Below are 144,179 nucleotides of genomic sequence, written 5' to 3' on the forward strand. Positions count from 1 at the left end.
CACTCATGAACATCGATGCGAAAATTCTCAATAAAATACTGGCAAACCGAATCCAAGAACACATTAGAAAAATCATCCATTATGATCAAGTCGGCTTCATTCCAGAGATGCAGGGCTGGTTCAACATACGCAAATCTATCAATGTAATCCATCATATAAATAAACTGAAAGAAAAAACCATATGATCATCTCACTAGATGCTAAAAAGCATTTGACAAAATTCAACACCCATTTATGATAAAGGTGTTGGAGAGACTGGGGATACAAGGATCATACCTAAATATAATAAAAGCAATATACAGCAAGCTGACAGCTAACATCAAACTGAATGGAGAGAATCTCAAAGCCTTTCCACTAAAATCAGGAACGCGACAAGGCTGTCCACTCTCTCCATACCTCTTCAATATAGTGCTTGAAGTTCTAGCAATAGCAATAAGACAACATAAGGAGATCAAGGGGATTCGTATTGGAAAGGATGAAGTTAAACTTTCGTTATTTGCTGACGATATGATAGTTTACATAAGTGACCCCAAGAACTCTACCAAAGAACTCCTACAGCTGATAAACACCTTTAGTAACGTGGCAGGATACAAGATCAACTCCAAAAAATCAGTGGCCCTCCTATACACAAAGGATAAAGAAGCAGAGAGGGAAATCAGAGAAGCATCACCTTTCATGATAGCCACAAATAGCATAAAATATCTTGGGGTTACTCTAACCAAGGAAGTGAAAGACCTATTTGACAAAAACTTTAAGTCTTTGAAGAAAGAAATTGAGGAGGATACCAGAAAATGGAAAGACCTCCCCTGCTCTTGGACTGGGAGAATCAACATAGTAAAAATGGCAATTCTACCAAAAGCAATCTATAGATTCAATGCAATCCCCATCAAAATCCCATCAAACTTCTTCACAGACCTTGAGAGAACAATAATCAAGTTTATATGGCAAAACAAAAAACCCAGGATAGCCAAAACAATCTTATACAATAAAAGAACTTCTGGAGGCATTACCATCCCTGACTTCAAACTCTATTATAGAGCTACAGTATTGAAAACAGCTTGATATTGGCATAAGAACAGAGAAGTCGACCTATGGAATCGAATAGAAGACCCAGATATTAACCCACAAACTTATGAACACCTAATTTTCGACAAGGGAGCTAAAGGTATACAATGGAAGAAGGAAAGCATCTTTAACAAATGGTGCTGGCATAACTGGATGTCAACCTGTAAAAAAATGAAAGTAGATCCATATCTATCACCATGCACAAAAATCAATTCCAAATGGATTAAAGACATCAACATTAATCCGTCCACTTTGAACCTGATAGAAGAGAAAGTGGGAAGTAGTCTACAAGATATAGGCACAGGAGGCCTCTTCCTAAGTAGGACCCCAGCAGCACAGACAATAAGAGAAACAATGAATAAATGGGACCTGCTGAAATTGAGAAGCTTCTGTAAAGCAAAGGACACTGCCAGTAAGACAAAAAGGCTGCCTTCTGCCTGGGAGAAGATCTTCACCAACCCCTCATCAGACGAAGGTCTGATCTCCAGAATATACAAACAACTCAAGAAACTAGGCACTAAAACTCTAATTAACCCAATTAAAAAATGGGGGTACTGAACTTAACAGAGAATTCACAACAGATGAACTACGAATGGCCTGAAGACACTTAAGGTCATGCTCAACCTCCTTAGCAATCAGGGAAATGCAAATCAAAACCACTTTGAGATACCATCTTACACCTGTCAGAATAGCTAAAGTCAAAAACACCAACGATAGCCTATGCTGGAGAGGATGTGGGGTGAGGGGAACACTCATCCATTGTTGGTGGGAATGCAAACTCGTGCAGCCACTGTGGAAATCAGTGTGGCGGTTTCTCAGGAAACTGGGAGTCAACCTCCCTCAGGACCCAGCAATTCCACTCTTGGGAATATACCCTAAAGATTCCCTAACATACTACAAAAGCATTTGTTCTACTATGTTCATAGCAGCACTATTTGTAATAGCCAGAACCTGGAAACAGCCTAGGTGCCCCTCAATAGAAGAATGGTTAAAAAAGGTGTGGAACATATACACATTAGAGTTTTACTCAGCGGTAAAAAACAATGACATCTTGAATTTTGCATGCAAATGGATGGAAATAGAAAACGCTTTACTGAGTGAGGTAAATCAGACCCAAAAAGAGGAACACGGTATGTATTCACTCATAAGTGGATTCTAACCGTAATTAAAGGTCTTTGAGCCTATTATTCGTGATCCTAGAGAAGCTAAATAAGAAGATGAACCTGATGAAGATTATTTAGCTATCCACCAGGAGGTAGGAAATAGACAAGAGTCCCAGGTAACCTCGGGTGCATGGGGAGTGGAAGGGTTGATGGAAGGGGAGAGGGTTAGTGAGAAGGGAGTAGGGGAGGAATGGGGAAAGCTCGCTGTCCTGGGATGGGGGGGGGGAGGAAGGATGAATATGGGATCAGGGAAGAATATATTTCAACTAAGGGAGTCATTTTAGGGTTTACAGGAGACTTGATTATATATGGGATCCCAGGTCCAAGGAGAGATCCCCCAGATTGTTCTCTGGACAGAGGAGAGGGTGCCTGAATCGGCTGTGGCCCATAACCATACTGATGTATATTTTGCTTATCACCATAGATCCTTCATCTGGCGAAGGAAGGCGATACAGTCGGAGACCCACATTGGAGCACCGGACTGAGACCCCCGAGGTCCAAATGAGGAGCAGAAGGAGGAAGAACATGAAAAACGAAATCAGTACTGCGAGGGATGCTATCACCCACTGATACAAGGAAACGGATCTAATGAGAGTTTACCAAGGCCAGTTGGACTGGAACTGAACGAGGAGGTGATCTAACCAGATTCTCGGAATTTGCCCGGATTCTCTGAATGTGGCTGGCCCGAAGTCTTTCTGAAAAGCCATTGACTATGTTACTGGGACCTGTTTCCTCTGCATATTCTGGATTTTGGGGATCCAGTCTGTTTGGATACTCACCTTCCTGGACCTGGAGGGAGGGGGGAGGAACTTGAACTTCCCACAGGGCAGGAAACCCTGACTGCCCTAAGGGACAAAGAGGGAGGAAGGGAGGGAGTGGGGGGAGTGGGAGGGTGTTGGGAAGAGAGGCGGAAATGGAAACTTTTATAATTTAATAAAATTTACTTAAAAAAAAGATATATTCACCTTCTCTTTTTAGTCACATGACATCAGTGAACATACTGGTAGCATCAGTCCATATAAATAGACAGCTATATTATCTTTGCTGACATGTAACATATACCTGATAAGTGTAAGTGGAAATCTATCCCTTACAAATGACATAAACCTCTGTTTTTTTTACTTTAACCCTTAGAATTGGGGATCTCCAAGTAGACGAAATGTTGTCAGGACAGTAGTTTATTAAGATACTTGTCATTTCTTGCAATTATATTGAATTATTGTTGAATAGTGATTCCTAAATATATCCAAAAACATATTTTTCTATTCAGTGGTGGAGAGGATTTCCACTTCCATCTTTTAAGAAGAGATCAGTTATGGCACTAAAGTAAATATTTACAGCTCATACTTGCTCCCAGGGCAATAATTATTTTTAGCTTATTAATATTGTTTAAGAGGGGGCATCAGAAGAGATTCCAATATTGGATCTTCTGATCTCAAATTGATCTCTAGACCACTTCAAAGAGTCTTTGAGACATGGTTATATGATCTTCAAAGACAATTGTGTGGAAAACCAATTGATAAATGAGAGGTTGTATTCTCTCTAATATATATTGAATAATATATATTGACTTAATGTCATGCCAGTCACAAAGTCAGGTAAATCATTGCAATTAAGATGTGCCATTCAGTAGTTTGGGATTACTCTGCATAGTTCCAGATTGATCAATACTTGATGCAGTTAGTCGTTGTCGACTTCTTCTTCTTCTTCTTCTTCTTCTTCTTCTTCTTCTTCTTCTTCTTCTTCTTCTTCTTCTTCTTCTTCTTCTTCTTCTTCTTCTTCTTCTTCTTCTTCTACTCCTTCTCCTTCTCCTTCTCCTTCTCCTTCTCCTTCTCCTTCTCCTTCTCCTTCTCCTTCTCCTTCTCCTTCTCCTTCTCCTTCTTCTTCTTCTTCTTCTTCTTCTTCTTCTTCTTCTGTGTTAAGAAGTAATAGAACTAAGTCACAGGATGCATGTTTTGAGAGATTAGAGTCTCTATTGCAGTATAAATTTGCTCTATGATCTATGCCAGTGGTTCAAGATGTGAGCTCTCAATTTCCTTTTACTACCACCAATTTTTTCACCTTGTTGCCATGGCGTCCTGTGATTGTGGACATTAACACATAAACCACAAGTTAAAATATACACTTTTTCTGTAACTTGTCTTGCCTTTGTGTTTTATCAAAGAAACAAAAAGTGACTAATGCAAGATATGACCATCTGTCAAGGTATTTGTACACTGTTATCCTCTCATTACTTAGGGTAAAGCAATCATTTTTAAGTTACTGTTGTAATTAGTATCATACAAGATTACACTTAATCATTATCAATTAGAAAATTTTCAATTTTAAAGTCTATAAAACTAATATTCATCAATAATTTAATTTTAAAAAACACAAAAATTTTATTTTCTCTGAACCAATGTTGTTCTTCAGACAATTCCATTAATTATATTTAAAATTCCACATGAAAGATTTTATCATTTTATATTAACTCATATCCTTATGTGAGACAGCATTTTTTTAAAATCCACATTTTTTGAACTATTCTCAAGAGGTTTGATATTTTCTTTTAAAGGTTAAATAAGCTAAAATAATAATTTCAAAGTGTAAATTAGTTAAATCCATAAATTGCCAAAGTTTTCTATCCCTATATAGGTAGTTGTGTATTTTGAAATATATATGTGCTTATATATTAATGTACACATAAATATATATGAAAGATATTTGAATGTAAAACTGAGAATTCTGTGCTAACAGCAAAACATTAACCAGTGAACAGAATATATGTGTAAAGCTTTAATTATATTATAATTCTGTTTTATAGTCTTTGATTTACAGATACACCTAGTACTATCATGGAACAGACTTTAATTTCCATTCCTTCATACTTACTTGATATTTGAGCACCAGTTACACACACTTATATGTAATTAACTCTAATATATAAATTGTAAAAAGAACCTAATTTTGAAAGTAATGAAGAGTTTACAGATTCTAACAAGATACCAAATGAGAAATAAATAGATATAAAAAAATGCTTCAATAAAGATTGGAAAATGTTCCCAGCAATTTGGACAACTCTGTACTCTGGAAAATGATTAAATGCATTAATATATTTTTCTTTGTTTCCTGTTAGAAACTAATTTGCAAAAATGAGAAAAGACCGTACTGATATCTAAAAGATATATAAGTGTGTATTGGCTTTAAAGGTATCATTTATATTTATCAGTAAAATGGAGTACATAAATCCATACACTAAAAAAAATACTGAATACTAAACTCATGGATATTTCCCATATCAAAAACTACAAGAAAGCCTTTGCAGCATAAGACTTATAACCCAAAGCTACATGAGTTTATTCATTGCTGTTCATGACAGGATGCATGGTGATACAGTAAAACCTGTAAGGAAGATTACAGTGCATTTCGAGAGAAACAGTCTTTCCGGAAGGAATTGTATCCACTTTTATACTGAAGAAAATAGAAGTAACTGATTTAAGGTTAGTTATAGGGTCCCATGGCAGATCTAAGTCAGTAGAATAGATTCGTATTAGAATGATTTCAAAGAACAGAAAGCAAAAGGAAACATGCCCACATATGCATCAACACACACACACACACACACACACACACACACACACAATGAAAACACCCTACTGTGGATGTACCCCCATGTATTTCTCATAATTTGTACAAGCTCTGCATGTTAAAGATTTTAAACTTTGCTTTTTGCCTCCGCATAACATTCCAATGAAATCATCCAATTTAATTTCCTCTCAGGGTACTCTGACAAAGATGGGGTCTACTATAAAAGTCGTAAAGCAGAAATATTTGTTATGTGGCCTGTTCTCTCTTTCTGTTAAAACTTCTCTAATGGGCTCACTAAAACTAATGTGCGGGTCTACTTCCCTTGGGAACAACTGTATCTAATCTTTCTTCAACTCCAGTAATTTTTTGTTAGTTTCATACATTTCTTTGCTTGAAGTCTCTGTTTGTCATAGATTTATTCACTTTGTGATCTTGTGCTACCTGTTTTTACCTCCTCCTCTCTATATGTTTCCCTTTACCCTTCTATTTATAGCATTTTGATATTTTCACCCATTACTGTTAGTCATAGTATTATGTGTTCTCTTAAATTTCTTTCTACACTTTGCTTTCAGATTTTAATGCTAAACATTTATTGCAAAATGAAAATATGTTGGTTATATTTCCACATATACAGACAGACGTATAGATAGATAGACAGACAGATTGGTTTTCGAGAACTGTACATTGTTTATAAATGACTATCATACTTCAACCCTATTCCTCCCTTCAACTATCCATGGTTATCGTCCAATATGTACCCTCTAAACTTCATGTCCTTTTGTTTTTTTAAATTTCCTACAAAATTCAAGTAATCCTTCCTATATTTACACTAGGGTAGAGAAATACCCTGCAGCATGTGTCACATAGCAGTGATCACTCTCACCATGGAAAAGATGACCGTATCTCCCACAGCAGTCATCAAATGCCAATAGTCCCTTATTTAGGGATGAGTCCTCCTCAGGCACTCCTTACCTAGGCTGGAATTTTGTTGGGCTCGATCTTGCGAAGGACTTATACAGGTCACCACATCTGTTGAGTCTGTGAATGCAGCAGCCACATCAGGTAGAAGAGGCAGCATTTTTGAGAACCACTTTCCATCCTTCATTTGTAACATTTTTCCCCCTCCTTTGGAGTGTTCCTTAAGGCTTGAAGTGATATTTTGATAAAGATATCCTATAATTCACACTCACTTTTGATCAGTTAACAAGTCTTTTCTTGGATCACAGCCAACTGACCAAAGTTGAGAGTAGCCTCTAACTGTGGGTGTGAAGATAAATATTTAAAAGGAGTTTGACAGCATTACAACTTCACAAAACTGAAATATAGCATGCCCTTTAAATATATCCAAGTGCTATTATACTGTTTTACTCCTACCCTTTCGAAAATGTCCCACTTCTAATTTGATGTTTTATGAATATATATGTGTGTGTGCTTATGTCTGATTACATGTATGTGTTGTGTCATTTTATTCTTTCTCATTCTATTAATTGTTCATTATATCTCCTCTATTTTCCTTGTTGAAAATATCTTCCAGTGTTCCACATATGTGACCTTTTCACTAAGTTATCTTTATCCATATAATTATTTTATCATTTTACTATACATGTCCTTCAAGAAGAGAATAATAAGATATAAATGTTTAATTCACTCAAGTTTATTTCTGTGATTGCCTGTATCAGTTATTTTTTGAGATTTATCCACTTTATGGGAAAGTGTTTTAGTTATGTTAATAACTTAAACAAAACCTCATAACAAACACAATAATGTAGGTTTGGTCCTATATTAGCAACATAGCCTAGTTAGGACAAAATACCATCTGAATGGCAATATTTGATTAAAAATATAGCATTCATAGTAAATAAATGAGAAATAATTTTGTTGATCACTTTAAAAGGTGTATTATCCTTTACAAATAGGACTTCTAGAATTAGAGTTAGACAAGAATTTCTAGAATTATGAAAATTATATTCTATTAGACACTTAAAATTTTTAAAACTTACATTTTATAGTGTAAATGTGACATAATTTTACAGATATGTTTATTCTATATATAACAAAATAGCTAAATTTTATCATAAGAAAAGCAAAGTGACATTGTTTTTATGACTGAGTAGACTTCATTGTGTAAATGAACCACATTTTTTATGTATTATTTGGTTGCGGGGAATTTAAGTGCTTCCAGGGTCTGGATATTCTGAATAATGATGCTGTGAACATAGCTGAGCAAATGCCCTTGTGATAGAAGTGTGTATCCTTTGGGTATTTACCCAAGAGTAGTATTGTTGTGTCTTGAGGCAAATTGAAATTTTCAGGTAAATAGATGGAACTAGGGGGAAAAAACCATCCTGAGTGAGGTAACCAAGACCCAGAAAGGTAAACATGGTTAGAGCTCACTAATAACATATAATAGACATAAAGCAATGGACAATCAGCCTACAGTCTATAATCCCAGATAAGTTAGGATACAAAGAGAACCCTAAGAGAGGCATACATGGATCCCCTTGGGAAGGGGGAAAAGGTAAGTTTTCCTGAGGAAATTTAGAGTTTTGGGGCATGTGTAGGTGGAAGGTGAAAGGGGAATGGGAAGGGTAGAAGGGGAGAGTGTAGGAGAGCATAAAGGATCAGGAAGGTTGGGTTGTGTTGGGGGAAGTTCAAAGAGGAAGAGCAAGGAAAGAGATATCTTGATAGAAGTAGCCATGATGGGCTTAGAGAGAATCTTGCACTAGGGAAATTTCCAGGAATACAAAAGGTTGTTGACGACCTTAGTTTTCATCAAGGACAATTAATCTAGTAACTAATAGAAGCTGATGCAGAGATTAATAGCTAAGAACTAGGCCAAGCTTCTGGAGTCTACTCATACAGAGGGAAGAGTAATAATGTGAACAAATGACTCAAGACCATAATGGGGATGTCTACAACCACAAGCCAGTGAGAGATCACTGACTCTGGACTGACAGGTGGGGTTCCTACATAGGACTTAACTAGGGCCTCTGATTGCAACAGTTTTGTGGCTTGAGCAGTTTGTGGGGCCACTGGCAACAGAACCAGTATTTATCCCTAGCACAGGACCTGGCTGTGGGAGACCATTCCCTATTGAAGGATACGTTGCTCAGCCTAGATACAGAAAGGAGGTATTTGGTCCTGCCTCAAGTGATGTGATACACTTTGTTAAATCTCCATAGAAGGTCTCCCCTTCTCTGAAGAGTGGATGAGGGATGTCGTGGGGGGCAGTTGGGGGAGTGTGAAGATGGAAGGGAGATGAAACAGGGATTTGTACATAAAATAAAAAGGCTTGTTTTTTAAAAAATAATATAACTATTAACAATAAGAACAAAGAATACAAGAAAGCAAACTACACTGGGAGTTTCTTTGATGCTCATCATCCTCTTTAGAATCAAATTATTGCTGTCAGGAGCAGATGTGTCTCACTGTTATGAAAATCCTTAGGTTATTCAATGCATTAAATGCCATAATCTGTAAGTCTTTGAAGTGTTTGAAGATAATCTCACTATCTAAATATATCTGTTTAACCTTGAAAATAAGTCTAATACAAGTTTGATTATTATACATGACTAACTATTAAACTGTACTTTTAATTATGCAATACATTTTTAAATGAACTTTCAAAACATAATATTCTAAATAAGAGCAGAAATATACATACAGTATAGAAAAATTAACTTTATGTTATTATCAATAAACCAAATCAATAACAATGTGAAATATTTTGAGATTAGTAGTTTTTTTTTGAAAGTAATTTTATTAAATTATAAAGAGTTTCCATTTACGCCCCTCCTCCCAACGCCCTCCCATTCCCCCCTCCCTCTTCTCCTCCCTCTTTGTCCCCAAGGGCAGTCAGGGTCTCCTGCCCTGTGGGAAGTCCAAGTTCCTCCCCCCTCCCTCCAGGTCCAGGAAGGTGAGCATCCAAACAGACTGGATCCCCAAAATCCAGAATATGCAGAGGAAACAGGTCCCAGTAACATAGTCAATGGCTTTTCAGAAAGACTTCGGGCCAGCCACAGTCAGAGAATCCGGCCAAATTCCGAGAATCTGGTTAGATCACCTCCTCGTTCAGTCCCAGTCCAACTGGCCTTGGTAAACTCTCATTAGATCCGTTTCCTTGTATCAGTGGGTGATAGCATCCCTCGCAGTACTGATTTCGTTTTTCATGTTCTTCCTCCTTCTGCTCCTCATTTGGACCTCGGGGGGGCTCAGTCCGGTGCTCCAATGTGGGTCTCCGACTGTATCAACGTCCTTCACCAGATGAAGGATCTATGGTGATAAGCAAAATATACATCAGTATGGTTATGGGCCACGGCCGATTCAGGCACCCTCTCCTCTGTCCAGAGAACAATCTGGGGGATCTCTCCTTGGACCTGGGATCCCATATATAATCAAGTTTCCTGTAAACTCTAATATGACTCCCTTAGTTGAAATATATTCTTCCCTGATCCCACATTCATCCTTCCTCCCTTCCCCCCATCCCGGTCAACAGAGCTTTCTCCATTCCTCCCCTACTCCCTTCTCTCTAACCCTCTCCCCTTCCATCAACCCTCCCACCCCCCCCCCCATGCACCCAAGGTTACTTGGGACTCTTGACTATTTCCTACCTCCTGGCGGATAGCTAAAAAATCTTCATCAGGTTCGTCTTCTTATTTAGCTTCTCTAGGATCACGAATAATAGGCTCAAAGACCTTTAACTATGGTTAGAATCCACTTATGAGTGAATACATACCATATTCCTCTTTTTGGGTCTGGCTTACCTCACTCAGTAAAGCGTTTTCTATGTCCATCCATTTGCATGCAAAATTCAAGATGTCATTATTTTTTACCGCTGAGTAAAACTCTAATGTGTATATGTTCCACACCTTCTTTAACCATTCTTCTATTGAGGGGCACCTAGGCTGTTTCCAGGTTCTGGCTATTACAAATAGTGCTGCTATGAACATAGTTGAACAAATGCTTTTGTAGTATGTTTGGGCATCTCTAGGGTATATTCCCAAGAGAGGAATTGCTGGGTCCTGAGGGAGGTTGACTCCCAGTTTCCTGAGAAACCGCCACACTGATTTCCACAGTGGCTGCACAACAATGGATGAGTGTTCCCCTCATTCCACATCCTCTCCAGCATAGGCTATCATTGGTGTTTTTAACTTTAGCTATTCTATCAGGTGTAAGATGGTATCTCAAGGAACTTCTGGAGGCATTACTATCCCTGACTTCAAACTCTATTACAGAGCTACAGTATTGAAAACAGCTTGGTATTGGCATAAGAACAGAGAAGTCGACCTATGGAATCGAATAGAAGACCCAGATACTAACCCTCAAACCTATGAACACCTAATTTTTGACAAGGGAGCTAAAGGTATACAATGGAAGAAGGAAAGCGTCTTTAACAAATGGTGCTGGCATAACTGGATGTCAACCTGTAGAAGAATGAAAATAGATCCATATCTATCACCATGCACAAAACTCAAGTCCAAATGGATTAAAGACATCAACATCAATCTGTCCACTTTGAACCTGATAGAAGAGAAAGTGGGAAGTAGTCTACAAGATATAGGCACAGGAGGCCTCTTCCTAAGTAGGACCCCAGCAGCACAGACAATAAGAGAAACAATGAATAAATGGGACCTGCTGAAACTGAGAAGCTTCTGTAAAGCAAAGGACACTGTCAGTAAGACAAAAAGGCTGCCTTCTGACTGGGAGAAGATCTTCACCAACCCCTCATCAGACAAAGGTCTGATCTCCAGAATATACAAAGAACTCAAGAAACTAGACACTAAAACTCTAATTAACCCAATTAAAAAATGGGGTACTGATCTGAACAGAGAATTCACAACAGATGAACTTCGAATGGCCAGAAGACACTTAGGGTCATGCTCAACCTCCTTAGCGATCAGGGAAATGCAAATCAAAACCACTTTGAGATTAGTAGTTTTTTGATTAAAATAAATTTAATAATCTTCCTTTTTAATAGAATTCCTATTTCATATTCCCCCTTTTTTCCTTTAGAAAGAGATCTTTGAATTTGAGTATTTTGATTAGCTATTTTTTACTATGACCAATAACAAATTGCAATCAATCTCATTAAACAATGATATGCATTCATAATTCATTAAATAAGTAAAACCCAGTCATAAGTCATTTCCTAGGAAGGTGGTCATTTTTCTCTAGATTACTTCCTGTTGTCTATGGGTGCCAGTATCTTTGGGAGAATCTTGAGAAAATTAGGATAAACATTAAAGTCCTTGTTGTAGCAGTTTGTGAGGCTGGACCATCTCAGCCAGCTGCCTTGAAGATTTTGTGGATTCAGAACTTGGTAGAAATTGTCACAGATGTCTTCTGAGATGTTGAATCATCTGTACCTTCCATTTTTATTGATGTCTGGTTCTCTTAGTCTGAAAACACATAAACTTTTAAAGGTGACTAACATATCTGTAATACAGGTATAGACTCTGTGTTGTACTTGAGCTTGCCAAAGATGATTTTTTGCTTTATGTTTGAGCATAACAAATTTATATTACCTTTGTACATTGTCCACATTACAAATGTTTTGTAGTTCTTCTAGCTTTGTTTCTTTATGTCTGTAGCTAGGATTTTCAACTTGTCTTCCCTGATCAAACTTGATCCATATAACCTAGTATGAATCCACAGTCTCTCATTTCCTGTAGAAATAAAAGTATAACCACTTCCTCAAAGTAGAACATATTTTTACTTACATTTCAAAGTCAAGACAATTTTAAAATATGTGTGTCGCTTTAGTCCAGAAGTTTCCATAATTTAATACATCTTAGCAGTTCTTGTTCCACCATCAACAATAAGAAAATTCAAAGACAACACAATAACACACAGGATCCAAACTCCCTATGTATTTTCCATCTTTGTGTGGCTTTCTTTTTCTATATATTACTTTATTCTTCCTTAAAATTTTTACTATTATTTTTAAACTTTTCTCTATGACTGTCTATACAAATTCTCTTTTCTCTTCCAAGTGTATGGACTTTTTTTTTTAACACACTGTACCCATTTACAAGGTTTTGTTTCCATCTGTGTCTGTCCTTACTTGGTATCTGCAGTATTTTCTGTCTGCATGAGAGAAGCTTAAACCTGCCTTGGGTCTTAGTTCATGGTGTGAGGGTGGAGCTTGCTCCGGTAGGGCTTGTGCTGGTGGCTCACACCCTCAAGCAACAGCTGGGAGACTCATCTTTGCACCATGACCAGCATAGCAAAGATAAAGCTCTGAAGACATCTTTGACTCCAATTTTCGGTGTTTAGAACTTCTTTAATACTTTCTCAGGTCTTAGGTAGATGTAGGTGACACTTTTCCTGTACATTATAGCTCATGGTTTTGTGTTCTTTGCAGGATTCCTATGTGGGTGAACATATGTATTTCTGCATCTACATGTACTTCTTGTGCTTTGTATTTGCAGCTTTTGTTTCTTTCCTATTTCTAATTTTTTGTTATATTTTATTTTATTTTCTTTCTTAGATACCTGCTTGTTTTCTAAAGAGATACAGGAAAACGGGTGCATTCATATGAGTAAAATGGTGCAGGGTAACTGGCAAGGGAAACCATAATTAGCATATATTTTACAAAAAGTATTATTTGCAATAAATGGATACTAACCCAAACCAAAGCAAACCTTACCAAAATGAAATAACAACATCAAAAAATAAACAAGTGCCAAATAAGGGTTCCATCTTATTCACGGGTCTTAGATTCAATCAGAAAATGATTGGTTTGTCCCCTTAGGTCTGTGCCACTATTACACCAGTATATTTTTCATGCAGGTCACTGTTGTAGGTAGCAGAGCTTGTCGCTGTGTTATACTGGTGATTGCCTTTCATCTCTGGTAGCATGCAGAGTACCCTCCAGTAAATACTTGACAAATAGAGGGAAATACTATTAATATGTTAAAGTAAAACCACAGTAATCCTGCAATATAAGTTTAAGTTTATAGATATTTATCTGAGAGGAAAAAATTTTCCCACTGTGCATTTATATATTGTATATATTAGTAGAAATACTAAGAATGTGGAATCTTCACACATCCTTTATCGCTCAATGGTATTTGATAATTATATAAGAATAACAGGAACTTATTTAAGTTGAATAGCTTAATTGATTTTAAACAACCTGATAAGTTGGAAAAAATTGGCATGATGACATTTAGTTTTACAGTCATCAAAATATTTTATACTTTAGAACAAGAACAAAATTAGTTTCGTATATTGATCAGCTTATGGTTGAAAGATGTTTTTAATACAGCCTTAAATTATTGTATATTGTAATTTCTAATACAGAGACTATTTTACTCAAAATCATGTAAATAATTTCCTCACTTTTACATTTTTCACTGAATATAATTTAACTCAGTATATGATATAATAAAGCTATGGTTTATTAACAGGAAAAATTGTCATGAGCCACTGAGTTAGTAATTTGATTCATGAAAAGCAAAATTATTAACTGTACAATAACCTCATGCTCAGTAAGCCAGACTGTATTTCTATGCTACCAGATACACCAATTCTTCTTATATTTCCCAAATTACATATTTAAATCACATACTGACATTGTTGGCACATTTTGAAAGAGTATTTTTATCAAAAAGTATAAAATTCAAAAATTTCATGTTGCTAGATCATTTGAAATCATTTTCAACTGCTAACAGCAGCACATTAAGAAAGTTCCATGTTTTAGTCTACAGAATATCTTCCTTCCACTGCTTCTGTGACTATAGAATCAAGTCAATGTGAAATAGTGAGAGTTATTAGATTACATATATTTTCTAATGATACATATTAGCTTTACAAGTCAATGGATGACATTGTGATAGTAACCTCTAATTTTTGTTGAATATAGATTCCTCTCTAATATTGTGCATTCTGACTACATTTTTTGCTCTCTTCACTCCTCCCATTTCCTGCAAGCTGCCCCATCTCCCCTCTTACCAAATCTACCCCGGTGATATTTCTAATTTTTCAGTTTTATTATTGTATTGCACTGTTATTATACATTTATTAATGTTTGTAGCAAATTTAGGCCTGGTAACATCAGAGTCCGGGAATTGAATATGGGTCCTATTAAAGACGATCCATTACTGTCATAGTTTTGATTGATTACAAAATAGTCTTTGATCACGTTCATTCTTCCATTACCTTCTATTTTTACATGGTTCATTCATGCTTCCCTTATATCAGGTCCCTAACAACCATTCCATCCTCATTTCCTGTCTATGCAATAAAGTGTTTTGTTGTTGCTATTGTGGCTTATGTTTTTGTTTGGTTTTCAGATAGTAAAAAAAATAGAATTTTATCCCATCATCCAATCTGTGTTTTTTATAACTTATTAGTTTGCAATTTGCATCATTATCTAAGTTTTTTTAGATTTTATGGTTATTTTTCTTACATAAACACGTTTTTAAGTTGTAATAATAGATTCTTTTCTTGGTTAATTTAAGTGTTTTCTTTACACATAGTTGATTTCTAGTTTATTGAGATGCTCCTGTTTAAATCATTTCTTACTTTTATGGGTCATAGAGATGGCTTAGTGGGTAAATATGCTTTCTGCCAAGCCTTGAGATGTCAATTAGATCCCTAGCAACTACTTGATAAAAGAAAAAAAAAATACAACAGTGACCCAATTGCCCTCACCGCCACATTTGTTACATGGCAAAAACATCCAAGTACAGACAAACACATGAACACACACCCACAGACACACAGACACACAGACACACACACACACACACACACACACACGCACACACACACACTAATTAGGATTCAATAAAATATAAACCATTTTAAAAAATTCTGCTGCTTTTCTGTTCTCCAAGAAAATGCAGTTGAAAATATTTTCATTTCCAAGATATAAAGTATATAGAAATCAGAAGTTGCCAAAAAGGTACAGAAAATCCTTTGTTTTAAAAATGAAATTTCAATACCTTATTTCTAATTTTAATGCTATATCACAGGAAAAACACATTTTTGCTGATATGAATAATGTAATTTTATAGCAAAACATAAGATTTATACAAACATTTATATTATACTAGCACTGAAAAAATAATTTAAAGTTACATAGCCAGAAATAATACATGCATTTGTATAGTGGTAAATACTAGACTGCAAAACTCTGTATAAGCAAGTGCTGTAATCTTTTTGAATAATGATGGTAACTAGAAAGAAAGATATAATGTATAATAAATTTGAATGAACTCATATACAGCACACAGACAAGGTAAATATGAATAAAATTTCATGTTATGGAAACAGCAAAATATAATAAACTTTAATAACATTTTTATATAGTTAGCTTCAGCACATGCAGACAAACAAATATTTCAGTAAAAAGATTTCAAACGAACAAAAGTAATAATAAAAATAACATATTTTAAGGAATTTCAATTCATACACATGCACTGACTGATGATAAATATTACTAAATGTTAATGTTGTGTAAGCAGGAGTCAGCAAATAAATTGATATCTACAGTAACTCTTCTTAAGGAAGATCACTTTTGGACTGTCAACATGTTAATCTCAAAACTGATAACATATCAGTCTTCATTTTCAAAACATAAATATAAATTGGGAATGGTACATGAATAAGGTTTTAAATTACAGTTATATATCAACTTCTGTAGTCTTGGAGTTTAACACAGGATGTTATTAGAACCCATTCTTGGCTGAAGCCCTTAGAATCCCCTACAGACTAATTTCTCGACAGCTATACCCATTTATTCACCCTTTTCATTCTGTATTCAGGACTGAGGTTAGGGAGAATTAACTGATACCCAGAATAGATGTTTGCATTTTCAATTGCAATTTGAATATAGCTTATATTTTATCCCTTTCTTCCTGAATCAGACAAGACTGATTTTTTTAAATTCATAGTTAAGTATTTGAACTATTTCCTCTTTTTAAATTTAAAAGTTTTGGTGTGTGTGTGTGTGTGTGTGTGTGTGTGTGTGTGTGTGTGTGTGTGTGCAGCTGTCCTAATGGATAGCAAAATTACTGGAAAATATTTTTTGAGACATTATTTCCTCTACACAGCCCTACTTGTCCTGTAACTCATAGAGCTATTCCTGCCTCTGCCTCTTAAGAACTGAGATTAAATGTGTGTGCCACCATGCTCAGCCCAGAGAATTCCTACTTTTGGTTTTCTGCCAGTGTTACTTGCATTCCTATTGAAGGAAAGATCTAGAACTTGATATATGAAAGCATTGTGGCATTCATCCTGTGGTGGGGAAAAAGAGAACAGCCTTTAATTCATAATACTTGATACACTACAAATATTTCAGGGATATTTAGTCTTAGTCTTTGAATATATATATATATATATATATATTATAATCCTATTGATAAGGATAGTTAATTACTACAATCTAATTCCTTAGCACTCTGAAATGTAAAACAGGTTGCTACTGTATTTTGCCAATATTCTGCATATTATGTCTCTATGAATTATTTATGTGAAAGCTACAATTTTGTGACTCTATTAATATCCATTGGCACATATTTTGCTTTTATATAGTTTACTTATTTTTAATATTAAAAACCAATATTCTCCTATATATAATTATTAATCATTAATTTATTCATAAGCTCTAGATCCAATGGAAAGAAAGAAATACACTCAGAACTTATCAGATGATGTTTGAAGTTTGGAAACTTTTCTCTGATCTAGAAATTAGTTTCAGGGAGAAAAATGAAGCAGGAATCATTTCAATAAGCTGAGAATTAAGTTCTTCTAGTAACCTTTGAATATAATAGTCACTGAACCAGCAGATAAATAAAAGAAAGAATGATTGTAATGCTTAGATGGCTGAATTGTGTGAATATTGTCATTGAACTGCAAATTCATGGTGAAGACAAGAAGCAGCTTATCTTGGATGTAGTATATTTCTTAGGAGATCTGATATAGTCAATGTAGGATGACAAAATACAGTTCCACAAAACTTGTAATTTTAAGCAGCAGACAGTTTTTTTCTTATATTTCCAGAGGAGAATAAGAAAACCATGACTAAAATGGTGACATATTTTCTTCCTAATAAGTATCTTTTTTTTTACTTTTATGGGTCTCTTATGGGGAGATAGACCAAGGGAGGAAGACACACACAGAGAAGCTGTAGGGAGAGGGAGAAACAGAAACAGGGGGAGAGAGAAGTGAGAGAAAGAGGAAAGGAGGGATGAAAGGAAAGGCAGGAGAGAGGAAGGTGTGGAGAAAAAAACTGTGTTTCTATTCTTGCACAGACATAGACTCTATTATGGAAACTAAATTTCATATCCTCACATAAACCAATGATCTCACAAAAAGGCCACTTGCAAATCTTTACACATTGGAAATGTTAGCTCCTCTTTTTAGTATTCATTCTATAACTAGGTAGCTCGATTCTACCATGTCCTCTGATTGACACCAATTCAAAAATAAATTACTAGCACTTCAGTTTAGGTATAATACAGATGCTATAGACTTTCTGATGTAGTCATTTGGGTCACCTTTTCTCAGGGTAGCATTTTCATCTTGCTTCCTTTTTGTCTGGGTGGTGACTGCAGACTTAGCCTTTCCTCTTCCCTGAATTCTCCTACTCTGGTCACCCCACCTAAACTTTCTGCATGTTTATTGGCCAATCAGTTTTATTAAATTAGTCAGAGCAAGGAATCTTTACAGGGTGCAAGAGCATTATACTACAGCAACTGCTACCCAGAAAATCCCTAGTTTTTGTTTGCTTCATATAGTCTGCATACTCTCTTAAATTTTCTTCTTTAATTTGAATTTTAAAAAGATTTATATTCTACAAATTGTTTGTGAAATATTATTAGATTTTAATGATCAGAGGAATTTTTATCATTATATCCTTTTGTTAGTTTTCATAAATACTTACTGCTTTAATGGAAACCCGTTTACTTATTTTTTCAATAATTTATGATTTTAAATATCATTAAAAGAAATTTTTGCCTGTACTAAATGCTACAAACTTTCTTGAAAATATTTGTTTTAGTTATATATTTTAATTTGTAGTCAAGTTTGAGGCTTACTTTTTAAAAAGACAAAAGATTAGGCTGATGATTCTAAATATTTCTCCAGAAGGTGATGTTTAAATTCTCTACCAGGGTGAGGAGCACTCACAAATCTCACTCCAAAAGGAAAATAGAATAGATGGTGGGTTGAGTAGTGTGGATGGAGAGTGGACATGGGAACAGGAGGATCTAACTGAGGGAGAATGGAGGTAGAGAGAACTGGAAAAAGCAACTGGAATCAGGGGCATATCCGGAATGAGTTAGACACATAATTAAAAGGAAACTCCCAGGAATCTATGAGGGTGAGCCTAGCTAACACTCCCAGCAGTGGTGAAAATGGAGTCTGATGCAGCCATCTCCTCTAACCAGGCAAGACTTCCAGTTGAGGGATTGGAACCCCAGCCCAGCAACCTAAACATTGACTTAAAATTTGCCCTGAACACAAGATATGGTGGACTAAAGGAGTCACAGAAATTTTGAAAATGGCCAACCAAAGACTAATCCAGCCTGAGATCCATACCATGAGAGGTAGGCATCACAGACATTGCCTGGAGGGCCAGAGAAAAGTGGCTGAACATCCCAGAGACCTAGGATAAAACCAATCATGGCTGGCAAATAAACAAATCAATGAAATGATGCGCAGAGATATTTTTCTATACTCAAAGATTGCTACCTAGTCCAAATATCAGAAGAGAGCAACAAATGCAAACAATTTCAGAGACCTTCAGCCAAACATTAGTAAGACCTCAAAGAATCTTGTAAAAGACTGGGAAGACAGATTGTGAGGGAAGGACATCTTAAGAAAATCACAGAATCAACTAACCTGGCCCTAGAGACTGAACCACCAACCAGACAACTTACATGGGGCTGTCCGAGGCATTCTGCCTCTGCTTTACATGTGACAATTGTTTAGCTGGATCTTCTTGGGAGATTAGGGGCTGCCTCTAACTATGTTACCTCTTTGTGAGGCCATTTCCTCCTATTGTGTATCCTTGACCAACCAAAATAGAACAGGAGGTGCCTAGTCTTACTGTAACTTGGAAAACCATGACTGGCTGATTTTCAAGGGGCATCTGAACATTTTTAAATATAAAGGAAGAGGAGTGGATATGAGGGGAGAGCGGTGTTTAGGAAAGAGAATGAGAATAGAGGAGGGAGAGAGGGGAAATTGTAATCAGACTGGAGAAATAATTAATTAATAAAATAATTTTTTAAAATTCTGACATTAAGAGATTATTTTTATGTCTTTCTAGATTATCTGCTATACCCTGTTGATTTCTCATCCATATAACTTTGCCAATACCAGAATATCTGACTACTGTAGTTCTATCTTGAAACAGATCTCAATAGTCTATAATTGCTTGCATTGCGTCACCGGAGAGACGGAGAATTCAATTAAAAGAAACAGAGGGAAAAGGGAAGGGAGGAAAGAAGCACGGATAGGAAGGAAAAAAAGAAGGAAGAAGAAAAAAGACAAATAAATAAATAAATAACCAACTTAGGCTAACCATTCTGTATCTCAAAGTCCTATCATTGCCTTTTGTCATTTGTTAATTACAAGCTTCTTCAATTCCAAATATGAGAATTAAAATTAAACATTAATCCCGAAATTTTATACTATGCAGTTTTTGTGTCTTGAAGTCTATTACATTTGAAAGTTACTATTTTTTTCTTAGTACTGATATGTGATTTTTTTAATGTAATGTATCGTGTTCTCAACCGTATTTAGTAACAGGAAGAGGGGAAAATGTAACTACCTCTCTAGAAACATAAAACTTACATTTATATTTTCAAATCACATGACTAGGAGATACATGTTTGTTCAATTTCCTAATTACATGAATACACAAACACCATTTTGCCTTTCCTTTGGTAAAACACAGTTGAGTCCTTTTTCTACTACAGGAAATATATATATATACGTATATATGTATATACGTATATATATATGTACTAAATCCATTAACAATAATTTTCACAGCAAAAAAAATATTTCTAAGATTGAAGTTCAAGCATCATGTATACTCGGTGTACATATAAATTCATAATATGCTATTACTGCAGAGGTTTCTCGAGTAGGATGGGCAAGAGACAGTCACAAGATGAACTTTTCTTCCTAAAGAGAGATAATAGAGTTTAATGTTTTGTCTCTTGTTCTCTGTTTAAATTAGATGTGATAGTATCCTAAATTCAAAATTACTTTCATAGTCTCTTATGTACATATTATCTATCAATGCACACTTAGCATCCAAGTATACTTCTTACTTATCCACCTTGGAAAAACAATTCTTTTATTGACACATTTGTTTGACTTTCCTAATTCTATAATAAATACATGTGGAGAGCTGGCAGGTTGTAAAAGATTGAACCCATTGATGTATACGTGATGACTCATCAATTATACTCTGAATTATAGAAATCACTTTTGGAGGGTTTCTGTAAAGAACAGTAGTCATATGGGCTGCTTTTACAAATTCTTTTCTTTCTCGGTGTTCCAGGATGTTACTTCTAGTTCATCTGGAACACTATTAAAACTAAAGGTAGAAAAATATGAAAAAGCTACTTTAAGTTCTTCCTATTGAATGTGTGGGTTCATTCTGCTGCCAAATGAGGTGTAAGTATGTAAAAATCTAGTCTTCTTTTGCTTAAAAGTTCTTTGTATTTATATATAACCATTTATTTGTGAAGTCTTTTATTATAAGTAAAATAGTAGTGTATGTGGAATGAGCATCATTAAAGGAAATAAAGCTAAAAGAACTGTAAAACTCTTCTGTCTTTTCTACCTCTCCATCGCCTCTTCATTCACTTTAGTAGAACTGGGAGCTGTTATATGTCATGCTGTATACCATTTGGCCCAAACAACATTACTTGCAAAATTTCATTGTTCAATGAGTTGTTTATCTGATTCAAAGACTCTTACTTCTGGCACACCATGAATCCTAGATTCTCATTGTGCTCCCCTCAGGTATTCTGCTGGTGTTCCAAGTCACAGAGATACTGTGGCTATGATTCTGCAGGACCAGTAACTTTACAAACTCCAGCAGGTAGTAGATCGGGTAAATATTGATGTGGGCAGACTCAAATCTCTGCAAGTGTACCACACAGAAGAATGAAGTGTTTTCTTTATTTTTGGTGGTTTTATTTTGTTGGTGATATTTTAATTTAATTAGAATTTTTATGCTTTTTAGAAATTTTCCTTTGTGAGGGACACTACAGGTGAATAAGGTGGATTTGGAAAGACTGGGATGTGAGTTGGTTTGGGGTGCACGATGTGAAATTCCCAAAGAATCAATAAATAAATGGTATTAAAATAAAAAAAATGACAAATAGAAAAGTAATCTGTAAAATCCAAAGAAATATTGAGAAAAATGTGACAAAGGAACTTAGAGAATGGGTCTCTCTTCTCTCTCTGACAGAGGAAATCTTCAACATGTTCTTTACCCTGACATCCCCATCTTTCTGATGTCCATGTATTTTTTCATCACTGCCTGAGGTAGAACCCCAGTGATTGAAAGAAAGTTTTTATATGGGGAATTCATTTGCTCAAGAAATTTTCCTGGGGGAGAAATAAATAATTGAATTTATAGATGATGAATTACTAAAGGTGTATTAGGAGATTGGACTTGGTGTTGCAAGTCCATAATTCAAAGTTCAAGATTCAATTCAAAAAGTGTAATACTAGGAAACTGCTATTGCAGGGGATTGTTGAGTACCTATTAGAAGAGAGTGAAGATGCAAATACAACTGCATTATATAGTTATTGTAGTAATCACTTGAAAAAATAAAAGATTTGCAAAAGTGTAAATACACACACACCAATGATAAAATTCTTGTTGTTTTTATTATATGCTACTTGCAAAAATTAAGAAAACAAACATTTCCCTTTTGAATCACCAGTGGATCTTATGTGATTGGGAATTGATCTGGGACAAGGAGATCTACCTCTTTAAAGGCAATATGCTTATGCCTTTTCTGATGTTATCAATTTAAGATTTACTTTCCATGCTTCAAAAAGTACTTCATTGGTTAATGAAAGTAATGCATACATATCGTTCTTCTAAAGGCATACAACTGGATACACAGTGTAAACTGCTGCTACTCAGTGACTTTTGTTTGCTTATTGGTTTAGACAATAAATAATCCTTTCAATTAATAGGGTTCATAAAAGATTAACAATAAAGGTATTGCTGAGAGAATTAATTGTGTTAAAGATTCAGAAGCATGCCTCATACTCTCTGCACATCGGTTGTAGTTCATCAGCGTTTTTAGATGCTAGGTAAGCTCCTAACAAAGTTTCCATGACTTATTTAATTGTTCTCAAATTCTGAGGGAATGATCTTGAAACAGTCATCTTTTCCCCTTTCAGCCTACCTCTTTCTAAATTTTTTCCTACTCTCCAAGGAAGACATTTTTTCTTCAGTTGATTTTTTATTTTCCATTTTATATTGGAACAACTTACTATGCATTTTCACTGAACAGTATCATTTTTTCTGTGTGAGGATAGAAACATAATTTTTATGTTTTTCTTTGTTTTCAAGTTATTCCTGTCTCTCATGGCTTTTATATTAGCAGATATATACTGTGAGCAAAGGGTATGGGTTTTGTTTTCTCTTAAACTTATGTGAAGATCTGCCATCCCAATTCAAAGTTTGCATATTACATACAACAACCAGAATGGGTCATTTGGATTACAAGCCTTTGCAGTTCCTGTGAATTTTGTTTAAGGGGGAAAACATAGTGAAGAAAATAGAAGTGTCTCGTCTTCAGGGAAGAAACTTTTTGTTTAAAGAAAGTGATGTGTCATTATATTCCCTGGGGAAATATGAGAGTTCTAATGGCAGGTGTTGACACAATGAAGGATTTTATCAACATGATAATTCATTGCCATGTCTGAATAGACAAAAAACTATAACTAAGTTTCTTTACCAAGCATTGAGCTGTTTTGAAAAAAGGCACAAATGAAAGAAACAAAATAAAATAAATTCAAAATGTTAAATTTCAATATGATTGCTTCTAATTTTTCATATTATAGTGTAATTATATGATTTCCCTACTTCCACTTTTCAAATGCTTTCATTTTAAACCGTCCATATAACACTCGCAATAGTCTACTTAAAGGAAATGAAAGCATGTCTAAATTAGAGACTACCGAATCCACAAGAAAATAAAAACAAATATAGCAATGACAGCATGCAACAGAAATAAAATGCAGATTCTAATTTACTATGAAAAGGAAATAAATTTATGTAATTAAGGTGAAAAATTCTGACAAGGATGACCAACTCAAAGTTTTGGGTTTCATTAAAACAAATACTCTATATGATCATGAACGCTAAATATTCTATATATGTACATTACATTCAACATTGAATGTTCTTAAATTTATATAGGTTTTCTGTTTAAGAAAGGAGTCAATCAAACGAACCTAAGAAACGAGTGGGTGTGGCTATACTAACATCTAATAAGATTGACTTCAAACTAAAATCACTCAGAAGAGATGGAGATGGACACTTTATACTCATAACAGGAACAATTCATCAGAATGAAGTCTCAATCCTGAATATCTATGCCCCTAATATAAAAGCACCTGCATACGTAAAAGAAACATTACTAAAAGTCAAAGAACACATCAAACCCCACACACTAATAGTATGAGATTTCAACACTCCTCTCTCACCAACGGACAGGTCAACCAGACAGAAACTTAACAGAGAAATAAGAGAACTAACAGAGGTAATGAATCCAATGGACTTAACAGACATGTGTAGAACATTCCACACAAACAGGTAAGAATATATCTTCTTCTCAGCATCTCATGGAACGTTCTCAAAAATTGATCACATACTTGGTAACAAAGCAAATATCAAAAGATACAAAAAAATTTTAATAACCACCTTATTAGATCACCATGTAATAAAGTTAGAATTTAACAACAATTCTATGCCCAGAAAGCCTAGAAACTCATGGAAACTGAAGAGTCAACTTCTGAACCACCCCTGGGTAAAGGAAGAAATAAAGAAACAAATTAAAGTCTTTCTTGAATTCAATGAAAATAAAGACACATCATACCCAAATCTATGGGACACTATGAAAGCAGTGCTAAGAGGAAAGTTCATAGCACTAAGTGCCCACATACAGAAAATGGAGAAAACACACATTAGAGACTTAACAGCACACCTGAAAGTGCTAGAAAAAAAAAAGAAGCAGATTCACCCAGGAGGAGTAGAAGACTGGAAATAATCAAACTGAGGGCTGAAATCAACAAAATTGAAACACAGAAAACAATCCAAAGAATCAATGAAACAAAAAGCTGGTTCCTGAAGAAAACCAAAAAGATTGACAAACCCCTAACCAAACTAATCAAACGGCAGAGTGAGAACACACAAATTAACAAGATCAGAAATGAAAAGGAGGACATAACCACAAACACAGAGGAAATTCAGAGAATCATTAGATCTTACTACAAAAGCCTGTATGCCACAAAATTGGAAAATGTGGAAGAAATTTACACTTTTTTAAAATAAGTATAATATACCAAAATTAAATCAAGAACACGTGAACAGTTTAAATAGACCTGTAAGTCGTAAAGGAATTAGAAGCTGTCATCAGAAACCTCCCTACCAAAAGAAGCCCTGGACCAGATGGTTTCAATGTATAATTCTACCAGAACTTTTAAGAAGCGCTAATATCTATACTCCTTAATGTGTTTCACAGAAAAAGTAGGAAAGATTTTTAATGCCAGAGAGGGTGAATAACACCAGGAATACTTGGCCGACTTACTCAATTAAGTAGGGTGAAAATTGGTTCTCTGAGACTGGAGTGGCAAGTATGGGGCCTATATGTGTCTGCACTTGGTCCTCTGTGCATGTGATATGACTGTTATCCTTCTTGGTACTTTTGTGGGACTCCTAAAAGTGGGAGCTGGTGGGTCTCTGATTCTTTTGCTTGATCTTAGGACTTTTTTCCTCCCACTGGTTTTCTTTGTCCCATCTCAATATGAAAACTTTTGCTTTGTCCTATTGTACCTTGTTTTGTTCCATTTGACTGCTCTCCTTGGAGTCCTGCTCTTTTCTGAAGAGGGAATAGAGGGTGAGTGGTTCCTGTGGAAAGGGGAAGTGGGAGGCAGCTGGGAGGAATAGAGGAAAGGGGAACTATGATCAGCATATATTATATGTTTCATATATTATATGAAGAATCTGTTTTCAAAAAATTAGACAAATCACAACCAAAAAAGATTCTGCTAATGTAGAAACAGAATGCTTTCCTCTCTGATAGAATGAAATGTTGTTGAGAAGGGCCTACTTTATAAAGTAAACTTCTGAGAGTGTGGAATTTTACACAAAATTAACTATCCTCACAGACTCAGGGCAGGATTCACTTTAGTTATACCCTAAGCTTCATTCAGTTCAATAAATTCACCAAACAGGTTCAACTCTAACAGGCATATAATATCATTACCTGCAAACTGAAAACAAATGCTATTTGTCAACAAAATTTCTCTGCTAATTTTTCTTAGCTTTATTGAAAGCTCATTAATAAGTGGTTTTATCATCCATGGTAGCTGAGATATTGTGTAGTTTAATATAGTGAACATTGTTTCTCCTAATCAAAGGTACACTTTCAGGGTGGAAACATCCTTTGATACACTTATTTCTTACTTTGGTGTGAAACATGAGAATTACATATAAATCTCGTAAAATAATTAAACAATTTCCAATATTTTTCAGAAGTTTCTTAAATATTGGAAGAATCACATGAACTACTCATTCTTCCTTTCTTCTAATTTTCTTTTCCTTTTCATTATATTTTTTTGTTTGAGATTGTTGTTGCAAAAAATCGCAGCTCTCATTTACAGAAAATACGAGAAAGTTTATTCTAGAGATATTTTGAGTGACCATGACCTGGAAACAAAGATTCTAGTAACTACAAGTTCCATGTTCCAATATAGAAGCAGTTTCATGTACTTTTTATAGTTTTACTATAACTACAAGGAAAAAGTTATAAATCAGGAAAGCTCTAAATACATTGGTAGAGATCCAACAAGATGAAGAAAACTCTTCTTTAGACCCAAGTTGCTATCTTAAGACATTTTGACATTCCTAACTTTTGGGTTAATGGAATCTAACAGTCTTCAAAATTAATGGATTTCAAATAGATTCAATTTATCAGTTGCAAAAGGTTTATACCAACAAAGAGGTGGGCAATGAAGGGTTATTGAAGAAAGACAGACTCAGCTCAAGATAAGGAAATCAGATTCTGGACCAGGACAAGTTCAGTGACTCCCCAGCCCTAAAATTCTAATCAGCCAATTATAGAAAACATAGCATCTTCTCAGGAGTTTTCATTCACAAGGTGGAAGACAAGGCATCAGATGTGCTAAGCATTTATTCTGCCAACCTCAGTTGCTTCATTACTTTTGAAGAACAGCTGTCAATGTACTTTGGAATCCCAATATGGAGAAAAAGCACATCATTTCTACTTTTGTACATTCTCTCCACAGTGTTTCATCAAATAAATTAATTTTCCTAAACTTGAATTGTTGATACATAAGACAATTATATTTGATATATACAATTTTAGAAGGTAGCAATAGCCTGCCTGAGGACAGGTGGTCCCTGTGTCAGATCAGGGGCATTCCTGGCCAGCAAGGGGCACTGAGCCCCTGGCAGACATACATCGGAGGGGTGAGTTTGCTCCTGGCCCACGGCAGAAGCCCGGCTAGGAGGAGTTCAGACTTTCCCCGTACCCATTGACCCCCTGGTCACCCTGCAGTGGTGGCTCCACCCTGCTAAGATCTCCCGCCTCCCATCCCAGCATTCATCCAGGTACACGTTCGTTTTTCCTCCCTTCCCGCTGGGGCCATAAAATTTCCCCAGCTCAGCTCCCTTGCATGCTGGGCCTGGGTGGGAAGCACAACCCGGCAGGAGGCAGTTCCTGTGTTTCAATAGCCTGCCTGAGGAAAGGTAGGCCTTCTGTCAGTGAAGTCCCTGCCCAACAAGGGAACCTGACCCGATATCAGAAGATCCAATAGAGAGCATTTGAAGGAAGAGATGGTCAGACGCCAAGGCAAAAACTCCTCCAACAATCTGAAAAACAAAATGAAAACACCAGACACCAACGACCCTACAATAGAAGGACTTGAACACCTTAATCCAGAAGAAGTGGAAAAAAGTGTCATTATGAAAGTAATAGAGTCCCTTAAATAGGATATGAATAACTCCCTTAAAGAATTGGCTGAGAAGTATAACAAAATTTTGAAGAAATGAGTAAATCCATAAATGATTCCCTGGGAAACCAAGAAAAGCCAATCAAACAGGCAATGGAAACAGTTCAAGAACTGAAAACTGAAATGGAGGCAATGAAGAAAACACAAACTGAGGGCCGGCTGGATATGGAAAATCTAGGTAAATGAACAGAGACTACAGAATCAAGCATAACCAATAGAATACAAGAGATAGAAGAACGAATCTCAGAGTCTGAAGACACCATAGAGAAAATAAATGCTATGATCAAAGAAAATGGCAAATCCAACAAATTCTCATCAAAAACATTCAAGAAATTTGTGGCACAATAAGAAAACCAAATCTAAGAATAATAGGGATTGAAGAAGGAAAAGAATTGCAGATCAAAGGCCCAGAAAATGTATTCATCAAAATTATAAAAGACAACTTTCCCAACCTAAAGAATGATATTCCTATGAAGGTTCACAAAGCATACAGAACACCAAATAGACTTGATCAAAAAAAAACCCGTATAATAATCAAAACATAAAATATTCTATTAAAGAAAGAATATTAAGAGCTGCAAAGGAAAAAGGTCAAGTAATTTATAAATGTAAACCTGTCAGACTTACAACGGACTTCTCTATGGAAACCATGAAAGCCAGAATGTCCTGGATAGATGTACTGCAGAAACTAAGAGACCATGGATGCAAACCCAGACTACTATACCCAGTCAAGCTATCCTTCGCTATCAATGGAGAAAACAAAATATTCCAGGATAAAAACAAATTTAAACAATTCGTAGCCACAAATCCAGCATTACAAAAATGAATAGAAGGAAAATCGCAACCCAAGGAAGCCAACACTGCCTACAATAACTCAGACATCTAGCGACCCTTCACAACCACAACTCAAAGAAGGGAAACACACAAACTCTACTACACACAAAAAATAAAAAAAAAATAATAACCAGAGTCAATAACCACTGGTCATTAATATCACTTAATATCAATAGACTCAACTCATCTATAAAAAGGCACAGACTAAGAGATTGGAAACAAAAAACAGGATCCAACATTCTGCTGTTTAGAAGAAACACACCTCAATCACAAAGACAGACATCAACTCAGAGTAAAGGGTTGGGAAAAGGTTTTCAAAGCAAACAGACCTAAGAAACAAGCAGGTGTGGCCATTCTAATTTCCAACAAAATTGAAGTCAAACTAAAATAAATCAGAAGAGATGGAGACAGACATTTTTTACTCATAACAGGAACAATTCATCAGGAGGAAGTCTCAGTCCTGAATATCTATGCCCCTAATATAAAAGCACCTACTTATGTAAAAGAAAAACTTTTAGAACTCAAGACAGTCATCAAACTACACACACTAATAGTAGGAGACTTCAACACACCTCTCTCACCAATGGACAGTTCAATCAGACAGAAACCTAACAGAGAAATAAGAGAATTAATAGAGGTAATGAATCAAATGGACTTAACAGATATTTATAGAACATTCCACCCAAATGGGAAAAAATATAACTTCTTCTCGGCAGCTCATGGATGTTTCTCGAAAATTGACCACGTACTCCGTAACAAAGCAAACTTCCACAGATACAAAAAAAATATTAGTAACCACCTGTGTCTTGTCAGACCACCATGGATTAAAGTTAGAATTCAACAACAATGCTACCCCCAGGAAGCCAACAAACTGATGGAAGTTGAACAGTCAACTACTAAATTACCCCTGAATCAAGGATGACATAAAGAAAGAAATTAAAGACTTCCTTGAATTTAATGAAAATAAAGACACAACATACTCAAACCTATGGGACACTATGAAAGCAATGCTAAGAGGAAAGTTCATAGCACTAAGTGCCCAATTAAAGAAAACGGAGAAAGCACACATTGGAGACTTAACAGCTCACTTGAAAGCTCTAGAAAAAAAAAGAAGCTGATTCACCCAGGAGGAGTAGAAGACTGGAAATAATCAAACTGAGGGCTGAAATCAGCAAAATAGAAACAGAGAAAACAATGCAAAGAATCAATGAAACAAAATGCTGGTTCTTGGAGAAAATCAACAAGATTGACAAACCCCTCTCCAAACTAATCAAACAGCAGAGAGAGAACACGCAAATTAACAAGATCAGAAATGAAAAGGGGGACATAACCACAGACACAGAGGAAATTTAGAGAATCATTAGATCTTACTACAAAAGCCTGTATGCCACAAAACTGGAAAATGTAAAACAAATGAACATTTTTTTTAGATAAGTACCATATACTAAAGTTGAACCAAGACCAGTTGAACAATCTAAATAGATCTGTCAGTCGTGAAGAATTAGAAGCTGTTATCAAAAATCTCCCTACTAAAAAAAGCCCAGGACCAGACGGTTTCAATGCAGAATTCTATCAGAACTTCCAGGATGAGCTAATACCTACACTCCTTAATGTATTTCACAATATAGAAACAGAAGACTCATTGCCAAATTCTTTTTATGAAGCTACAGTTACACTGATACCAAAACCACACAAAGACACAACCAAGAAAGAGAATTACAGGCCAATCTCACTCATGAATATCGATGCGAAAATTCTCAATAAAATATTGGCAAACCGAATCCAAGGACATTTTAGAAAAATTATCCATTATGATCAAGTAGGCTTCATCTCAGAGATGCAGGGCTGGTTCAACATATGCAAATCTATCAATGTAATCCATCATATAAATAAACTGAAAGAAAAAACCATATGATCATTTCATTGGATGTTGAAAAAGCATTTGACAAAATTCAACACCCTTTTATGATAAATGTGTTGGAGAGATTGGGGATACGAGGATCATACCTAAATATAATAAAAGCAGTATATAGTAAGCCGACAGCTAACATCAAATTGAATGGAGAGAAACTCAAAGCCATTCAACTACAATCAGGGACACGACAAGGCTGTCCACTCTCTCCATACCTCTTCAATATAGTGCTTGAAGTTCTAGCAATAGCAATAAGACAACATAAGGGGATCAAGGGGATTTAAATTGGAAAGGAAGAAGATAAACTTTTGTTATTTGCAGATGATATGATAGTGTACATAAGCGACCCCAAAAACTCTACCAAAGAACTCCTACAGTTGATAAACACCTTTAGTAATGTGGCAGGATACAAGATCAACTCCAAAAAATCGGTTGCCCTCCTATACACAAAAGATAAAGAAGCAGAGAGAGAAATCAGAGAAACATCACCTTTCATCATAGCCACAAATAGCATAAAATATCTTGGGATAACTCTAACCAAGGAAGTGAAACACCTATTTGACAAGAACTTTATAATTTGAAGAAAGAAATTGAGGAGGATACCAGAAAATGGAAAGATCTCCATTGCTCTTGGATTGGGACGATCAACATAGTAAAAATGGCAATTCTACCAAAAGCAATCTATATATTCAATGAAATCCCCATCAAAATCCCATCAAACTTCTTCACAGACATTGAGAGAACAATAATCAAGTTTATATGGCAAAACAAAAAACCCAGGATAGCCAAAAGAATCTTATACAATAAAGGAACTTCTGGAGGCATTACCATCCCTGACTTCAAACTCTTACAGAGCGACAGAAGGTAACATGCAAATATATTTATTTAATACATTTATAACATATAATACAAATATTTACATATTATTTATGAATATATACATATATGTATTCTTTATATAGACCTACACCTGTTAGTTTAGTGGCACAAAATGAGTATCCTAAAATAGCAATAATATCACATTATTATTATATGTTTCTTCAGCTTTATTGTGTGCATTAGTGTCATTTATTATTTAATACCTATTTTAATAGGTCATTTGCATATTCTACTATCTTTTTAAATATTTAAGGTCAGAATTCATCATTTTTTTTCTTGGTGAAACTGCATCAGATACATGGCATACTAATAAAAGTAATGGGCTTTTCTCAGCATTTCCTAAAATCAGGTAGTTCTTTCAATATTTATGAGATCGCAAAACATAGAGTATAAAAGGACATTGAAATATTTCAAATTGTTTTTGTTCTAAATACATTTAGTTGTTTAAACATCATATTTTGTATTTCTGTATGTTAGGTTGCAAAGCTTCCTATTTTAATTTTAATATATACTATATTTAAAACTACCTTGGTCTTAATTTCCTTGCCAGATTATGTACATATCCTTTTTAACTTTCATTGTAATTAGTGTGTTCCCTATTAGCTTATACCTACATCTATTATACTAAGATTACTATTTGTAATTTTAAAAAGACTAATGTGATTGAATATATAACTTTTTATTAGAAAAAGACAATCGTAAGTGTACAATAGTAGAATTCAGGTCTTTTGCCCAGATGTAATTTCACAGAAGATACCTTGTGTGTGTGGATGAGTGGGTGGATGGGTGTGGCTGTGCATGCTCTTTGTGCGTGTATGTGTTTGTGTGATTGGGGTTGGTTTAGTTGGATTATTGAGTTTTTTTTAGGTTCTGTTTGTTAGTTTTTGGATTTGAAGTTAGATGATATACTGGTTTGTATAGTTGGTAAAAAGAGACAATTTTCTTAAAGAGACAAATTTTAAGTGTTTTAGACATGTTTACACTTTCTGTCCTACAAGTAAATTATCTTAGAGCAACTAACTAACATAGATAATTTTAAGTAACAAAGATTGCTGAATCATTAATTACAAAAAACTACTTAATGTAAGTTCGTCTATATTTTTGTTAAGCAAAGACTGTGCAGTTGTTGACTTAATTATATTTGTTTTTATTATTCTAAAATTTTGTATTAAAAGAGATATTATATTATTAATATATGATGGGTAATAATAAAGATTTCTGACATACAGATCTATGAATAGATTAAGAAATATTTGTTTAGCCGGGCGATGGTGGTGTATGCCTGTAATCCCAGCACTCAGGAGGAGAAGACAGGCAGATCTCTGTGAGTTTGAGGCCAGCCTGGTCTACAAGTTCTAGTTCCAGGACAGGCACCAAAGCTACAGAGAAACCCTGCTTTGAAAAACAAAATAAAAAATTGTCTAGAAAAGAATTTTGCTATCTTTAGAACATAGTTATGATTAGTTGGTTTATCCCCAAAGGGAGTGGCACTATGAGAAGGTGTAACCTTGTTGGAGGAAGTGTGTTACTGTGGGAGCAGATTTTGAGATCTCCAAGTTTTCCTCAGAGTGACAGTCAACTTCCTGTTGCCTCTGAACCAAGATGCAGGACTCTTAGCTTCAGGATCACATCTGCCTGCAGGCCTTCATGTTTCTCCTCATGATCTTAATAGACTGAGCCTCTAAAAGTATAAGCAAATCGACCTCAATTAAATGTTTTCTTCATAAGAATAGAAAAGTTACTGACTGGACCCAGGGTTTTTGAACTCATAGCAGTAGCAACTTTTTCTCATTATTGATACAGTGTTTCATAAGGTAAGTATGATGTTCCTCATTCTGCATTAGTTGGACATTACTAAAGATATATGATTTACTATCCTTAGAGTCAATTCAGTATTTTCTGATGTAGCTTTAAAAGTCAGATGGGGAAGAGTTTCACTGTTTTTAGAGAAAGCTGAAAACTTGGCATCCTTGATTCAAATTTACAGCAATAATGCAATCTAATCACTTTTATTGAATCAGAGAAACAAATTTTTACATGGCAACTTGTATATTGTTTATAGATATCAAATCTAATCATAACCAGTATTTTACTGAATACCATGCAACTAAAATAACTTTTTATTTAAAATTTGATGATCAATTTTGGTATTTATTATGACTGAACTTTATTGTATCTAATAACTTTGTTTACAAGGTATGCTTAATGGAAGATTGTCTGGTTCAATATTAGACAAAAAATCTATTACTTAATAAATAATTAGTCAGTAATCTAAAGAATTTATTTATAATTAAAAATTGACTTTAAAATCCATACAAATTATTTTAGTTTACTACACTGAAGTGAACATTGACTGAAGTAAAAAATGTGAGCAATTTAATTTATTTAATTGTAGCATTGAATAGGTTTATGAGTAAATCAGCTTTTATGTATCAAGGCATGTGAATTTGCAAAAATTGTTTCAGATAACAATAGAAGCAATTTATCTTCATCAGGTGAGATAAACCCAGAAGATGAATAAAAATTGTTTCTAAATTATTTATCTTTATGAAATGAATAACAAAATATAAATGCATTTGTAAAATTGTAACTAAAATCAAATACTTTTCTTATTTTCTTCAGCTGTCATAAATGAAGGCACCTAGAGAAAATTTTGTGGGTTGCTCACACAATTTTATGCAACTTGCAGTTTTCTGCTGTGGTTTGATTTTTTTTGTGTGGCCTTTCTATTCCAGTAATCACGCCCTACCTCTGATTCATGTATCTGTGGCTACTTTTTCACAGTAATGCTGGTAAAAACCCAAAACTAGGAAGGTCAAAATCTCTTAGGAAACTAGCAGTTTTTAACTAAATATTTTCATATGAAATTTTAATTAGACTGCAATTAAATCATTTTTCTTTAAGCATCTCCTCTGCTCTTTCCCTCCCAAGTCCTTTACTTCAAACTGATCACATGTTGTTCACCTCATCCTCAAAGTGATAGACTTTTCCCTTTGTTATTAATCATATATATGTATATATATTTCATATATACAACATACATAATATTCATATATATGCCAAAGGGCCTTCTTAATATTCATGAGCATAACTATATACTTATACTCTGACTATATTGGATCAGAGACATTGCTTTTGCAGTGAGTAATGGAGACTCATGTTCAGAGACTTACAACTTCAGTGTGATAAAACTAAGTGTCTGAGATGGGACATCTATATTAATCTAAACCTTGTTGTTCCCCAACCCTGCAAGTGTCAGGGAATATAGCAGATAAGTGACAGAGGGAATGTAAGAATATAGGAGAGGGGCAAAAATATATTGTCTAGAAATGACCCAATATTAAATATATGATCTCCCAACAGCTGTGGTTATTATTTGTCTTGGTTAGAGTTTCCATTGCTGTGAAGAGACAACATGACTGTGACAAATTTTATAATGGAAAACATTTAAAAGGAATGTCTCACTCATGGTTCAGAGGTCTGGTCTATTATCATCAGAAAGCAAGGTAGTATACAGGTAGACATGGTGCTAGAAGAGGAACTGGGAGCTCACTCAAAACAACAGGAAGTGGAAATTAGAATGGTCACACCCACTTGTTTCTTAGGTCCCTTTGCTTGAAAAACGTTTTCCCAACCCTTTACTCTGAGTAGATGTCTGTCTTTATGGTTGAGGTGTGCTTCTTGTAAACAGTAGAATGTTGGATCCTGTTTTCGCATCCAATCTCTTAGTCTGTGCCTTTTTATAGATGAGTTGAGTCCATTAATATTAAGTGATATTAATGACCAGTGGTTGTGGACTCCGGTTATTATTTTTTTTATTTTTATTTTTTTTGTGAAGTAGAGTTTGTGTGCTTCCCTTCTTTGAGTTGTGGTTGTGAAGGGTCGCTAGATGTCTGAGTTATTGTAGTCAGTTTTGGCAATGTTAGATTCCATGGGTTGCGATTTTCCTTCTATTAATTTCTGTAAGGCTGGATTTGTGGCTATGTATTGTTTATATTTGTTTTTATCCAGGAATATTTTGTTTTCTCCATTGATAGTGAACGATAGCTTGGGTGGTATAGTAGTCTGGGCTTGCATCCATGGTCTCTTAGTTTCTGCAGTACCTCTATCCAGGACATTCTGGCTTTCATGGTTTCCATAGAGAAGTACGGCGTAAGATAAAATCAATCAGAAGAGATGGAGACGGACATTTTATACTCATAACGGGAACAATTCATCAGGAGGAAGTCTCAATCAAAAATATCTATGCCCCTAATATAAAAGCACGCACATATGTAAAAGAAACACTTCTAGAACTCAAAGCAGTCATCAAACCACACAGGAGACTTCAACACACCTCTCTCACCAATGGACAGGTCAATCAGACAGAAACCTAACAGAGAAATAAGAGAATTAATAGAGGTAATGAATCAAATGGACTTAAGAGACATCTATAGAACATTCCACCCAAATAGGAAAGAATATACCTTCTCGGCAGCTCATGGAACCATCTCGAAAATTGACCACATACTTGGTAACAAAGCAAACTTCCACAAATACCAAAAAATATTAGTGACCACCTGTGTCTTGTCGGATGACCATAGAATAAAGTTAGAATTCAACAACAATTCTAACCAAGAAAGCTTACAAACTCAGGAAAGCTGAACAGTCAATTACTGAATCACCCCTGCGTTAAGGAAGAAATAAAGAAAGAAATTAAAGACTTCCTTGAATTTAATGAAAATGAAGACACAACATACTCAAACCAATGGGACACAATGAAAGCAGTGCTAAGAGGAAAGTTCATAGCACTAAGTGCCCAATTAAAGAAAACTGAGAAAGCGCACATTGGAGACTTAACAACACACCTGAAAGCTCTTGAAAAAAAGAAGCTGATTCATCCAGGAGGAGTAGAAGACTGGAAATAATCAAACTGAGGGCTGAAATCAACAAAATAGAAACACGGAAAACAATAAGGAATCAATGAAACAAAAAGCTGATTCTGGGAGAAAATCAACAATAGTGACAAACCCCTAGTCCAACTAATCAAACGGCAGAGACAGAACACGCAAATTAATAAGATTAGAAATGAAAAGGGGGACATAACCACAGACACAGAGGAAATTTAGAGAATCATTAGATCTTACTACAAAAGCTTACATGCCACAAAGTTGGAAAATGTACAAGAAATGGACTTGTATTTAGATAAGTACCATATACCAAAGTTAAATCAAGACCAGGTGAACAATCTAAATAGATCTGTTAGTAGAGAAGAATTAGAAGTTGTTATAAAAAACCCTCCCTACCAAAAAAGCCCTGGACCAGATGGTTTCAATGCAGAATTCTACCAGAACTTCCAAGAAGAGCTAAAACCTATACTCCTTAATGTATTTCACAATATAGAAACAGAAGAGTCATTACCAAATTCTTTCTATGAAGCTACAGTTACCCTGATACCAAAAGCACACAAAGACACAACCGAGAAAGAGAATTACAGGCCAATCTCACTCATGAACATTGACGCAAAAAAAAAAAAAGTACTGGCAAACCGAATCCAAGGACACATTAGAAAAATTATCCAATATGATCAAGCAGGCTTCATCCCAGAGATGCAGGGCTGGTTCAACATATGCAAATCTATCAATGTAATCCATTATATAAATAAACTGAAGGAAAAAAAACATATGATCATTTCATTAGATGCTGAAAAAAAACATTTGACAAAATTCAACACCCATTTATGACAAAGGTGTTGGAGAGATTGGGGATACAAGGATCATACCTAAATATAATAAAAGCTATTTACAGCAAGCCGACAGCTAACATAAAATTAACATAACAAAAATGCCATTGCAATAAAATCAAGAACACGACAAGGCGGTCCACTCTCTCCATACCTCTTCAATATAGTGCTTGAAGTTCTAGCAATAGCAATAAGACAACATAAGGGGATCAAGGGGATTCAAATTGGAAAGGAAGAAGTTAAACTCTCATTATTTGCTTATGATATGATAGTGTACACAAGCGACCCCCAAAAACTCTACCAAAGAACTCCAACAGGTGATAAACACCTTCAGTAATGTGGCAGGATACTAGATCAGCTCCAAAAAATCAGTTGCCCTCCAATACACAAAGGATAAAAAAGCAGAGAGAGAAATCAGAGAAACTTCATCCTTCACGATAGACACGAATAGCATAAAATATCTTGGGATAACTCTAACCAAAGAAGTGAAAGACCTATTTGACAAAAACTTTAAGTCCTTGAAGAAAGAAATTGAGGAGAATACCAGAAAATGGAAAGACCTCCCCTGCTCTTGGATTGGGAGAATCAACATAGTAAAAATGACAATTCTACCAAAAGCAATCTATAGATTCTACACAATCCCCATCAAAATCCCATCAAACTTCTTCACAGACCTTGAGAGAACAATAATCAAGTTTATATGGAAGAACAAAAAACCCATGATAGCCAAAACAATCTTATACAATAAAGGAACTTCTGGAGGCATTACCATCCCTGACTTCAAACTCTATTACAGAGCTACAGCATTGAGAACAGCTTGGTATTGGCATAAGAACAGAGAAGTCGACCTATGGAATCGAATAGAAGACCGGATATTAACCCACAAACCTATGAACACCTTATTTTCAACAAGGGAGATAAACGTATACAATGGAAGAATGAAAACATCTTTAACAAATGGTGCTGGCATAACTGAATGTCAATCTGTAGAAGAATGAAAGTAGATCCATATCTATCACCATGCACAAAACTCAAGTCCAAATGGATTAAAGATATCAACATTAATCTGTCCACTTTGAACCTGATAGAAGAGAAAGTGGGAAGTAGTCTACAAGATATAGGCACAGGAGACCACTTCCTAGGTAGAACCCCAGTAGCACAGACAATAAGAGAATCAATGAATAAATGGGACCTACTGAAACTGAGAAGCTTCTGCAAAGCAAAAGACACTGTCAGTAAGACAAGAAGGCTACCTTCCAACTGGGAGAAGATCTTCACCAACCCTTCATCAGACAAAGGTCTGATCTCCAAAATATACAAAGAACTCAAGAAACTAGACACTAAAACTCTAATTAACCCAATTCAAAAACGGGGTAATGATCTGAACAGGGAATTCTCAACAGAAGATCTTTGAATGGCCAAAGGACACTTAAGGTCATGCTCAACCTCCTTAGCGATCAGGGAAATGCAAATCAAAACCACTTTGAGATACCATCTTACACCTGTCAGAACAGCTTAACTCAAAAACATCAATGATAGCCTATGCTGGAGAGGATGTGGAGTGAGGGGAACACTCATCCATTGTTGGTGGGAATGCAAACTTGTGCAGTCACTGTGGAAATCAGTGTGGTGGTTTCTCAGCAAACTGGCAGTAAACCTCCCTCAGGACCCAGCAATTCCACTCTTGGGAATATACCCAAGAGATGCCCTAACATACTACAAAAGCATTTGTTCAACTATGTTCATAGCAGCACTATTTGTAATAGCCAGAACCTGGAAACAACCTAGGTGCCCCTCAATAGAAGAATTGTTAAAGAAAGTGTGGAACATATACACATTAGAGTTTTACTCTGCGGTAAAAAAAAAAAGGGCATCTTGAATTTTGCATGCAAATGGATGGAAATAGAAAACGCTTTATTGAGTGAGTTAACCCAGACCCAAAAAGAGGAATATGGTATGTACTCACTCATAAGTGGATTCTAGCCATAATTAAAGGTCTTTGACCCTATAATTCGTGATCCTAGAGAGGCTAAATAAGGTTAACCTGAAGAAAGTCATATAGTTATCCTCCTGGATATTCTAAGTAGACAAGATTGCCAGGCAAACTTGGGTGCACGGGGTATGGGGGAGTAAATGTAAGGGGAGATGGTTAGAGAGAAGGCAGAAGGGGAGGATTGGGGATAGCTTGGGGGAATGGGATGGAGGGGGAGAGAGGAAGGATGGATATGCGAGCAGGGAAGTATATATCTCAACTAAGGGCTTTGCAAGAAACTTGATTCTAGAGGGGTTCCCAGGTCCAAGGACAGGTCCCCAGATTGTTCCCTGGGCAGCAGAGGAGAGGGTGTCTGAACTGGCCTTGGCCCATAACCATACTGATTAATATTTTGTATGTCAACATGGAACCTTCATCTGGCGATGGATGGAGATAGAGACAGAGACTCATATTGGAACACTGGACTTAACTCCCTAGGTCCAAATGAAAAGCAGAAGGAGAGAGAACGTGAGCAAGGAAGTCAGGATCATAGGGAACTTTCATCCAACGATGGATGGAGATAGAGACAGAGACCCACACTGGAGCACTGGACTGAGCCCCCAAGGTCCAAATGAGGAGCAGAAGGAGGGAGAACATGAACAAGGAAGTCAGGACCGCGAGGGGTGCGTTCACCCACTGATTATAGGGGACTGATCTAATGAGAGCTCACCAAGGCCAACTGGACTGGAACTGAACAAGCATGTGATCAAACCGGATTCTCTGAATGTGGTTGACATGGGGGCTGTCTGAGAAGCCATTGATAATGGCACTGGGACATATTTTGTCTGCATGTACTGGCTTTTTGGGATCCTAGTCTGTTTGGATGCTCACCTTCCTAGACCTGGAGGGAGAGGGGAGAAACTTGAACTTCCCATAGGGCAAGCAACCCTGACTGCTCTTAGGTCTGGAGAGGGAGGAAGAAAGGGAGTGGGGGGAGTGGGAGGATATTGGGAGGATGGGAGGAAGTGGAAATTTTCATAAATAAATAAAAAAAAAAACAGGAAGTGATCTGAGATGTTAGGTGTGGTTTGAGCATATATAAACTTCAAAGTTCATGACCACTGTCTGGAGGGCGGTTTTTTTTTTTTGTTTTGTTTTGTTTTGTTTTTTTAAACATCTATGCTTTAACAAGAACTGCACCAAATGAAGCTAGTTAAAAATTTCAGCATTGAGAAGAGAGGGACACATAAACCAACATCTCATCCTAACAAAGGAATGAGCAGTTGATGGCTCTAAGGAAAGAAGAGTCACTTTTCCCATGAGTAGTATGGAGGCTTGTGGGTTGTCAATGGCTACAAGGATGATTCTTTTCATGACCACATAGGCAACATAAATTGAACTCAGTGGTTATCTATTAAAAAGTGACATGAAGATGAGAGGCATGATGATAATGAGTCCTAGTGAAGATGAAAGGAGAATAGGGTTTACATGATCAAAGTAGGTTGTAAACATGCACGAACTTTTGAAATAACAAATTTTAAAATTTTAATTAAAAGAAAAGAAGAAATGGAGATAAGTTGGTGGGATGTAGACCTCTAGGGTTTTGCTAGGCTGCAGCTTGTAGCTTGAAGAAAGTTCTAAGAGAAACTTTAAAGATGAACGTTTTAGCAAAACCTTAAATTCATGCTCTACTATGTGCTAATGAAATTATACTCACAGTAACATACTTATACTGTTTTGAGTATGCTGTGAGGCATTTCCTTCCAAATTAAAACTTTAGATCTTGGAGTGTTGAGGAGGCACACTTGGTACAGACATAAAAAAGGAGGTTACGGGCCAAGGCCGGTTCAGGCACCCCCTCCTCTGTCCAGAGAACAATCTGGGGATCTCTCCTTGGACCTGGGATCCCATATATAATCAAGTTTCCTGTAAACTCTAATATGACTCCCTTAGTTGAAATATATTCTTCCCTGATCCCACATTCATCCTTCCTCCCTTCCCCCCATCCCGGTCAACAGAGCTTTCCCCGTTTCTCCCCTACTCCCTTCTCTCTAACCCTCTCCCCGTCCATCAACCCTCCCACCCCCCCCCCATGCACCCAAGGTTACCTGGGACTCTTGACTATTTCCTACCTCCTGGCGGATAGGTAAATAATCTTCATCAGGTTCGTCTTCTTATTTAGCTTCTCTAGGATCACGAATAATAGGCTCAAAGACCTTTAATTATGGTTAGAATCCACTTATGAGTGAATACATACCGTGTTCCTCTTTTTGGGTCTGGCTTACCTCACTCAGTAAAGCGTTTTCTATGTCCATCCATTTGCATGCAAAATTCAAGATGTCATTATTTTTTACCGCTGAGTAAAACTCTAATGTGTATATGTTCCACACCTTTTTTAACCATTCTTCTATTGAGGGGCACCTAGGCTGTTTCCAGGTTCTGGCTATTACAAATAGTGCTGCTATGAACATAGTTGAACAAACGCTTTTGTAGTATGTTTGGGCATCTCCAGGGTATATTCCCAAGAGAGGAATTGCAGGGTCCTGAGGGAGGTTGACTCCCAGTTTCCTGAGAAACCGCCACACTGATTTCCAAATAGATCCCTCATCTGGCGTTGGATGACGATACAGATGGAGGCCCGCGTTGGAGCACCGAACTGAGCCCCCCAAGATCCAAACGAGGAGCAAAAGGAGGAAGAAAATGACGAAGGACTGCGAGGGATACTATCACCCACTGATACAAGGGGTCGGATCTAATGAGAGTTTACCAAGGTCAGATGGACCGTGACTGAACGAGCATGTGATCCAACCAGATTCTCTGAATGTGGCCGGATTTTCTGAATGTGGCTGGCCTGCAGTCTTTCCGAGAAGCCATTGACAATGACACTGGGACTGGTTTCCTCTGCATATACTGGATTTTTGGGATCCAGTCTGTTTGGATGCTCACCTTCCTGGACCTGGAGTGAGGGGGGAGGAACTTGGACTTCCCACAGGGCAGGAGACCCTGACTTCCCTTGGGGACAAAGAGGGAGGAGGAGAGGGAGGGGGGGAGTGGGAGGGCGTTGGGAGGAGGGGCGTAAATGGAAACATTTTATAATTTAATAAAATTACTAAAAAAAAAAAAAAAAAAAAAAGGAGGTTAAACAACAAAATGTTCCAAGTGAAATAAACATTCCATCCTTCATGGAAGCTGTTATACTAAGGTAGTAAACAAATCAAAAGCTTCAAGAAACTAACCAAATTGACAGAATACAATAGAAGTCTCCCTCTCCAAGCCCATAGATGCAATGAGGACTTTTTTACAGTTTCATACAAGATGAAGTGACCAGAAGAGCATTTGAGGAGCAGAGACAGTTGAAAGAACAGATCAGATGACATAAATAGAGGAAGCAGAATAAGTTGAACTAAGTGGAAGAAATTTAACTTCTGAAAGAAACAATCACCAATCTGTTGAAATGCTTAAAAGTTTTTTAGTGAGTTCAAAATTTGCAGCTTTTGTGAATTTTCACTCATAATGTGGTAGGCTTTTGGTGTTGCAGGTTTATTTGAACATATTTCTTCTTCTGTAAAATAATATCCAAAATAAATTATTGGTTCTTTCTTAAGTTTGACTTTGGTTACCCTTAATTTTATCTGTCCTCATTCTCTATCTCAGTTAAGAGACCCTATAACTGTAATAAAGGCTTTGAACAAAAGCAATTTGGTGAGGAAATACATTTAATTTAGCTGACAGTTGTAGACTTCATGAAAGGAATTTAGGGCAGGAACTCAATGCAGAAACTGGAGCAGAGACCAGGAAGTAGCCCTATTTTCCAACTTATTGCTTATCCTTCTTTCCTATAAAACCCAGAACTACTTGCACAGGGGTGACACTGCACACATTTATTTGACTCTTTCATATCAATCCTTAATTAATAAAATAACCCACAGGTATGGTTACAGACCAAGTTGATGGAGTCCTTTTGTAAGTTGAGAGTGCATCTTCCCAAATGACTGTATTTTTGTCAAATTGACAAAAGAATTAACCAATGCAGATCTCTCCCTGGGCTGAGCAGACATGTATTATTTCCCCGGGAAAAGCATCACACAACAGCTGATAATCTATAAATTTATTATTTCTTACCAAGAGTTTGTTTTTATTTCTTAAAATATTCTTTATTGTTCACATTTGCAAGGCACTATAGATGTGCTCAATATTTTTGGTACTCTTAGCACCTTCAGGTCTTAGCTTCATCAATATTTCCATTCCTCTGGTGGAACAGGAGAATAGACAGATCCTTCTAAAAGCATTCTGAAGAAATTCAGCACCACTTTTTAGCTATATTGCCTGGTGCTACTTAACTTTGTAACTCATCCCCTTTAACAGAACACCCAGAAAGTTTCTTTCACACGATCCCACTTGAAAGTATTTCTTCTTATGAAATTGTCTGCTTTCTCCCTGCTTCTGTAAGGATAATTCACAGCATTCTGAAGGACCCGCATGTGGCTTGTGCTTGTGCTACAGACAGGTTATGTTTCAATGTTTACAAGAATTTGCTGCTCTCTGCTTTTTGACTGCAAATACAACATGACCTCTTGTTTTTAAACTCCTTCAACCATGACTTCCCCACCATGATGGACTGAAAGTGTGAACCAGAACAATCCTTTCACACTTAAACTGCTTTTGTCCTGATATTTTTTCACAACAATGGGAAAAGAAACCCATACAACTGGGGTAGGGGTATGTGGAGGAAATGGGAGAAGGGGAGGGCGTGGGAACTTGGACTGGTATGTATAATGAAAAACGATAGCATTTTTCTTTTTAAAACATTAAATAAATAAAAAACAAAAACTACAGATTAATAGATTAGGTAGAGTTAAAAGGAAAAAATCAACTAACCCTGATTTGTCTACTCTAATTAAAAATTAGAGGCCTAAAAATAGTTCTTTTTTTTTAATGGTTCAGGAAATCAAAGCAGATTACTAGATAATCTAGGTGAGAAAGTGTTGCATTGTAGCATAAAATAGGCAAGGAAATTATGCTTCTACAGTATGTCACAGTGTATTTATAGAAACTATGACAATATTTGACATATTGATATTTTACATTTAAGCACAAGTTTGTTCAGGAGCTGAGAGAGCAGATGCTCTGTGCTATCTCTATTTCTTTTGTGTTTCCTACTTCCTGGAGGGTGATTTTTTTGAAAATTAACTTTGAAGGTATCATATTTTCCTTCCTTAATTTTTTTTGCATCCTTTTATAAAATAAAATAAAAAATAATCTTTCCATATGTATCATGTCAATTCTCAGAAAAAAAAAAACTGTTGCCATTTCTACACAACTGATTGTTCTCTTAGTCGCAGCAAGGATTAAAGTAGGGCGTAAATGAGACCTTGATAACATGTAAGCATTTTGACATGATGTAACAAAATGATCTTAGAGTAAAACATACTATGTATAGAAAGTGGAGCTTGTGACCCATGCAATGTGGATTAAGATATTCGATATACAGAAGAAGTATAATATATTAAATGCACAAAGTTAGCAGGTGAATTTTGAATTTTAAGTGATTATTATGACAGAGCTGCAAAAGTCTAAGATTAGAATAGCAGCTGAGGAGACAAAACACTGATAATATTTACTTATTGTTCAGTAATTTCCAAGACATAAAAATGGATAATGAAAGTTCTAATCACCATATATAAGAATTCCAAATTTTACCTAAAAAGCCAGGTGTTTGTGGTGCATGTCTTGGCAGGTGAATTTCTCTGAGTTCAAGGCTATCTTGGTCTATAAAGCTTGCTGCAGGACATCCAGAGCTTTGACACCGAGAAACTGGAGCTTGAAAATAGCAAACAAACAAACATAGCCTCCTGATATGAAAACAACTCTGAGTCATTAGCTGATTTTTTGTTTTCTCATAAAGCTGTTTTACTTGAAAGATTTGGGAATAAATACTACATACAAGACACATTTTATAAATAATGAAGAGTGATGGCTGAGATCCCTCAAGTCGGCAGATGCGTAGTTTCTAACTCAACAAGCACAACAACTCAGTAAGAAAGGACTCTGTGTGGAATGAAATCAGAAATTCATTAATTTCATAATAGTTAGCTATTTCTCACGAAACATAAAATGAATTCTCAATAACTACAGTTTTGGAAGATACTGGTAAACTAATGAGGCACAAACAAATAAAATATAAATGTAAATCTAAGGACCAAGAGCTTTATATAGCAGAGAATGGATGAGATGACTGAGGCAACTCTATCTCTTTGAGAATGTGTTTCTATAGCTCTATAATTTGTTTTTCGTTTCAACTCCTCGGGAGTTTCTTCCTTTTTAGCCATAATTCACCCATGAACATGGGTAGAAAAGAAAAAAGTTCTCAAACCCTGGACATATAAAATATTTGATGGATGGCAAAAACTGTTATACAATTTATCACTGAAATAGGTTAGTAATTTCAGGACAAAATTGCTGAGAATTATATTAAAATTCAAATTGTAAATTTATGATGAGTGTAGAGACACACAATTATATTTAATGATATAATTATATCATTTCCCCCCCTTCTTTTTTTCTCATTCCAATGCCTGACTTGTAGTCTCCCTGCTCTCTCTCAAATCTTTGTCTCCTTTTTATTTCCTCCTCATCCTTATTATGAAATATCTTATTATTTATTGTAAATATAACCTGGTAGGTCTACATAATGTTACCTACCATTCTTGAATTCATTTAATGTTACATGTTATATGGCTGACCACTATGAACTATCATTTAGCTTTTTGTCTGATCATGGAACAGTATGAAATTTTATCTATTCATATCAACATATCTACTGGTGGTATTATTATTCATATCTTGTTTAGACAACCATATTGTTGATAATTTATTGGTTTATCTTTTCTGTCATGTCCAAAGACACTGTTTAGTAGGTGTCCATGTCCTTGTGTTCCTATAGTCTTTCTGTGTCTTTTGTAATTTTCCTTTGCTTTGCTTGATGATTTTGTATTAAAGATGTATCAGTTGGTGCTACCTGTATCTATTCTGTTCACTTTAGACAGTTGAGAGTATCTGTAAGAATTTCCATATCCTATAAAATAGAGCATTTTTTAATGAGAAGTAATCAGTGGGTATAAGAATAAGAATTTAGAACAGATCTAATAATTATATTGATTTGTAAAATGCCAGTAATTGATTTTCTTCTAGCTCCTCTGAACAGTCTTTAGAAAACTTTTCAGAAATCAAAATAAAGTTATTGCAAAGATCATGTTCAATTTACTTTCACCCAGTCTTCTGAGTTACTTGCTTAGGGAAGAAAATGGTTCCATTTCCAAGTGCTTTCAATTGGAGTGTTGAGATTTCCTGTTTTGACAATACAATTTAAGTAGAATTCAACTTCATCGAGATTTAGGTGAAAAAGGTGGCCCATTTCTGACATCTTGGACAGTCTTCTTGGAAGTTAAACTAAAATTAAACAACTACTAGTTTCTATAAAATTAATTGTAATTAATTTTCGAAACATTTGAATTTATCAAATACTATTAAATTTAATTCTGTAACTTCATGTTACACATTGACTATATAATTCATATACACACATAAATTTGCAAAGTTCTCTTATGCTCATTTGGAAACGAGAGGCTTACTTGTACATATGTGGATAAATTCGATGTATCTTGTAATGAAACATTAAAAAGCCGTGACTGATGCCATCACTAACTCATCACTGTATCTTTGAGCATCTGTTCAAGCATAACTGCAGGACCATTTCTGCAAAAGCATGGGATCACAGGAGTGGTTTACTTTGGCGTTTGAAGGGAATTGTTTTGAGATATATTCCCAGAAATGGAAAGCTAAGTTGGGTTATTTTAAACAAAACTCTGTTCCTTACTAAATTTGAATAAACATAGTGTGTCTAGAAGTTGTAACTGCAATCAAAATTGTTCTACATAAAAATAACAACCAATTGTTCTGTCATTTTAAAGAAGGAACTTACATTCCTGAACAACCATAATATCTTTTTCTTTTTTTTTTCAGGAAAGGTACGTTATCTGTCTTCCTCTTCATCACACAGTGTAAAAAAAATGCATGCTCAAAACCAATGATCCAGTTAGATGGATTATACATATATGTATAACTTCTATTTATATTATATATGTATATACATGCATATATGATTACTTCAGGGACAGTACTCAATATAACTCTTTTTGCCAATTTTTCGTGATAGTGGTTGGTCTTTTCTGTAGTACACAGTCTTAAATCTGAACAATAACATGATCAGTAATCCACTTAAAAGTGTGGAATATCGTTACCATTATAATCAGTCATGAGCAGTCTTACATATCTCTATTTTGTCTCTTAAGTGAAAACTTCATTGTATCTCAAACAATAAAGTTATATCTCAGCTGTGGTAATGGGAGAGCATTTTGTATCACTCAAAACTACAGACACGGCTCTCATACATACATATAAAGGTTAAAAAATAACTTTAGAAAATTGCTAGTATTAAACATTAAATAAATGTTTTATTTTGTTATATGTTTATTCTACTAACAGTTTTAGTCACAATAGTTTACTCGAAATATGAAATTGAAGAATATTTGTTTTGTTTCAAATTACATTTTTATTCTTGATAAGTAATTTCTGAAACAAAGTTTGCTCCATACTTAAATTTCCATTTTTTCTGAGGTTTGGTGTATCAAACAAGAAATTTCTAGTTTCAAACTTACCCCTATTAGGGTTGTTCAGCTATCTGCCCTGAAACCCAACATGTTTAATAATTTTCCTTAGTTTTTTCTTACAAGAAAATGGTAGAAAATAAAGTATACATCTCATAAGAAGCAACTTTCTAAAAGAGAAAGTTAATTTAAAAAATACCAAGTTTATTTCTTAAATTTCAGAATTACATTTCTGAAAAACCAAATTATCAGCATATATAAAACAAATACTTGTTTATATAAATATAAACAAGTTTAAAACTTCATTATTGTACTAATGAGATGAAAGTCTGAAACACAAGTATAGTTTCTGGCACAATTGAAAATGATGATTTACAATATAAAGTTGATAATAAATTAGGAAATCCATCTCCATAGCTATTTTATGTAATAGGCCAGCAAAAGATAAATACTTTGAAGAATATGTTTTAAATTTCAAATTCTAATTAATGTAGTATATTGATTCTAAAATATGCATGCATATGTGCTTTTATAATTTGATTTTAAACAGATGATTGTCTAAGAGATATAGAGGAATATTTGCAAGTAAAATACTTTTATTTATTTTTAACTACAATAGCACCAATTAAAGCAGAATTTCTCTTTAAATATTCATAAGTACTCATCTCTGAGTAATACTGAGAAATGGAACAGATGACAGGATGATTTTATGCAACTATACAATTAAAATCATTTTCTCTAACTGTTTCTCATAAACCAGGAACATTATTACCTCATTCTTTACCATATCACCTAAACCTCCAATTCAGAAAAGCAAGATCCCCTTCCTTTCTTCTGTAGAAATAATAGGGGGATAATGGAAAACAATATTACATTAATTGTGAAAGAAAGAGGAGTCACATAAAGTTAAATATGATTCAATGTGCTAATAAATAATTAGGAAAACAGTACTGAATGTATGTTTTCTTCAGTATATGCTTTTCAATGTAGTTATTGTTATACCTCATGAAATTATTCAAATTTGCTTTCTTTTTACTTTAAAAATAAGAACTATTTGAAACAAGTTCAAGAAAATGTTAGAAGTACATGAGTTGTATTATTTGTATTTTGTCCATTCACCTCTGAAAATTTTATGTCATTCCTTCATGTTGGACTTTTAAACCAACATCACCATATTTCTATTTAGTATTTTACTGTTAACCACTAATTCATCTAGACAACACACAAAAATGTTTCTATGGGTCTTGCATGTCCCTTTCAAACAGCATAATATCAAGCAGTCCAGGAAAGAACACTTCCTTTGCCAAATGGTTAACAAACTCCATAAGAAGCCTCTTTAATGCCCATCATCCTCTTGAAATAGATTGGTGCTACCAGGAACAGACATGCTTCACTATCAAGAAAAGTACTACTTTCAATGACACTGGGACTTGTTTCCTCTGCATATACTGGATTTTGGGGATCCAGTCTGTTTGGATGCTCACCTTCCTGGACCTGGAGGGAGGGGGGAGGAACTTGAACTTCCCACAGGGCAGGAAACCCTGACTGCCCTTAGGGACTAAGAGGGAGGAGGAGAGGGAGTGGGGGGAGTGGGAAGGTGATGGGAAGAGGGGCGGAAATGGAAACTTTTATAATTTAATAAAATTACTTTCAAAAAAAAGAAAAGTCCTACTTTTAAAGAATATCTTAAATGTCATATTTTCTTAGTCTTTGAAATATTTGAAGAATATTTTTGTGATGGGGAAGATTTCATGACAGTACTTCCCTATATAACAATTCCGGTTGTCATATAACTCATTTTGTGTACCAGGCTGTCCTCAAACTCACAGAGATCTGCCTGTCATTGCATGCTGAGTGTTGGAATTAAAGGTATATACCACCACACCCGGCTTTAATCTTTTTTTTCAACATTTTATGGACAAGGAGAAAAATATATAAGGAAAATAAAATAATCTTTGGTCAGCATATTTGCATTAAATGACAATTGAATTTCTACATAATGTCAATTATTTGGAATATAATAGATACTTAAAAACATAATAAAAAACTATATTCACTATAATACTGCATGCATACACATACACAATTTGAAAAAAAATTAAATGTAGTAAGAAGAGTTTCATGTAGCCTGAAGGAAAAAAAAACTCTTTATTAAAATAGTTACTACATTTATGATGCAGTAAGACAAGATAACTATTTAGGATCCTGAGTAAATATATAGTGAATAAGACATTGTAAAGGAGATAATTACATGGACTCATTGTGTATGTATTGAATAAACTTTTTAATTTTTTTAAACTTTAAGAAAATCTAAGTTTCTTTCCAAATAATATTAATGGAGGCTGTAAAAGACAGAGTGATACAAAAAAAAAGAAAAGAAAAACAAAATAACTTCACCAAGTAAATAAATTGATCAATGGAGCGATTTGTACTATGTCAGAACAAAGACAGTCACAACAGCAGCTTCTCAGCAGAAGGCAGACTCCTTGACACTTAACATTTAACCAAGTGTTCAGTACCACACCTTAGATCCTAGGTCCTGAAGAATTTCAAGCCCCCTGATGGTCTCTAACCCTAGAGCAATGTTCACATTTAATCCAGAGTAGTGGCATAATATAGATGACAAATATAGTAAACTTGAAAAATCATTTTTAAACATTCAGTACTGAGGAAAGTTAGAACTGCAAACATATTGATTTTAAAATTGGCCTAAAATTATTACATTATTATATTATTATTACAGGGAAAAGTAAAAAAAAAACAATATAAAGCTATCATGTTATCTTCAGAACTTGCAGATTTTATGAGGGTTTCCTAGGAATAGCTGGAAGTCATAAGGAATTCTGAAAGCATAAACTGAGGAACTGAATGTTCTTGCTCATGCTTCTGAGGTTAAACACTTTTTGACATTTTATACTTTGGAATGTGGAAACCTTAGAATAATGGATGAATCCTATTTACACTGGATGGGGAAGATTAATGAAACAGCATCTTAGAAAAAGAAGGTCAGTGAATACTTTTTACAACTACCACAGTCTTCATTTTCCACATATAAAAATATATAATTTTTGTTATTGGTTTGTACAAAAGGAAATGTTATGGTAAGCAAGAATAGGTACAATTTCCAAAAGACATAAAAAAAATCTTGTCTAGTCATATATGTGATTTATGAAAGCTGTAAGTACTTATTAATTTTTAGATATGCAATAAGAGTGAATGGAAAGACACAAGTCTAGTTATCTTCTGCCACTTATGGGAGATATTGGATATTAATTAAAGGAAAAACAGGACTGTAAAATTTGATAATTCATTGCTTTGTAGATATATCATATGATATTTAGAAACTGTTAGACAAAATAAAAATTTAAAATAACTAAAAATGCAAATATTCACTGACAATTTTTAGGGATACATCTATTATTCTTCAGGTTTATTTCAGTTAATTTTGTTTTTAAAATAATAACACAAATATAGCAGAGAATGCATGGGTATCTATGATTTTGTTTAATACATAGCTAATAGTCTGACTTATTAAGGGTTTCTATGGCTGCAGCAAAGCACCATCACCAAAAGTGTTGTGGTTTGAAGTTGTAAAGATAGTGGGACTTTTAAAATTATTTGTGATTTTAAGGTGAGATCTTGGGGATGAATAAGAAAATAAAGATTGTGGCTTACAAATGATGTACTCGTGTCTCAAGTTGAAAAGATGTCAGTTGTACTGGATTCTTTTGTGTGTCAATTCAGGACAAACTAGTGGCATCAAAGGGGAAGGTGCCTTGGAAATGGTCTCATTTCATACCTTGCAGCTATATCAAGCATCCTGGATTTGGTAAGTAAGTGCAAGTGTTTACTATGGTATTTTAGGGTTATTTTCTGTTAGATCCCACCTTTCAGTGGATATCCACACCCGATTCAGGCGCGCGCCTTCCCGAACTCGGGCCCACAAGAATGGACGATTGTCCTGAGGGCTAAAAACAGACACACACACAAAAGAGACCTTTGCTCATTTACCAAGAGTAAATGGCAACTTTATTAAACTCAAGTCGGGTATTTATACCAGTGGGCAACCAGGATCAAAAGGGGCAAAGCCTCCTCCCAACAAAAGCAGGAAGAAGAATAAAGGCCCCAGTAAAGGAAAACTCCTCCCACCCAGAGGGGGCTGGGGAAACTGGCCTCTGTGGGAGTTTTTCCCCAGGCAGGTGGTCGAGGGTACAAGGCAATGTCAGACAGGTTAGATGGGCCTTGGCACCTGAGCTTCTTTGAGGCAGGTTAAGAAATTACCATTTTAAAGTAAAATAGATCCCTCAGGTTAATGTACCAGGCTGTAGCAGAACCAAGGACGGAACTAGCAGGAAGCTTAGCTGGTTAGCGTAAACATTATTTGCATCCAGTATTTTGGTCTCAAGGATCAGGGAGGACAGGGTCCCACAATTTTCCAAAAGGATTTACTTTGCATTTAAAATTTTAAAAAAATTATTTTAAATTTAAATTTCAAAATAAAATTATATTAAGGTAAATTAGTACCAGTAGTGAGGTATTGATGTCATAGGACAGACCATGTTTTTGTTTGGAATAGTTGGTGATATTGTTTATTAACATAGGTGGTGAGGGACCGGTTACACAGTGGTGGGTCACCCAAGACATCAGTGAGTCAGGAGACCAAAGCAGGTGAGAGACAGACAGATACATCATGCAGAAAGAGAGTTTAGTACTGAGTTTATTTAATTGGTTATTGAAGGGAAAAGGGAAGGGGGAGGACAAAAGTGGTAAAGGAGGGAAAGAAAGGAATGGGTCAGTAGCTACCTCTTCAGAAGTAGAATGGGAAGAGAGAGAGCAGGCTGGAGAGGAGGAAGGGGATCCTCTTGCCTTTGAGGTGGAGGGAGGGGAGCTTGGAGTGGGCAGGGCTTATCTCTTAAAGAGACAGGGTACCCAGGTGACAGACTAGGTCAGCAAATTCTTAAGGTAAGGACTGTGAGAGTTTGGATTAGGAAAGAAATAGGATGCTTTAAATGCTGCTTTAATGTGCCAAACTAGTAGGAGTAAGGAAGACAGTGGTGCTGAGTGTGATTTGAACTTTTTGTGCATGGATCAAAAGGTTTCAGAGGAGAATGATTGTATATGGCCTAGAGACTAATTTTGTTATGGTCTGGTAAAGAAAGTGGTTGATTTTCCCAATATCTAAAGAGTCTGCCTAGAGCTTAGAAAATAAAAACTTAGGAAAGGACATGTTTAATAGCACTCAGAAGACAAAGATCAACAGATATCTGAGTTTGTGGCCAGTCTGATCTACAGTTCCAGTTTGAGGAAAACCAAGATAAGACAGTGAAGGTAAACATTGAAAACAGAAAGTTGGTGAAGATGTAATTGAATTATGGGATATTTCAGCCCCAAAAAGAGAAGAACTTGAAAGCTGTGGCCACAAGAAATTTGATTTAGAGTTAAGAATAAAAAAAAAAGAAATTTGTCTCCATGACTAATGTATTAAATTAGTAGTTTAAGTAGATGCATAGAAACATGAAAATCTCTAAATTTCTGTTGCTTTTAATATTTTGACTTTCCATGCATTTTAAAACTAGGTGCTGCCCTATATTCTCTCATGTTGATTTTTATGTTTCTATGTACTTCCCTAAACTATTAATTTAATACATAATTGATATTTTAAAAACAAAAGAGTACATTCATTGAATATATTGACTTTTGTCACACATCTATTTCTCATCACAGTGAACAGCTGTTTAACTATGTTTAAAAAGGAATAAGTGTTATGGTTATTCTTTTCCTAATTTCTGTTATATTTCCCCCTAACTCTAAGATAAAAAATTAAAAGAGGCACCCAGGTAATAGTGGTATTGGCCTGTAATACCAGCACTTGAAAGGCAGAGACAGGCACATTTCTACAAAGAGAGTTCCAAGACAGTCAAATTACTCAGAGAAATCCTGCATCCAAAAAAAAAAAAAACAACAAAAACAAACGAACAAACAAAAGTACTACAATGAAAACATGGGCTCTAGATTACCATGAAATTTGCCTTACTGCTACTACTTAAATATCAACCTTCCTATTTATTGAGAGGAAAAGACATGTCCCATTCATATCCACTCAGTTTCTAGGTCAGGTGAGTTAGAATTTAGCCTATTTTGGAAAAAACTATGTAAAATTGTTTTATAATCAAACAGCTGTTTTAACAGAATTATAGCAATATTAGTGGGTTGAGCAAAGCAGAATTATTGTCCTATGGTTTTTCTGACTATGTTGTTAAAATGAGTTTCCAACTTCCTAAACTAAATTCATAATGAGTATTTGTGTATGCAGGCTTCTTTAGGAAAAGACTTTTGTGCCTTTTGTAATTGTCTTCTGTAGCTCTAGCTCTGGTATCAATATCCAGATCTGTGAAGGCAGGTCTTTATATTTGTCTTATGTTCTGATTCTATTGAAAAATATACTTTTCTGACTTTAACAACCTCTCCTTAAAAGTGGTAGGTTTCTACAATAAGACTCCTTTTTTGTTTTGAAATTACTATTTATATATTAGAAAAGGATTTTTTCATACCATGCATTCTAATTATATATAGCCCTCTACCAAATCTTTCCAGTTCTTCCCTACATCCCCAAACATCCAAATTCACACTCTTTATTTCTTTCTCTCATTATAATAAAAAGATTCATATACAGTAACAATGATAGTAAATACAGAATAATTTGAAGAGAAATAGAACCAAACAAGCCAGAATGGAACAAACAAAATCATTGAAAGAAAAAGAGCAAAGGGAAAAGTTCATGAAACACATAGATTCAAAGATATACACATTTACAACACAGAAATAAACACAAAACCACAAAACTGGAAGATACAATATATATGCAAATGTCACACAATAATCTATAATGACCTTAAAAATCTTTAGGGGAAAAAGAAACTCTGTAATGCTATGGAGGTCATTTTGTGTCGGCCATAGCTACTGGGTATGGGTCTGATTGTCATAGCAGTTTACTTTCTATAAAACTCCCTTGAAGAAGTAGATCTTTCATTTGTGAATGATTATCAACTGGAGATAGCTTCTTCATTAGACATATTGACTTGTTTCAGCTTTGCCAATCAAATCTGAAACCTTTCTGGAAGAGATGTATGTAGGCCATGTGCATGCTTCTACAGTATCTGTGAGTTCACATATGTATCAATTCCTTTGTGTCTAGAAGGCCTTGCTTCTTTTGTGACTTCCTTCTCAAATATATGCTTGTCACCACTGTAGACTGAATGGGGACATAAAATTCTGTTTCTATTCATTAGAATAAGACTGTTAAACTTATTAAATTTTAATCTGTTATTGTTGGCATAGGCTGCTCGTTCATTCTTGGCCACCCAGACATAAAATTATCATAAAGTTGGAAAGAAGACATGGAATGTATACCATTATGTTTAAAGTTTCTAGATTTAAAATATTAACATATCACATGAATGGGAGTTAGTCATTTAATTGTAGAAGGCTTTCATAAGCAACGGCAATAGTCTTTAATGTTTTGGGGTCACTATTAATTCATGATTTATAATTTATATTCTATGGGAGTAAAATTGCATCCATTCCTCAAGACTCAGTTTATGTACTAAAGGAAATAACTCTGGAAGAACCTCTGTTGCAAATTGGAACCGTATAATTATCAGAAAGCAAAGGTGAGAAGCATGAACAGTCTTCTTAACATACTAGGTCTGATTTAAAACTAGCTCTGATATGTCAACATGTGTATGTCAAGATGTGCAACAGCATGCATATTTAAGAATCATTCCCTTGGTTGTTATCTAAGTCTGAATAAGTCAAATGCTAGAGCATGAAGTTATAATTCTTTACAATCTATTGTACATAAAAGATCACTATTATTTAACTTACAAGTTGCTTATATATGCTTTTAAGGAATCTGCATTTCGTGTGTCATAGGATATAAAAAATACTTCATTTATTTTAAAAATTATTATTGCTCCTGTGTTGTCATGGATTATGATGGCTCTGCCTATTTTCTCACCATTTGACTGTTCTACTTTGAACTTATAAACATTTTAGATTCTGGAAATTTTATCTTTTATCCTTGAACTTCCTGTACATTTCTTGGCCTGTGGTGTGTTGGGAACATCTTGATTATGCTTCCTTATAAACAAAATAAGGAGTTTTTAATGTTACTGCTTCTCTCTTTCAAATATAAAATTTTCTATGAAGTATATTTCTGTGGTAGGTGTTCTAGTCTTATATAGTATGTCTGTTTTATAAAGATTGCATCTCCGCAACATATATATGGAAAAGTATGACATCAAGCTTTCAAACTTTCACTTTGGGAGATCCTAAGAACTATTTTCATGACTTCTAGAAAACTGTTAGGATTCTACATTTAAATGGCATGTGAGGATTTCCCCTTCAAAAAAGTAAATAAAAGAATTACCTCGTCAATTTTTCATAATATTCAAACTATCATGAAATCTACTCTTAGAATTTTCTTTAAGCCAAACATGTTATCTATTTTGAGGTCTTTAGTTTACCAGGTATTAAAAAATGCACATTAAGGAAAAGAAGAATTTACCCTAGTTTGCAAAGCCTTTGCTAATTACCAAGGCATCCCTGGAGGAATGAAGACTCTGATGAAAAGACAAAGCATCAATAAATCTACCTTGTTCATAATATGTCTTGAGATGAGAGAATTTCTGAATTTGTAATAAAGCCTTAAAGGGATAAAAAAAATACAGGTTTCATTGCTTGACAGAAAATTTTTTACCATACTGGCAAAAGAGATTGGAATGTAGAAAAGTTTTAATCAAAATATTGATTGTAGTAAGGAGGCTGCTTGTTCATTTCCTGGCTGCACAGACTCCTGAAATAACCACACAGAAGCTGAATTAATTAAATCACTACTTGGCCTATTAGCTGTAACTTCCTATTAGCTATCTTTTACATCTTAATTTAACCTATTTTCATAATTTTATTTTTTACCACATCACATTGATCAGGAACTAGACACGAAATATTATATAGTAAATAATTTGCGAACCATTAGCTAAATAAAACATTTGAATGTTCCTGTCCAAACAAAAGTGGTTTTTATTGCTAACAAATAATGTGATGTACAAAGGAGGCTAAATACTAAGAGTATATGGGCAAAAGTCTCACACCAAATTTGGAAGAGAGAGTGAGGAAATTGCTCATTGGTAAAAATAGTTACTCTTAAAAAAAATGGAGCTCTCTACATAACCCTAACTCTAACCCTAACTAACCATAATGCTAATGTTTGCTTCTTGAGTTTGGACACCCAGGACTAACAAGAAAAGCTAGAGGCAGTAGATAATCCTGCTGACCTAAACGCAGCATGAAAGTGAAATCCAGACCCATGGATTTCCCTGTTAAATGACCCAGGCTCAATAAAAAACTCTCTCTCTAAAGCTGAAGAAGACAGCAAGTAAAGAATGTCCTTCATGCAGACATTGCCACCTGAATATATCCTCTCCACAAACTCACACATTTGTACATACATGCACAAATCAGAAATAGTATTTAAAGAATATTTAAATGTTTAATTTTCTATGGTTTTGATTTTGGTTATTTCTAAAATTTTAAACATTTAATTTAAAAATTTTAATTCTTATTTTTCAAAATGATTTGAGAATAAATGTTACCAATATATGATGAATCAGGCTAACAAACCCCAAATCTAAAATAAACAACTGGCATAAACATAGTATCCTGAGACTAAATACTTGCTTCATATATATTATAACAGGAGGCAAATATATAGAATATAGGAGTCAAAATGAAGACTTCCAAGAAATGGGCTAAGAAACATTATGCCACTTATGGGATTGGATCATTGAGAACAATATTATTTGAACTACTTTACTGAAAAGTCCTAGATGCAAAATTATTGTAATTTTATTATTTCAGATAATTTTGAGAATTTCACTACACAGGAACGTTGGAGGTGTGCAAGCTTGCTGCAGGGACTGCTGTTTATATTTACAAGGAAAAACACTTACGTTTTGTTTTTATTATATAACTTTGAGAAATAAAGTGATTTTCATTTCTAAAAAAGAAAAAGATTGAGTTACAGAGAAAATGTGTATTTTTAATAAGGTTGTTAGAGTAAGAATCTTAGAAAATGCAAAATTGATGTTTCATAAAGCCTCTTACGTTTACTAACAAAAAAACCCAGTAAGGAGCTCTCTATATAATATCTGAATTGTTTTCTTATCTCTCTTTTTGCATGGTGAAAATTAATACAGCTTTATATAAAGAAGGAAAAAAATCAATGCATATCCCAGCAGGTATATTATGGCAGAGTCTAGGCAACACAAGTCGTATCTTGCATCCATGTACTGTGTCTAGCTTTAAACTTTAGAAAAGGTGTATAATTTTAGATGTATTTCTATAAGAAAATAATATTTTATTTGACTGTCATTTATGTTTGAAGGCATCTAATGTGGCAGTGTTCTTTAAAGACCCTATAATGGCTCACAATTTCATAATCCTTCTTCCTCATACAAAGACTATAAATTCACTATTGCCTTTTAATAATAATAGACACAATTGACAGACTACTTTTTATAATTTATATAAAAGTTATTTTTCCAAACTTGCATGATGATATATATCTGATTCCTGTATTTGAGTGGGAAAATAACATAAACACTACTATTTACTGAGTTCTAGTATTTTCTATTGGCTCTGCTAACTCACAGAAATTTGGGCACTTAACTTGACAATATAACACATGTACTTCTAGTATTTTTTCTTCCTTTATTTCCTCTCCCTGTCTTCACTATATGGAAAAGGTTGTGCATAGAGATATGGACATCTACGGATTCCTAAGAAGCTGACCTGAAAATGAAAGACCATTGAATTAAATTTATTTTAAGTACCTCCTTGATGCAGAATAAAATTCTCCATAAGTTTTGTACAAACTAGAAAATAGACCTTAGAGATAGTATTGTTTAAGAATATTCTTTCAATATTTTTAATTATAATTAGATTTGCAATTATTTAATATGATCTGGCTTTTCTCTCATTAGTACTGAAAAATTAATATATTATTTAAAATTATGTTAAAATTTGTAATTGTGCCTTAGTGCTATGTGATCCTATTTTTAAAAAGATATGTAGCTTATATTTTAGATTATAATATTATTGCTGGTTCTTTCTATTTCTCCATCCATGTCTTTTTATATATGTCTCCTTGTTCTCATTCTGGTTGTTGGAATTTCAACAAGATGCATGTGTTCTCTGCTAGTAATAAAAATAATTATATGTATCCGTCTAAAAGTATTTTTGTAAGATTTATGCAAAAATACCATGCCGTTTTTGTATACTCTGTGGGAAATTGTTCTATTTTTTTCTGTAATTTATAAAGTTGTTCTTACAGTGTTTTTGTTGTTTGAAATACATACATTTATACCACTTAACGCTTATATATTCTTCTTGTAAAATGTGAAATTCCTTACAAATGATTTTATTTCTTTAAATGGCAATATTATTTATATAAACTAATATTTATATTTTAAAAGTTTATTTTAAAACAAATTTCTCAAATATATATATATACAGAAAAATAATTTTAAATCTATTTAACAATAATTTAAAATTCTCTCAGTATCTATACTCATTTTATTGGATAATTTTATTTATCTTGGCATTTTTGGAAATATTGCTATGTCCTTTGTTAATCTATTTTATAATTACTAAAGTATTGTTCATTTTAAATATTCTATTATGTATCACCCATGTTCCTGTTTAGAATTTTTAAGGTATACACTTCTTTTGAGCTTCCTGGTAAAGTGGTTTATATTCTCAACTTTTTTTTTGAAGTCACCTTACAAATGTAATCATAGCACTTCTAAAATCACAGTCTTTCTTGTACTAGTTGAATCCAGTGAATGAATAGTAAAGAAATGTAAATGCCATCTTTTTAAGTCATATGGAGACAAGAATTTCCAACTCTATAGGTACCAAAGTCTTTAGCTCCAAACTGAATCAGAACATATAAACATGTTGGGGATAGAAAACTAAAACATTCATTCAAATAATAAATCAATTATCAATATCTGAGTATATATTAATGGATATAATGCTTAATTCAGGTTATCAGGCTTAATGGTAAGCTCTTTAATAGGTCAAGTCATTTCACCAACCCATTATTGTCTTTTAAATGACTTTTTCTTCCTGGACATTGTCAAACTAACTTAAAGTTTCTTCATCTGGTATTTCAAATAAATGTTCAATTTTAGGAACTAATTTATTAATTTTAATTTATTTTATTTGGTTATTAATTTCTGATAAATTTTTCTCATTATTGATATCTTTCAATATTTTGACACAAATTATTTTAAAATGTGTATCTTAAGTCCATATTATGTTACTGTGACAGAAAAGCCTATGAAATCAAGGAGGAAAAAGAAACTGAATAGAACTGAAAGTGGGAGAGGTGGCTTTCTCTTGAGAAGAGCACACTGGTTGGTTGTCCATTAATGATTAACAGAGCAAAAATCATGCATAAAATTAACATTATATGTACTCGACCAGTTATATTTAGGTTTAGATATATGTGTGTGTGTGTGTGTGTGTGTGTATGTGTGTGTGTGTGCATGTACATGCAATGGTAATTAAGAAAAAAGAGGCCACACATTTGAAAGAGAGCTTGGAGAGCATATGGGAAGGTCTGGAGAGGAAAAGAGAATTTAATAACTAGAATTAAATTATCTCAAAAACAAACAAAAAACCCACAGTTATATGGCTATCTCAATGTTTATTTCTAGTGATTTTCTACTGATTCTTAAAATAAATGCCTTTTTCCTAGAATGACTGGATTGACTTAGTATTTAGTTTACTTAGTTTATTGAATGAAAGATTTTAGCATTTAGGAGACACCATTTTTCTTCTTTGATTTTCATGTTTCAGTCAAGTGGACATGGGCAGGCTACTTTTAATCAAGCTGAGATGGACTGCAACTATAGTATATGAAACCACACCCTAAATTGGCCAGTATTTTAAAGGCTATTAGCTAAAAGGTTCCTAACACGTTTGATGGCCTGGGCATTCTATAATTCCTTAGAAAGAAGATTTTATAAGTAATATCTGAAACTTTTCAAATATTCCAGAGTATCCTGAGATCATTGCCACAAAACTGTTTTGATATTCCATATGGTGATACCAAAAACAAAATTTATCAGTTGCATTATGTGTAGATTCTTTGACCATAGTTTCATAGGTGACCATTTAATATTCAGTAAAGATACTGAAGACAGTATCCATAAAAATGTTTCAGTAATGAGAATTTGGTCTCTTTAATCCTGTCTGATTCAATAGACTTAGACTCGATTAATTTTTTTTTCAAATTTCACTCACTCCAGTTGATAAAGCTGCAATGTCGGGTTGCTGTAATTTGGGAGACCTTTATGTCTTACACTGAAAACAGGAAAATGACTCCAAGACTGAAGGGTAAAAAGAAGCAATCAGAGTGATGGCAATTCCCTAGGCCAATGAGATTAAAGTTGACTAGAGAACACATTTGCCACATTGTCTCACTTAGAAAAAGTTAAATTTTCAAAATCTTCAATTTTATAGGGGCTCAAATCCTAAAAATTTCCAACTATTGCCATTTCTGTTAATGTATGAAGTTGTGTGATCATAAAATATTTAATATGCAAATTGAACTACTAAATATAAAATAAAATATTACTAAAAGATACCCTCCTCTCAATGTCACAATGCATTAGTATGCATAAGATTTTGGGATAAAAATGTTTATATAACTCAAAAAGAAAAATGAAAGAAAAGAAAGAAAAAGGAAGGGAAGGAAGGAAGGAGGGAGGGAGGGAGGGAGGAAGGAAGGAAGGAAGGAAGGAAGGAAGGAAGGAAGGAAGAAAGAAAGAAAGAAAGGAAGGAAGGATGAACAAATGAGCTGTTGTGTCATTTAAATGGCTCAATGTTCATTGTGAAAATTGGTTGAAAAAAAATCTATAATAGTCTTGTTTTGTCTTAAATGTTTTTTTTTTCCTTTGTGTAAAAATCTACTCACAGTCAGTAATGTTAAGTGCTTTCTGAAGAGGAAACTGCCTTACATTTTGGTCTATAATCAGGAATTGGACTTCTCTTTTTTTCTTTACTGTTAATTAATACAATTATAGCATTTGTCCTTAAAGCAGTGATCTCACTCTCCTGTTTTAATCTTCCCCATCAGCTCCATCTGCTCTCGTCTCTTTTGAAGATGGTGCTTAGACATCCCAATGCTGAGTGTTCTCACTTCATCTTTGAATAAATGATGACTTCTGCAGCTGAAAGGATAAGCCATTGTGGCCTACATATTTTTACTACTATAACGTAAGGCAGAATAATGCCAACAACTGTTACACTGTACACTCCATTTGCTTATTGATACCACGAAGCCTTTAAAAATCTGTTCTGTGTCCTTTCCAACAAAAGATTCTAACAAAACTCCTAAGTGCAAATTAAAGAATGCCTCTCAAATTAGTATTTGTTCTTCTATATATATAACAACTTTGAGACTTAATAAAGGTTACCTAATAGTAAGTTATGATAGGATAATATAATTTGTTATCAGAAATCATTTATCAAAGATTTAAACTTTTCCAGAAAGCATCTTAATTCTTAGTATTAATGACCTTTTTATTGTTATGCTCAAGTATCCATCAGCCATCAAAACAGAAGTTTCTTCCTGCAGTAGATGGGTATATACACAGAAGTCTACTTCTGGAATAGGAGCAGAGAGGAATAAACTAGAGAACACTCAGTTATAAATGAGTTCCCTTCATGAAACTTCTGCCTTTTGAGGTCAGGAATCTACATGGGAGGGGAGGCAGATTGGAAGAACCAGAAGTGAGGGATCACGACAAGAAAACATTATCTTCCAGACAAAGCAGTCCTTGTGCACATATGAAGCCACAGAGTCATTGATGTTCAGGTCCTGCACACATTCAAGTCAAACTGGGTCCCAGCACTGAGAATTTAGAGTAGACATAGTTTCCCACCCTGAGACAAAAAGCTCTCTGTAACTTGTACCTACTTGTAAAGGAAAAAAAAAATTCAGGGAATTTCACTGGGTTTATGAACCACTCTCAGCATAGACTTCATCGAGTATTGTTCAACAAATAATGAAATCAATTGCACTTAGCTACTTTTTGTCTGATATTACTTGGGTTTTTATTTTCTTTCTGACCTTTTTCTTATATAATTTGTTTTATGTTTCATTTGCTTGTTTGCTAGTTTGTTTGTTATTTTTTTGTATGTGTATGTGCTTCTTTTCTTGTTTGTCAGGAGGTGAGTGGACAGGGAGTTGAAGAAGACCTGGATGCCGCTGAAGAAGAAAAAAAACTATGAATGAATATGTTATGTAAAATATGGGTTTTTATTTAAAAATAAGATATAAAGAACAGTGAAATCTTACATATTCTGAATAATATATACTTATGAATATTTATATATGAATCATCTATTACTAATCATATTTTTCAAAGGCCCCTTTTATTTTATATAATCAACACACAAATTGTAAATTGAAGTATTTACCTAAAATTTTCCTCCAATTATCATTGGATTAATCAGTATATTAGTCAAATGGAAATATTAGGATCATAATTGGAATATGCCAATTTTCTCTGCCTGGGCTAAAATATTAATTTTCATGGCTCTCTCAAGTAACTTGAAATCTCTGTTCCTATAATAGAGATAGGCACATGGAATATAATGACTATGAAAGTTTCTTCACTCAATCACGTCAAAGCTATTTGCACTCAAGATATCTTCTTTTACATATTATGCTGTTAGTATTCATTGTTTCAATTCTTCCAAACATCTTTTAGTTATATAATTAAGTAAATCTGCAATAGTACAATACAAATACAAATAATAGTATAATACAAATAATAGCAGTTGAAAATGATAAAATATATAAATGCTAAGCAAATTTTTATTTCTCCTTATCTGAAAAGTGTTTTGTTTTACTGTGTTAGGATGTGTGTGTGAGTGTGTGTGTGTGTGTGTGTGTGTGTGTGTGTGTGTGTTTCTTTTTAATGTTGTTATGTGGTCTGTGTTAGGAGTTGTGTGGATCTATATTTTACAAAGAGATTTAGATTTAAAAACTTTTCAGATGTCCTATGTTGTCTTCTAAAACTTGCAATTTTCATATTAATATAGTTTATTATTCTCAGTACAGTGTTTTAAGTGAAAACGTGCAAATTATATCATGTTTCAATCTTGAAGAGTAAGTTACAGTCCGTAATTATATTAATTTTTTACCCAATATCCAACTGTATTGGTAGTAATAAGACAAAAATTAAATAATAAAGTTCATTACTCTTGGATTTCTGCATTGTTATTTTTCATGTAACTTGAAATTTTCTGGAAAATCAGATACTTCAAAGTTTCAGCAAAAGGAACTCTTGGAATCCTTTCTCTTTGAGTTATTTGAATACTACCCTAATCATTCCACTCTCAGCCTGACCTGTTACTTGCTTGACAAACTATACATGTTTAAAATATAAAGCATTGAGAAAAATACTATTACTTCATTTTCAACAAGCACTCTATAAGTTCACAGCGTGCAACAAAATTCAACTTATGATGCATAAATTCTTTACACTTTTTGGTTTGACAAATATATAAGACAGGAAAAGGTATTTTTTCTAGGATTCAAAAAATTCATAAATTTAAATTATGTTTGAGTTATTTACCTATTATGCAAGCAGATGCACCCTCAAAATGCCAAATAAATTCAAACATGCATTTTATGATTAATAATGAATAAACTGCTACATCATAACTACAGTAATGTATCCTGAAAATAAAACAACAAATAAACCATCTTAAAAACACTGCCTGAGATGTAGTAAAGTTTTGGATATTTTGAAAAGAAAACTTGAACTCCATAATTTCATATGTCAATGTGTGTGAGGTTCCTGTTATTTATGAGAATGTGAAGCTTTTTTTTCATTTCTTGTTAATTGCTTATGACAGCTAAGAGTTAAAATATGGATCTCTTATTATATAATGCAAGGGAACAGCTGCAGTGCAGTCTGCTTCTGCTGATGCTCTTGACAATGTGTCTCCTAATACCCTAAAAACAGCTTCTCCCTGCATGGCTGTAACTTCACACTTTCTGGCTCCAACAATTGGCATAGTGAAATATACAAGTTCCAAGCTGAGGAGAATCCATTTCCACCCATTGCAAAGAGGCCTAGGAAAAAATCTGCAGTGATGACTGGAAAGCAATTACTGGCACTTCTGATTCTCTCCTTGACTACTTAAGCTAAAATTTAACAGAGGATATTTTATCAGCTTAATCTAAATAGCATTATAACGGTAAACAGGTTATTGCACATAAAGTAATTATGTAGGACTTGAAAAACTATAAATTTATAGTAGCATAATTAATATTGTCCATGGTGAAATTATAGGTATTTCCCAATGAAATTTTTTATTTATTTATTTATTTACAAGTATAAATTTATTTGAAACAGATTCCCAAACTTCCCTCCTCCCTTTCCTCCCTCCAGCCCTTCCCAGGAACTTTTCTTAACCCTTGCCTGGAACTATCTGTTCAATCCATCCCTTTACCCTCATTCTTATCTTGATAGTCTCTTTTTTTATTTGCTACATATATATGTATGTGCATAAATATCTAAATACACTCTGTTGACTCCATTTTTGTTGTTTTGAGTGTATCACTCCAGGGCTGACCTCTATGAATTGGGTAGCCAGTGTGAAAACTCATTCCTGGGATGAGTGATTTCTTTTTCTCTTTTTTAACAGCAGTTGTTGGAGCAGTCATTAATTATCTGGATTTATTTCTAGATTTGGGACCTTAAAATATTTTCTGCCTTCCATGTTATTATGCCTATTGGTCCTGACATTGTTCTGTGCTTGTTTTTGCTGACTATTTTAGGAAAGATGGTTGCACAAAAGAGTTATTGATAGCTTTATTCTTGCAATCTTTCTGCTTCCTCTTCCATGATGTACTATGAATCATAGATGTAAGAACTGTGAAATAGATGTTTCAATTGGAGCTGGACCCCCCCACACTATTAATTAGTCAATTGTGTGCAAGTGTGCCTTTCTGTGACAATCTCCACTTGCTGTAAAGAAAATCTTTGTTGAGGAGTGTTATCTATTATTACAATGGGAATGAAGACAATATTTAGAATATACCAAGAAATAATGCTGGTCTAGCAAAGTGGTGGTAACAGGTTATTTTCTATTGTCCATGGCTTCATTAGCTCCTGAGGGCTAACAAGGGTATCAACACCGGAAATGATATCTCTCCTGTAGAATGTGGCTTAAATCCAATTAGACAGGTGTTGGTTACAATAGGCATGTAAATGTAACTTATTGCACATCTATACATGTTTGCAGTGCATATCGTGGTTAGTTGGTGTTGTTGTGTGGTAGGATTGATTAATTCTTTGACTCCCTTGATAACTTGTATGGTATTGTCTGGTACTATGAAAGTCAAGCCCCAAGCAAAACTCTTTCGGTTCAAATTCAGATCATGGATTCTTTTTTCCTAATATTCTCCTCATTCATCGCTTTTCTTAACTCTTCTGTCACATCATACATCCCTACTGGCAGTTTCCCTCATTCTATCCCAGCCAATTTTCTCCCAACTCTCCTCTCCCCCTGATTCTCTCCTCTTCTTTTTCTGTTCAGAAAGGAGCAGGTTTCTTATGTTTATCAAATGAACAGATGGATAAAAAGATGCAATCAGACTAGGCACAGACTCTCATATCAATGCTGGACGAGGCAATCCAGTATGAGGGAAAATGTCCCAAGAGCATGCAAAAGAGTCAGAGACACCCCCACTTCTACAATTAGGAGTCCAGCTAAAATACCAAGCTTATAATCATAACATACATAAAAGGACCTAGTGTAGACCCTCGGTAATTTCTGCTTTAGTCCCTGAGCCCCTATGAGCTCTGGTTGGTTGAATCTGTGGGTTGTGTTCTCCTGGTATTCTAGTTCCTCTGGCTCATACAGTTCTTTTCTCTGTTTTGTGGAATGCCCAGCGCTCCGAGGGAAGCGACTGTTGGAGATTTACAACTTGAGTGCTCTCTCTTCCTTGTGTTTGGCTGTGGGTCTCTGCATCTGATCCCATCAGCTGTCGGAGGAGGTCTCTCTGCTAACAATTGGGTTAGGCACCAATCTATAAGTTTAGCAGAATATCATTACAGATACTTTTATTGATATTTTGTGTCTTAGTTCACTGGGCTCTCAGCCTCTGGTTCTTGGTCATCTGATTATCCAGGCAGTGTCTGACAAGTGTTCTCTCTAGTTTTACCTGTATAATGTGTTTTTTTCTTTTAAGTTTTTTTCCTAGTGCAATCAACTCACAGGCTAAAGAACATTAATATTTGGTTCACTGCACAAACTCACATGAAATTTACAGACATCTTTTTGTAGTGTATATTCTTCATAATGATTGAAATTCCTCAAATCTTTCTCCACATTCAGTAGTGATAAAACTACTATTGTATAGCTAGAGCTTCATATATATATATATATATATATATATATATATATATATATATATTCTAACTTTGCTACTCCTGAATCTCAATATTGTTATATTGAACAAATTTATTGCATAATCACTTTTTAAAAATATTTTGTTCCATTCCTATATTCCCTATTCTCTTTTTAAAATACTTCCTTTTCTTTTATAAACACCTTCCTCCTTCTTTTTCACTGTTCTCTCTCTCTCTCTCTCTCTCTCTCTCTCTCTCTCTCTCTCTCTGTGTGTGTGTGTGTGTGTGTGTGTTTGTGTGCGTTAATCCTGCAATTTAACTAGGCCTATGCATTACTCCAATCCAATGTGATACTACGTATTTGCTTACTCATTCAAATCTTCAAATAGTAATACTTATTTTTGCTTAACTGCAAACACGAACCTATACAAAGATTAAAATAAATTATCTTTCACTTTGTAATTTTCAAATTCATAAAATAGTATAAACTACTGCCCTTTAATCTATTAAAATGTTGGCTTCTTCACAAAATTATTCATAACAGAAAGAATAAATTCAAAGATTGATATCAATTTCCAATAGTGCATATGTGTTCCTGCTTCTATGAATATTAGCTCCATGTGTGCTGGGGCTTGCAAAAACTAGAAGACGGTATTAGATTTCTTAGAGCTGGGATTACAGGTAGTTTTGAGACTTCCATTATAGATACTGTGAACCAAATCAGATCTTTTGGAAGCGAGTGCGTTTAAACACTGAACCATTTCTCTAACTCCAGGAGTATTCAGTTTTAATGTAAATAGTTTGCATAATATGTAAATGTTGTTTCTTTTTATTTAATTTTTGATTTAGGGATCAGTTCTCACTTGAAAACTCTGGTAAGATTGAGAAGAGGGACAGAGTTATATATAAATATAAAACTAAATATAAAATTATGCATACACAGTATCTGAAAAAATAGTGATACGTTTTCCAGAAGGACAAGTCAGGAGCAGAAGACTCTGAAAACCTACCCATGATTTATATAAAGAGTTAACATTAGAATTTCTCAAAATCATCTGAAATTACGAATAGACATAAAATAAATTTTGTCTGTATTGTATTTCATGTATCATCACAGTTCTCTCAAATGTAATAAAGAAAACTAAATTCCTATTCATGTGCCTCAGACTTCAATCGTGCATTATTTAATAAACAAATATCAAAATGCTAATTTTAAAATAGTTAAAAGTTTGACTTATTTTACCTTTATTAGTTAAATACAAAGTTAAATGTAAGCATTTCTAAAATAATAAATTAAGCTATCTACCAATCCTTGTTTAATTTAATTATCGACTATGTCATGTTATTAGTAGTTAATAGGAGGTAACGAGCACTTTATTAGCTGGGTAGCTATGAAACCCTAATCTGTACTTGCTCTACTCTCATGTGTTCTCAGCTTTGGCTTACATACACAGGTACACCCATGCCGCTGCCACATTTTCCCACTTTCAACTTACTCAGTCCATACCTGTTGGACCAAGGAAACATGTGATGATTTCATGAAAATTGGGAGCAAAACCAGACATTTATCTCATAGTTCCAACAAGAATTTTACCATGGTGAAAAATTAACATTACATTGTTAAAACATTTAACAATTCTGATTGGTATAGTTAAATATACATCAATGTTCTGTACTTTGCAAGACCAAAGGGCAGTCATAGAATTAGAAAGTGTTTTGCTATAGGAAAAGTAGGGTTGCTGATAGTTGTTCTTACTGCTATATAGTATACTTTTATGTGTGTGCATTCGTGTTTGTGTGTGTGTATTTGAGACTTTTGCATTATGTTTATTTGTTTAGAAATAAAGTAAACTTCCAGGTATATTCAGATAGCTTATTTTCCATTGCTGCTTTTATTATATAGCAATGGTATACTAAAAGGTTGGCCATCTTTTAATTCTTACTGAATAAGCAACACAAAGTCACTGTGGAATTTATTTTTTTAATTTTACATAGCCTTTGTATCAGTTCTACATTTACAAAATGGAGACTTTGTATTTAATGCTTAACAATTTGTTTAAATATTAAACAGAAATTTGTCCTCTGATTAATTAAAATGAGGAAAAAATGTTAAAATGCTGAATTTTTAATGCCAGCAAACGTCTGAAACGCAGCATGAAATATACATCATTGACACTATGACAGTCACTAGATTTTTTTTCTCAATTATACAGTTTTGTTTTTCATTGCTCTTAAAATCTATTCCGATCACAGGACGAAAAGTGCTTATCATTCCGCATACTCCCTGCTCTCTGACAAGCAGAATGAAAGGAAAAGATTTAGCTTGTTACAATTCAGTCAGTAACCTGCTCTGGTCTTTATTTGTCCTTGGTCAGGGTAAGAATACTAAAGACAAGAAAAAAATCCTTTGTACTTCAGTGTCCCTGAAGGGTTCTTTAAGGAAGGCTGGCACTGTAGTCACTATTTCAACTCAGTGAGGGTTCCTTTTCTCTGTTTATGTGAGAAAGTTTCGCTAGCCTTTTCATTTTAGAAATGTTATAATGGCAATAATATGTTATCTTTTATCTTGGTTAAGCATCATTTATTTAAGTGAAAAAACATGAAATACAGAGATTATGAGTCGTCAACCATTTGTATTTATCATTGTAATTAAGGATTTATACTGTTTAACAATCTTAATTTGGGGGGAAAATGTATCTCTTCAATCCTATAGCTAAGTTGCACATGCACAGAGGAGTTGGTGTGAGTAGAGTTACTCAACCAATAAGATAGTCTTAATCTCCTATCCTTATGAATATTTATGTGCTAGTTAAATATCAATGAATGAAATGTCAATAAATTTATTTTGTATGCATACCATGATTAAAAAAAATCATTGTATTTACTTGATTTGGTTGCTCCCCAGAGGTGGGAAGTAAGTCCTTATTTCTGAAAATACAATGTACTTCAGAAACACAGAGACCCCATAACTGGAACTGTTCTGAATGTCCCCTTTGTGAGAAACGTCATTCATGATACCAAAGGAATCATGTTAGCTTACAAAGGAGGAAGACAACCAACAGTCATACCCATCTGTAGTGCCTACACAGCATCAGCAACCAGCATGGAACAATAACCCAAAGGGCACAGGAGTGGCATTCATAACTTCGTAGATCTCAAAGACTATCTAATTAAACTTATTAAATAAAATAAAAACTGTGCCTGGTACTAGAAACTTTGAATAATTTTTAAGTTGCTGTTTCCTATTGCCTTGGGGAAATCATTTTTCCTTGTCCTTCATGTGAGGCAACCAATTACTGGAACTCAGTAGAATTTTACAAAATAATATAAGTGAAATGCCTGAAGCTTTCACGGTTATTTTTCAATATTTACTTATTCAAATGAAAAATATATATTTAAGAGTATACAAAATACTTTAATATATCTATATGATGAAATTTTTGATATATATAAATATACTACAATTATTTTTGTGATAGGGATATTTAAAATATGCTCCCTTGAAGGTGGCCAAGTCTACAACTCATTTTTGCCAAGTCTACCATTCATTTTCATTAGTATAGTCATCATACTAGACTGTAGATCTGCTACTTCCTCCTACATCCGGCATTGCTATATACAACAAGTTCCTTTTTCTATACCCAAAAATTATTGTATTTCATATGTATGTCAGATTATTATTTCATATACATTTAAATTGTCACAGCATTTCCTTCTTTACCAATAAAGAATAATGCAATGGACATAGCAGTGCAAAGAGATTTATGCTATGCAGTGTTAATTTACTTTGTACATGGAGACAGCAGTGAGATTGCTAGGTCAAATTGTGACTCTGCCTTTTATATCCGCATAGAGACTCATACTGTTTTCCATGATGATTAATTTAAAATATGTTCTGCTAAAAGTATTCAAATATCCCCTTTCTCTCCACATCCTCACCAACATGTAATAATGACTTTTTATAATAATCAGGAGGGTCACATCTCAATTGGATCTCTGTTTCTGCTTATCTTACGTAGATTTTCATACTAAAATTAACATATTGGTAATTCCTTTCCATCTTTTTAATAAAATGTGACTATAGATGTATTTGTACATGTTGTCTTCTGAAAATAAAAGGAAACAATTGTCTTGAATACAGGTCATGGTAGAATCATTTATTTTCATTTTAATTATTTTTCAACATTAGTGGGCAGTGCAAAACAATTGTCGACTATAAATGAATATTTATAGGTCTTTCGCTCAAAATCAATAAATTCTACTTTAAAAGTATTTGAGTAAATATTAAGAAATGTGAATGCCTATATTCCACATGATTTGGATTAGCTATCGTTTCTGTGCTTTAGAGATTTTAATGTAATTACATCATTTCTCCCTTCCTTCTCTCCTCCACAACTTCCCATATACCTTTCATTGCTCCCTTCCTAATCTGTGATTTATTTTATGATTAGCAGTTTTATATACTTTATTGTCATAAAGTATTACTATTTCACTGCCTAAAAGCATAAGTGCAATTTCAATAATCTGTATAATGTTACTATTTGGTATTGTATAACCAAGTTGATTGGGGAAAAAAAAAAAAACAGTGTATTGTTCCCCAGGGAAGATGACTTCTTTGTCTCTCACCATCCTCAGTAGCTTGTAGATTTCTGTAGGTGATCTGGCCTCTCAAAGTTTCTCTTTTCCACTCTGGAATGTTTATTGTTGTCATTAGGCAGCTCAGATTTTGCAGTCACGTTCTTGAGACTTTATGGGTGTGCCTACAGTCTTCAATGTCTTGATCCTTTCATGACTTGACTTTTGTTTTTAATACCTAGACGTTATATGATGATAAATAACTAAGGGAAATAGGAAACCAATGCCAATTTTCTTTGGATGATACAGAAAAGAAAACAGGGAAATTATTTTAGTTATTGGACATTGGGACTGAAAAAAAAACAAAAAAAAAAAAACAGGAAAAGACTATTAGAGATTGAAAGTAAAAGATTTTGCTAGTAATGCCAGAAAGTGTTCCTTAATTTTAGAACAACATATGTACTAAATTTTTGTAGCTATGGAAATTTTCAGCCAAACTGCTGAAGCACATGCCGTGCCTATTCATGCTTCTGACACGACAGCATAATACGTGAGAGATAATAAAAGGAAATAATTGGTATAAAAAATAGAATATACCTTGCTTATCAGTCATGCCAAATTCAAGAAAAATCTAAAGAAAAATAAAAACAAACAAAAATACACAAAAAAGTTGTGAACTTTTCCTTGGAGATCAGCAATTATCTATTTCTCCATAATAGAACACCAATAAGTTCTAGGTTGGTAAGCTATCTAGCAGTAGATAGTTCACTTAGAGTTATTTGCCAGACCTTATGCATAGTGTTATTGATGGCATCATGAAGAAGGGGTTATATACAGGAACTTAGGAAATTTACAAGAGCCCATTCGACTGAAAATATCCTTCATTCTCATCCAATTACATGCTGAAGTAGCGGCAGTGTTTTCTTGTTCTTCGTTTATAAAAAAGCAACAGTAGCCCCGATCTTGAGTGGGTTCCGTGGAGCTAATCACAGTAACTAATAGCTCAGGAGAGCAGTGCCTATATTATGTCAGGAGGACAAAAATCCAAACACCGTTTTAGCAAAACTTTATTAACAGGGTTGAAAGATATGGACTGAATGGAAAATGGAAGGAGGAATTTTTCACACGCACCAATTTGGACTCTATTGTCAGGCATCCAGAAGATAAAACTACTAAGCTGAAAATAAGTGCCACATTTATGTGTACAGGAAGGATGTCTGTTAGTGTTGAAGTCATACTGTATAACTCACTGCTGAAAGTAAATGAGAACTATTCCTAGGATTTAAAACATAATTAGAGTATCCATTGCACTTGTGAAGTTACATTTTCTAAATGCTTTACAGAAGTGGATGCTTTATCCTCCAGATTCCCCCATTTTTAACTGGAACATTCTGTAGCTTTAATTTTACAACTTGTGAGGCATTGTATGGAACAATACAGGAGAGGGGGAGTATGGCAAGTACACTCTAAAATATCCCAATTAGCATCACATATTTTTGATAGTATTCTACTCATGTAGTAGTGATTTCTTTCAATATGCAGCATTCTGTTGGCATGTTAAAAGTCTTTTTTTACATTTTGCTTTTTAAATCACTTATCCATTCTTGAACCAATTTCTTGCTGAATCTTTTTTTGGGGGGATTGCTGTTTATTTTCCAGTTTACTTGAATATATTTAGTCCTCTCAATGTTACTTGAATATTTTGCCTGATATCTCATATTTTCTTAAAAAGCAAAAATGTCTTATTCTGTAAAGTTTACATATCTGAGGAAGATACTGTTATATTAGCATAGTTATCACATACTCTTACTCTTAATTATATTATTATTTTTATATATCTACACTATTTTATTTTTAAATTAAACTATAATTACATTATTTTCCCTCTTACCTATGCCTTGATTTCTTATTTTTTTTTAATTTAAAAAGGCAGGGTTTCTCTGCTTAACAGTTCAAGCTGTGCTGGAATTAAAAGTGTGCGTTTCCACCACGTCGTATGATTTCTAGCCTTGTCTCCAATACTTTGCAAACATTCTCTGTTAATATCGTTCACATTCACTGACTGTATTTCTTTAATTATTGTATGTATATCCCTGAAAATATGTATATTTCAAAATATATAATACAACCTGTTCACTCCATAAAATGATTTTTGTATGTATACTATTTCAGAGATGACCAACCTATTTTGTATAACTCATTAAGAAGCTCTTCCATGAAAAAAATATTTTTTCTATGATCTGCATTCCTTCGTTGTCTAGAGTACTTTGGGGTTGAGACTATGTGAGAATTCCTCCCTTCACATTAGCATGTCTATTGTTGTGATCTTTTGTTCAGATCCTGTTTAGGCAACCATACTGATGATTGTTTGTAGGTGATCTTCTCTGACATTTCTAGGAGATAAATTCTCCCAGCCAATCTGATGCCCCTCTAGCACTTATTATCTTTCTGCTCTCTTCTCTCTCTGTTACCACTAAACTTTATGGTAATGAAAGCTTAGCTAACTGCTTGAAGTTATATTTAGCTCATGGTTCTTGGAGGAGAAACTAGAGCCACTGCTTAACTTAACCAGTATAATCCCTTACTACGTTCTAAATATTTAATGTTATACCCATAATTAGTAGAGATTCCACCTCTACCACCAAAATGTCTCCTTGCTAATTGACATGGACAAATGATGATTATTACAGCAAATCACAGCTAATAAAAATGTAGAGAACAAGTGACCATATAAATTTCAATCCCTTCTAATACACCTCTTTATTTCTTGGAAATCTGTTTTCCTATAGAGTTACATACATTCTCTATAGAATACTTTGTGATAACTAAGTTTGTACACAATGGATGTTGGTTTGAGTACTTCTGGTAGATTCTTTCTGTCATATTTTAGACTACTACAAAATTTCTTAATTTGAAGTTTTAGTGCAAGTACTTAGGTTAGTATTAAAGTTTAGGCTAGTGTATTGTTGTTGCTTTTATTTGTGCCTGTCATCTTTCTTGGGATGTTTCAGCCGATTTACCAGTATTTGCCAAATTGAATATGGTCCTTGGGCCTAAAAATAACTTTTTTTTTATTTCTTTCAGATGGAAAGGAAAAGCTGTAATCCCTTTACATCAATGGGATATCCAGCATCTAATTTTTCAGATTCAGAAAATAAATTGAACTCATCTATTTCAACAAATACTCTCAAGGTCAATGCAAGAGCTCAGCTATTGTGTTCTTATCTAGGTCTGGCTAGCTTAGATGATCAGTCTTTTGGTATTAATTATAAAAATTTATAATATTCTTAAATTTTCAGAGTAACTGAAGACTACTACATGTAGTTTCTGAAGTTCATATCTAAGAGGCTGCACTATTTACAACTTTTCTTAAATTCTTTGCTCTACTTTGAATTCATTATCAAATACATAATTTCAAACACTGCTATGAATTAAATAATGTTCCCCAAACTTCATAAGCATGGATTTCACTGTCTTTGGAGTTTTGTCTTTAAATGATAGATAAATAAGTCTGGGGTATTCATAAGGATGATGACTTAATGCCTTTTATGTCCTTAATGTTCATGGTACCATTGCTCATACATAGAAACCTCAATCTTCTATAATATGATATTGATAGCTGACACTGCAGACAGACACTTAGGAAATGTATATATTACCTTGTGAAATCATTATTAATTGTTATAAAAGGGAAACATATTCTGCTTGTTTTCCATAATGTGTGTATGTTATCAATGGTAGCAGGTTGTAACCATAAAGAGACTCCTTAATAGATTATCAACTACTGAAATTCTGATTCAAAACCTCAAAATTACAGAAAAGTAAGAAATAAATATCAGTTCTTCTAAGGAACTTAGTTCTAGTTGGAAGAATTAAGAAGAGATACTTACAATGTTTCTATTATGCCTGTCAAAGGGGCAGTTTTTGTCCCAAGTATTAATGAGCTTCCAGAACAAGATTTTATCTCTATGTGTCTGCTTAACATAATCTATTGAATATGGAATATCTGTAAGATCCCATAAATAATTCATAATAATCTATACTTCCCACTGTAGGTATCTAGTACAGGGAAGTGAATGTTTTAAGAGTGTTGTGGCACTGGACACTGGAGGCACATACCTTAAATCCCAACACTTGGGAGGCAGAGGAAAGCAGATATCTGTGAGTTCAAGGCCAGATTAGTAAACAAAATTATTTCCAGGACAGCCAGGACAGTTTTGCATAACAACCTTGTCTTGAAAATAAAAAACAAACAAACAAACACAAAAAAGAGCATTGCAGAAAGTAGTTCTCTTCAGTGAATTTGTAAATAAGGCTGCAGTCTGCACATGACTTAGGTTTATTATGAAATGTTTGTCAGAGAAGTTTGGGGTTAGCTATATACTTGTCTCTTAAACTGTGTGACACTTTTTGACCTAAAAATTAGATTTATTGCATTAAACATAACATAAATTTTACAGTCAGTTTCTCAGTTTCATATACATATACATTATTCACATAGGGCAATAGATTTTTTTTAATTTATCAAGTATGACATTATCTAAGCAATTCATCACATGTCATACACTGACCCAATCTTACCAGCTATGAGGATTCAATGAAAATGATTCATGTTCTAAGATTCTACGAATATGGTATGCACTCACTCATGAGTGGATTCTAGATAAACAAAGGACATTGAGCCTATAGTCTGTGATCCTAGAAAAGCTAAGTAATAAGGTGAACCCAAAGAAAAGCATATATAGATCCTCCTGGAAATTGAAAACAGAGAAGATTGCCAGTCAGAGGTTGGGAGCATGAGAGTGCAGAGGGAGGGGAGAGGGGGAGAGAGAGGTGAGAAGGGGAAGGTTGGGGAGAGCTTAGGACAGTGGAATGGTTGAGATGGAGGAAGGGTGGATATGGGACCTGGGAAGAAAATATCTTAATTAAAGGAGCCATTTTAGGGTTGACAAGAGACTTGGCTCTAGAGATGAACCCAGGTGTCCACGGGGATGTCCCCAGCTTGGTCCTTGGGCAGTACAAGAGAGGGTGCCTGAACTGGCCTTGTCCCATAGTCAGACTGATGAATATTTTGAATATCACCACTGAAGCTTTTTCCTGCAATGGATGGGCATAGACACAGAGACCCACATCGAAGCATTGGACTGAGCTCCCAAGGTTCAGTTGCAGAGAAGAAGGAGGGAGAATATGAGCAAGAAAGTCAGGACCTCCAGGGGTTAGCCCACACACTGAGACAGTGTGTCTGATTAAATGAGAGCTCACCAAGCCAGCTGGACTGGGTCTGAACAAGCATGGGATCAAACTGGATCCTCTTAATGTGGCTGACAATGGGGCCTGACTGAGAAACCAATGATAATGGCACTGGGATTTGTCTCTACTGCATGTACTGACTTTTTGGGATCCTAGTCTATTTGGATACATACCTTTCTAAGCCTGGTTGGAGGGGGAGGGCCTTGAATTTCCCACAGGGCAGGTTACCCTGCCCTCTCTTAGGACTGGAGGGGAAGGGGGAAGGCAAGTAGGGGAGCAGGAGGTAAATGGGAGGATGGGAAAAAGTAGAAATTTTGAATGGTATTATTTATAAAGCAATAAAAATAAATAAAAAACAAAAAATAAAACAAAATGTAAAGTATACTTGAACACATAACCATTCATCATACCTGAAATATAGTAGAAGTTTACTTAATGCCTATTACGCTTCAGATAGGAGATACAGTATCAGAGAACAATAACAAGATCAAAATTATCTCTCATTAAGAGTGGAAAGACTTATGAAATTAAACAAAGAAGTAACATATGACTATCACATGATTATTAGTCAAGAAAAAGATAGAAAGAAATTCTGGTGCCCAGAAAATGGCCTTATAATACCTAAGTACAAATATAAGAAAAATAGTTCTTTTTTTTCTTAGATAATATCACAACTCAATAGTGCAGTTGAGAAAGTGAACTGCACAGAGACTGAAGCAACCAACATAAGACAGACAAGGTCTGTTCCAGGTTCTCTGCACATTTATTACAAGCCCCAGTTTAGTGTTTTTAGGAGATTTCCTAGTGGGTCTCTGATTCTTTTGCCTTCTCTTGGGCTCTTTAATTCTTTGAATTATCCAAATTCAAAGTGACAGTTTTGTTTTATCATATTGTAGTTGATTTCCTTTTTATTTTTAGAAGTTTATTCTTTTCTAATGAGAGATAGGAAGGGATTAGATCTACCTGGGAGGGGTTGTGGAGAGAAACTCAGAGGAAAAGTGGGAAAGAAAACAATGATCAGGATATATTATTTGAGAAAAAAATTGCTTTCAATAAAAGCCACAAAAACTTTAAAAAATAAATTTGATAAAAAGAAAAGAAAAAGAAATGTTCTAATATTAAGCTATGAGAATATTCTAGAAAAAAATGGTGAAAAGACATTGATGTGGGATGACTTCTGAACTATGCAGATATAGTGAAGGTGTTGGTTAGAGTAAGACAAGTCAAACCAATCTAACTTAAAATTATGGAAAAAATAATATCAAATAATATGTGTTATAATATACACTTAGGAAAGAAAATGCCACCAAGACTGAAACAGAGGGTAAGACATTGGTGATTAATATAATTATATAATTGAAAATATTTTCATGTCTTTCATGATATAAAAAATAGTCAGTGTTTAAACATGGAAGCAAAAATGCACAGGACTCTTATGGCATAAAACAAAGCAGTGTCTCAAATCAGTTAAGGTGGCATATCCTGGTAGGGTTTCAGTAAATAAAGTTATGGAAACTCCTTATCCCAAGTCACTACCCAGAGCAGGTTATAGAAGTGACTTCTCAGAAATGAGTTTTAAAAGATTTCTATAAATAACTTCACACCAAATCTGAGGGTCATTCTCTTTATTATTTGCTAATTCTCTTAAGTGCCGAATATCTGTTTCAAGGCTATTACAATTATATATATATATATATATATATATATGCATATGATACCATATATTATATATATGTATATAATACCACATATTATAAAATATCCTCTGATTCAAATATAATGCATTTATTGGGAAACTTTGAAAGAAGTGGTTTTAAATATGAAGAGCCATGGATTAGATAAGTAAATTTCTTATGACCTATGTATATTTGATCTTCTTGATTAAAGTCAAGGGGGTTTATATACTCTTTTCCTTGACAGTACATTAATAGCCGAATTTGCTGATGTGCTGCAATCATTTTCAAGCTGTTTGTTTTCAATTATAAGCTAAACAAATATCTTCAGTTTTATTTAATAATGACACAGTTAATTTTTCCTTATATTAAATATGAGTAATACTATATATTTTCTAGTGACTAATAGTCTGCTAACTTTTATATAATCTCCTTAAACATACTTTATTATTTTTATTTTATATTTATGTTTAATTTTATTTTTAAAGTAAATTTTTACTTTATTCTTTTCAAAAAGAAAAAACACAATCTTTTTTTAATTTTACATACCAATCTAAATTTCTACTCTTTTCCCTCGTCCTATTCCCTCCACCTTCCTCCAAACCCCACCCTCATCCACTCCTCAGAGAGTAAAGCACATTGCTTTGGGGAAGATCCAAGGCCACCTCTACTATATTTAGACTGAACAACGTATCCCCCAAAGAGAATGGGTTCCCAAAAAGCCAGTATGAGCAGTAGGGATAAATCCTGTTGCCACTGTCAGTGGCCCCACAGTCTTCCTTCATCATATAATTGTCACCTACATTCAGAGGGTCTAGTGTGGTCCTATGCTGGTTACTTCCTGGTCTGGGTGGAATTGGTGAGCTCCCATTAGCTCAGGTAAATTGTTTCAGAGGCTATCTCCATCATGGTCTTGAACTCTTTGTTTATATTCTCACTTCTCCCACTCTTCAACAAAACGTTGAGAGCTCAGACCAGTGCTCCACTGCTGATATCTACCTCTGTTTCTATCAGTTGCTGGATGAAGGTGCAACGGTGACATTTAAGATATTCATCAATCTGACTTCAGGGCAATGCCAGTTCAGGCAATCTCTTCTCTAGTGCTCAGAGTTTTAGTTTCAGTAATCTTGTAGATTCCTGGGAATTTCTCTAGTGCCAAGTTTCATGCTGCTCCCATGATGGTTCCCTTAATAAAAATATCTCTTTCCTTTCTCTCATCTCTGTCCTTCCACCATCTCGACTATCCTGTTCCCACAAGTTCTCCCCACCTCCTCTTCTCCTCTCTTCTTCTTCCATCCTCCCACCTTCCCCCAACCCCATGATCTCAATTTTGTCAGACAATCTTGTCTCTTTCCCTTTTGAAGTTGGATCTATGTGTGTTCTTCTTAGAGATCACCTTGATACTTAACTTCTCAAGGGTCATAGACTATAGGCTCATTATCCTTTGCTTTACAACTAGTACCCACTTGAGAGTGAGTGCATATGATGTTCATCTTTCTGGGACTTGATTACCTCAACCAGAATGATGTTTTTTAGTTCCATTCATTTGCTGTAGAAATTAGCTTGATTTGGCAAATAACCAGGATAGCTAAAGGATAAAACAACTATATATTTTTTATTATAAGGGGAAAACTCACAGAACAGTAACGAGACATCCAAGACCAGCTGTGCACTGCAGGGTCCCAGAAAGCCATGCCTTAACTTGTATCCACCTCTTAAACACAATTGGCTAACAAGGTTTCCCCATCATCTCCCCCTTTTGTCTAAACAAGGGTGATCCAAACCCAATACAAAACTATATATAATAGGAACAGATATCAAGTATAAAATTACAAAACAATATAAGCAATATTAAGCAAGGAACACATGACAAATGTCACCAAGCAGTTTCCAAAATGAGCAGTATATGATGGAGACAATTGACTACCCAAGCAATCACCCAAATTCTCATTTGCAAAGTTGAAGCAACCAACTTTGACTAAGGCCTAGCATAACTAACAAACCATTTTCAGAGGCAATAAAGCATTCAGAACCATCTTACCCTGCTTTGGTAAAAAAAATATGCTCAGATTAAAAACAGTTATTTAGTGTAAGTCACAGACTGTGTGTTCCACAGATGGCCCTAACTGATCAGTGCTCATACAAGCACTAGAATAGCAAGACAGCAATGCCAAACTGAGGCATCTGTAGGAGCCCAAGTCTCACCTGAGTTACCACGGTGTAGCATGAGGGCCGGCTTGTTGGGGTTTCTGTCCCGCCTGGTACCCCAAAGCCCGCAAGCCCCAAAGAAAATTACACACAGGACTTCATAAGATTATAAACTGATTGGCCCATTAGGTCACGCTCCTTATTAGTCCTTGCAACTTATATTAATCCATTATCATTATCTATGTTTGACACATGGCTCAGTACCTTTCTTAGTTGTCAGCTCACATGTTGTTGCTTCGGTGATTTGTGCTTCCTCCTTCCTAGCCTTCTCCTGTTGTCATTGCCCCGCCTCTACTTCCTGTCTGGTTGATCCGCCTATACTTCCTGCCTGGCCAATCAGCGTTTTATCAAAATACATGATTGACAGAGTACAGACAATTCTCCCACACCACCACAGCATGAAAAAACTGGATCCATTGCAGCTCCAAGTCCTCAGGCACTATGGTCCTCCGTAACTGTACAGCTCCATGATGTTTAATGAGGAAATATGAAAGTCTGCAGCTAGCAGCCACTCAGGACCACTGCATGAAAATTCTATACCCAACATGAATAGAATGGAGCCTGATCTTGGCTGTTCATAGCTGCTGGAAATAGACACACAATCCTGGCACCAACTGTAGAAATTAGCTCGATTCGGGCAATAACCAGGCTAGCTACAGGATTAAACAGTTATATTTTTATTTATTATAAGAGGCAAATTCACGAAACAGGAACAAGACATCCAAGCTTCGCTGTAACCTGCAGGAACTACTTGGAGAGAACGCACCTGGGTCATGTACCCGTTTTTCTCTCTGGGTCCCAGAAAGCCATGCCTTAATTTGGATCAAGTTCTTAAAGATAATTGACTAACAAGGTTTCCCCATCAATTTGCATTCAAACTTTAAAATGTCTTTGATTTTCAACACTGAGTAGTACTCCATTGTGTAAATGTACCACACTTTCTTTATCCATTCTTTGCACAGACAATAAGAGCAACAATGAATAAATGGGACCTCCTGAAACTGAGAAGCTTCTGTAAAACAAAGGACACTGTCATTAAGACAAAAAGGCAACCTACTGTTTGAGAGAAGATCCTCAGCAACCCCTCATCAGACAAAGGTCTGATCTCAAAAATATACAAAGAACTCAAGAAGCTAGACACTAAGACTCTAATTAACCCAATTAAAAAATGGTGTTGGCAGTGTCCTTGCCTCCTGGTCCAATCCTCGTAGTGGTTGTCTGTCTTTGGGAATTTTTCTTGGTCTTCTCTGTACTGTCACTGTCTGTGTCTCAGTGAATCACTGAGGTCTCTCTTGACCTGCTCTCTTGGTCTGCTCTCCTGGTTCACTCTCTTGGCCCACTCTGTGCAGTCACAGCCTTTTGTTCATGGTTTCTCTCTTGGTCCTCTCTTTTGCTCCTCTTGGAGCAGCTTGTGTCTCCTGTCACATACTCTGTGTAAGATCTGTGTACAGTAACATCTATATTTATGTGGATTGTAGCATGCTTATCAAAAATTTGAAAGCCCATGTCCACATATAAGCAAATCCAAAACAAATTTCTCTTCTTGGTGTAGGTTACCTTACTCCAATGATTTTTCTTGTTTCACCCATGTTCATGTAAATTTTATGATTTAATTTTTGGACAGCTGAATAATTTTCCATTGTGTAAACTTACCAAATTTTCTTTTTCCATTCTTCCATCATTGAAAATCTAAGCTGTTCCCAGTTTCTTGCTATTTTTAATAAAGAAGCAATGAACATGGAAGAGCAAGCATTATACAGTAGGATATACAGTCCTTTAGGTATATGCCAAAGAGTCATGTAGCTGAATTTAGAGGTAGAAAACTGAATTTTCAGTTTTCTGGGAACACACCTCACTGCTTTTTATTACAGCTGTATAAGTCTTCACACCCAACAACAATGAATGAGTGTTTTACATCTTTGCCAGAATAAGTTGTGCAAATTCTGTATGGCAAGGCTGTTTCTTATACCCTGCTAGTATTTCAAAGTTCTTTCCACACATAAACTTAATATCTAGTACAAATACTCATGAACCAACTCTGGCCAATTGACTTCAGTTTTTTCACTACATGATAGACCTTGACAATTTAGACAAGGAAATCTTCTATGTAACTACTAATTTATTTCTTTGTGTTTCAGAGCTCTGATATCATATACACCACAAACATTTGTTTTCTTATTTATTTTTCAAAATAACACAAGGAAGCAAAGAGACTATGAACACTGATTGATGTTCTGCTACCAACTGAGAAAAACAAATCCTGTTCATGATGGCAACCTTTAACAGTAAATTAAATCAAACACCAGACACAATCCTGAACATATAGAACACAAAGATGTTTGACTGTAGGGTTTCTCATTCCTGGTGGTGGTGTTACATTATGTCACAGTGACTAACTAGAATCATTATCCTGAAAGAAGATGACCAGTCATTAAGATATCCAAGGACTATGTATCGCTCACACATCATAGGAAACTCACCTTCAGTTGCACAGCTCAGTTATCTGTTTAAAGCTGATAGATTTTTAGAAAAATGGCAGTTAGATTTTTATTGATAATATGAAATTCAAAAAATAATACTCAGGTAAATATATCATAATCTCATTAAGAAAATAATTTTGTCTAAAATTGTTTGAAGATAGCAACCATTTAAATTAACCCAGCTCAGGAGAAGAAAAGAAACTATTATTAAGAAAACAAATGAGTTGCAGGAATATATAAACAACAATGGAAAAAAAGGGAGATGACAGCCTTGAAAAGCAAGAAAGTAAAGCAAAGCAGGGAAATGAAAATGAGTAAAGGTAACACCGTCCTGCTTAGACTATCCAAGTCTCAGGCAATGGCATTTGTTTTCCTACTTTCTTGTAGAGAACACATACTTTCTGTATCCCACTCAGGGATAGGCAGAAAATTAATAAAGTGAACTGTACTAAAGGAAACTATATTGAATGATATTCTTGACAAGAGAAGTATGGATTGCAAAATTAAAATTATCAGGGTGCAAATTTACTCAGTGCATACATTGTCTAAGTGTGGTATACTATTTCAAATAGGAATGAAAGTTTCTCATCAGGAAAACAAAAATATTAGGCATTCTGATTTTATTATAATTATGATTAAAATAATTTGAAGTAGCCCTTGTATTCTATCATTCGCATATTTTTCACATCTCAAAAATATATTTGATCTGAAATATTATGTAACATATTTTCCCATAAGTTGACATTTAACTTCAATATATTTCACATAGACTCTCACAGACATTCTGGCATATGGTCTTGATATAATTGAACACATATCAGTCATAATTATGTCATGATAATGTCAATTTGATTTGAATATGGTCTAACTTCCTAAATTCCGATTTTAATGACAGATTGTTAGTTGCTAATGTCTCCTGCCTCCTGCTTTACAATAGTTATAACAAAATTTCTACTCATTCTGTCAATTCATTCCTTCTTTCACTCGTTCACTTATTGGCTGAACATATCATCCATTCAGAAGTGCTATAATAATATTCTATGATGGATGAGTCAAGAATTATTAGTGCACAAATACTCAAGATAACAGATACACATGAGGCACAAATAATTATTGAGGATATAATAGTTATTTGTCAATGGAAGTAAAAATATGAAAGAAGGATAATTGATTGTTGAGAGTTTGGGAGATATTTCACACAATGCTTTCTCATTTTGATAAAGAAATGATATTAAATACAATCATCCCTGGTGGTGATGGCACATGCCTTTAATCCCAGCACTTGTGAAGCAAAGGCAGAGATCTGTGAGTTCAAGGTAAGCCTGGTCTATGAAGTGAGTTCCAGGACAGGTTGCAAAGCTACACAGAAAAACGTTGTCTCGAAAAACCAAAAAAAAAAAAAGACATTCATAACAAAGCAGCTGATTATTATGCTATTATGTCATTTAAATGTGTTTATTTTATTTCAATGCAAGATAATGAACAATGAGAATTTATTTTGAAATTATAAGTTCTTTGAATTTTCAATTATAATAGTTTTGAGGAATGAGCATTTCTTAAATTCCTTTTTTCTCATCTCTTGAAATATTCCTTAAAGTTGTATATATTTACCCTATTTTTCACATGTTTTCATCAAATTATAGGGAATATTATTTTTATATACAGCATGAGTCTTTGCAATTAGATGATGTGTGCTTTGTTTCTTAAGAAAGTTCATGTTTTCATTCTAAAGTAAAAAAAAATTTCCATTTTGAAATGTGAATAAAAGAACCCTTCTGCACAATTCCACCTAATTAAATTCAAAGTAAACATGGATTGTTTACAAATGTCAAACTGAAATAAGAAATATTCCTTTAAGATTAATTTTTATTTCCTATTTTATGATCATGTGTGTGTCTCAGTATGTGTCTCTGCATATATTTGCCATATGTGTAATGTAATCATTACTAATTAACTTCAAGTTTTTATTTTTTCTCACTCTGACTCACCTTTTTAATTCACTGGAATGTAAAAATATTTTCTCATATGCTATGCAAACGATGTTTTATTCATCCTTCATGCCTTCTTTTGTATGAGTATATGTGAGAGGGGCATAAATATGTATTAGTGTTTGTTCTTTTGTTTGTACAAGTGTGTGGAGGCCAAGGTTAAATTCTGGTGTCATCTTTAATTCCTCACTACCATACATATTGAGTTGTGTTATCACACTTGAATCATGAACTCACAACTTGGCTAATATTCTTAGACTGATTGCTTGTTCCCTTTCTCTTCTTCCTGAGGTGTAATTAGAGGTTGGTTGCATGTTTATCAAGCATTTCATTGGTTCCACCATATGAGTAGTAAAATGTTGAAACATATTTGCTTACTTCACTACATACTTTGGAGGGAGACTGGAGATTTATTTCAATCCCCATGACACTGTGACACTTTTATGTTGAATGGCTAATTCATGAGCAAGTCTTTGATGTTGGGGAGCTATGATGTAATATTGAGATACTTTTGAACCCATTTTAAATTAGATTATAGGAAGTTATGGATTCCTAAATGGGTAATGTGAGGTCAATACTATCCTTTGAGATTCTGAACAAATAAGAATTCATTTTAGACTTTCTCTTCTTAAACACATTTTAAATGAAGAAATCTCAAGTGCTTCCAACGTTTTACAACTTGGAGTCTTCAACAGGTGGCACTTTGCCCTCGGGAATGTTTCCTATTGCTCCAGAGAAAAGTGCAATGATTCTCTTTAATCACCTAAACTCATTCGTAATCGCTGTAGAGTGTTTGTATCTCCCTAGTCAACAACACTCTTTTATTAGGAAAACTACATATTATTTTATCTTTTTTACTCAAGACTGAGGTTTTATGTTTCCTTATTTCTACTATCTTCAATATTTATTTTTTATATAAGCGATGGATTTTCTCATATTTCTACTCTTTTTTATCTTTCTTCTCATTAAAAAATAGATTTAATAGTGAGCAATAACCATGCCACAAACCGAACTTATTCTGTTTTGAAATTTACTGGAAAAAAAAAAAAAAAGAAAACAACCCCTTGCTTGTGAAGTCACCCCATTTATATTTTCAGGACATAGCCAGACATTAAGACTTTGTCAAGATGTAACAAAATGGTCCCAGTAAAATTTTAGAGTTTCATTGTTCTCTGATGTCTCATGAGCACATGCTTTGCATGTCTATTTCAATTCTTTTCTTTCAAGTGCAAAATGACCCATTAAACTGTGCTTAATGTGTTAAACTTTAACCCTGTGTAGCTTTAAATTCTTGTGCATTTCTTTCACAAATAAGTTTATAAGACTTAACCACTTCATTGTCTGTTTTATCACAGTAATGACCACAATTCTGGTAACAATCTCCAGCTTTAGTTTTCTTTTTTTTTCCATTGGTATGATGCCATATTTGAGAAAAACAACTTAAGGAAGGTAAATTTTGCCTTGATTAATACTACCAATGTGTATAGTCCATTTTGAAGGGATGAGGTAGATAGGTATAGTGGGAATTTATGAAATTTAGCATCATAACTTGGTAGTTTATGAAGCAAAAAGTTTGGGCAGAGTTGAGTCTGGCCTTCAACATTTAAGACCTGCTTTTTATTTTATGTATCTGAAAGGTGGGCTTTGTACTTTAATGATCTGTCAACCTCCCAAATAGCACTAAAATGCAATAACAAAGTATTCATCCACATAAACCCATGAGGTTCATTTTTATTTGATATGTGAATAAATTTGTACTCATCATGTTATCTTTAAAATGTTAGCATGTCTACAGGATGATGGGTGAAGTGGTAATAGTATCAGAACAATTTGGCCACTCTATCTTATGTATCAACTCGTGAAATGTGTAAGGCTGGCTTTGTCATCAAGGTATGAAGGAAATTCCACAGCTAAGCATTCTTTAATGCATATATACCAAGACATGTTGCTTTTTAAAAGAGGCATATTCAACTAAACTACTGGCAATCTATACATTTTATCTTTTATTTTTAAAAGGAGTGCTTAAAGTAAATATAACTATATGCAAAGTTCATGTCAGATAACAGCATCAAGAAAGCTAATACTTTGAAGAAATTTTACCTTTAGAATACACAACTCTAAAGAATCTAATTTGACTCCTACTATAACGTTGCCTCTTTTCACTTATAGTATTAGAATCCTTGTGGCATCTCTTACTGAGGTTCATGCTGTAAAATAAGATTAAACCTTCAGAATTGAATAGCAATTTTGATTGTATGGTATTTTTAATACCATTAATGTTGCACACTGACTGTTATGCAAAAATGCCCATTGATAGTTTACAGTTCTATGTTCAAGTTCAAAGATACACATTTATATGTCATGGTTATTGAACACAAGAATTTTTGCTTTCTAAGATAAATGACTCAATCAAAATGGTTACCAAAATTTTCATATAGTATTTCCATAAGTTTGGAGGAAAATAATCAAACCTTATAACTATACTTATTGCAAATTTTTAATATTTTGATATTTCACATAAATTGAGTTATTTGTTTAGGTAGGAAATACTTATTAAGCATTTAGAGGGTTAGGTAATGTACTAAGAGATGAAGCGGTTTTATTCACTCATGTGTGTTATTACTACTTTTAGAATAGCCTAAAAGGAAAACACACCTTAGCTTTACAAAGTAGAAAAGAATGAATTGTACTTGAACAGAACGTGGTCAGGATATATAGTTCTACTGAAGGGATCTAGATTGCTACCTAATATTATTTATTTGATAAATGAAAGTGAATCACATTCAGAAAACCTATACATGTCCTCATAGACTGCATATTCATATCAGTAACTAAATATTTACACAGTGTATAGATATTTGCATGTATATGCAAATGATATTTAAGTTGTATTCAATATTATTAATCATATATTTATTAATTCATTTGTGTCAAATTTCTACCACTAGAAATTCCAAAACATATACATGTAAGCTTTCATTTTTGTGAATATATTTATTTTCTAGCTATTAGGAGCCATTAGCAGACAGACTTCTGTAATTTATGGGCTAGTTTGGTTTATATAGGAAGTTTCAGGCCTACCAGGAAAATATAAAACCTCTCTTTTTTATTTCTTTAATAATTTTTTATGGATTTTTATTGAGCTCTAGATTTTTCTTTGCTCCCTCCCTGCCTCTCCCCTCCCTTTCAACCCTTCTCCAAGGTCCCCATGCTCCCAATTTACTCGGGAGGTCTTGTCTTTTTCTACTTTCCATGTGGATTAGATCTATGTATGTCTCTCTTAGTGTCCAAATTGTTGTCTAAGTTCTCTGAGACTGTGATTTGTGGGCTGGTTTTCTTTGCCTTATGTTTAAAATTTCCTTATGAGTGAGTGTACATGTGATAATTGTGTTTCTGTGTCTGGGTTATTTCACTCAAAATGATGTTTGCTAGCTCTATCTATTTTCCTGCAAAATTCAAGATGTTATTTTTTCTGCTGTGTAGTACTTCATTGTGTAAATGTACCATATTTTCCTTATCCATTCTTCAGTCAAGGGGCATTAGGTTGTTTCTGGTTCAGGCTATGACAAACAAAACCCTTTCTTAAGACCCAAACAAAACCAGTTCAACTTTTAAAAATCTCTTTGAAATTTTATTAAACATTTTAAATATGTTCATATAGTCTTACCACAAATACTCTTATAGCCACATTCTACCTTCATCTTATCTCACTGAACTTTAAGTTTTTGTTTTGTTTTAATTGATTGATTCTATTGAGCTACATATTTTTCTCTGTTCCCCTCCCTTCCTCTTGCCATCCTGATATCCAAAGGGGCTGTACCAGCTTGCACCCCCACCAGCAATGCAGGAGTGTTCCCTTTACCCCACAACCTCTCCAGCAGAAATTGTCATCAGTGTTTTTGATCTTGGCCATTCTTACAGGTGTAAGATGGAATTTCAGAGTTGTTTTGATTTGCATTTTTCTGATGGTTAAGGATGGTGAGCCTTTCCTTAAGTGTCTTTCAGCCATTTTAGATTCCTCTGTTGAGAGTTCTCTGTTTAGGTCTGTACACCAATTTTTTATTGGATTATTTGTTCTTTTGATGACTGATTTCTTAAATTCTTTGTATATTTTAGAGATCAGACCTCTGTCTGATGTGAGGTTGGTGAAGATCTCTTCCCATTCTGTAGGCTGCCGTTTTGTCTTGTTAGCATATGAAAGAAACTATCTTTTCACCAAATCTGTGACTTGGCTATTAATCTGCTCTTTGTATTTAAATGATCATTCTCTAAATTATTATTTATTTCTGTTATTTCAGTTATCCAAATGTACAAAGAAAAGGATACATTGCAAAAAATAATTCCAACTTGTGTATTATAGAAAATTTGCCCAATAAGGTTCTAAATTGAGGCCATATATCCACATTTGTTTAATATACTATTTCACATACAGTGTATTTTATCACATAATATGCATTGAATCTGGCACTGGTTCATTTTATGGCAGTTTGACACAAACTAGTGTCCTTTTGCAAGAGGAAAACTCAACTGAGAAAATACCCCCACAAGCTTATCCTGTGTCAAGAACGTGGTGCATTTTCTTGAAGTGTGAGTGATGTAGGAGATGTATCTCACTGTGGATTCTTCCACCTCTGATTTCAGAATCCTCGATACTATAAAAAAGAAAGCCAAGTAAGCCATGAGATCATGCCAGTAATAATAATTCCTCCATAACCACTGCAACAACTTTTGCTTCCAGGCTTCTGCTGTGATTTTAGTTCCTCACCTGAGGTTTCTCATAGACGAACTAGGGTAAGGAGCTGTACGTTAAAATAAACCCTTACTTTCTTACACTGTTTTTGGTTCTGGTACTTTATTCCAATAATAAAAACCCTAAGAAATATGCCTTTTTTCTTTGTTACTTTACAATGTGGAACTGAGATCTGACATATCCTTGAATGTGATCATTAACCTCATTTCTCTTACGTTTACAAAGAAAGTTGGAATAATATCTTCATACTACCCAGTAATATTATTTTAAAATTGACTCTTAAAAGAGTGCCATTGGTATTCAGACTTACATCACAAGTCATAAAATACTCAAATATTTGAAGAAAATATAAATAATTAGCAAACAATTGAGCATAGATTACTGAAGCAACATAAATGGATTGCAGAAATTTTATAATTTTTTATAATACTAACATCTTTCCTTAACATTACAGACATCACGTTTGAAGAAACTGATGGATTACACTTTCCCATTGATTTGCAAACCATTCTTCATTAGGGTCCATTGACAAAGAGTTAAAAAATATATCCTAAAATCTTAATTCCATGAGAATAATTATATTCTATATGTATTTATATATTTTTGTTATATTAAAATATAAATGCATATATGTTATTAATATTCTATTAATTTTGTGAGGGGACTTAGATTATAAATGTAGATGTATTATAAAAGATGACATATACAGTTTTTGCTTTTAATTGAAGTTACATTTTATTTATGTCCTCAGCTTGCTTTATTTACTCTGGCTCTGCACTGTTGCTCAGTTATGACCATATTACCCACATTAAAATGGTTTCATGCTTTGTAATTTCAAAATGTATCTGAAAATACAAAATAAAAATTGCTATTGATATAGTGAAATATGAAATCCAAACAATGGTTTCTATTGATAAAAAAGTGGTATGAACCAAATATAAGAACTCATAAGTCTTTGATTACTCTTGAGTCTTATATCTGTCATCCCAGGTTTGAGTTTCAACAACATAAGACATGTGTCAGTTGTAGCTACCAAAGTATCTTCCCTTCTCTCCTGGCGATTCGCAGGGCCGTGTGACCTCTGGCTTCCTGGAGACTCTGCACTAGCTCTGGCTTGAGGGGATAACCTAGCTAGAACCTGGTTCTCTTTGTTATGGTGATTCCACTTGTATTCAAGGTCTTAGCAGTGGGCAGATAGCCTGCCTCTCCTAGCTGACCCTGCCCAAGGGAAGCTTTAATCTTCTCCTCCTGCTTCTGGTTGGGAGGAGGCCTTGCATTTTCGGTCCTTCTAGCCCACTGGTATAAATACCTGACTTGAGCTTAATAAAGTTGCCATTTACTCTTGTGAATGAGCAAAGGTTTCTTTTGTGTGTGTCTCTTTTTCAACCCTCAGGACAATCGTCCCTTCTCGTGGGCCCGAGTTCAGGAAGCACACAGCCTGGGTCGGGCGTGGGTATCCATTGGAAAGTGCTGACTCTTACAGTCAGTTTCACAAACACAGGGGTTCAATATATTCCAAAATTGTTAAGTAGAAGCTTGTTTGACTTCAATAGGTCATCATCATGGAGTAATAGCATACTTCATATAAAGTCACAGATTAAACTTGTAAAAAGTTCTTATTAAATTATATCTACCAGTCGGAAGGTAACCTTTCTGTCTTACCGACCGTGTCCTTTGCTTTACAGAAGCTTCTCAGTTTCAGGAGGTCAAATTTATTCATTGATTCTCTTATTGTCTGTGCTACTGGGGTTCTCCGTAGAAAGTGGTCTCCTGTGCCTATGTCTTGTAGACTACTTCCCACTTTCTCGTCTATCTGGTTCAAAGTGGCCAGATTAATGTTGAGGTCTTTAATCCATTTGGACTTGATTTTTGTGCATGGTGATAGATATGGATCTACTTTCATTCTTCTACAGGTTGACATCCAGTTATGCCAGCACCATTTGTTAAAGATGCTTTCCTTCTTCCATTGCATACCTTTAGTTCCCTTGTCGAAAATCAAGTGTTCATAGGTTTGTGGGTTAATATCTGGGTCTTCTATTCGATTCCATAGGTCGACTTCTCTGTTCTTATGTCAATACCAAGCTATTTTCAATACTGGAGCTCTGTAATAGAGTTTTAAGTCAGGGATGGTTATACCTCCAGATTGTTCCCTGGACAGCAGAGGAGAGGGTGCCTGAACAGGCCTTGGCCCATAACCATACTGATGAATATTTTGCAGATCACCATAGAACCTTCATCTGGCGATGGATGGAGATAGAGACAGAGACCCACATTGGAACACTGGACTTAACTCCCTAGGTCCAAATGAGAAGCAGAAGGAGGGAGAACGTGAGCAAGGAAGGCAGGAGCAGAGGAAACCTTCACCCGATGATGGATGGAGTTTGAGACAGAGACCCACATTGGAGCACTGGACTGAGCCCCCCAGGTCCAAATGAGGAGCAGAAGGAGGGAGAACATGAACAAGAAAGGCAGGATCGTGAGGAGTGCGTTCTGATACAAGGGGACTGATCTAATGAGAGTTCACCAAGGCCAGCTACACTGGGACTGAACGAGCACGTGATCAAACCGAATTCTCTGATTGTGGCCGGATTCTCTGAATGTGGCTGGCACTGGACTGCCTGAGAAGCCATTGATAATGGCACTGGGACTTGTTTCCTCTACATGTACTGGATCTTTGGGATCCTAGTCTGTTTGGATGCTCACCTTCCTAGACCTGGAGGGAGGGGGGAGGAACTTGAACTTCCCACAGAGCAGAAAACCCTGACTGCTCTTAGGGCTGGAGAGGGAGGAGGAGAGGAAGTGGGGGGAGTGGGAGCGTATTGGGAGGAGGGGCAGAAGTGGAAACTTTTATAAATTAATAAAAATAATAATAAAACAAACAAACAAAAAATTATATCTTTTAAATTATTCTTTATTTTGAAAAACAGTTACATTAAGAAGTATGAAACTTCATTAGAAATGCTAATAAAGTATCTTTAGGATATAATATTTATTCATATTTAATTTTTTTCAAGAGAGATACTCATTGATGATTCATTACAATCACTTAAATTAATAAAATATTTTTTGTTTTAATTATAAGATGTTATCAAGACAGTAGTAATATTATAAAATTGATTAACATATTAGATTGAATTGTATAAACTTTTTATCAGGGAGAATTAATATTAAAAAATTGATTAACATATTATTTTGAATTATCCAACAGTATAATTAAAAACATGCTCTTCAGAAACAATCAAGGCATTCTAAATAGGCAAAATCAGAAATGTTTAAAGTCTTAAGTTCCATTAGATCAAACTAGGTAAACAAAAAGTAGAAGTTTCTTATTCAAAGAATTGTATTTGAATTCACACAGCTAATTGAATTAATTCCTGTGCCAACTACAGCTGCATTTGCCTAATGCTACTTTTTACTGTGTTTCAGAAGCATGCTTTCCTTGTGTGATTCCTTCTGGCTATTTTATATGTTTTCATATATGTTACTCATGAAAAATTATGTGTTCATGCTTTTATTACCTTTTCTCCTGTCCTTGCTCTTTCAACGTAGGATCTATCCTATGTTGCATCAAATTTATACTCTGATTTCTGTGTGTGAGCCAAACATGCAATGTTTGTATGTCTAGATATGATATCCTGCCGTCACCATAAAAATCCCTTGTTCCAAGGAAAGCAATACCTTAATTGAGGGAACCATTAAAGGACTAGCAAAACAAATGGGCAATAGAGAAATTTGCAGAAATTCACAAAGATGACACCAGCTAAGATCCTAAGCAATAGTGGAGAGAGTGTCTGAACTTTAGTCAGATTGAATAATATCTTAAATGTCACCATAGAACCTTCATCCAGCCACTGATAGAAACAAAGGCATAGATCCAAAGTAGAGCACTACTACTCTCAAAGTCCAGTGGGAGGAGTTAGAATAGGAACAATGAGGTGAAGACAATGATGGGAATACATACTGAAACAGGTTACCCGAGCTAATGGGAGCTCACCAACTCCAGTCATACAGTGATGGAATCAGCAGAGGATCAAACTAGTTCCTCGGAATATGGGTGACCATTGTATGGCTGGGGAAGACTGAGGGGCCACTGGCAGTGGCACCAGGATTCTATTTGGATTGATACCCTGCTCAGCCTAGATATAATAGGAAGGGCCTTAGACCTTCTCCAAAACAATGTGCCTTACCCTCTTTGTGGAGTGGATGAGGTGGCAAGTAAGTGGAGGGAATGGGAGAAGGAAAGGGAGTGGGAGCTGGGATTAGTAATTATAATGAAAAAAAATAGTTTGCTTTCTTTTAAAAAAATAAAAATAAATAAATAACTTATATATATGTGTGTGTGTGTGTGTGTGTGTGAGTGTGTATGTGTGTGTGTGTGTGTGTTGGGGTGGGGAGGAGAGGGTGGGAGAAATGGGAGGAGGTAAGGAAGTAGAAACTGGAATTGATAAGTAAAATGAAAATTCATTTTTATTTTGTAATATTTTTAAAAAATCTATTGCTCCTTTCTTTTTCTTTAACTGTTTAAAATTTTTTCTTCTTTCTAGTCAAATAAAACTTTGTGTGTGTGTGTGTTTGTGTGTATACATATACTTTTAAAATAGTATTAATCTTATATTTTAATAAATGATATTATATATAATTATACATACATATATATTTACACATATTTTATATATTCCATACAATGAAAGAATTGATAAGGAATTGAGATTAAACCTTATTTTTTTCCATAACATGGGAAAGTAATGATGATTTGCCTATTACGCATTATTGTGATTCAGTGTAAATATGTGTGCATCTATAATGTATATTGCCTGATTTTATTATGTAAACTCATGAAAGTGATATAGCTTGAAGACATGGTTTTCAGGAGTATTGTATAGTATGATACCAATGAGAAAAGTTTATAATTATGTAATATATGCATCAGCTTTGATGACTACATGCATTTTATATATATATACTACTCAAACTACTAAATATTCAAAGTAACGGATAAGTTTATTTTATTTAATAATTATGTAATGTGTTGATTTATATATTATATACTATGATACAACTGAATGTTTTTAAAAAGTAAATCAATATCAATTATCTATATTGGAAAGACTCACCATGAAAGAATGACTGAACAATATTGATGAAACAAATAATGTTCCTTGAATAATAATGGTCTCATATATACAATAGTCAAAAATAACTCAGTCAAAAACAAAGGCAGTTAGTACAGAGCTAATACAATTATACCCTTTATGGCAAACAAATCACATTTAATAAATATTGGTTACAAAGCTATCCTGCTTTATAAACATACACAAAAATCCACATTTATGTTAAAAGATTTTTAAAAAGTGATTTTCATCACAGCATGGAAATAGTTTGAATTGTGGAGAGACCTGATGTGGAATTTCCCTCTGTATGCTATGAACACCATTGTTTAATAAAGGACTACTTTGGACCTATAGCAGGGCAGAACTTAGGTAGGTGGGGAAAGCTAAACTGAATGCTGAGAGAAAAAAGGTGAAGAAGCCACACAGCTGCCATCAGAAACAGATGTGGTCTTCTTCCAATCAATTGACACCAACATAGTTTACTTAAATTTACTTAAAACCTGACATGGCTAGAAAGGGATTCTAGATACAAAAATACAGAGTTTAGCACAGCTTCTTGCTATTTGCTGGCAGTGTGCCTCATCTCCTTTAAGAGAGGTTTTCCTGACTCAACAGCAGAAGAAAAAAAACTGCACCATTTTGACATGTCCACTTTCTAGGCTGTGCTGCCAGTGCAAACTCTGCCTCTTTCAGGACACCAAGCATTCAAATGTTGTTTGTGGGCAACGTGCTATGGCTTACTTGGTGACAAAATGGACCAGCTGTGTGCCTAGAGATGGGGCTTTGTGTATGGCTTGTGGAGGCAGTGAGCAGCTCTGTCATGCTGGGTCTGAGCTGTTAGGCAGCCAGTAACAAATAAGCAGCCCAATTATAACAGAGACCATCCACAGAAAATGACAAAATGGAGCTCATTTATCTGAATAGATATCTGTAAAACAGTCACTGTGTTATTATTCAGGTCTCATGAATCCTCAGCTCAGAAGTTGTTAGTTTACACTCTCTTATTTCTTGTCTCCTGTTTCTTATTTTTCTTACTCACTCCCAAAACATCGGTCGCAAACAGCACTTTTTGTTTTATTCATTTCAAAGTTTAATACATCTTGAAAATCATTTTACACCATTCTCCAAGCATCTTCCTCCTATTTATTTTCTACAAATATTTGAAGCACTAAATGTCATTCAGTAAATCTTTTATTTATATGCAGTTTCACAATATTTTGCATTAAAATTATGTTTCCATAAACAACATTCTACTTTGATATTTATGATTTTGGGTAACAAGACTTCAAAGTTAAGACTTGAAAGTAAGATCACAAATTACAAAAAAAAACAGTTTTGAATGAAACATTCAAAATTTCAATCTCATATTCATTAGGTGATGAAAATTTTTCTCAAACATAGCAAGCATGGAGTATGCAAACCATGTTATATGAAGCTCAGCTATTATTTTCTGAATTTACAATTCTTTCATTTATCACACTTCTGATCATTTATATGTGTGATGTAAAAATTGAATCTTGCTCCTTTTCAATGCATTTAGCTACTTGTCTCAGTAAGATGTATTCATTTATTTCTGAAAGGAAAATCTTGTCCTACCTTCTTTGTCTCAGAAAACTTGATGAGTCCATGCTTTATGTTTTGTGTGTTGCTAATAGTTTCAATTCTACTACTTTGACTCTGAATTTTCATAATGACATCAATAATTCTAAATTTTAATTCAGTGAAACTTTGATATGGATGCAGAGGTTGGAGATACACGGATATGAATTTTAAAATTCTGTGGACTTTTGAATGTTCACTTTCAGTCTTGACATTTTTTAAACTCAAATTTGGGAAAGATTCTCTAAAATCAAGATTAAATAAGAAAAATAAATTCAGGAGTTAGTAAAGGAAAAGCAGAAGTATGAAAAATAAACTGGATATTATAATTTGCCTAGTGGCCAAGAAGTCCAAAGAACTCCAGCAATCAGTTGGATATGATTCATAAGATAAACACACCCCCAAAGAGATGATTGCAAATTGAACTAAATAGTCCTAATTTATTTTAATAAACCAAAATGGTTAAAGAAATCAAAAAATCATAAAAATATGGGCCTACCTATAAAACAATCTTATTTTTAATATAAAATTAGTTTGTGCAAGAAATACAGGTAAAGTTTATTAAATATTGACCCCAATAAATTTTAGTATGTCTACAAAGAAAAAAATACACATAGTGGTAAACACAGACACATACACACACACAGATACACACACATACACATACAAACATTCGCACACCACACATATACACTGTTTTTAGTAATAGCAGGTTAATTCACCTAATAGCTAAAATAAGAAATACACAGATGTCAAATGTCAGAATAAATTTAAAAACTTCTCTGTTTTTCTCAAAGTGATCAATATAAAATTAAATGCAATAGAGATACACTTCTTAAAATGACATGCAACCCATTTCAATCAATTAAAGAACGACTCTGAAAAATAAAAGGCTTTGTTACATTTCAAGTATAAGAGAAAAAGAAAAAAAATCTGCCAACCAAAATGTTTGGTAAACAAGAAATAAAATGTAAGCTATATGTATTATGATGTAATTAATCACGAGGGGAAAACTAAAGAAAAATTAGTATTCTCTATATTCTGTTTTAACTTATGAAATAAAAATATAATGTGAATATATTATGTACTGACATAAAATTTAAATGCAAAGTATATTGTAAAATATAAGTGTAAAAAGGTCAATGTATATTATTGACTGATTCAAGCTAGGCTTTTTAAAATAATATCATGTTTAAATTGTAGTAATTCTTGATGCATCCAAACTTCTGATAAGCATTTCAGTGAAATGTTGAGATCATTGACTTATTATACATTTTATATTTAAAATGCTCATCTTAAGGGATGGCCCAGAATGTAAGAATGTTTTTTGTTATAGATGCTCATCCATATCCACTGAGGAATAAATGTAGATGTTTTGCAGGTATCATAATTTGAAATTAGAAATACTGAAAAAATTTCATATGAAAATATTCATTTTTTATTTATTTTATTTTAGAAAAACGTTCAGAAACTTAGATATCATGTAAACTTTGGTTATTATTCCATTTTATTCTTTCAACTTATTAAGGAAAATATATAATATATAAACCTCAAGTGTGAAACATGAGTATACATATATGTTACACTGATGACAACATTACTAAAATATTTTTTAAAAATATAATAAATATTGGGCAACTGTAATATACCTGATTAAAACAAGTTCTCTACATGTCTACATCTAGAGCTTCAGTTAATCTCATTACAGTATTATAGAAATAGAGAAAAAGACTACTCTAAACATTTTCAACAGCTTTGAGTCTCCAGTGAACAGTTTTTGATTTTGCAAGGTTATTTTATTTTGCTGAGTATTGAATTCTCTTTAGTGCCACTGATGTGAACTCTGAGATTAGTAAGAAAATATATTTTGAACTTTTGAAGTTTCTGTGTTCACATTAATTTATCTCAAGAACTAATGTTTGAGAACTATACTGAAGATGATATCCAAAGGTACAATATATTTCAGTCCTTGGAGATGAGGAGTACTGCTTTGTAATGAATAATGCTTGAAAATACAACTTCAGCAAGTATTTAAAATGAAAGTAAAAAATAATGTACAAAAACTGTTGAAAAGAAAGGAAACTCAGATTATACAAGAATTAAAAATGCAAAAGCAAACATTTTGTCCTTTATTGTTTGAAACCTAATTTGAGTATACTGGACATATTATCCCAATAGGGAGGAGAATGACCAATTCACTTGTCAAATAAGCACTAAAGCAGTGGCTTTCAACCTCCCTAATATTAATACAGTTCCTCATGTTGTGGTTACCTCCAATCATAAAATTATTTTGTTGCTACTTCATAACAATAATTTTGTTAGTGATAGGAATCATAATGCAAATATCTGATATGCAAGATATTTGAAACATCGAATGAAAAGACAGGATGAAAATCACTGCACTATAAAAAGACAGACTGACGGATGAAAGAATTTCTTGGATCAAAGAAATCTAAAAGTCCAAAGTACCCTTTTCAATATTATTTTATTACGGCAACACTGTTATTGACGCTGATAAGAACAGATAGAAGGGTTCTATTTATTTTCATTTAAGAAAGTTCACATACATAATACAATTTTAGGAAAATAATTTTACTGAAGTTTCTGTGACAAAGTAAAAGAAAAGGATTTATAGAGACAGAAAAGTCAGAGGATGGACATAGAGACAGAGACCCACATCGTGTAACACTGGACTTAACTCCCTAGGTCCAAAGGAGAAGCAGAAGGAAAGAGAACGTGAACAAAGACGACAAGATCAGAGAGAACCTTCATCCCACGATGGATGGCGATACAGATGGAGACCCACATTGGAGCACCGGACTGAGCCCCCCAAGGTCCAAATGAGGAGCAGAAGGAGGAAGAACATGAAAAAGGAAATAAGGACTGCGAGGGATGTGATCACCCACTGATACAAGGGGACTCATCTAATGAGAGTTCACCAAGGCCAGTTGGACTGGGACTGAACGAGGAAGCAATCCAACCAGATTCTCTGAATGTGGCCGGATTCTCTGAATGTGGCTGGCCCGGAGTCTTTCTGAAAAGCCATTGACAATGGCACTGGGACTTGTTTCCTCTGCATATACTGGATTTTGGGGATCCAGTCTGTCTGGACACTCACCTTCCTGGACCTGGAGGGAGGCGGGAGGAACTTGAACTTCCCACTGGGCAGGAAACCCTGACTGCACTTAGGGATGGAGAGGGAGGAGGAGAGGGAGTGGGGGGAGTGGGAGGGTGGTGGGAGGAGGGGCGGAAATGGAAACTTTAATAATTTAATAAAATTACAAAAAAAAAAAGAAAAGTCAGAGGAAAGTTTGTTGTTGAAAGCACTGACATGGGAGATCAAATACTAAAATGCTGCTTCTAAAATAAAAGTTAAAGACAGTTGTAGCTATTGATATCATTATGATTTAATATGGAAACTGTAATATCTCATGCTGGAATCCACAAAAATGATTGTTGTAAGGTAAATAGGGACACTTTCATTTTTATGTTCAAATACAATGTGTCCATATGTAACATTTGTAGATTTATCATTTCTTTTTTTCCTTTGCTTTTTGTTAATTATGTCCTAAAGAAACTGAGTCATCTAATGAGGTAACATTTATTCGAAATAATAATTATTCCTAATAATAATAATAATTAATAATATTCCTATTGAAATGTGGTGCAAATCAAAAAATAATAATGTACTTTTAAGCAACATAAAAATTAAATGTTCAAACTTATATCTGGATTTAAAACATTCTTCAAAGCCAAATTTTCATTTAAAATTATGTCATGAGGTCAACTTATTATTTAGTATATTAATAGCTAAAGCATATACATTAAATAATCATATACAATTTTAATTATTGAATATCTTAATAGCTTTGCATGCAAAGAATGGACATCATTCATAATTTGAAAGATTAAATATTATTAGTTCATGTGTAATAGAAAAGATCTTTGGAAAGATATTCTTCTGGAGATATTCAAGGAAATACCTCATCTTGTTTTAAGTTACTAGAGGAGTAGTGAACAGAAAATCAAAATATGGTAATCATTGAAACAAGCAAAACACTATTTATTACTAGGAGTAAAATGAAGTGCTTTTCTACTTCAAAATTTCAGAGTTATAATACAGTAAAAGACAATAAACTAAATTATAGTCTATAACCTCAAAGGCATTATTTTATAATCCATTTATGCTCTCCCCAATATCTGTTATATTTTAAATTTTAAATATTTATATGTTCTTCATTTGGATGGGTTTTTTTTTCTTGTAGCATAAGAAATGCCTGTCACTTCTAACAGGTCAGAAAAAGTAGGAATTAATATTTTAGATATGGAATCTGCAAAGAGTTTTGTCTGTCTTTGCAAGTGTTCTGTTGTTATGAAAAGACACCATAGCCACGTAAACGCTTTTAAAAGAAAGCATGTAATTGAGGCTTGTTTCCAGTTTCAGAGGTTTAGTTGATCATCATCATGACAAGTATAGTCACATACAGCCATCCATGGCATTGGAATAGGAACTGAGAATTCTACATCCTGATCAGCATATAGCAGAGAGAGAGAGAGAGAGACTGGGGTAGTAATGGGTTTGTAAAAACCTCCATCCCATTCCCCAGTGACACCTTCCTCCTACTGACCACACTTAATCCTTTTAAATAGTGTCACTCACTGGTGACCAATCATTCAAATTCATGAGCTTATGAAGTTCATTCTCTTTCAAACTACCACATATTTAAACATTTTTATTAATTTTCTTTTTTATTTTGATATTGTAATTGCATCATTTCCCCTTCCTTTTTCTCCCTCCAAATCCTGTCTATATTCTTCCTTGCCTTCCTCCAATTTTAAGACCTCTTTTTCAATAATTTTATATACATATATGTGTATATACATATATATTCCTAAATACATAAATGCAATCTGTTCAGTCTGTGTAATCTTACTTAATTCTTAAGTTTCTGACTGTTCAAATGGTTCTTTCTGTCTCTGCATGAACTCTATCCTCTCTCTAGCTTTTACTTCTTGTCAAATGGATACTCTAAAAAGTTTACCATAATGGACTAATAAGCTTATAGAAGAGGTATATGACATAGTTTTAATCTGCCTGAACTACAGAAAGAACAGACAACTATCTGTAAACAGAGACTGCACTTTTGTTTCTCTGCGGCCTGAATAATCACACAGAAACCATATAATTGCAACAACGTTAGTCAATGGATTAGGTATATCCCTAGCTAGCTCTTACATCTTAAATTATCACATATCTATTAATCTCTGTCTTGTCATGATGCTGTGATTATCAGTAAATTCCTGGCACTTTTCTCCTTCAACACCTATATAGTGTCTCTTTGACTCCTCCTACTCTCTCCTTATATATTTCTGTTTGGATTTCCCACTTGACTTGACTCTGCTAAGGCATTGGCCGAAAAAGCTTTCTTCATCAACCAATAAAAGCAACACATATACAGAAGGGAATCCCACATCAACTATCCATTATCAACTCCATGATACTGTCACAGTCTTATGAAAGCTATATATACTTCTTTATTGTAAACAACTACCATTTGCCTAGAATCTAAATTTTCCATGAGACAAATCACTTGACATGAAATAGTTTTCTGAGGTACTTGAATCGTGCATTGAGCACACCAAAAGTAATGTTAGTGAAATAAATACATGAATCAATGAGCATGTCTGGATGAAATTTTGCACCATCCTAAAAGACTGAAATATATCTTCTAACTGATAATAATATGGTAGCAACCAGTGCACCTGGTCATTTCCACATGATTATTAGTTTCTCTTAAGTTTCTGGGTTTCCTTTTAAGTGTAAAGGCAGCTTACACCTATAACGTGTTTTTTTCAATACCTGTACAGGAAAATAAATCCTTAAAGTATGAATTTAAAATGAAAAATCAAAACAGCAAAGATGGAGGAGGCCTTTAAACCTTTGCATCAAGACCAGAAGAGGAAATATGTATTCTTTTATAGGGGAGCACCTTCAACTCTAGAAAAAATTACCTCATTTACTAAGCATAAAGCATGTTACATACAGATAAAATGGCTGAGGGTTATCCAAAGACAACATCAAATGAAAACTGTGTCAGCATTTGAGCAGTTCAAACTTTGTTCACCCTAGGGGTTTTTGAATAAATGTTGTTAAAGAATTTTTCCCTACTGCTTAATACAAAGCAATATTTTTGGAAATATATATATATATATATGACTCATATGCTTGAGTCATTCAAAATCAAAATTACTCTCGTATGCCTATATTTTGAAAAATTATTTATTAGAAAGTGTAAAATATTTTAATACTTTTATTTTACTAATGTTATTAGATTTTTAAATATTCTTGGTAATTTATAATCTATGTTACTCTATAATTTGTTATCATTGATTTTAACTATAAGACAGAGAAAATGAACCAAAAACAGAAGAAAGGAATTAGTTATGTTATTTCAAATATAAAATTAAATAGCATGAATATTAAAAGCTGCTCTTTCAAATTTCATTTATTTATGGATGTCCATGTGAACATAGGCTGTATGTATGTAGGTCATCAACACTGGAAGAATGTGTCGTGTACTCTAGAGCTAGATGTGAGCTAACCAACATGGGTTCTTGGAAATAAATTCAGATCTTTGAAAGAACAAAACACATGGTTAAGTAATGAATTGCCACTCTAGCCCAGATTGCACATTTTGCCTAAATGACAGAGAGGTTCATTTGCAGGTTCTTTATCATTAATAAAATTTAATGCACATATATTATAAAATTTATAGACGTAGTATCTTTCATCTTGAATGATTGATTACATGAAGCTAAAATTAACTATAATCAAATACAATTGATGAAAAAATTTTGAGTGATGATTTAGCAGCAGTTTGGGAGTATATTTATACAGGCTTCAGTTGAGCTACAGTTGTTAAAAATTTAGTCAGCATGTACTGTGGAAAAAAATATCAGTTGCGTACAGTGTTTTTATATCTATAGTATGTTATTTATAGTAATACTTATGAAATACAAGTTTACTTATCATTAGAAGAATAAAGATAACTGAGAGCAGATTAGAGATAACGCTATTTGGGCCAAATTAGGAAATGCTGTTTCTGAGAGCAAAAATACTATCACTAAATGTTTTTTTTTTTGAAGCTTAAAAGTCAAAATTACTTGCGTAGTTTCTTTTTATTAGTATAATATAAACTCACATTTATTCTTTATCATATCCCTTTTCCCCTGAAACTAAAACTTGGACTAAACTCGAAAAAGCCCATGCTGTGTTAACAAAGTCCATCTGACATGTTATAATAAATGTGTATCAGGTGACATATCTGGCATTACACAGATAATCTGACATACAAAAAGCTACCAAGAATGAACTGGTTAACATTTTAAAATTATTAAAGTCATCAGTGAATAAAGAAAGGAAGAAAAGATAATAATTTTATTATGAAAACTTAAATGAATTCATATAATGAAATCAAGCAAAGAGACCTGATATTCCTTCAAAAAATATTTGATAGGTGAATCTGAAGGAGCAAGACTTCCTATCTTTAAATATTGCATAAGAAAATGCTAAGATAGATTAGACCTCCTTACACACAGTACATTAAGAATTCACAGAAATCTTTAAATGTTTCCCATCACTTCTCCTCAAATGAAAAGGTTACTGATTGTGGTATATTATGTCACTCTCTTGCTTCCAGATGTTCTGCATATTTGCTATTTGACCAGGGTTTGTTTTTTGTTTTTTTTTTTTTCTGTCTACTGTTTCTCCTTCTGGTGCACAAAATTCATTTTCTTTGCTTGTAGTTCAGGCTTTGGAACAGGATATCTATTTTACACTAATTTTTAACAATTTTATGTGCTTTTGCTAATGTTAAAACCGAAGATTAGCAGTAACTTTGAATTTGTATCTTGCCCGTTTTATTGCTATGTGCATGAACTGCATGCATTACTCTATGATATCCTAGAAGAGTGATTTTCAAACTTCCCAATGCTTTAACTGTTTAATATAGTTCCTTGTGTTGTGGAAAACCTGCACCATAGAGTTATTTTGCTGATATTTCATAACTGTATTTCTGTAACTCTTATGAATCAGAGTTGTAAATATCTGATATGCAGGATATCTGATATGCGACCCCTGAAACAGGTCATGACCTGTAAGTTGAGAACTGCTGTCCTAGAGGAATGTCAGAGACAATGTTTAACCTTTATCGCTCATAACCTTTCCTTCATTCAGTGTTTTTTCCTCAATTGAACACTGTGCATACTACGTTCATCTGGAAAAGGAGCAAATGCTACGATGGTCACCATCCCCTCTTCATATCAGTGTGATTTTACTCTTGTTGTTGTTTTGAGTTTTGTTGTTGTTGTTATTAAATACTTTGTCAGTGATGAGCTCTTCCATCAGAAGTGAGAAGTCAGGTAAGCTTTCACTACTTATTATATGAACCAAATGATTAGAATATTGGCTTAACTGTAAATTGTGTTACTGCTGAATACATTTTTCTACACAGTGATATATGTTTTTTATTTTTGCATGCAAAATAACAAGTGATTCAGATCTCTTTATTTTAGTCATCAATAGAAAGTTACAGGAATTTTATATAAATGTATAAAGTACATGAGTTACTGTATAGCTTAGTTTTTTTCCAATTTGACAAACACCATTGCCTAGTCAGTAGCTAGTGCTCTCAATAGTTTGTTGAGAGATTTCAGTACTTTATGTTCTCTTTCAGCTTGTTACTTGGGTTTCTGAACTTGCTTTATGCTGTAGATATGTTAACATTAGTCCTTAATCTAACTTCATGATAGCACACTGTATATGTCATTACAAACCGGTGAAAGTCAGTTACCCCTATCATATACTGTGTCTTGGTTTGCTTTATTCTGCTATGACAAAACACTGATTGAAAGCAAAGGAAAGAGAAAAATAATTTTTTGTATTATAGATTCCAATCCATCATCCTGGGAAGAGAACTCAAGAAACCAAAGCAGGACCATAGACATGGAAACTAACTCAGAGACTGTAGAAGAATGCTGCTTAGTGTCTTGCTCCCCTGGCTTGCTAAGTTACAGACCAGCCCACCTGTGCAGGGATGGCACTGTCTACAAAGGAAGGAACGCCCAAAATCAATAAACAATCAGGAAATGTCCCGTAGACTTCTCACAGGGCAACAGAATAGATGCTATTTGTTTTCGCAGGTCTGTGTAAATATTTGTCAATTTGACAAAATATAATCAACACATACTAATGGCATGCATGACAGAAAGAACATTGTAATATATGTATTAATTAATTATGGTGCTATAATTTTACACTCACAAATTTTAAATAAGAGACTTTCTTAATTGCAAAGAAACATGTACACAACTTCCTCAAAAAATACTACTTGATTTAAATAAATAAGTACAGAATTCGCACCAGAATGCTAGTGATATTGTTAAGAGATTTAAGGAGATGGGATGCTCTAGATGATTTCATTAAGGGTGATATTTTCCTTTCTTGGGAAGTTTTTTTCAAGGAATATTTAAAACTGGATCAACAATGAATCAAGATTACTATTGTTTTTGTATTGTAAATGTGAGTATCTGTTTAATTATATTTTAGCAGTTTTCTTTCTTTATTTTTATGCTCCCCTCCCATCTACTTCCTTTTCTCTTAACCACCCTCAATTATGTATGGATGTGTCAGGAAGAGGGAGCTGGGAGGTTTTACACACCTGCAATTGCATGAACTTGTTTGGTGGATACCCCCCCACCACTACCATGGTTATTTTCCTGCCACAATCTTTTGAGACAGAACATATATCTCTTTGTTGTTTTTCATATGCAAGCATCATTCTAGCCAGTCTGTGATTTTTTCTGAGTATTCCCGTCTTCCCTGTCCTATCCCTATAGAATCACTGGGATTACATGCATGTTATTTTGTCTGACTTTTAAGTGGGCTCTGGAAAATCAAATTTGAGGTCTCAAACTTGGTTAGCAAGTTTCTCTACCCACTCAACTATCTCCCATACTCAGTATTTAGTATTTTAGTTGCATCCAGAAAGAAGTACTTTTTTAGTTCAAAATAAAAGTGACAGAGACTATGTCATAGTAAATACATAAAGAATGACTCTGTCTCACTGTTACTGGAGACATTTTTCCCTTGTTGAAACTATATATCCTGGTCAATTAGCATTTGACTCCAATATCAAGTAATGTAGATGTAAGATAAAGGACAATTTGGCCTACTTGTTGCATTCAGAATTATTTTGTTAGTACGACACAAAATGACTATCGTAAGTTTAAAGAATATTTGCTATCATAGAAATGGATCAAGCATTTTCTTAGTTATTTTAAAGACTGTGAAGTTTATCATAGTTCTTGAGAATAAAATAAACATTAAGCCACTTTGTCTATATAAGACATTGGCAGAAATTTTTACACATGGATAATTTTAAATTATTAAAATAAATGCCCATTTTTATTTTTAATAGAAAAAATGATCTCACCATTTGCTTCCTCCTTCCTCTTATGTAAAATAGTTAAATTATATACAAGATACTGAAACACAGGTGATTTCACTGCAATGTTTACCTGAACTTCTTCTTGCTTTCCAGTAAATCCATTGTTAAAATTATTAAATACTCTCAGGGGATTTGAAATTTTATCCTATTTAACAAATCTATATAGTTTTCAATATGAGTCTAAAGTCATTAATGATAATGAAAACAGATTTGGAAAAAATGTCTGGCTCTTCTCCAAAATCACAACTTTCCACAAATAAGATTTTTTAACTAAATGCTAGAATTAACTCTGGATGTTAATAAGATCATTTACCTGAAAGATGGAGAAAATTTTTGTTATTAAGCATATTTTTTTAGAAGCTCCAGTAAGCAGTCCATTCAGAGGTTATCTGATTTAATTATCCTCTGAGGACTAAGTGAAAGGCTTGATTAATTAAGGAAGGAGATAGTGCTTGTTGAAGTAATTATTGCATGTTGGCACATACTCTTAAACACTCCAGTAGGTGACAAAGTGGAAGCATACCAAGTTGAGTGACACAATGTTGTTAGAGAAATCAGAAAACAATATCTTAAAATTATTCAATTTTATATAGACAATTGAATTCTTCCCTGGCCATTTCAAAGATCTTTGAAAGTCTCCTGACACACTCAGACACACACACTCACTTTTTATGTTCCCATTGTCCATGTGGCATTGAGAGTAACAGACTTTCTATTCCCTTTATTAAGGAATTATAATTTTTAAATAATATGCACACAACATAATTCAACATTTTCTTACTTGAATAATTGAATGCAACAGGAATAGTTTTTTTAATTGTATTATTTGTGTGTATGAGTGTGTGCATGTGACAATCACACAGATGCCCACAGGGGACAGAAGAGGGTGTATCATCTCATTCAGACAGAATCAGATTGTTGTGAGGTGCCTGACATGGTGTTTAAAACTGAACTCAGGGTTTTTTGAAGGACTCTTAACCACTGAACCCTCTTTAGAAGCATGCAAATACCTTTTATAATAAAGAAAGAAGAAGATATCAGTTTCACATTGCTTTGCAAGTATTCCATTGAACTGAACTATTCCATATGCATTTCACATTTAATAATGAGCTTTCTCATTCTAGAAATATTAAATTTAAACACTAATACGTGTGTTCATATGTTACAGAAATTGATTTTACTCTAACGGTATGATCTCAAACCCAAAAGACTTCATATATTATTAAAAATATGGCTGATAATTTAATATCTAAAAATTTTAAAATACAGATATATTTCATTTTATGTAAAAAAGGATATCAATGCTAAATTTGCAATATGCAAACACATTCTCTATAAATGTCTCGTTTAATTCTCATGACTCATATAATATCATATGAAGTTATTGTTATTTTTAGGTGAACATTTTGATAAGTTCAATAGGAGTTTTAGGTGATCTGTTATCTATGAGCAGAAAATAATTTTCCTGTTCTTAAACTCATTATAAATTCAGTGACTTAGGCATCTTCAAAGGTTTTTCAGTTTGCTTTGGGAATAAATTTCTTCAAATTACTTCAATTACATTAATTTTCCACTGTGACAATGAAAATATTTGCAATCTAGAGCTTGAAGTCACACAATTGCTTTCCAGTTATGGAGGTCAGAACCTTGAAATGAGGCTTCTGGAGGAAAATCAAGGTGTCTGGAGTACTGTGCTGTCTCTGAAGGCTGTAGGAGAATCCAGCCCTCACATTATCAAGCCTCCAGATAATGCTTATGTTGCATGAATATATCTTTCTAAATTCTGTTTTCTTTGCCTTCTTTTCTCTCATTTATATTACTTTTCTATAAGGACATGTGTCATCATGTTGTGTCTATTAATATAAACAAATATAATGTTCCCATCTATAAAATGTGAAGGTAATGATATACACAGTCTCATCTAGCATGAAAATAATTTATACTCAATTTTTAACATTAAGAACTTGGGGGATTTGGAATAGTCTAAGACTGTTATCTGAAAAAAAAAGACAAGAAAACATGATCTTGAAAAACAAAGGAGAAAGGGAGTTATGACAAATCAAAATTGGGATTTAATTTGACTCCAAAGTCTCTTATTCGCTTTTGAACTTGTAAATCTTCAGGAAATAATGTTTCTTCATATTTTTGTGTCCTTAACCTATCTACCCCTTTCCTTCCCTCAGTAGAGAAAGGGCTAGTAAATGACTGTGCAGTTCTTATTTGATTGTTGCTCTAGTGATCTGTGTGGTGACTTGTCTTGGTATATATTTCAGGAACGCTCCCTGTCATTGAGTTATGTTTTGATTCATGAGTCTTTCTTGCTAAGATTATATGATTGTCCACTAGGAAATCGACAAAACATCTGTGGATGGTGTTCTTGGCTCATCTCTCATGTTCTGAAATTCTTGATGTTTCTTGCCTTTTATTCCAAGTGTATATTACAGATAACTGCTATAGTTATATACTTTTTATGATAACATCTACACATGCTTGATATTATATATTGATATGCATTCTGTTATCCTACTGTATAGGTATGCACATGTCTATGTATAAGAATATAGACCAGGTCAAAGTAACCTATTTCCCTTATCTCTGTTGTGGTCATCCTTTTTTGGATCCAAATACCCTTGAATTTCAGCAAGCATGAGTAAATCCTTACTGTACTGGTGAATAAAGCCATTAAAACGCATTCCTGACTTTACAAAGTTCATGTTAATTAGTTTGAATATGAAAGAAACATTTTATTCCTGTATATAAGAGACTCAGTGTTAAGCCTTCATGTTTGCACAGCCTTATTCTTTTGTCCTTTCTCTATTCTATTTTTCTTCTGTTTGAAGAATAAATCACCAATAAATGACACACTTGGACTTTGATTCATTGAGACAGTGTGGAACAGATGAATTCACACACCCAATCCTTCTCCATCCAGACTATCACACACTTTAGACTACAAGTATATGCCAACATGTGCAGTGTATTTTTATTTTCTAGTGTGACACATGTTGCTCAATATTACAAAGTCAGTACTTAGACCTATCTCTGAAAGGAGATTCATAGAAATTCAAGATATTTTTTGTATGTTATTTCTTAATCATGTCATGAGGCTGAGATATATTTTAGTTTGTTTGTTTGTTTTCAAGACATGGCAGCTTTGAAGTCTGTCCTTGAACTAGCTCTTGTAGACCAGGCTAGCCTAAAATTCACAGATATCCACCTGCCTCTGCCTCATGAGTGCTGGGAATAAAGGTGTGTGTCACCACTGCCTGACTAAGATATACTTGTGCATATGTTATAATAAATACATGTTTTACTTATGTACTTATCCATTGAGTTATAGGTTTATCTACACTGGAGTAAGGTGTTGCTAAATGTAACATCATGTTAGTAATAAATAATTTGAGTACTTTGACTATTTAAGTCTTTACAATTTAGTTTTATTTGCCAGAGTAAAACATTGAACTTGTCTCATAGTAGCTACTTATATTTCAGAGACAGCACCAACTCATTGATAATAGAAAAGACAAGCTTTGGCGTACACAAAGTGCCCTCCCTTTTGTTCTAGTCTCTTTGGTGTGGGAAGATATTTTGCAGGCAGCAGACAGAGAAATGTGAACACCAACACAGCCACAAAGCATTTGAACTACAATTTGTCCTGCCTACAATATTCTCTAGGACAGTGGTGTCACAAAACTTGTGTGAGCAGCCAGCCCATATCTGATTTAACTTAAGACCCACTTATTGAGAAGGAAATCAAAGTCAGCATTGCATGAGCAACGAAGAACCTGGGGCAAAAGCAAACACTGTTTTGTCAATAAGTCAATAAAAGTTCTTAATGATTTTCTGCTATAATCACATTTATTATTCCTCAGAGATGATTTCTATGGCAGCATATGGGAACCTACACAGAAAACCACAGCAGGAAATTATGCAGAGAAAGAGAGTCTAAATTCGAGGTCTTAATCAATTCCCTCCAATCTGCACTGAGGGAATCCAGTGAAAGAGGAATCGGAAAGATTGTAAAAGCTAGAAAGAATGGGTAATAACAGAAAAACAAGACAATCCGAATGCTAATCAAAGTACAGATGAGTTCACATTGACTAAAGCAACAAGTATAGACCCTACATGGTCTCCACTAGGCCCGCTGTGGAAATATTATAGCTATTAGTTATAGACTTGTGACTGTGCAAACAAAAAGTCTCTGACTCATGTGCCTCCTCTTGGCATTGTTTTTTTTCCCCCCTTTGGACTGGTGTATGCCACTTTGAAATGATAGCTTTTGCTTCACCTTACTACATATACTTTATTTCATCATGTTTGGTTGTTATCTTTTAGAAGCTTGTTCCTCTCTGATGAGTGACAGAGAGGGCATGATCAGATCCTGTAGAAGTGGGGTGGAACTAGAGAAGTAGAGGGAAGAAAATCTATAATCAGTATATACTGCATGAGAAAAGAATCTATTTTAAAGAAAGTACACTAAATCAAAAAGAAGAAAATGGTTACCAGTAAGTGGGAAGATTTAGGTGAGGGCTAAAGATGAAAAAGAGATGGTTAACAGGCTTAAGGACAATACATTTGTTGCAGTTTTGTAACCAAGTCAAATGGATCATATATTTCAGTTAGTAGGATTTTTAGTGCTCTTAATATAGAAATAATAAACACTTGTGACAATGCTTCTGACAGCTCTCTTTATCTCTTTAGTATGTAATGTGTATACATTTTTTAACTTCCATATTGAGCACCCACAGAGCGTCATGTATTTGAAGAGTTTGGCCTTACACACACAAAGAAAAAAAGTCAAAAGGCATACTTTGCTTAGATTCTATATTGCTTAATAAGTTAAAAATCCCGTTAATTTTCCATTTCTAAAAATCTTTGATGTTCAAATTTCTATTGGACCATGAACCACTTAGAACATAATTTTAATAAAAATCCAAGAAATGAATATGACAGAGGAAACAATTATCACCAATCACTTCCTCAGTCTCCTCATCTTACACTCAATCAAAGATACTCAGCTCACTTAAAGAAGCACTAGAGAAACAAAAAACAAAAACAAAAACAAAAAAAGCGCTAGAGAGAAAAAAAACACAGACACAATTCAAATTAATCCACTATATTGTTTTTATTGATCACATACAAAGGCTTGTCATAAGACACAATAAAAATTAAACCATCGCAGAGTACCCAGATACAGCTGCTAAAAAGGCTTTTCATCATGGAATGTTGGCAGGGACTTGCAACAATTTACTCAGTAGTAAAGAACACATAGAAAAATTAGTTAAGATACATGCCTCATAAAAGCTGTTATAAATATTTACTGAAGGTACACTCATATTTAAAATAAAATATATCTTTCATCATGAACTTATAAAAATAGTCTGAATTCCCAGTACTCAGGATGCTGAGGAAGGGAGATTATCATGTTTCTGAAGATTATCTGGGCTATATCATGAGAACATGGTTAACTGGGTCTGTATAATGAGATCCTTAACAACAAAGGCCAACTTGAAAAATTAAAAACTAAAGAAAGATAATTCAACTACTTTAAAATCCCAATATACTCACCAGTGCTACATATATATGCAGATGCACATATGAATATTTTAAATACTTTTTATAAATCAAAATGGAAACAACATAAATGTCCAAATAGTAGATGAAAATAATTTTAATTGAACACAATTCAAGTGTGTCCTGCTAATTTGTAAATCTAAGGAGCAAACTATGTATATTTAGAGTAATAGATTTAAAATATTATATACTATATGATCAATTTTACATTTAAAATAATCAAAATAATAGATACTATGAAGTCTGATTTTTGGAATATTTGTACAGATATTAACAATGAGATGGGACTTACACATGACTTCTATACTACAAGTAACTTTCTATTTTTGTATATATGCTGACCCAATGGACGCTTCATATTTGAAAGTAATAATATGTTTAAACTTATAATGTGTACAATTTCCTGAATGAGATCTTGTCTTTAGTACACATTTTTAAAACCTAAAATATTACATACTTATTTTCATTTCAGTTGGGTTTGAATTTCACTGAAATAAAAAAAAAATACAATCTTTTTCTTGTCTGTCCCAAAATGTCCCTTACACTCAGTTCTCCATGAATGTTTTCCAGCTGTCTCAATAATCTTTTGGAAAATGACAAATATGTTTATTGCTTCTGAAATATGTAAATTATGTACAAATTGCTTATAATAAGTATCCATAATCTAAATGCCACTTTCTGCCTAAAAACACTCTCTATCATAGCTTGTTGGTCACTGTTCTGATTTAACATACAGAGCAAATGCCTCTGAATTATCGCAAATGGATGAGAAGGGAAACAGGAAATGCTAACTAAATTCATGGACCTAATTACTTCTCTTTGAAGAGAGAATTCATTCTAACTAATCGAGGATATAACATAAAATCAACTTGAAATAAATTCAGTTGCTTCTAGGATTATTTTCATCTGTGAATTGATACAAATGAAAGCGCATGCATATCATCTTAGTTGATAAGGACCAACATTCTTCGTTCCAATGACTTGCTCAAAACAGATGCTGCAACATATTGGAAACATTTATCTTGTACAGGTCAAGGTTACAGAATAACTTGCCCATAACCATATCTCCATATATTTTTGTTGAATCAATAGCTATAATTTTTATCTGAAATTATTTTACACTTATAGTATAAATAGCACACTGAGGTTCTGCTATTACTATATAAAATCTGAGAGATATCCTCATGTTACCTAATAGAATGAGTGTAAAAAGAAAATAGTGGCTTCCCACTCAGTAATGAAGTTCAAAACATTCTCACCGACCACAACCTTTTTTGATCCTTTCTCTGTCCTATTCACTTTCTTTAGATCCATTTTTAACCATAGAAATTAAATCTTATTATTCACGCTCATCTCTTTTTTTATTAATTTAAAAAAATTTCCACTTCCGCCCCTCCTCCCAATGCCCCCCCCCCACTCCCTCTCCTCCTCCCTCTCCAGCCCTAAGAGCAGTCAGAGTTTCCTGCCCTGTGGGAAGTTCAAGTTCCTCCCCCCTCTCTCCAGGTCTAGGAAGGTGAGCATCCAAACAGACCAGGATCCCAAAAAGCCAGTACATGCAGAGGAAACAAGTCCCAGTGCCATTATAAATGGCTTCTCAGACAGTCCCCATGCCAGCCACATTCAGAGAATCCGGTTTGATCACATGCTTCTTCAGTCCCAGTCCAGCTGGCCTTGGTGAGCTCTCATTCGATCAGTCCCCTTGTCTCAGTGGGTGAACGCACCCCTCATGGTCCTGACTTCCTTGTTCATGTTCTCCTTCCTTCTGCTCCTCATTTGGACCTTGGGGGCTCGAGTTTTTTCTCTTTTTTATTTTTTATTCTTACATTCATTGATATATATTTGTGAGGATTGAGTCTTTACTAAGAAAAGTACTATGGTAAACTTAAATATAGATGATTTTTAGGCTTACTAAGTTTTGTGTGACACTATTCTTAGAGAGAAATGACTAGGCATCCTGCCACCCCAAAGAGGAAACAAATGCCTGACCAAACTATTATTAGCACTGAAGCTTCAAAGTCGGTGGTGAACTACTGAGTTATTTTGGTGTTACTTACAGATATATGGGTTGACTGACAGGAGCAAAAATGACTCAAAGACAACTGTATCACCAAAGCCCACCCCAGCATGTGTGACAGCTCACAGAAGATGGAGAGTTGGAAAACACTCTTCCACCTTGAGGCACAGCAATAGGATGGTTCAGTTGTTCTGAATCTCCTGACACTACTTGGTGTTTCTTCAGGCAGTTCAGGTGGTCTCTCCTCTTCCAGGCTGCTCATGTCTTTACCTTTTCCAGGCTGCTGGCTTTTCTTTATTTCTTTCAGACTCCTTTATCTGTGCCTCTTCGAAGCAGCTGAGCTTGGCTGAGAGTTACTCTCCACAGGCTTAAGTGTATGCTCTTGGAAAAGAGGGGACCTAGTGAATCTGGACAGTTTCAAAAATTCCCTGAAGAGTGCTGACTGAGAAGCCATTGACAATGGCACTGGGACTTGTTTCCTCTGCATATACTGGCTTTTTGGGATCCAGTCTGTTTGGGTACTCACCTTTCTAGACCTGGAGGGAGGGGGGAGGAACTTGAACTTCCCACAGGGCAGGAAACCCAGACTGCTCTTAGGGATGGAGAGGGAGGATGAGAGGGAGTGGGGGGAATGGGAGGGTATTGGGAGAGAGGAGGAAGTGGAAATTTTTATAAATAAATAATAATAACAAAAAGAAAAAAAAAATCCCTGAAGAAATTTTCTTCACTGAGTATTTACGCTCTGACCTTAAGAGCTTGCCTGAACAGTGATGTTTCACATACCATTAAACATTCCAATTCAATTTGCTGTTAATATCTTGTCCTAAAATATACTTTAGGACAAGTATATTTTTCACTTTCCTTTTAGGCCTTATATCTTTTCTATATTCAGTAATGCATTTATTTGTTCATATGATAACCTTTTTATATTTTATGAAAATTCTATGCAGTTTTATTTGTGATTATTTTAATTTGCATTGCTACCTTTATTTTGATCTCAGCCTTCAATACATTTTCTCAAGATTTTATTGTAATATTGGACTCATTTGTATGTAAAACAAATCATATTCTTGACTCACATGTCATATTCTATCAAGACTACATAGATCATAATATATTTAACAAGAAAATATGGAAATTTTAATTAATCAAATGATTTTAATGAAAACATAATAAAAGTATCATATTTTCCACAATCTTGTGAATTTGACTACTCGGTCCAAAGTTAGTGGAACTAATTGTGAAGGTGAAAGAACCTGCAACCCTGTCTGTTTCTTGTTCAAATGTTTCCCTCTACATATGGACTCTAAACTTTAGAAAGTAGAAAGTAAAATACATTCTTTTCTCTATAAGCTGTCTTGGTCATGGTGTCTTATCATAGCAGAGGAAAATAACTAAAATGTATGAGTAGCGAAGACTACAAATCACTTTGGGGCTGGAATACCTTACAGTTAAGCAGGTATTTGCATCTGAATCCTAAGGGATTTCTCTATACTAGTAATAAACTTTTAAAGAGAAACCAATGATGCATAAGCTTAAATAGGAGAGCAGTCTTTAAATCCGTTATCTTTTGATCTTTTAGGGAAACTCATTAGACATTCTCATGGGGAGTTTAACAAATTGAGTGGTAAAAGCTAAACACTGTAAATGTCTTTGACAGATCTCTGGACATGCAAATCTAAGCATGGTACAAAGGTGAAAGCAGAACCTTGAGACAGTGAATGGTTTCTCTTTATATATAACAAACACCTTGGTTTGTTCTCCTTAGGGTGTTGAACATGTTGTTCCTTACCTGGAGTCCTTACTATGTAGATAGTGATTGATTGGCTGAGTTTTAATAAAAATAAAGCCATTGGCAAACTGAAAATTTTATCTTAGTTACCTGTTACATAACAAAGAAAGAACATCAAAGAGTTATTTATAGCAATCAGTAAAAGATCTGAGTAATCCCACAAAGAAATTGAATGGATCTAGGGAAACATCAAGGGAAAGAAGTGGTTCATATTAGCCCAATACCGACAAAATCTACATTTACCTCTAGCTCTTGAAATATTTTAAAATGAAATCTGAACCTCAGTGGGAAAAAAAAAAGCCATTTTGTCATCGAAAAGTATTTCCCCTGATATAGTATATGGCAGGCAATAACAGCCTGGATACAATTATGTTTATTAATTGAGCAAGACATCTCCATGTAATGTGGTTTTCGCAGATATACCAATAGCAATAAAAATGCTTCATAATAAAAGGTAGAGAACGGAGTGCATTGTTAGGGCAAATTCTCCCACAGGCTAGTTGTAAATCAGGCATTTTTGAAACTAGATTATCTCTCCTAATACTGGTGTATTAATTTCTATGGGCCTCACAGGAGTATGAGGAAGAATGAAAGGAAGTGATTAACACATCTTTGGTAATTGCTCTTTGTCAGCCTGCTCTAATCTGCTTATCTACCCTGCCTGCTGATTATTCCTGCCAACTCTCATCACTGTCCCATCAAGGCACAGATCCCTGGAGCAGACCTCCTGCTGTTAAATATTTTCTCTGCTTCTAGTTTACAAGTTCTGCCTGGCTGCTGCTGCTCTTCCAGAATGTCAGGGGGGTCCTTCCAGCCTTGTTCGAGGCAGGGAGGGCTCGGGGTGCTTCCATAGCCCAATCACTTCTCCGTGTTTGTGCCATAATTTGTTGATGTCGTATGCATGTCTCTCTTTCCCTATTTGGATCAAATGTGTTGCCTCCAAAGCAGCTTTCTGCTATTATCAACTATCAGAAAGACCTCTGATAACTTCTTAATCTTTTGAGAAGATTTCAGTTTTCCCTGTTTATTTCTGGTGGCATTGTGTCTGTCTTTTAGAGGAGATTTTAAATACATTTCTCCCCTGTTTTCTTATGAGGTTGAGAAAAAAAATATATACTTTTTAAAGCTGTCTCATTGTTCTTTTTCAATTTGAGATGTAAAAGAGGATTTTTTTTTCCTCTCTTTGGAAGATGATCTTCACTGTCAAATGTATTTTCTACTTAAAACCTTTTTTTTTTAATCCATTGGTCAGTTGAGGGGCATCTAGGTTGTTTCCAGGTTCTAACTATTACGAATAATGCTGCTGTGAACATAGTTGAGCAAATGTCCTTGCAGTATGAGGGTGCATTCTTTGGATATATGCCCAAGATTGCTGAATCTTAAAGTGATTGGTTTCCAATTATCTGAGAAACTGCCATATTGATTTCCAAAGTGCCTCTACAGCTTTGCATTCCCACCAGCAATGGAGAAGTGTTTCCCTTACTTGCATCCTCTCCAACATAAGCTTTCATTAGTGTTTTTGATCTTAGTCATTCTAACAGGTGCAAAGTGGTATCTCCAAGTTGTTTTGATTTGCATTCCCTGAAAGCTAGAGTTATTGTGCCTTAAGTGCCTTTCAGCCATTTTAGATAGATTCCTCCATTGAGAATTCTCTATTTAGATCTGTACCTCAATTTTTAATTAGATTATTTGATATTTTGATATCTAGTTTCTTGACTTCTTTGTATATTTTGGAGATCAGCCCTCTGTCAGATGTGAGGTTGGTGAAGATTTTTTTCGCTTTCTATAGGCTGCTGTTTTGTTTTGTTGTCTGTGTCCTTTGCCTTACAGAAGCTTCTGAGTTTCAGGAGGTTCACATGAGGGGTCTCACCATCTTTGAGGAGTAGATGGGGGTGGGGTGGGGAGAGTGGGAGTACTGGAAGGAGAGAGAACAGGGATGGTATGTAAAATAAGATAGGTTTAAAAAGTAAAAATAAAAACTTTTTACTTATAAATGTACCTAAGAAGTCATTAATTATATACTATCTTCAGTCCAGACTGTGTCAGTAAAAAGGGGAATTAGAAAGCAATGATGACAAAATTAAGCAAAATGAATTATTACCCTTGTAAACAGAGAACATGCTAGAAGTGTTATTAGATCTTTCTGTGACAAGATATTGATGATGCTTGTTCATATAAAGAAATTATCACTAAGTACTTGAAGGCACATTGAAATGATCATTTTAGTGTAGTGCTCTTTTCAATGTTGTCAAAATCCTGAACTTTAATGCCCTATCATTTATTTCTATTATATACTCAGAAAATATTTAGAAGTATGACAAAAAAAAACATTTCATCACAAGAAATCTTAAAGTTTAGACCAGTGGTTCTCAACTTTCTTAATGTTGTGACCCTTTAATGCAATTCCTAATGTTATGGTGACCCTAGCATAACTTTATTTCCACTGTTACTTCATAACTGCAATTTTTCTACTGTTATGAATCCTACTGTAAACATTTAATATGCATTATATGTGATATGAGATTTTTACGAAAGGGTCTTTTGACGTGAAGGGGTTGTGACCCACACACTGAGAACAATTTCTATAGACTAAAAAGCAATCTTTTATAATATCATTGATACAGTTTTTGAAGTGACATATTCACTTCTGAAGAAGTTAATAAATGCATGAATATAAATAGTCATAGCATATGCATTAATATATGAGTTTATATATGACATATAAATATATTTTCTCTTAGATCTAGATCATCTTTGAATTAATTACTAGGCTGGTTATCTAGAGACCTTTTAAAGCTTCAATAAGTACAAATGTTATTCATCTGGACAATATATCTTTTATTGAATTTATATAATAAGAATTTATATAATTCTTGCATTGATTATTGCATAAAACATTTGACATCTTTAATTATAAACTTCATTTTTTTAAAGAGACCAATTGCCTAGCATGTAGCTTTTTTAATAATAAGTAGAGATAAATATTATAATTTCACAGAAATATCTAATGATCTACTTCATCAATATTTGAATATAGTTAAGCTTTGTTTAGTTAACTAAATAAAATATCAAAAGTCACCGAGCAGTGGTGGCACATGCCTTTAATGTCAGCACTTGGGAGGCAAAGGCAGATGGATCTCTGGGAGTTGAAGGTCAGCCTGGTCTACAAGAACTAGTTCTAAGACAGGCACCAAAGATACAGAGAAACTTTGTCTCAAGTATATATATATATATATATATATATATATACATATACATATATATATATATTTGCTCAACTATGTTCATAGCAGCATTATTCATAAAAGCTAGAACCTGGAAACAACACAGGTAGCTATTTTTAAATAATTTATTTCAATTCTGTTGATTATACAGAGAAGCACTATCGTACATTAAATGTAATTTTGCAAATAAAGGAATTAAACGCCCATAATAGCTTTCTAAGCTTTACTACAATAAATATACTAGAATATAATTGTTTCTTCAAAGTATAATGATTAATTACATGTAATTTTTTATACCTGTAACCAAAATTTGAATTAATTTATATACAGTCTTTCAAAAGTATATATCCTAAATTCTAAAACTTGAGTATCCTGATGTTCACAAAAGAGGAACTACGTGCATAATTTAAATTCTAAAAAAGTCTTTGAACTAACAAAAATGTATATGTTCATTACTATGTTGAATATTACTTGACAGAACATAGACTTTTTTTCACCTGAAATATTCAGTTCCAACTTGTACTATTCTTATATTATCTGACACAATTAAATAAGGTTTAGGCTCAGTTTTATCTTTAGGGCAAAGGGGAAATAATGAAAAGGTTGGAAAGGAAGACAAAATGAGTGCCAGAGATAAACCTATTTAACTGTCAACAATAAATGTATCAGGATGGGGACATTGTTTCTTTAGGAAGACTATAAAGAGAGCAAATGAGCAATGAATGGCTACTATGAGCTCTCTTTACCCAGTTGCTCCCTCTTTCGTTTATTAGGGATTTCTCATTGGTATTGAGAGAAAATGCTATACTTAAGTGTGAAAATATCAAAAATATATTAACAAAAATGTTTTTCATATAGATAATCATTAGTGCATAGATATTCACAAATGATACCTTCATGAGTTTAAAAGAAAAGCTGAATGTTGCTTTTTTTTTAATCCTCTAATGCTAGTCACTATACAGCACTAGACCATCATCTTAGTTAGAAACACAAACACAGTCCAGGGAGAGATAGCTACTCTAAGGGAAGACCTTGGAGTTGTTATGCATGAGGTTTTGATTTTCTATGGATGTAAAATTAAAATGTGATTTCTTCCACAATTTCAAAGGTATGTCTGAAAGGCCAGGCAATATGAAGCAGAGTCAGGATACCTGCGGGTATCTACAGAGAAGGATATCTTGGAAGCATTGAGGTGGAGGTGGTGTTTGCATGAAGAAATAAAGAAAGAAAAAAAGGAAAGAGAGAGAGAGAGAGAGAGAGAGAGAGAGAGAGAGAAAATCATGATTTAAATTGTAAAAGAAGGTCACTTGATTCAATAAAGAATGCATTTGAAACAGGCTGTAGCCTGACAATGATGGTGCATGTCATTAATCCCAGTACTTGGGAGACAAAACTGGTATATTTCTATGAGTTCAAAGCCATCCTAATCATAGAGCAACCAAGGCCATGCAGAAAAATCCTGTCTCATAAAAAATTTAAAAAGCTGTATATATAGTATGATATGAACATGAAAGATATTAACTTCATGGTAAATGCATATCTGTTGATTTTATTGGTTAAAAATCAAAAATCAAAAAATACCAAGAGTAGAGAATTACATTTTCGCAGATGAAAAAAAAAGTTATGTCATATAATTTGAAAGAAACAGCGTTTAAATTTTAATAGGAAATACTTCCTCCTAACCTGATCTATTTAGAAGTAAGAAGCAATGTCTCATATTTAGCTAAGTTCCTCATAATACATAAATGCTATTCTATTTTCAAAACATATTTCAGTTTTTGCTGTTAGTTTTCACGATAGTTAGCTTTACTTAGAAACTTGACCAGATTTAAAATAGCTTAGGTCGTGCCATACTTCTGAGTGTGTATTGGAGGACATTTACAGAGAGGAATAACTGAGAGCAAAGATTTGCTATAGGTGTGGAAAGATTTGTCTCATCAAGTGGGATGAGAAAGGGCATACAAAAAGAATATCCTGCAAAGAAAAGAAATAAAAAAGATTATCATGAGAACCTCTTGCTTTACTTTTTCCTCATTTTGATTCAATATGTGATCTGTGCAACTCCACAATCCCCTCCCAACATTACTAAATTAATTCTGTGAAAATTCAAGCTGAAATAGATTTTTTTTCAGTTGTTTCTTTGAGTTACATTGCTCATAGCTAGAACTCCAAGTAACTAACTAAGGAAACTGGATCTAAGAATGAAGTAACAGAAGACATCATGTATTGATGGGTCAGATTTGGTGGGAAATATTGTTCTTGGTCTCTACCCATCCTTATCTGTGTTATCTGAATTATTCTGTTACACCATCTTTATCCTGATTGTTGAAATAATCTGTAAATTGAGCCAGAATAAATGCTCTGTCCATGCTTTATCATTGGTTGTTCTTGCTATTGTTTTTCCTGATTGTCAAAATTTTGATACATAGAGGAGAAAAACAACTAATAGCTATGTAGTGCAAGGGGACCACTCCTCTGTTGCTGGTGGGGGTATGAACTTACACAATCACTGTGGACGTCAGTGCAGAATTTCCTCATAAATTTAGGAATTAACCGAACTCAATGTCTGGGTATACTACTCTTCAAAAAATACCCAATGGATGCTTCATGCTACCAGAAGGCACATGATCAACTATGTTCAGTGCAGCTTTAGCTATAATAAACAGAAACTGGAAGTAACCAAAATGTCTGTCAATTGAATAACTCATAAAAAAAAAATGTGGCGCATTTACACCATTGAGTACTATTCAATATAACAGAAAATTTACAGACAAAAAGAAGGACCTGGAGACAAAATCATCATAACGAAGGTAAGTCACACCAAAGAAGACTAATATTATTAGTTCCTTTTTCACCATATCATTGGTGAAGCTTCCTTCTGAAAACTATTGGAATAAATTTAAAGAGCCACAACAAAACATTTCACAGAGGAAGAGACCTTGGAACACTCAACCCTAATTAGTATGTATTCCTCAAATCCCTTCTCTCAAAGCTCAGAAAACCCCAGGGAGAATACGTACAAAAAGTGTGAAAGCCAAAAAGAATATAAGAGACTGAGAAAACAAGACACTCTCAAACATAAGCATAGCTCATACAAACTCATGGAGACAGAAACAGCATGCACAGGGCTTTCATGAGTCTACACCAGATGTTCTATCCTTATATTACAATTTCCAATTCAGTGTTTTTATGGAATCCCTAAGTGTGAGAACTAGTGGGTTCATTCTCTAGATTCTTATATAACTTCTCTAGGCCTCTATTTCTTCTGTTGACTCATCCTGTACAACTTCAATGTGATAGCTTTTTAAAAATCTTATTATATTATATTCTGTTTGGTATAGTTATAAATAATAAATTATTGAAAGAATTAATGAAAACCTAGCCAAAGTATAAATGGTAAGAGAAGAAAAGACCACCAATCTAAACAGATTCAGAAAAGAATGAGATTGAAACTAAGAAAAAAAATATGCTCAACTAAAAAAACCACCTGAGCCAAGATAGATTCACAACAGAATCCTAGCATTTAATTTAAATGAAGATCCATAACAAATGCGTCCTAACTTATTCAATAAACAAAAATAGAAGGAGCACTTCCAAACTCTTGAGAAGCCAATGTTAGTCACATTAGGTAAACACACACACAAACATCAGAACTTCAGATTGAACTTTGACACAAAAAATTTATAAATATTTTCAAACAGAATAGATGCACATATGAATAATATCATCTACCATAGCCACTTTCACTTTAACTGGGAGATGAATGTCTGATGAATTGTGTTTAAGTCAATAAATATAATAAGCTATATAAGTGACCTTAAAGACAAAAAGCACATACTCATCAGAAATAATTCTGAAAAATCCTTTGACATGCTCTGGGATGCCTTCATGATAAAGGTATCAGAAAGAGTAGTCTTTATTATGTCAATATAATAAAGATAGTTATGATAAACTCATACTAACACCAACTTGTAATGATATTTCATTTGTAATTTCATAAAACTTTTTTAAAGTTAAAATCACACTGGTTAGACATATAGGCCCTGCAGGTGTGACACACACTAATAATTCCAAGAGCCACACTAGTTAGTCATAGATGAAGGACACTAGTGGTGCATGTCTTTAATCTCAGTACTAGAGAGGAATGTACGACAGGAAATCTCTCAGTTTAAAGATTTTGTAGAGGTAAGAGCTTTCTTATAGTTTGATTTGCTTTTCTGATGTTCACGTTGAACTTCAATATCTGTCTTTGGGTTTTCATTATCCATGCTACAATTATCACTCAATGCTTGGGGTATGATTTCACAAAAATGCCATTTGCCTGTGACTTTCTGGTCACCAGCACAGGCCAGAGATGCATGTGCTGTTCCAGCCCCACTGGCTTAGGCTTTCTTTTCTTTTCTTCCCATGCCTCTGAGGGACTTTGGGATTTTCCTTTTGTAGCCTCTCAGAAAGTCTCCAGTTGTCACCCAAACTCCAGAAGCACCTTGGCTCCAAATGTCACAGGACTCACCTACCCTAGACTTGTTGGTTCAGCCTTCAGACAGCCATCCACCCCGCAACAGATGCTTTTTCCAAACAATCTTCTGTGAAGTTTCCCTCCTTCCTCTTTATTGTATTCTCTCCCCGAAGTCCTTTCTGGAGCTGCTGCCAAACTAGGTAGCTGCCTTGTAATCTTGCCAGGCCTTTACTGTTCTATGCAGCAACAATAATCCTACATCTTCATCAACATGGTCAGTAGGTTTGGTAAAATAATTGGGAATTCTTAAAGGGATGAATTATATAAAGAGAGAGATTTTCCCACATTGAAAAATGGGGGAAAATATTACAATAGAGGAATTTTGCATGATAATATGCTAGACAGTTTGAAAATAAATGATTAATTGAGAGGATACCTAATTTAGGTAGGATTTATGTAACGTCACTTGTAAAAATTATCAGGTTTATCATTTTTGTCTTATCCCTAAAAAGTTGATTAATCTGAGTATTAAAACAAAGGCCTTAGAAAAACCTATTAAAACAGACCATAGAGATATCAAAATCTAGAAGATGTATTTAATGGAGAACAAATTTTAGGGTTGCATTATAAGAATAAAGAGGGACAATCTAAGGTTTTAAAACAATCTATCTTATTATATCCAATAACCATACAGAAATTGCCAAATAATAGAGTAAGAGCTCAGTGGAGTCCCGTGTCAATGATAGCTCTAAGGAGATTCAAGGAAAAAATTGTCTCATGTGGCATTCATTCACCTTTTTTGAAGCAAGTGTTAGACTTGTGGTCAGTTTGTAATAGAATCATCGCTAATGACAGGATAGGGTTGGTTAAATTTGTTTTAAAGCCTGGTCCACAATTGCAGTGCAGAAGCTGGTCAGAGAAAAGGCTAAGACTATTGAACAATGGAGTAAAGTTAGAAGTATGCAAATCTCCCAAGATCAAATTCTTTAGAAGGAAATTATATTACTGCAGAAAGACAAACTCTAGATGACAGTCACATACTGGCTTTATGCCATACGGCAGCTTTGGATGCTTAGGACAAAATTTTAGAAGTAGGAAAGAAGATTGAATCATTTACTAAAGTCACACAGGGACCAAAAGAAACCTTCATGATCTTACAAAGATTGACATCAGCAGTAAGCAGAATGAGTACAAACTCAGACGCTGGATAAATAATAACTGAATCTCTGGCTTTTGAAAATCCCAATTCTCTATGCAAAAGAATAAATAGAAAAGGTTAACATTGCTGGAAGAATGGATTCAACATACAATTACTACTGAATCTCAAAAACCTGATGATACATGAATAAAAGAAGTGATATCCAGAGGTTTGAGAAAAATTGAAATGTCAAATGTTATAATTGTGGCAAACAAGGTATCCTTAAGTGATTGTAGACAGGGTATTCCTAGAAACAATTATTTTTCTTATAATAATCCATTCTTAACACCCCTCCATTCTGGATTATGCAGAAGGAGTAGCAAAGACAGGCATTGGACTAATGAATATAAGTAAAAGAGGACTATTCAAGGCAATCCATTGCCAATGGGAAAATCCTCTAACAGGCCCCTATGCCAAGTCCAGTAGAGTAATTTCTGCCATCATAGAAGCCACTCACTCCCAGGGCAATTAAAGAACCTAATGCCTACTGTAAGCAACCATACAGCTCTGGATAATTGAATAGCTATAGAAGAGGAAACAAAAATTTCAGGAGAATTCATAAAGTGAGTGTTTTGGCAAATTTCTATAAATGAACAAGTCAAAGTTAAAAATATGAATAAATGATGTGGTCATTGAAGGTTTGATAGACATAGGTGTGGATGTAACAATAATTTTATCAGAATCTTGGCATCCAAAATGGCTTTTTCAGGATGTAAATGTTCAGTTTTTAAGAATGGGAATTTTATCTCAAGTAAATCAGAGTATGAGATGGGTTGAATGTTTAGAGCCAGAAAAACAGAGTGGAATATGAAATCATATATGACTAATATAAAAATGAAATTGTGGGTACATGATTTGTTAAGGCAATGGAATACTCAGATTATCTTTCCCCAAACCTTAGAAACAAATCAATAGTTAATGTATTTTTCTGAGAAAACTATTTGAAGATTTTATAAAGAACAATCAATAATGCTTCAAGTTGTATAATAAGTCAAAACAGCTGCTGATATTTCAAAGACACCAACAGCTCTTCCTTTAAAATGGTTCATACACAAAGCTGCACGGATTGTGCAATGGTTGTTAACAACAGAGAAGCTTCAGTCTTTAGTACAGATTGAGCGGAAGCACCTAAATTGTCAGCATATTGAAACAGGCCTTGGAATTCTCCTGTATTTGTTGTTAAAAAGAAATCTGGAAAACTGAGAATGGCAACAGATCTAAGAGAAGTTAATATGGTGATCCAGCAAATGTGCTCTCTACAGTTTGGCAGCCTTCTGCTTTCCTAACTTTCTAAAGGATGGCCTTTTATAGCTATTGATTTAAAAGATTGTTTATTCACTATATGTTTACAAGAAAAAAAATTTGCCTTCACAGTGCCTAATTATAATAATTGTCAAATTGTTAAGAGATATCAATAGAAGATACTCCTACAGGGAATATTAAAAGCCCCACCCTATGCCATTAGAAGTGACATGTACACAGTTTCTGAAATCTATAGTTTATGATTACATAGATGACATTTTACTATGTGATTCAAATGTAGATACTTTAGAAAGAATGATTGAAGATGTAAAAAAATGCTTTTGGGGGGATTATAAATTGCAATTGAAGAAACTCAAAGAAGAGATTCTATTAATTATTTAGGCTATAAAATAGGTTTACAAAAAATTAGACACCAAAAGGTGACAGTTAGGAGAGACTGATCATAGACTCTTAATGACTTTCAAAAATTCCTAGAAGATATTTTCCATCTATAGCAAAATATTTTGATAGTACCTGGTGACCTGATTAATTTAAACAATACCTTAGATGGTGAAAGTAGCTTAAAGTGAACTATTTCTCATAGTTATTCAATTTTAATAACCTAATTATATAATTTAACATAGTATTTGCTCTTTTATAAATGATACTAGAAATAATTCGTTTTGGTTAAACTTTGATGAAGCTACAACCAATAAAGATCATTTAAAATTGATAATTCCATTAATCCAATGCTAAAAAAAGATTTTATTTATTTATTTACTTTTGTCTTCTTAGGTATGTTTTGTTTTCTTCATATTCAATGTCAGCCTCTTAGTGGAAATAATCATGATAATTATCTACTTTCCTGTTAGATGAAAGAGACAGTATTGTAACCAATAATTTCTGTCAATCCTCGATGAATGTCATGTTTCATCTTCATATCATAATGTGAATTATTGATGAGCTTGATGTTGAATAAAATAAAACAAACTGAAATTTTGAAAAGTTGTATCCAGACCGTAAGGAAACCGGTTACACTGCAGTTCAAAGTCTAGGTATCAAATCTTAAGGAAAAAGATGCCAAGCTACTGAATAGGAACAGGTAACCTTGACAAAGTGTTTAGTAAAATCGTAGATGTGATTTTAGCTGATCAAAATACATATATTACTGCTGTCCACAATGTTAGGTTGAAAAATAGCCATGGTGAGTACACTTAGTCTTCAAAATTATGTTAAATTATCTTTGTTAATTTTTGTTTCTATTGTATATGATTTATTTTTTAGTAGTAAACAATAAATGAATTTACCCAAATGTTGACAGAGATTTCTGTCCCACCCAATCCTGTAGTCATTCAGTACTAAAGGATCATGCAAAGGCTTTCATTAATTATAAACTGGTTAGCTTATTAGCTTAGACTTTCTTATTAACTCCTACATTAGTCCGTTATTCTTGTCTGTGTTAGCAATGTGACTTGGTACATTTGATCAGTGAGGAATTCTCACCTTGCTTCTTCTGGGTCTCAGTGATTACTGGAGACTGCCTCATTTTTTTTTTTCAGACTGATTCTTTCTTCTTCACAGAATTCTCCTGTTCTGGTTTTCTCAACTATACTTCCTGCCTGGCTACTGGCCAATCAACATTTTATTAAAGCAATACAAGTGACAAATCTTTCCAGTGTAGAAGACCATTGTCCCTCAACACTTCCCCCTTTTCTTCAAAACAAAAAATCTGAATCTAATCTATTTTGTTTAGCTTTTTGCTGATCATTATACATAGTAACTTATAACCAACACTCTAAACAAAGACAAACATCCATAATACATTTGTTTTGAAAATGTGGGTGTAGTTTTTTATCCTACTTTCTGCTCATTTGGGGCACTGATAATCTTATGGAAATCTAAAGAAAATTTATAATTAGAATAAAGTCCTGACTGGAGTGTTCTGTGAGGCCTGATCATCTCATCCAACAGTCTTGAAACTGTTCTGGATGTAGAATACAGAGGAACCTTGAATAGAAGTCCTCTGAAATATTTGATCATCTGGACCATCCACTCTTATCAGAGATTTTTCAGGGTGTCTTTCCTGATCCAACCTTATTTTCCTTAACCCAGAAGAAATCCACATTTTCTCATTTTCTGTGGAAACAGGAGCAAAACCTCTTCTCCCAAGTAGCATATCTTTTGACTTAAAATTTGAAGTCAAAGCATTTTCAAAATATATTTGTTGAATTAATCCAGCAGCGTTTGTAATCAAATGTCTTTTAGCAGCTGTTGCTCCTTCCTCAGATACCAAACAATTCAAAGACAACATAATAATGTACAGTATCCAGATTATCTGTGTATTTTTCCTTACATGGCTTTATTTTAAACTACATTTCTTTAATTTTTATTTTTTCTTTTTTTTTGAGAACAGGGCTTCTCTGTGAACAGGGCTAGCCCAGAACTTACTCTGTAGATCAGGCTGTCCTTGAACTCATAGATATCTGCTGCCTCTGCCTCTCAAGTGCTAAGATTAAAGGTATGTGCCACCACACCCTTTTTTCCTTTTTTAAAAGGACTTTATTCTTTTTCTTTTTTCTCCCAAGCCTACATATATTTTTAAAGACACTCTAAATCATTTAGAGGGTTTTTTTTAAATCTGAATCAATCTTTACTGTATATCTCTGACCACATGAGTCTTTAATTTGCTAAGCGTATGACGAGGATTAAAGCTGTGGCTATGAACGCTGGATCCACCCCATCTCTTAGCTTTCTGAAAGTCTGCCTTCATGGTGGAGGTACTGGTGGAAGACATGTTTATTGCCACTACTCTATGGACTTTCAAAGTCCCTGTCACCACCAAGAAGCATGACGTCGGATATTCATAAACACCATTTAATTGTTTGATGGTAGAGCCTCTTAAAACAGATGCAAGATTTTACATCTCAAGCTGAATCAGAAAACCTCTCTTAAATGAGACACATATGCCTCTAGCAAACAGAGCTCACCTGAGAAAATGCTGTTACCAAGAAGTCATTCTTAACTCTGTTCTTTTGTGGCTAGAATTAATTTCCAAGCTCTCTCAGGTTTTAAGTGTATTTGGTTGTCCTTGTTGGCACCATTTTGATCTAGCCAAGCCATTTCCAATACAAGACTTGGACCTCTTAGGACAGAATGTTTATTAAAACATTAGATTATGTTCCATGCTTAATATTGTTTATGTTGGTTGTAATTTTAACTTTATTCTTGATATCTGTTCCTAGTGTACATATTTTTTTCATATTTTTTGTACTGAGTTTGGAACTCTCTGATAACAAACAAATTAGGACATTAACAACAAGATAGGAATTCTGTTTAGTCTGGAGCATTTTGAATAATATGGTAATTCAAAACCAAGTATAAGGTGTCTGACATCTTGAAAATCATGGACTTAATATAGCTGTAATTTCATAATAAGCACATCTGAGAAAATAGTGGTGGTCCAGCAGTAATTCAAATTCAGGGGATTTATAATTCCCTAAATGTTCCTGGAAAAAAAATATGTGATAAAATGGCATCTATGAACACTCAAGTACTAAAATCCCTTCCTGGCCTATTAAAATCTTATTTAAAATTCTTCCAGATCTAAATCATTCTGAGAATTATTCACATTCCAAGAAACCAACTTCTAGCAATGCCTAGGCAATATCTCCAGGGCATGGTCTAGCAGGGAGGGTGGAGGACTGTTTTGATTTGTAATGGCTTAAAGTCATTTTAACATATGAACTAACTTTCTCATTCAACTTAATATATTAAAATATTATATGGAATTAAGTTTAGATCTTTGGAGAATTAACTTGTCAAATGTAACCTTGGCCTGCTATAATCTTATCCTATTTTAGTCTTGGTTTGGGAGGCATCTTTTCTTCTTAAATATGAAAACTGTCATTCACAGAAGAAGTTATTCTATGTGTTTTACTGCTTCCTGAAGAATTTCTTACCACAGCACATTTTTCAATGCATTTCTTAAGTATATATTAAATTTCTTAATATGTAGTGATAGACTTCATAGTTATGTTAATTTTATAAAATACTTTCTATTCATATGCCAATCAAATAAAGTAATTTACATCAGTATAAATGATTTGTCAAATTATTTTCACTTAACTATAATAAATATTTAAATCATAATAGTTTATAATTATAATTTTCTTGTTTCTGCATCATATTTAAGAGCAAATGAGGAATGTCTATCAACCTAATATAAAAACATTACTTTATTCTTTTTCATGGCATAATTCACTTTTGATAAAAAAAAAAACATAAAAAATAAATTCTCCTTCTTACGAACACTTTGAGACAATATATTTCTGCCCCTATTCAACAGAATGTTTTAGAAAATGAAATTGTGCATAAATCATGGAGAAAAATTGAAAGATTCATTCCAGTTTACCTACTTAAATCAATAATATATATTGTGTAAAATTCATTTTGTTATTTCTTATGATTTGAGTCTCACATATCCACCATATTTTCCTGTTTTTGACCACTTAGTCTGCATCTGGTGGCATTGTCTAAAAAAAAAAGAAAGAAAAAAAGAAAGAAAGAAAGGAAATTTTAAGATATAAGTCTTGTGGCAGAAGTTCTCACAAGAGGCAAACTTTTGCGGTTCCCTGATTCATATTCTCAGCTTCCTAATTTCCTGTAATACAAACATCTCATCTAAAAACTCCCCCTTAAAACAGCTTCCTCACTATTAAAGAATCAAACTCTCTGAAACTGTGAGCCAGGCAAAATTTTGTCTACCTTAATTTATTTAAACAAGGAAATTTGGTAACTGAATCAAAAGTATCTAAATATTTTATATTACAGACATAATAAAACTGACAGGTACTTCCCTTTTGGAGATGAGATAAAACAAAAAATAGAGACACAGCACATACAATACATGAAGGCTGTTTGCACTTTAAATATCTTGAAGGCAAATTCATTTGATATTATTTCCAAAGTATACTGCTAGATTAATTTATGAAACTCAGCTTTTTAAACTTTTTTAAAATTAGTTAATTAATTAATTTATTTATTTTCGAGATAGGGTTTCTCTTTATCTTTGGAGCCTGTCCTGGAGCTAGCTTTTGTAGACCAGGCTGGTCTCAAACTCACAAAGATCCACCTGCCTCTGCCTCTGCCTCTGCCTCTCGAGTGCTGGGATTAAAGGCATGAACCACGTTTGCTTGGCCAAACTTCAGGTTTTTTTTTTTTTTAACTAAACCTAGTTGCAAAATAGCAAAAATGACATGGTTATAGACATAGCCATATTTTTTCGTAAAACTTGCTTTTCAAAACAGATATTTCTGTTTGTTAAAAAAAACAGAATGTGTTTAGAAATTATGTAAAATATCCAATTCAAAGGTTTCTTTATGAAATAGTAAAGAGGAGTATTTGTTTTAGACATGGCCAAACCAACAAATTATGTCTCAAGAAAAGTTATTTCTCTGGTTGTATTCCAATTTCAACTATGTAGCTCTAAATATTATATAAAAGGTAAAACCTAAATGCAAGGTTAAAATTAGAATTGAGGTCTTGATTAATTTTACTTATTCAAATAATATTTCTTAATTAAAGGAAAGTGTTTTAATATTATATCTATCCATGTTTAGTTAAAAATTTATAAAGCCCCTTTTGCTCAAGTACTTTATAGAATACAAATGCAAGGTACATTTGCAATTTGAATATGTTTTATTAATTATAAAGTTCTTGTTATAAGATGACATTTAGCTACTGACTATAACTTTCTAAAGCATACTTTCATTATCAGTCCATTGTCTTAATTTTAAAATAAAATTATTTATAGATACTTTTTATAATATTTGATAAATTCAAATGTTAGACGAAACATTTAACAAAGCAAAATTGGTAATATAATTATATTTAAAGTACTGTGGGTTTATTTTAATTTTTAATGGTATGATCAGCATATTATCTGTACATGTAAGGGTACCTGAAAAATATCTAAACCTTTTCAAGCATTTTAAAATAGCTTCACATTATTTATAATGCAGTAGTTATTTATGATCAATTATAATGGAAGTCTAACTGATCACTGTATACAATATTCATTTTACCAAAGGACCAAAAGCTCACAGATCTTAAATTAATATGCTATATAAAATATAACAGAAGTTTGCAAATAATATTTGATATTTTACATAGTAGTTAGAAATTCAAGTATCAGGAATAAATATTAATAAGTAAAGATAGCATATTGTAATGAAAAGAAATTGAATTAGAAGATAGTAGTTATTTAAAAACTTAAATGTAGCAATAGGAAAAAGACTCATATTTTCATTATTTTAAAATAGAGTCTTTAAAGAGAAAAATCAAAGAGCGGTTATATATTTCAACTTGAGTAATCATACCAGAAAATAAGTGGAAACAAAAGAAAAATGTTATTAAAACTGAATGTTAGGTACTAGTAATATAAGGACATGTACAATTAGGCATATCCAAGCCATCAAGACAGGATATTTTCATAATTGAAATTAGGACATTGAGCAGTCAGGGTATATGTCTGGTAGACTTTAGCTATAGTGAATTTGATCTTGGCTTAATCTTTAGGGCCACAAACCATACTGCTTGAGTGAAGCAAGAAAAAAAGGTCTAAGTTGAAGTAAATAATGTCCCAAATTTGAAAGTGAAGAGAATTGAGAATTTCACTCTTTAAATAAAGAACAATAAATGTAAGTTTTGGAAAATATATGTGTAAGAATTGTAGTTTACATGGAAATAGCAATGACTATAAGTAGTTTTGTATCTTTGACAATTTAAATAGTATTACTTATGTATGTATACAGGCAATAATAATTTAAAAAGAGGCCATGAACTTGCATAAGGGAGGGTAGGGTTACATAGAATAATTTGGACAGAGGAAATGGAAGATAGAAAAGTGTAATTAGCCAGTTGGTGGTGGTGCATGCCTTTAATCCCAGCACTCAGGAGGCAGAGGCAAGCAGATCTCTGTGAGTTCAAAGCCAGCCTGGTCTATAAGAGCTAGTTCCAGGACAAGTTCCGAACCTGCACAGAGAAAACCTGTCTGCAAGCCCCCACCCAACCACATACACAAAGAAAAGAAATGAAATAAATGAAATATGCAATTAAATTATTGTCAGAGGCCATAAGAGTTATAGCGGATGTCAACTAGTTTTCAGATGTCAACCAAACAGAGGAGTGATTCTCTGATAGATTTAATCCTTCCAGGAAGTCTTTCAAGACCATTGACTCTGTAAACTGTTGCTCAAATTTGCTAAAACATTTTGGTGTCTTACCAATGGCCAAAAAAATATACACGATCATGTGTAATCTCATGTGATATGTAAATGATTACATCTCAAACTTATGGACCCATTTATCTGTGAGTGATCAGAAAGATGACTTTTCATGAAGTAATATAAATTTTGATATACAGAAAATACACTAGGATATACTTCCTAACTAGATCTCCTGCAGACTGTAGATACTTAAAAGCCTGGTTTGTTCATTTTGCTCAGTCTAACTTCACACAATTAGCTTATTTTTACCTCAGTGCAAGAACAAACTAGATTCAAGTCTTTTTGTAAATAGATCATAAGTTTAAAACAGTACAGCTATACATTAGGTCAGAGTCTCAGATTTCTTACCAAGGTTACTGTACAAAGCACCCTGAGAAAAGCATATCAATTCTTTGCTTGACAAGTGTAGTTAATAAAAGACACATGAGCACTCTGCCACCAGGCTCTGATTGCAGTCTTTCTCCTGAAACCTTGAAACCTTGTGTTGCCGTGGTAATGGCTTGGTTCCTTATTACTTACTATATAGATGTGCTTTTGACCAATGAGAGGTAGCTCTTGTAATTTTTCATGGCTTCAAGTCCCACATGGAGAATAGAGTTTTTAGGCTAAAGAAGAAGAATCTAGGAAAAAATAGAATTAGGACAGGAGAATTAGAATAGAGACAAAGAATAAAGAGACTTATTTGGAATAGCATGATGTAAAAGGGTTTTTTCACCTGCAGATATCCTAAGTACATTTTGTTTGCTGTAGCATCCACTCTTAACCCAGAAGAGTACCATGGGGTTGTCATCTCAACATATGGTAAAGTCATAGAGTCTGTACTAATTTGATGTCAAGCCACTCCCGCTTTAGAATATTCACTGTAATTAATTATTGCTTTTATGGTGTAGATATAAAGGTCTTTAAACGCCACAAATATGATTGCAGCTAATAAACATGACAAATTTATATGTGTGTGTGCATGTATGCCAGTTTGCCTGAATGTGTGTATGGACTCCATATGCATGCAACAGCCAGTGTAGATCAGAGAACGACTTAAATACTATGGTTCTGGATCTGGAATGCCACAGGTAGCAAGCTGCCCTATATATGTTGGGAATTTGAAGCAAGTCTGACTGTTACAACAGAAAGTGGTTTTTTTTTGGGGGGGGATTCAAAGGGTTATTTATTTGACAGGAAAAAACATACAGAACACCATCGTACATGACAGCCAGGAAAGCAGTCTAGTACCTGGACCAAGAGAGTGAGCAGAGGGCTGCTGCTGCTTTTTAAAGAGAGAGAGACCACACCCAAGTGGGCTGTTATTTCAGCGGCTATTGGCTGAAGGAGCAGAAGGAGCTCCTACAGCACCTCCCCCTTTTGTTTAAGTAAGAGAGTTCTAAACCTACTACAAAATTATATACAATAAGAACAAACATCCTATTCTAACTAGCTTAAGTCTTGTATAATAAATAACTTGGCCAAGTCACGAGAGGAAAGTAACTATATTTATATAGTCTTCAACCCCATCGAAGATCTGTAATAGAGTTTGATGTTAGGGATGGTAATGCCTCCAGAAGTTCCTTTATTGTATAGGATTGTTTTGGCTATCCTCGGTTTTTTTGTTTTTCCATATAAAGTTGATTATTGTTCTCTCATGGTCTGTGAAGAATTTTGTTGGGATTTTGACGGGAATTGCATTGAATCTATAGAGCATGCCCTGCCTTATGACCAGAAAAGCTTAGGGAATTGGCGGGAGCCTGGATTCAATTCCCCAGATCCGTCCAGCATGTGACCACTCATTCACCACTCCGGATCTCCTCAGCACAGGAGCAGGCCTTCTTGCTGTGTTCCAAGGACCTTGCAGATAAAAAGGTGGGCTTGTGGGGCAGGGTGATATGGTACAAAGAAGCCCCAGTGGCAGGACCACTTACTGTTGGCTCTCCAGACCCCTCAGCCCCAAAGCAGGCTGAGTTGTGGATTCCAAGGACCCTGTAGATGAAAAGGAGTGCTTGTGGGCAAGGTGGAATGGGGTAAAGAAAGCCAGCAACTTGGAACACACCCTACTAGATGGCCAGAAAAGCTTAGGGAATTAGAGAGGGCCTAGACTTAGTTCCCTAGGACCAGCTGGCCAGGTGACCACTCACTCACCACTCTGGATATCTTCAGGACCCATTTGTCCCTTTAAAATAATCTCGCTAAGTTAATGAAATCAGATTTATTTTAGCATATACTATGGATTAGTCAGGATTCTCTAGAGAGCTTTGCTTCTTAACCTTTCTAATTTTACAGCCCATTAAAACTGTTCCTTACATTTTCGTGAATCCCTAGCCATAAAATTATTTCATTGCTACTTAATAAGTAATTTTGCTACTGTTATGAATAATAATGTAAACATCTGATATGAGACAATTGTAAGGGTTGTGGCCATCAGATGACAGAACTTGCAGAATATGTGTGTGTGTGCATGCTTAAAATTTATGTCTACATGTCTTACAGACTGTGGTTCAGCTAATCAACAATCTACCAATGGAATGCCCAAGAATCCAGTAGTTGTTCAGTTCATCATGTTGGAAGTTTCAGCTGATCTTCAGCATCTGAAAGAATTATGAAAATGTAGGCTCAAGAGTCAGTGAAAATAAACAAGCAAAGAAATCCACCTTCCTTCTTCCATGTCCTTTATATAGGCTGCCATCAGATTGAGGGTGGGTCTTCCCACATCAAAGATCACACATCCCGATTTTGACCTGCTCCATGTTCTTCTTCCACTTGCTAGGCACAGAAGTCTCGGGACTGCTCCTGGTGACTGTGCTGGCCTTCCTCATTGTTCTGGTCTTCATGTCTGTATCATTATTACGGAAAAGGGCATCTCAGGCTTCTTCCTCCTGAAGATCTCCCAGAAAGTGGTTTTAATTACTGAGATATCTCCCCAATGTTCGGGTAAAAGGTTTCCCAAGTGAAACACAAAGATAATGATAACATTTATATAGCTAATAGTAAAGATAATCATTTAAACATAGGAATATAAATTTCACATATAGAAAACTGGAAAAAAAACAAGTATAGCAGAAAGTATATAAGGAAAACATTACTTTTGCTTGCAAATTTTCAGTATTGTTTGGTACTTTCACAATGGCAATGAATTTATGGGTTAAATGTGAAAACTTCTCCCAAAATCTGAAGAATGAGAATGCCCCATTGAAGCATTTCTCATCTCCTTTTGTATCAATAATACCTGGGTTTAACTATATTAGTTTAGACGTTCTTATGATTTATTAAAATGATATTTATGGCATGACTTAAAAATATTGGATTACTTTTTTCCTCTATGACATCATTCATTTTCTTCTTCATTAATTTGGTTCTTTTTGCACATGAAACTATTCATTGGAATTATTGGCAGCATTAGGTATTTTATGGCATTTGGTGTCAAACACAAAGTTTGATGGAAACACAGAGAAATCAAAAACAGCACAAATGTATCAAATGTCAGAGGCTACGGATTGAACTCAGAAGTTAACAATACTTGCGACCTTTGCAGACGACCAGCATTCAACTTTCTGCAGCTCCACCTCAGTAAGCCTTAAATGTCTATAACTCAAGTTTTAGAAAGCCCCATGCCCCTGTCTTCATCTGGCATCTTCTTTCAAGTGCACATACCCAAATGAAGATAGACCGATAACTACCCGTAATTAAAAACTATAAAAACAAATCTTTAAAAGTGTGACTATTGGAAGCTCCACTGTGATGCTTTTCCTATTTCATGATCAATACAGAAATAGGAATATTTAAAAGTTGTTGAAACCCTAAAATACACATTTATGGAGAAACTTCCAACTCCTCCTATGCTGCCAACCTACAATCTCTAAAAATAAGAGAGTTGGCTGGGTGGTAGTGGCACCTGCTTTAATCCCAGCACTTGGGAAGTAGAGGCAGGCAGATCTTTGTGAGTTCTAGGATTTCCTGGTCTACAAGTGCTAGTTCCAGGGCAGGCTCCAAAGCTACAGAGAAACCCTGTCTCAAACAACAACAACAACAAAAAGAACAAAACCAAAATAGTTGTAGGCAATTTATAATGCAATTAATTTCTGCAACCTGAAAGAAACTGCCATGGTTTCTTTCACAACTCAGTGACTGAACTTGTGACATTCAATCAGTCAATATTGTCAGCAAATATATTTTTTTTTCTTTTGGGCCAGAAATAAAGAAACTTCTGATATTTGGTGAACATCAGTGTAGATGACCCTAATGTTATATTTCAAAATAGTAGCTGAACGTTGAAGATTTCAAGCTTTTATAATTCATAGATATTCAATAAAATATTCAGTGAAGACATGTGTACCTTTGTTATGAACTTAATGATCAAATTTTGGGATTAAGTATTGTAAATCATGGGGATGCAAAGCTGGCAATTATAGTCTTAAATATTTTATTAGTTCAATCAACTTGGACGATGTGGTATAATGATAAATAATAATTACTAATTTAGGCACTCTTCTCTCCTGGGCCCTGGGAAGACCAGCTACCTCTGTAGCAGTGCCTAGGAGTTCTACCCGGAGAGGTGAATGGGTGCTAGCCTGGGCGGCCAGCCCGAGAAGAGAGCACAGCCCCTCCTCCCTAAGCTTCTTCGGCAGGGTCTTCCGTGTTTCACTGGACCCCTCCATGCCCTCCACTGCCGCTGCACTCTTGTCTCCTGGGCCCTGGGAAGGCCAGCTATCCCAGCTGCAGTGCTGAAGAGCTCTATCCAGAAAGTGCTGAGGAGTTCTATCCAGAGAGTGAGGAGGAGTTTCATCCAGAGAGGTGGAGATGGGCAGGCGCCAATGCAAGAATTCCTTCAACAACCTGAAAGGCAACATGACATCTCCAGAATCCAGGGAGCACGAAATGAGAAGAATTGAACACCCTACTCCAGAAGAAATAGAAGAAATCGACTCTAAGCAGATCTTTATGAAAATAATAGAGGAACTTAAACAGGAGGTGAAAACCTGCCATAAAGAAATGGAAGATAAGTATAACAAAAAGATTGAGGAAATGAGTAAAGAAATGGAAGAGAAATATACCAAAAAGTTTGAAGAAATGAGTAGATCCGTAAATGAAATTCTGGGAAACCAAGAAAAAACAATCAAACAGGTAATGGAAACAGTTCAAGATTTGAAAACTGAAATGGAGTCAATGAGGAAATCACAAATTGAGGGCGGGCTGACTATGGAAAATCTAGGTAAACGAACAGAGACTTCAGAAACAAGCATAACCAACAGAATACAAGAGATAGAAGAAAGAATCTCAGACTCTGAGGACACCATAGAGAAATTAAACACTCTTACCCAAGAAAGCAGCAAATCCAACAAATTCTCATCACAAAACATTCAGGAATTGTGGGACACAATAAAAAACCAAATCTAAGAATAATAGGGATTGAAGAAGGAGAAGAACGGCAGATCAAAGGCCCAGAAAATATATTCAACAAAATTATAGAAGAAAATTTTCCCAATCTAAAGAACGATATTCCTATGAAGGTGCAAGAAGCATACAGAACACCGAATAAACTGGATCAGAAAAAAAATCCCCTCGCCATATAATAATCAAAACACAAAATATACAGATTAAAGAAAAAATATTAAGAGCTGCAAAGGAAAAAGGTCAAGTAACTTATAAAGGTAAACCTATCAGGCTTATACCGGACTTCTCTATGGAAACCATGAAAGCCAGAAGATCCTGGATAGAGGTACTGCAGAAAGTAAGAGACCATGGATGCAAGCCCAGACTACTATACCCAGCCAAGCTATGATTCACTATCAATGGAGAAAACAAAATATTCCAGGATAAAAATAAACTTAAACAATTCGTAGCCACAAATCCAGCCTTACAGAAAGTAACAGAAGGAAAATCGCAACCCAAGGAATCCAACACTGCCATCACTACCTACAATAGCTCAGACATCTAGCGACCCTTCACAACCACAACTCAAAGAAGAGAAACACACAAACTCTACTTCACACACACACACACACACAAAAGTAATAACCGGAATCAACAATCACTGGTGATTAATATCACTTAATATTAATGGACTCAACTCACCTATAAAAAGACACAGACTAAGAGATTGTATACGAAAACAGGATCCAACATTTTGCTGTTTACAAGAAACACACCTCAAAAACAAAGATAGACATCTACTCAGAGTAAAGGGTTGGGAAAAGGTTTTCCAAGCAAACGGACCTAAGAAACAAGCGGGTGTGGCCATTCTAATATCTAACAAAACTGACTTCAAACTAAAATCAATCAGAAGAGATGGAGATGGACATTTTATACTCATAACAGGAACGATTCATCAGGAGGAAGTCAATCCTGAATATCTATGCCCCTAATATAAAAGCACCCACTTATGTAAAATAAACACTTTTAGAACTCAAGGCAGTCATCAAACCACACACACTAATAGTAGGAAACTTCAACACACCTCTCTCACCAAAGGACAAGTCAATCAAACAGAAACTCAACAGAGAAATAAGAGAATTACTAGAGGTAATGAATCAAATGTACTTAATAGATATCTATAGAACATTCCACCCAAATAGGAAAGAATATACCTTCTTCTCTGCAGCTCATGGAACCTTCTTGAAAATTGACCACATACTTGGTAACAAAGCAAACTTCCACAGATAAAAAAAAAAATTAGTAACCACCTGTGTCATGTCGGATCACCACTGTATAAAATTAGAATTCAATAACAATTCAAACACCAGAAAGCCTACAAACGTGTGGAAGTTGAACAGTCAACTACTGAATCATCCCTGGGTCTAGGAAGAAATAAAGAAAGAAATTAAAGTCTTCCTAGAATTTAATGAAAAGAAAGACACAACATACTCAAACCTATGGGACACAATGAAAGCAGTGCTAAGAGGAACGTTCATAGCACTAAGTGCTCATTTAAAGAAAACGGAGAAAGCACATATTGGAGTCTTAAAAGCACACCTGAAAACTCTGGAAAAAAGAGAAGCAGACTCTCCCAGGAGGAGTAGAAGACTGGAAATAATCAAACTGAGGGCTGAAATCAACAAAATAGAAACACAGAAAACAATTCAAAAAATCAACGAAACAAAAAGTTGGTTCTTGGAGAAAATCAACAAGATTGACAAACCCCTAGCCAAACTAATCAAAAGGCAGAGAGAGAACACTCAAATTAATAAGATCAGAAATGAAATGGGGGACATAACAACAGACACAGAGGAAATTCAGAGAATCATTAGATCTTACTACGAAAGTTTATATGCCACAAAGTTGGAAAATGTACAAGAAATGGATTGATTTTTAGATAAATACCATTTACCAAAGGTAAATCAAGACCAGGTGAACAATCTAAATAGACCTGTTAGTCGCGAAGAATTAGAAGCTGTTATCAAAAACCTCCTGACCAAAAAAAGCCCAGGGCCAGATAGTTTCAATGCAGAATTCTACCAGAACTTCCAAGAAGAGCTGATACCTATACTCCTTAAGGTATTTCACAATATAGAAACAGAAGAGTCATTGCCAAACTCTTTTTATGAAGCTACAGTTACCCTGATGCCAAAACCACATAAAGAAACAACCAAGAAAGAGAATTGCAGGCCAATCTCACTCATGAACATCGACGCGAAAATTCTCAACAAAATCCTGGCAAACCGATTCCAAGAACACATTAGAAAAATTATCCATTATGATCAAGTAGGCTGGTTCAACATACGCAAATCTATCAATGTAATCCATCATATAAATAAACAGAAAGAAAAAAACCATATGATCATTTCATTAGATGCTGAAAAAGCATTTGACAAAATCCAACATCCCTTTATGATAAAGGTGTTGAAGAGATTGGGGATACAAGGATCATACCTAAATATAATAAAAGCTATTTACAGCAAGCCAACAGCTAACATCAAACTGAACGGAGAGAAACTCAAAGCCATTCCATTGAAATCAGGAACAAGACAAGGCTGTCCACTCTCCCCATACCTTTTCAATATAGTGCTTGAAGTTCTAGCAATAGCAATACGACAACATAAGGGGATCAAGGGGATGCAAATTGGAAAAGAAGAAGTTAAACTCTCGTCATTTGCAGACGATATGATAGTATACATGAGCGACCCCAAAAACTCTACCAAAGCACTCCTACCACTGATAAACACCTTTAGTAATGTGGCAGGATACAAGATCAACTCCAAAAAATCAGTTGCCCTTCTATACACAAAGGATAAAGAAGCAGGGAGGGAAATCAGAGAAACTTCACCTTTCACGATAGCCACAAATAGCATAAGATATCTTGGGATAACTCTGACCAAGGAATTGAAAGACCTATTTGACAAGAACTTTAAGTCTTTGAAGAAAGAAATAGAGGAGGATACCAGAAAATGGAAAGACCTCCCTTGCTCTTGGATTGGGAGGATCATCATAGTAAAAATGGCATTTCTACCAAAAGCAATCTATAGATTCAATGCAATTCCCATCAAAATCCCATCAAACTTCTTCACAGAACTTGAGAGAACAAAAATCAAGTTTATATGGAAAAACAAAAAACCCAGGATAGCCAAAACAATCTTATATAATAAAGGAACTTCTGGAGGTATAACCATCCCTGACTTCAAACTCTATTACACAGCTACAGTATTGAAAACAGCTTGGTACTGGCATAAGAACAGAGAAGTCGACCTATGGAATCGAATAGAAGACCCAGATATTAACCCACAAACCTATGAACACTTGATTTTCGACAAGGGGGCTAAAGGTATGCAATGGAAGAAGGTCAGCATTTTTAACAAATGGTGCTGGCATAACTGGATGTCAACCTGTAGAAGAATGAAAGTAGATCCATATCTATCACCATGCACAAAAATCAAGTCCAAATGGATTAAAGACCTCAACATTAATTGGACCACATTGAACCTGATAGAAGAGAAGTGGGAAATAGTCTACAAGATAAAGGCACAGGAGGCCACTTCTTAAGTAGAACCCCAGTAGCACAAACAATAAGAGAATCAATGAATAAATGGGACCTACTAAAACTGAGAAGCTTCTGTAAAGCAAAGGACACCGTCAGTAAGACAAAAAGGCTACCTTCTGACTGGGAGAAGATCTTCACCAACCCCTCATCAGATAAAGGCCTGATCTCCAAGATATACAAAGAACTCAAGAAACTAGACACTAAAACTCTAATTAACCCAATTAAAAAATGGGGTGCTGATCTGAACAGAGAATTCTCAACAGAAGAATCCCGAATGGCCAAAAGACACTTAAGGTCATGCTCAACATCCTTAGCGATCAGTGAAATGCAAATCAAAACAACTATGAGATACCATTTTACACAGTTCAGATTAGCTAAAGTCAAAAACACCAATGATAGCCTATGCTGGAGAGGATGTGGAGAGAGGGGAACTCTCATCCATTGTTTGTGGGAATGCAAACTTGTGCAGCCACTGTGGAAATCAGTGGGGCAGTTTCTCAGGAAACTGGGAGTCAATCTCCCTCAAGACCCAGCAATTCCACTCTTGGGAATATACCCAAGAGATGCCCTATCATACCACAAAAGCATTTGTTCAACTATGTTCATAGCAGCACTATTTGTAATAGCCAGATATAACCTAGGTGCCCCTCAATAGAAGAATGGTTAAAGAAGGTGTGGAACATATATACACTAGAGTTTTACTCAGCGGTAAAAAACAATGACATCTTGAATTTTGCATGCAAATGGATGGAC

This window comes from Myodes glareolus, chromosome 12 (genome assembly GCF_982192425.1).
Source record: "Myodes glareolus chromosome 12, mMyoGla1.1, whole genome shotgun sequence".
Taxonomy (NCBI): domain Eukaryota; kingdom Metazoa; phylum Chordata; class Mammalia; order Rodentia; family Cricetidae; genus Myodes; species Myodes glareolus.